General features: G+C 44.7%; 1 protein-coding gene across 2 annotated transcripts; it reads left to right on the top strand.

The window, feature by feature from the left end:
* Nucleotides 1-80,968: 80,968 nt before the first annotated feature.
* POMGNT2 (protein O-linked mannose N-acetylglucosaminyltransferase 2 (beta 1,4-)) lies at nt 80,969-134,150 on the top strand. 2 transcript variants are annotated; one of them, XM_083188673.1, is made up of 3 exons: nt 80,969-81,200; nt 81,354-81,466; nt 131,175-134,150. In XM_083188673.1, the coding sequence occupies exon 3, from the start codon at nt 131,246-131,248 to the stop codon at nt 132,998-133,000; it is 1,755 nt and encodes a 584-aa protein (XP_083044799.1). In that variant the 5' UTR covers nt 80,969-81,200; nt 81,354-81,466; nt 131,175-131,245; the 3' UTR covers nt 133,001-134,150. The 2 variants fall into 2 exon arrangements, with proteins under 2 accessions (XP_083044799.1, XP_083044800.1); XM_083188674.1 differs by having other exon boundaries at nt 80,983-81,089.
* The last annotated feature ends 10,029 nt before the right edge of the window (nt 134,151-144,179 follow it).

Raw genomic sequence — 144,179 nt, 5'->3', positions numbered from 1 at the left:
GCTGTGTCCAGGCGATTTACTTAGCAAAGCTCTCACACAGCTGATACAGGTTAAAAACCATAAATGCACTGATTGGTTGGTCACTGCTACTTAACCAGCGAGCCCTCAGTCACAGGCCACGCCCTCTGACGAAGTTGTATTACGAAACGCGTTAGGGCGGGGCCTGTGACGTCTGCTCCAACCGCTGCCCGGCTCCCTCCTCCGTAGCTGTTCCCGATACACTGACACCTGTTGACGGTGATCCCCAGTGGTGGTTCGTGGTTTCCAGCCGTGCCCCGGCGTTTGGTGGTAGGAGCTTTGCCTGGCATTCAAAATTTGAATATCTTGTGGTACCCAGCCCACAGCGCTGCATGGTTCGGTATGAGTACAGTGTTGCTTTTCCTGGACTGTGTTTTTATATGTTGTTATTAAATTGCCATTTATGTATATACATGTGTGTGTGTGTGTAATATATATATATATATATATATATATATATCAAAAGAATGACCCCAAGTGCGCCCTTGTGGTGTGAGCAGCTACTCTAAAACCCCCCCTGTTAGTGGGAGGCAGTATTAGAAATAGAGAAAGCAGGAATTAGAGAGCGCTTGAGCCACCAGCTCAGACTTCCACCAATAGCAGTTAAATGTAATACAATACAATTAGTAATCGTAAAACCAGAGTGTATTTTTATTAAAAAAAAATTTCTCAAGTATCACATCTGGAGATGGTATTTCTTTTGGAAACAAATAGTCAACAACCCAACGCGTTTCGTCTTTACAAAGACTTCATCAGGGGTTTAACAATATTCATAATTATAACGCTTGTACCGGCGTGTAATTTCTTCAGTACTCCATAAGTCCTAATATTCCCCTCAAAGGGGTATCGAAGAAAACGCAAGCAATGAAGCGTAATATCATCCAAAAGAGGGAGGGCTGGAATGACTTCCCCTCACAAGTGGGATACTTTATGTATCAAAATATACCTGTGTAGGACTTAAGAGTGCAACGTATCGATCACTTTCTTCAACCAATCAACTAGGGCACGGGTAAATGTTTAACTGATACCTTGGTCCAATTTAAAAACGACTGTCCAATATATGGAGTGGAGAATCACAGTTCAAATTCTGGAGCAAATGGGAACAGAACAAATTTGCTCCACACGAATCAGAATTTGAACTGTGATTCTCCACTCCATACTGTCTCATATTCATTTAACCAGCGGACAGTAGACATGTAAAATCGCTTGGTTGGACTGGATAAACTATATTGGACAGTCGTTTTTAAATTGGACCCAAATTAAAGTGTCCCAAATTGATTTTAATTAGGTTGGAGTCCCAACATTCAAGACTGCACACCTCAGCTTGGCACTATGAGGGTAAGTCCTACTATACATATATGCTGAGTGTTAGTCTGTGGGACCGTGTTTGGGGCTCAGGGCTCTTTGGGCTGCTGTTGCTGGGCTGCTCCATGGCATCATATCGTATACTTTCAATCACCCCTTTAGTTTGTTTAATATATATGTAGCACCCTTCACATTTATTATTACTTCTTACCTTGGTAAGTCCTATCACATATAATTTCCCCTATCCCTTTTACTATCACTTTAATTTTACACTAATGTGATGCCATGGGGTGGTTCTGCTGGGCTGGCCTGGGGGGCCCTGTGCCCTGGACCTGTCCCAGAGTAGTGTTAGGGACTTGTCCTAATGAGGTAACCTGGACGCGGTGGACAAGCCGATACTAATGGCCATTACTATGCTAATAACCTCAAATGCAATATAGCAAGATATTAAAAGGTCTAGCATATATATTTAGTGTGCACCTGCAAACTCCTCCTCCTGCTTGCTGCACTACAAGTCTCAGCAGGTAGCACCTCATATGTCCAGGGTGTGCAGTTTAGGGCCCCTCCCCCTATGAACTATATATATTGTGTATTCATACACACTGGAAGGAACTAGAGACGCCTTCCTCCTAAACTTGCACCCCACCCACCTGTCCCAAATTGATTTTAATTAGGTTGGAGTCCCAACATTCAAGACTGCACACCTCAGCTTGGCACTATGAGGGTAAGTCCTACTATACATATATGCTGAGTGTTAGTCTGTGGGACCGTGTTTGGGGCTCAGGGCTCTTTGGGCTGCTGTTGCTGGGCTGCTCCATGGCATCATATCGTATACTTTCAATCACCCCTTTAGTTTGTTTAATATATATGTAGCACCCTTCACATTTATTATTACTTCTTACCTTGGTAAGTCCTATCACATATAATTTCCCCTATCCCTTTTACTATCACTTTAATTTTACACTAATGTGATGCCATGGGGTGGTTCTGCTGGGCTGGCCTGGGGGGCCCTGTGCCCTGGACCTGTCCCAGAGTAGTGTTAGGGACTTGTCCTAATGAGGTAACCTGGACGCGGTGGACAAGCCGATACTAATGGCCATTACTATGCTAATAACCTCAAATGCAATATAGCAAGATATTAAAAGGTCTAGCATATATATTTAGTGTGCACCTGCAAACTCCTCCTCCTGCTTGCTGCACTACAAGTCTCAGCAGGTAGCACCTCATATGTCCAGGGTGTGCAGTTTAGGGCCCCTCCCCCTATGAACTATATATATTGTGTATTCATACACACTGGAAGGAACTAGAGACGCCTTCCTCCTAAACTTGCACCCCACCCACCTGTCCCAAATTGATTTTAATTAGGTTGGAGTCCCAACATTCAAGACTGCACACCTCAGCTTGGCACTATGAGGGTAAGTCCTACTATACATATATGCTGAGTGTTAGTCTGTGGGACCGTGTTTGGGGCTCAGGGCTCTTTGGGCTGCTGTTGCTGGGCTGCTCCATGGCATCATATCGTATACTTTCAATCACCCCTTTAGTTTGTTTAATATATATGTAGCACCCTTCACATTTATTATTACTTCTTACCTTGGTAAGTCCTATCACATATAATTTCCCCTATCCCTTTTACTATCACTTTAATTTTACACTAATGTGATGCCATGGGGTGGTTCTGCTGGGCTGGCCTGGGGGGCCCTGTGCCCTGGACCTGTCCCAGAGTAGTGTTAGGGACTTGTCCTAATGAGGTAACCTGGACGCGGTGGACAAGCCGATACTAATGGCCATTACTATGCTAATAACCTCAAATGCAATATAGCAAGATATTAAAAGGTCTAGCATATATATTTAGTGTGCACCTGCAAACTCCTCCTCCTGCTTGCTGCACTACAAGTCTCAGCAGGTAGCACCTCATATGTCCAGGGTGTGCAGTTTAGGGCCCCTCCCCCTATCAGCTTCTAGCCAATGTCTGGCTACGGGTTGATCAGATCGCTTCGTCTGTATCGCCTGATTGATGGCAGATCTATGTAGGGCCATTCGTGTCCTGGCGGTCCGAATGGTTTTCCCTACATAGTGTAATTTACACGGACAGTATAAAAGATAAATCACATGTGTAGTCTGACATGTTAACACATGTTTGATGTGAAATGTCTGTTCACCATGGGGGTGTTTGAAATTGTGACACGGGACCAAGTTTTTACAGGTAATGCACTTAATGCATCTATAGCATCCAGGCTGTCGTTTCATGAAACTAGACGTAGGTGCACTGGTCTTGAAGCCTGTGATGTCGGTGTGCATGACCATGTCCTTAATATTTCGTCCCCTGGTGTAACATGACAGAGGCCGTAGTGAATGGAGTCCTGGTAGATCGGGATCAGTTTTTACTATGGGCCACAGTGCTCTGGTCGCTCTTTGGACCACTGGGCTAGAAGTAGTAAATTGCTGCTTCCATGGGAGTACTCCAGAAGCAGATTTGGGCACACTGGACAATAGCAAGGAACGAGGCATAGAGAGTACCTCATGCTGGGTTTGCTTCAGAATCTTTAAGTCATATCCCCGTGAATGGAACCTTTCCACCACGGAATCTGTGGCCTTTACTGCTGTTTCTAAAGTACTGGAAATCCGTGCCACCCTCATTAGTTGAGACTTCGGGAGGCCCCTTTTCAGGGGTTTGGGATGATGGCTTGAAGACAAAAGTAAGGTCTTTGTTATTCAGTGTGTTTACATCACATTGTTGTGCCATCCTGAAGTGGTTTTGTGTTATTAGAGCCCGGTCCGCACTGATCTGACTGGCGGCCGGGGACAGCGTCCTGCACTGTTGCTTAGCAACTTAGTCGGGACTGACGTCAGTGTGAAGCGCCTCTCCCACGGGGGTGTGCGCGACACACACCCGGCCGCTGGAACGATCAAGGATGGGTGAGTACATATGCTGTGTCCATTTCGCCGCCGAGCGAGTATGTGTTCTCGCCGCCGTGCGAGCTGTTGTGACTTTATTATTATGTGCTGTCTTGACAAAAGTGCTTCTAGGCACTGAAACGTTGGCAACTTTATGCACATGATTTATTACAGCTATTACATATAAATATTATATTATCCAAGACCCCTGGAGTGACGCGGATTATTTCCACACTATCCATCTCTCACCGAAGGCACCCGGGGCAGCTGCTATATATTGTTTGGAGTGCCGGTTCATTACAGTACTATTGCTACAGGACGCCGAGGTGTCCGCCCGGAACAAGGCACCCCCTTTTTTGCTTATCATCTTCTACCAAACCACCGGTCCATAATACTGCGGACCTCTCCTACAACATGGAACCACCGGCCGCATCCGGCCACAGGGTTATGCCATCCACCAAAGGTATAACTCACAGTTATAATGATACACAGGCACAGAACATCCTTTTTGATTCTACTGAGGATGAATTAACAGTCGACACATCTTTGGACGACATAGCGCACCAACTGTTCCAGCTCAAAAAAAGAGAGGTAGACTATCAATTACATGGGTCTTCTCTCTCCAAGTATTACCGCCAACAGCTCATTCCGAGGGGATTCCGAGTTCGGAACACCCCCACCATAGGGCGTTACAACCCGGACTTTTGTGTTAAGTGGATTGGAATATTAAACAAATGTAGCAATGATCTGATGCTACTGGTAATTGAAGAGTCTGCTCGTGAGCTGAAAGTAGTACAAGATAAGATTACCGTACTAGAAGCGAATTACTCTGTACCCACTATACGCACGGAAAACCCCGATTGGTCCCTGAATCTGACACAGAAAATCGACACCTACAAAAAAGACTTGCTGAAATTTAAGGCAAGCAAACTGGAAACTGTCACTAGAGACTATGAGGAAAACAAAGTCTATCGTTGGCTAATGGGAGGCGAACCCCGACAACAACAATTTCGTGGAGGTGCCAATAACTACCGCCGACGCAGGGAGAATCACCCCCGAGATGCCCCTTCCTCTAACTCTGATAGTGACTTCAGATTAAGGGAATCGGATGAACCCACACAAAGTTCTGCAGTCCCTTTAGACGGACCACCGGCGGCCCCCAAACGCCAAAGAGGGCGACCACCCGCCGTGGGAGGCAAAACGCGCGGATCGCGCGAACTACGTGCCCTGACCAGGACCTAATTTACAATCTCTCTAGCCACACATTAAGTCCATCAGAAATATCGGTACTTAACAGAGGCTTGTCGTTGATCCCCACCAATAAACATAATGAGCTACACTGGCAAATCGACAAATATCGGTTTGAACGGAATTTACGGTTAAAAGAACATTTTCAGCATCAGGATTCCAACGAAACAGTGACTGGTATTCAGTCCTTCATCCGCTCAAGGTCCAAATCAACCTTTGACCCCCTCTCCTCCAACAAATCCATCCCTACATTCTCCCGCCTGGTAGATGCGGCAGTGGTGAAATATAATCAAGCTCAACCTGTAATTCATCACAACATGTCTCGAATGGAACAACAGGCTTTAAAACAACTGTCTGAATACCGCCATATAATTATAAGACCTGCAGATAAGGGAGGCGCTATAGTCGTCCAGAACCTGCATGACTATAAATTGGAAATCGAGTCCCAACTAGCTGATGTCAAAACCTACATCAAATTACCACGGGATCCAACTCCAGAATATAAATTGGAACTGGACAAACTTCTGCAACAAGCAGTCCTTAATGGACTCATAGAAGATACGCTAGCTTCATCTCTTCAGCAATCACACCCTGTCACCCCCCTCATATATACAGTACCCAAAATTCATAAAAGTACCATCAAGCCACCGGGAAGACCCATCATCAGTGCTAATTCATCATTATTCCAACCAGTATCAAAACTATTGGACATTATTTTACAACCATTCATCCAACTTCAAAATACTTTTATACGTGATACTACTGCCTTCTTGTCCAAGCTCAACTCATTTGATAACATCCCACCTAACACAGTTCTGGTTACTATGGACGTCAATAGTCTGTATACATCCATACCACAAAGGGAGGGTGTAGCAGCAGTGGCGCAGTTCCTACGTGAGAATAACATCACAGACCTGGATCAAGGTTTATTCATTCAACTTTTGACACTCACTCTAGAGCGTAATTATTTTTTGTACGACGGCAATTTCTACCAACAACAGAGCGGGTGTGCCATGGGGAGCCCAGTGGCCCCTAGCCTGGCAAACATCTTTATGTTTAAGGAGGAAAAGGAAAAATTCCTTAATAATTACAACTTCAGTCAATATGTCCATATGTTTGTACGCTTCATAGATGACTTGTTCATCTTATGGAATGGCCCCGTCGATTACCTGGAGGAGTATATCAACCTCATTAACAACAGTGTATCACCTATTAAGTATACTTACAATATACAATATCAAAGTATTAATTTCTTGGATGTGTTGGTTAGCATTGTTGACGGTAAAATTCATACAGAGGTGTATGTAAAACCCACCGACCGCAACACCTTACTTTTGTCTTCAAGCCATCATCCCAAACCCCTGAAAAGGGGCCTCCCGAAGTCTCAACTAATGAGGGTGGCACGGATTTCCAGTACTTTAGAAACAGCAGTAAAGGCCACAGATTCCGTGGTGGAAAGGTTCCATTCACGGGGATATGACTTAAAGATTCTGAAGCAAACCCAGCATGAGGTACTCTCTATGCCTCATTCCTTGCTATTGTCCAGTGTGCCCAAATCTGCTTCTGGAGTACTCCCATGGAAGCAGCAATTTACTACTTCTAGCCCAGTGGTCCAAAGAGCGACCAGAGCACTGTGGCCCATAGTAAAAACTGATCCCGATCTACCAGGACTCCATTCACTACGGCCTCTGTCATGTTACACCAGGGGACGAAACATTAAGGACATGGTCATGCACACCGACATCACAGGCTTCAAGACCAGTGCACCTACGTCTAGTTTCATGAAACGACAGCCTGGATGCTATAGATGTATTAAGTGCATTACCTGTAAAAACTTGGTCCCGTGTCACAATTTCAAACACCCCCATGGTGAACAGACATTTCACATCAAACATGTGTTAACATGTCAGACTACACATGTGATTTATCTTTTATACTGTCCGTGTAAATTACACTATGTAGGGAAAACCATTCGGACCGCCAGGACACGAATGGCCCTACATAGATCTGCCATCAATCAGGCGATACAGACGAAGCGATCTGATCAACCCGTAGCCAGACATTGGCTAGAAGCTGGACATTCCATCCAAGATATGAAGTTTGTATTGATTGATCGGTACTTGTTTCCTATCTGGGCGCCCAGGTTTTCTACGTACGGCACCGTAATGAAATCGGATCGCATCGCATCGTACACATACACGATATTGAACGATGCGATGCGATGCGATCCGATTCGATTTCCCATAGAAAACAATGTTAAATGGCTCAATTTAGCCAAATTCTCATAGGAACAATAGTAAATGGGCCAAAAACACCCCTGAACATTGAAATGTCCCCCCAAAAGTAGTTGACGCCACCCCGCCATCAACGTGAACCCGAAGCGTGGCGAGCGCAGCGAGCCCGCGAGGGGCGGCGGTACGCGTCCTCCGACCTTTTCATGCCCTACTATCCACGTCGGCGTGGAGTGAGAATAGAATAGTGTGGCGAGCGCAGCGAGCCACCGAGCCCGAAGCGTGGCGAGCACAGCGAGCCCCGCGAGGGGACGCGGATACCTTCACAGTTATACGCGTCCCCTCGCGGGCGACGCGGACACCTGGGAAGCCCGCGAAGGGACGCGTTTACCTGTGAAGGTATCCGCGTCCCCTCGCGGGGCTCGCTGCGCTCGCCACGCTTCGGGCTCGGTGGCTCGCTGCGCTCGCCACACTATTCTATTCTCACTCCACGCCGACGTGGATAGTAGGGCATGAAAAGGTCGGAGGACGCGTACCGCCGCCCCTCGCGGGCTCGCTGCGCTCGCCACGCTTCGGGTTCACGTTGATGGCGGGGTGGCGTCAACTACTTTTGGGGGGACATTTCAATGTTCAGGGGTTATACAGAAAACTTTTTTCTCCACTGTAGCGACTGCGCCTAGAGCAGCAATGAAGATTACAAACCACAATGAGGGATAGTTCGGTCCCTCTACACAAATGATACAAAACACAAAAATGTGGTGTGATCCTCGTAGCGCTCACAGTTTTTAACACAGAATAATAAAAAATAGTAATAGGAAAACAGTAGTTACGTGATCATATGTCTCATACGTTCCAGGTATGGAATGTGTACCCTCCGCAATTCAAGAATGATTCGTACATAAAAAGGAAAAGAGGGCACATATAGCGTAATTTGTTTTTTCAAAAGTTCACAAAGGGTCAGCAGTTCCCAAAAGGACACAAATGAGGTTCTCCTCTGTGTGGTGTTGTTATTCTTTTATGGGTTCACCTCCTGTGTCAGTAGTAATGGATAATGCTTACAGTAAGCTTACATTCAAACAGGTGGTATAAAACACATCAAGGTATCTTTTGAACGCTCACTTGTATGCTTACATAATCCTCGTAGTGGATCCTCATGTAACGGTTTCTTTTCCAATAAGATCACATCCAGGCAGAAAAATTTTTTTTTTTTTTTTTTTTTTTTTTTTAAAATATTGAAAATTTATTTTAGAATAAAATGGTAAAAAAAGGAGGGACTTGTTTGATAACAATTACAATTCAAATAGTCTCCTCCAGCATCATAAAACACCTTGTGTTTTATGATGCTGGAGGAGACTATTTGAATTGTAATTGTTATCAAACAAGTCCCTCCTTTTTTTACCATTTTATTCTAAAATAAATTTTCAATATTTTTAAAAAAAAAAAAAAAAAAAAAATTTTCTGCCTGGATGTGATCTTATTGGAAAAGAAACCGTTACATGAGGATCCACTACGAGGATTATGTAAGCATACAAGTGAGCGTTCAAAAGATACCTTGATGTGTTTTATACCACCTGTTTGAATGTAAGCTTACTGTTCTCCTCTGTGTGGTGTTGTTATTCTTTTATGGGTTCACCTCCTGTGTCAGTAGTAATGGATAATGCTTACAGTAAGCTTACATTCAAACAGGTGGTATAAAACACATCAAGGTATCTTTTGAACGCTCACTTGTATGCTTACATAATCCTCGTAGTGGATCCTCATGTAACGGTTTCTTTTCCAATAAGATCACATCCAGGCAGAAAAATTTTTTTTTTTTTTTTTTTTTTTTTTTTAAAATATTGAAAATTTATTTTAGAATAAAATGGTAAAAAAAGGAGGGACTTGTTTGATAACAATTACAATTCAAATAGTCTCCTCCAGCATCATAAAACACCTTGTGTTTTATGATGCTGGAGGAGACTATTTGAATTGTAATTGTTATCAAACAAGTCCCTCCTTTTTTTACCATTTTATTCTAAAATAAATTTTCAATATTTTTAAAAAAAAAAAAAAAAAAAAAATTTTCTGCCTGGATGTGATCTTATTGGAAAAGAAACCGTTACATGAGGATCCACTACGAGGATTATGTAAGCATACAAGTGAGCGTTCAAAAGATACCTTGATGTGTTTTATACCACCTGTTTGAATGTAAGCTTACTGTAAGCATTATCCATTACTACTGACACAGGAGGTGAACCCATAAAAGAATAACAACACCACACAGAGGAGAACCTCATTTGTGTCCTTTTGGGAACTGCTGACCCTTTGTGAACTTTTGAAAAAACAAATTACGCTATATGTGCCCTCTTTTCCTTTTTATGTACGAATCATTCTTGAATTGCGGAGGGTACACATTCCATACCTGGAACGTATGAGACATATGATCACGTAACTACTGTTTTCCTATTACAATGTTCAGGGGTGTTTTTGGCCCATTTACTATTGTTCCTATGAGAATTTGGCTAAATTGAGCCATTTAACATTGTTTCCTATGGGAAATCGAATCGGATCGCATCGCATCGCATCGCATCGTTCAATATCGTGTATGTGTACGATGCGATGCGATCCGATTTCTCTACGGAGAATAGCATGGTGCGCAATTAACTTAGTGGGCGCCCAGATAGGAAACAAGTACCGATTGATCATATACCGGCCTCTATACGGGGAGGAGATAGAGACGGGAACCTTTTCAGACTTGAGTCAAAATGGATTTTTCTGTTGCAAACTGTCAGACCTCAGGGTCTGAACGAACGATTTAGTTGGCACACATTTCTGTAATGTCTTTGTTATTCAGTGTGTTTACATCACATTGTTGTGCCATCCTGAAGTGGTTTTGTGTTATTAGAGCCCGGTCCGCACTGATCTGACTGGCGGCCGGGGACAGCGTCCTGCACTGTTGCTTAGCAACTTAGTCGGGACTGACGTCAGTGTGAAGCGCCTCTCCCACGGGGGTGTGCGCGACACACACCCGGCCGCTGGAACGATCAAGGATGGGTGAGTACATATGCTGTGTCCATTTCGCCGCCGAGCGAGTATGTGTTCTCGCCGCCGTGCGAGCTGTTGTGACTTTATTATTATGTGCTGTCTTGACAAAAGTGCTTCTAGGCACTGAAACGTTGGCAACTTTATGCACATGATTTATTACAGCTATTACATATAAATATTATATTATCCAAGACCCCTGGAGTGACACGGATTATTTCCACACTATATATATATATATATATATATATATATAGTACTTATTTCCTAGCACAGCGCCTCCGATTTTGATTGTATCCATCAAGTCGGAAAAATCGCGTCGATCACATCGCGTGCCAACCAAATCGCATGCGATGCGATCAAAGCGATTTTTACATTGGAATCAATGTAAAATGGTCCCTGAGACCTGATTTTACATTGATCTCAATGTAAAAAGCCCCAAAACCCCCCATTTTAATACCAAACCCCCCCTCATGTTTTAAATGCCCCCCCCATTGTTAACGCCACCCCACTATTGACGCCAACCCGAAGCGTGGCGAGCGCAGCGAGCCCGCGCGGGGCGGCGGTACGCGTCCTCCGACCTTTTCATACCACTACTATTCACGTTGGCATAAAGTTGGTTTTATAAAGTGTGTCGAGCGCAGCGAGCCACGCGAGGGGACGCGGATACCTTCACAGGTATCCGCGTCCCCTCGCGGGCTTCACAGGTATCCGCGTCCTCTCGCTGGGCTCGCTGCGCTCGCCACGCTTCGGGCTCGGTGACTCGCTACGCTCGACACACTTTATAAAATCAACTCTACGCCGATGTGGATAGTAGGGGTATGAAAAGTTCGGAGGACGCGTACTGCCGCCCTTCGCGGGCTCGCTGCGCTCGCCACGCTTCGGGTTGGCGTCAATAGTGGGGTGGCGTTAACAATGGGGGGGCATGAAACATACTTTTTAACCATATTCAATGTGAAATGGGCCATATTGGCCCATTTCACATTGTCACCTACAGTAAAATCAAGTTGATCGCGTTGATTTTCACTTTAAAAATAATTTAACATTGTTCCCTATGGGAAAATCGCGTTGATTGCGTCGGTCGCATTGCAGCCCCTTATTAGGGGCCGCGATGGACGCGATCAACGCGATTTTGTCTTTCACCGGCAAATTAGCTGGTGATTGACATAAAATCGGGTCCATCGCGTTGATTGTGAGCCTTAAGTATACAACAGAAAAGGGGTGAAGAGCTGCGCTAATAAAAATATCAAGTACCATGGAAGAATACACTTACACAAAGGGGGTGTCGACCATTCTGTATGCCTTAAGTGCCTTAAAGTTAAGGCATACAATCAACGAGATGGGCGCCGTGCTAGGAAATAAGTACCATATATATATATATATATATATATATATATGTGTGTGTGTGTGTATATACATGTATGTATACATATATATGTTGTGTGTATATATGTGTATATACATGTGTGTGTATATGTGTATAGTAATGATAAGCACTTGAATACATGTCTGAATTACAGCGCCCACACCCTCTTGTCGTAATAGGCCACGCCCATGATACAAGACCACGCCCACTTTTTAGGAGCATGTGCGCCGAAGGTGGGGGGGGGGGGGGAAAGCTCCAGGAATCCATGATGAGTGAGGTGGCAACCCTACTTCTGACCAAGGCAGCTCTGCAGCAAGACATGACTTCTGACCCAGCGCTTCTGTGCATGTTTGTCTTCCCAAGCGGTCTTTATTTTCAGTTTCTTGGGCAGGCCTCTGTAAAGTGGGCCAGTGGGTCAGAAGGAAAAGTTAGATAGCCGATGCCTGCAGGTTGATTAGAGACAAAGGGGAAGCAGTGGGAGTCACAAGCAGGGGTGAATTTAGGGGTCAGGCAACCCCTAGGCACAACATTCCCCCCCCCCTCCTTTGTAACATGACCTGGTGGTCTAGGGGAAAATGCTCTCCCACTGGCTAATGCACTCATCCATCCATCTATACAGTGCATCCCTAATACTCATCTCAGCTGTCCCCACCCATTCTATACACAGCAGACAATAGGCTGTATCTAAGGAATAGCCAATAGGCACCGAGGACCAGTGAGCCTGAGCCAGTGAGCAGTGGAGCCTCCTGAATGCGCCGCGGGACTGAACTTGAGTTCATGTACATGGATGAGCGAGCAGGCAGCGGGAAGTGATGAGTGATTGGAGGCTGGAGTGGTGGGACAGGAAGCTAGAGAGACACAAGAGACAGGAGGCAGGAAAGACAGGAGTCTGGAGTACCACAAAGTACAGGAGTCTAGAGTAGCAAAAAGTTCAGGAGCAGTGGCGGGCTGGGCCGGGGGACAAGGTGCCATGTGCCCTCCCCCAGGGCCACTTTATCAATTAGTGCCATGGGCCACCTTAAATTCTAAAAAGGGCCCTGGTGGTCCAGTGTATTTAGGGTGGCTGTCCCGGAATATACTGTGTCTGGAAGCTGCAGCTTATGCCCGCAGCCCGGCCGCGCTGGGGAAGGGGAGGAGGAGGGACAGTGTGTGTCATGTGCCCTCCCCTCGGCCCCCCTACTCCAGCAGTGCAGAGCTGACTTCCATTTAGTCAGAGTCCCACACAGTCGCACCCCTACTGTGTGCCCTGGCTGGCGGCGCCAATGACCCAGCACCGCCGCCCAGGACTCTAGGAAGTAGAGCAGCCAGTAACAGTCCTGCACCCCCCACAGTGTGCCCTGGCCAGCAATGCCTGGGCACCAGTGACTGGCCCAGGCCACTGCCCTGTCCCAGGGCTCCAGGAGGTAGAGCAGCAAGTAACAGTCCTGCACCTGCCACTGTGAGCCCTGGTCAGTGGGGACAGGAGACAGTCAGAGTCAAAGGAGACTGTCATTCAGTGCCCTCACTTGAGCCCAGGTGGCCCCAGGAGCATTCAGCTCAGCAAGGAGGAGAGGAGACTGATGCATGATACAAGCCCTGGCATCGAGCTTGCAACTCCTAGTGTTCTAGCATGCAAACACTGACATTAAACAACAAGCACGTATGTAAGTGACACTTATGTGGCATAAAATGTAATTGGCCTTACTTCGTGTGGTATTATATGTAATGTGCACACAGTGGGGCATAATGTGTAATGGGTATTACAGTGTTTGGAATAACGTGTAATTGGCATTATGGTGTTTGATATAATGTGTAATGGGCATCATGGTGTTTGGTATAACATGTAATGGCCATTATGGCATTTGGTATAACATGTAATTGGCATTACGGTGTTTGACATAATGTGTAATGGGCATTACGATGTTTGGTATAATGTGCAATGGGCATTACGGTGTTTGGTATAACGGGTAATGGGCATTATGTGGGTGTTTGACGTGTAATAGGCATTACGGTGTGAATTTTTGGCGTGCATCTTCAGCGCACACTATCCCAATTTTAGTTTGCCTGGCTCCTACACTTTTATCCTGGCTCCATCATTAATCAAATTTGTTGAGCCCTGGCATAATGTGTAATGGGCATCACAGTGTTTGGCTTAACATTTAATGGTCATCATGGTGTGTGGCGTAATGTCAAATGGGCATCACAGTGTGTGGTATAACGAGTAATGAGCATCACAGCATGTGGCATAACGTGTAATGGGCATCACGGTGTGTGGCATAATGTGTAATGTACATCACAGTGTACTGCCAGAATAAAATGTGCGATAATGTGTGCAATAAGCCTCTGAAAATTTCACAGGCCTGCTATTATCTGCAAATCCATTTGCAATCACTTACCATCAAATGATTTTCCCAGTGTGTACAGTCTTTGTGTAGCCCAGAACTTACTCTGCTGCAGCGGATCGGGCCAGATCTGACGTCACAGTCTGTGACTTATGGGCCAGTGCTCTGGACTTACCCCCCCAGGCTAAAAGTTGCCAGCCAGCCCCTGTACAGGAGGCTGGAGTAGATACAGAAAACAGGAAGTGACACAGGGGCACATGTAATGATTTTTTATCAGTAATTAGAATTATTGGGTCAAAAACCTAAAACTTTTTTTTTTTTTTTTTTTTAATTTCATTTTTATTTGCTTTTTCGAAATATCAAGTATATAATACAGCAATACATGGTATCAAGAATAACAGTGCCTCAAAGCGCTAGTACGGTTACATTTCATTTCATTAATTTTACACAAGGCACTTTTTGTGATCCTTTATCTCCCCATTTCCAGTCCCCTCTCCTACCTCTCTTTCCCTAGGCTCAATTGCGGTTGGAGGCTCCATCTATCTGTGTACGGGGGCTACTAGTTTACAGCGATTGGATAAAACGTTCCAGAATGAGGCTGGGACATGACACAAGTACCCTATAGCCGTTAGTTGCACTTTCTCCTAGTCTTATCTGCCATTCTCGGTATATGGTCGGCTCCTGTTGTACACTTTAGATTTGACTGCCTTCTGTCGGGCTCTCAAATTCGTGCTTGGCAGGTGACTTAATTTATCGATAAAAGGTGGCCGCATCGTTGCAGGGACTGGGGGAAGGGTAGCTAGATTTAGGTTAGGGTGGGGGGGAGGCACACTGTATTTCTTAGGTCGTTATTCCCCGGAAGTAGCCCAAGTAGCTATATGGAGGGTTAGCTGTACCCTTATATGTGGGTGTCGTCTTAATTGCACTGGCCTCACTAGTTTCTATCGATTGAATGACTGATTGTAACAATCGGGGGAGACATCACGGTTGAAGAAAGTGGGTAAAGGATCCCCTGTTGATGTTAAGTCTTTGTTCCTGTGGCCTTGTCCCTATATGTCTGTCTAGAGTTGGCTGGTACTGTGCCGCCGGGCAGTTACTGGGATGCGTCGGATTCGCACTTATGTCCTAGGTCCCTTTATATAGGGTTAGCTGCCTGCGCTTTCGTATCTATCAGGTGGGCGCGTCTGCCTCTCCTTCGTAAGAAAAGGGTAACTAAGTGTGTCAATAAGGGGGGACCACACTATTAAGGAGAATGGGTGAAAGACAGAAAGACTAGGACAAGGAGGAACAAAAGTACACTGTGATCTACATATAGGTGCTCTTATGATGTATCTTATGTATTTCCCCGAGATTGTACTATCTCTTTTTTCCTCCTTCCCGATCTAACCACTTTGGGTACCTTTATGTCGCCTTTTTCTTATCTCGGTATTTAGTTTTACTGTATATTTTTGAGTTTTAATTAAGGGTTCTGGAAATCTGGTTATTATTTCCTTAAGCCCTTATATTATGTTTTTCTATTATCTTATATCGGACGAACAGGACGAACAGGGGGGGACGAGGGGAGAAATTCGGGAAAAAGGGGGTGGGGAAGTGGGTGGGGTGCTGTCGGTCTGTTGTATACCTTTTATCTTATTGTTCTCTGTGTGTCGAACTCCCTGCCTTATTATGGGTCTAAACGTCAATAGGTCTCCTCTTTTTTTTTTTTTTTTTTTTTTTTTTCTTTTCTTCTTTCCTCTACTTTTTCTCCCTCTTTTATTCATTCGGGATATTATGATATTCTATCCATGGAGTCCAAATTTCGTTGAATTTTTCTGTTTTTTCGTCTACTATACTTGCTAAAAGTTCCATTTGGTATATATACCAGATGGATTCTTTTATAGCGTTAATAGATGGGGTTGTCTTGGTTTTCCAATTAGCGGCTATTTTTGCCTTGACTGCCCCTACCACGAACCATATAAATTTTTGTAATGCCTTATCTGTCCCAGGTATTTTTAAGGGGAATAATATATACTCCGGGGACATAGGAATATATGCTCCAGTTATCTGGAGAATTAGTTTCCCCACTTTCTTCCAGGTTTCCTGTATACTGGGGCAACCCCAGAAGATGTGGCTGACTGTGCCCCGTTCCCCGCATTCTCGCCAACATCGATCACTGGCGTCTGGATATATATTTTTCAATCTACTAGGGGTCAGGTACCAACGTGTATATATCTTATAGGTATTTTCTCTGTATCTTATTGATTGGGAAACTGATATTAGGTTTTGTTTAATTTTATTCCATACCTCGGGAGTCTGCTGTTTCCCCAATTCCTCTTCCCAGGCTATTTCGTGTGGTAGTTTACTCTGTTTTTTATAATTCTGTAGTAATTTGTAAATGATTGAAATTAAACCTTTAGATGCTGCCCTCTTCTGGCAGAGGCCTTCTATTATATTTTTGCTCTGTTCTTTTCTGGTTCTCCCAAAAAAGCTACGTATTTGTAAATATTGGAAGTAGGCTTTAGGTGTTATATCGTATTTTACTATGAGGTCCTCAAAGGAGGGGAACCCTCCCGTGGTACTTAGTTCATTGATAAATAAAATACCAGTTTTCGCCCAGTTTTTCTTAAAGTTTATTTCTTTGCTGACTGGTAGTTTTGGATTGTCCCACATTGGGGTCAGGGTAGGTGGATAGGGGGTCAATTATATTCTTTATTCAATTTGTCCCATATTGACAATGTAAGCATAATAGTTGGGAAGTTTTTAACTTCTACTGGTCTTTCTTTTTTGGTCTGCCAAAGGAGTGTTGAGATGGAATGCAGCTGGAGTGATTCTGACTCCAGCTGTACCCATCTCCGGGTTTCGGAATCCGAGTGCCACATAATCATTTGGGCACATTGTGCTGCATAGTAATAATTTTTTAGATTAGGAACACCAAGTCCCCCCTCTTTTGTACCACATTGCAGGGTTTTAAGACGCACCCTGGCTTTTTTTCCTGTCCATAAGAATCGGGTGAAGATACTGTGTAAGTTTTTAAATATCACCACCGGGATTCTTATGGGCAGGGCTTGAAATAAATACAGCAATCTCGGCAATATATTCATTTTCAGGGCGTTGGCTCTTCCCGTCCATGATATAAAAAGCTTTGACCATCCCGTAATATCATTCGTGATCTCGTTTATTATTTTTGGGAAATTCGCATTATACAGTTGATTATAATTTTTAGTAATATTTATTCCTAAATATTTTAGCTGTGTTTTCTTCCATTTTAATGGATACGCCAACGATATACTCCCCTTCTCATCCGGTGCGAGATAAAAATCTAATACTTCCGTTTTTTCTGCATTAATTTTGAAATTTGAGATTCTACTAAATTGTTGAATTGTCTCGAATAACCTTCGCGTCGAGGCTACCGGGTCGGATATCGTGAGGAGTATATCGTCGGCGTACATAGCCGTTTTATATGTGTCCTTCCCTATTGTTATTCCTCTGATTTCGCTCTCGTTCCTTATCCTGGCCGCCAAGGGCTCCACCATGAGGGCGAAGATAAGGGGCGAGAGCGGGCATCCTTGTCTGGTCCCATTGTTTATCATTATTGGGGTCGATTTAGTTCCATTGAGGCTAACTACTGCTGATGGTGTTTTGTATAGTGCTTGAATGCCTGTCAGGAATCTTCCCCTAATTCCGTATTTCTGAAGGATCTGGTACATATATGGCCATGAGACCCTATCGAAGGCCTTTTCGGCGTCTAGGCTCATTAATAAGGCCGGGGTCTTAGAGTTCTGAATGGCCTGTATTGTGTCGATAACTCTCCTAATATTTTCAAAGGCCTGTCTTGCTGGAATGAACCCGACCTGGTCCGGGTGGACTATAAAGGGAGCGACCTTTGATAGGCGATTCGCCAAGATCTTTGCGAATAATTTAAGATCCGAGTTTAATAATGATATTGGACGATAGTTGCTGCAAAGGGTGTGGTCTCTGTTTGGTTTTGGGATGACTATTATCTCAGCCGCAGTTGTCGCCTGGTCTAAGGGATTTCCGTCTCCTATGGAATCGAACAAAATTTTTAAATTGGGGGCTAAAATTTTACTAAACGTTTTATAATATATGGCCGAGAAGCCGTCCGGGCCAGGGGCTGATGAGTTTTTTAAAGTTTTAATAGTGAGCTCTATTTCTTCCAGAGAGATTGGAGCCTCCAAAATTGAAATCTGGGATGCTGTCAATTTCGGAAGGTTACATGTTTTAATAAATTCTTCGGTTTTAATTTTGCGTTCTTCCTCTATCATTTCGCTTGGGAGATTGTATAATGCATTGTAGAACTCTCTAAACTGTTGCGACATTGCCCTTGGGTCGTATATTAGGTTGTTGTCAGTGTCCCTAATCGAAAAAATTCGATCTCTCTGTCTTTTTTTTCTAATTCGGTGGGCTAGTAGAGCGTCGGCTTTGTCACCTTTGGAATAAAATTTATATTGAAGCCATTTCATCGTATTTGCAACTTTTTTTGAGTGTAATTGAAATAGTTGGCTTTTTATAGCTAGGAGTTTACTGTATATAGTCCGATTGGGTTTTTTTTGATGGCTAAAAGTTAGCATATTAATCTGTTGTTCTAGTTCTTTTATTAGTTTTTCATCTTTTATTTTTTGGATTTTAGTTAGTTTTATAATATGACCTCTAATTACCGCTTTGTGAGCTTCCCAAATTATGGCTGGTTTAACTTCCTCCGAGTTGTTGTACTCGAAAAATTCTAAAACCTAAAACTTTTTAATTATACCCCCTAAAAAAAAAAAACTGTCAAAGCTTATCCAACAGCGAAGAACAGTATCTAAGATTTTTACGAGATTCAATTGACATGTGGTGGTGCGGGGTGATATTGTACAGATGGTTGTGTATGCAGATCACAAATCACCACACAATAAATGTGGTGAGATCCAAACCACTAAAACCTGTGGTTTGTAGGGAGAGTGAAAACTCAAACCGATGTACAAAACTCCTTTGTTTCACATTTTACAAACCCCTAAACCATGTTATATATTTATTTATTAACAGTTTCGTATACAGTTGTCACGGCCGCGGTTAGGACGCGCCGCTCACCTGTTCATCTCCGGCGGCGGGGCCTGCGGGCCATCCGTCCGGGTGCAGGGCGGGGAGCGCGGCGTCTAGGTCTTCCGGCCGCGACCATCCTTCTGGGGCCTGCGGCACACGCGTCCAGCATGAGAGCTAGCCAAAGTTGTTTGTCTCCAGTCCGGGCGCCGCCATGTTGTCGTAGCCAGCCAATGGTTCAGAACCCCAGTTCAGCTCCTCCAATCAAGATCTGCCCTGAGGGATAAAGCAGAGCCCTCTGGGGCATACAAGCGCCAGTGCTTTGTTGTCAATCCCTGTGGAGGAAGCTTCAGCCTGTGCTCCTGTCCTTGCCCTGTGATATCCCTGATCCCTGTCTTCGTTACCTGCAGTTCAACACCTGATATCTGGATACCTGCATTTGCATTCTGCTCCCAGCCCTTACAGCGTCACACCTGTTCCCTGGACTTTGCAATTGCACTCTGCCTCCAGCCCTTTCAGGTTTGCTACAGCCTCTCAAGCCTCTGCACATGCTGCAGTCCTGCGTGTCTGTTGACACATCTCCACTCCTGCTGTCGACCAGCTGCACCTGTTGCCAGCCCTGCGTGTCTGTTGACACATCTCCACTCCTGCTGTCGACCAGCTGCACCTGTTGCCAGCCCTGCGTGTCTGTTGACACATCTCCACTCCTGCTGTCGACCAGCTGCACCTGCTGCCAGCCCTGCGTGTCTGTTGACACATCTCCACTCCTGCTGTCGACCAGTTGCACCTGCTGCCAGCCCTGCGTGCCTGTTGACACATCTCCACTCCTGCTGTCGACCAGTTGCACCTGCTGCCAGCCCTGCGTGCCTGTTGTCACATCTCCACTCCTGCTGTCGACCCGCTGCTCCTGTCGTCAGTCCTGCGTGTCTGTTGACACATCATCACGTCTGCCTGTGGTCCAAGTTGCACCTACTGCCAGTCTTCCGTGCCTGCGGACGCCTCACCATCCTGCTGTCTGCCTCCGCACCTACTGCCAGTCTTCCGTGCCTGCGGACGCCACACCATCCTGCTGTCTGCCTCCGCACCTACTGCCAGTCTTCCGTGCCTGCTGACGCCTCACCATCCTGCTGTCTGCCTCCGCACCTACTGCCAGTCTTCTGTGCCTGCTGACGCCCCACTATCCTGTTGTCAGCACCTGCATCTACTGCCAGCCCTCCGTGCCCGCTGACGCTTCTCCATCCTGCTGTCTGCATCTGCACCTGCTGTCAGTCATCGGATGTCGCTGACTTCCGGCGTCTACTGCCCATTGCCGTCTGTCCCACAGTCAGTCTTTGTGTTCCCCAGTAAACTAACAGAGACTCTGGGATCTCTCCCATCATTCTGGACTTTCAGTTGTTGCCCAGGTACTTCACTGGGTTTTCCGATCTACAGTTTCATATATGGTCTTGCCTTCTCATGTTGGTGCTACAATAAAGAGTTATATCAAACCTGCTATTCTCCAGTCTCCTTCAAGCCGCAAACACCCAACCTCCAGGCCTCAGACAGATCCACAAGGTACCCCTAGTGTGACAGTAAGCACTGGCCCAATGGATCCGTCCGCCAGCCAGGAGTTCTTCCAAAATGTGGTCGCTCGGCTGCGAGCACTGGAGGAATCCCAGCAGCAAGTTACTCAAGCCCTCCAAGGCATATCTCAAAGGCAAGCCTCAAATCCTCCGTCACAGACTGTCTCCCCGTCTTTACGATTGTCTACCCCTTCTAAGTATAATGGTACCCCTCGTACCTGCCGGGGGTTTATCAATCAATGTGAAGTACATTTTTCCCTGCAACCAATGAACTTTCCTTCTGATCGTGTTAAAGTGGCTTACATTGTCTCTTTATTATCAGATTCTGCATTGGACTGGGTCTCCCCACTTTGGGAAAGAAATGATCCCCTGCTCTCCAAGTACTCCGACTTTATTTCTCAATTCAGAAAAATTTTTGACGAACCGGGACGAGTATCTTCTGCTGCTTCAGAAATCCTGCGGATTCGTCAAGGCTCCCGCTCCGTTTCTCAATATGTTATCCACTTTCAAACCGTGGCATCTGAACTGAAATGGAATGAGGAGGCGCTAATTTCCACTTTCTTGGCAGGGTTATCTGAACGCATGAAGGACGAGTTAGCCACCCGAGATCTTCCTACCTCGCTGGGTGAGGTCATATCGCTCTGCAATAGGTTGGACCTCCGTTTCCGTGAGCGTCAACTAGAGAGATCCCGGCAAGAGCGAGGCAAGTCTATTCCCGTTTCTCCTCGCCCAGGGCCTACTCCTCCTCCAAATTCTTCTGATGAGCCTATGCAGATCAATCATACTCACTCTCACTACTTCACCTCTCACTATTTTATCTCTCATTTTTTTACCTCTCACTTACTTATCCCTGCTATCTTTTAGCAGCCTCTCTCACTAACCTATCCTCACTTTGTTTCACTATATATTTCTTTCAGTCTTGTGTTGCCCTGGGGTCACTCAGCTGCACCATTTTGGGGTGCCCTGTGCCCTAGATTTGTACCCCGCAAAATGTTAGGGACTTGCCCGACTAATGAGGTCACCTGGTCGCGGTGGGCAAGCCGTTAACTAAGCGAAGAACCTCGCTAAAAATGCAAAATTTTATTGCAAAAATGTTTAAATTGGGAGTTTAATTTGTGCACCTGCACCCTTGACTTTGTATGCAGTTCTACTGAAAGGTCTCCGCAGGGTCGCACCTCTCAATTGGTGTGCACCCCAGGACCCCACCCCTGTAGATCAATCATACTCGCCAGAGAAGACGGCGACAGAATTTATGCTTGTACTGTGGGGAATCTGGTCATCTATTAGCCAAATGTACCCGTCGTCCGTTAAACTCCCGGTCCTAGTTGGTTGCGGAGAGGCCAACCTAGGACGAGTAGAAACTTCTCCAATCAAGTCCGACTCTTTGCTGTCCATACAGGTGGTGTTACCCAACGGGTCACTCGCAGTATCTGCTTTACTGGACTCTGGGGCAGCTGCCAATTTTATTTCAGCCCAGTTTGTGTCCTATCATGGCCTGGACTCTCAGAAACTTTCGCAGCCACTCCATTTATCTGCCGTAGATGGGAGTCTTATTCCTCAAGCCTCCATTACTCATCGAACTCTGCCCATCAAGATTCAAGTTGGGGCGTTGCATCAGGAAGAATTGTCTTTTTTCATTATTCCTAAAGCGAACCATCCTGTAGTGTTGGGGTTTCCTTGGCTCCAGCAGCATTCTCCAAAAATCAATTGGAGTACTATGGAGGTCCTGTCCTGGGGTACGAACTGCCGTCATACCTGTTTTCCCGAATTAGTGCGCATCCAGTCCACCTCGCCTACGTCTCCTGATCTTCTTCCTCAAGCCTATCAAGCCTTCTCCGACGTCTTCTGTAAAGGTTCAGCCGACAAATTACCTCCGCATCGGTGCTGGGACTGTCCCATCGACCTTATTCCAGGTAAAATGCCTCCAAAGGGCCGAACCTATCCGCTTTCTTTGCCAGAGACAGAACCCATGTCCCAGTATATTAAAGAGAACTTATTAAAAGGCTTCATCCGGCCTTCCACGTCTCCAGCAGGAGCCGGATTCTTTTTCGTTAAAAAAAAAGATGGAGGTCTGAGGCCCTGTATTCATTATAGGGGACTGAATAACATAACAGTCAAAAATAAGTACCCGTTACCCTTGGTGACTGAGTTGTTTGACCGAATCAAAGGGGCTAAAGTCTTCACTAAATTGGATCTCAGAGGAGCCTATAACCTTATCCGTATCCGAGCAGGCGATGAGTGGAAGACAGCTTTTAATACTAGAGACGGTCACTACGAGTACCTTGTTATGCCGTTTGGACTCAGCAATGCTCCAGCAGTATTCCAAGAATTCATGAACGAATTATTCCGTGATTTACTGTATTATTCCGTGGTTGTTTATCTCGATGACATTCTTATTTTTTCTCAGAATATTCCGGAACACCGTCAGCATGTGAAGGAAGTGTTACAGCGATTGCGATCCAACCAGCTATACTGTAAATTGGAGAAATGCGAATTTGAGAAATCTTCAGTTCCTTTTCTTGGTTACATCATTTCAGGTACCGGGTTAAGCATGGATCCTTCTAAAGTGCAAGCAGTTCTTGATTGGCCACAACCTCATACCCTAAAGGCGGTTCAACGCTTCATTGGCTTTTCCAATTATTATAGGAAATTCATCAAAAATTTTTCTTCCATCATTTGTCCCATCACAGCGTTGACTCACAAAGGAGCCAATCCTGCCAAGTGGTCTCCCGAAGCGGTGGCTGCATTTCAGCAATTAAAAAGTGTATTTACTTCAGCTCCAATTCTTCTACAGCCTGATTGTTCTCGCCCGTTTATTCTGGAGGTAGATGCCTCTTCTGTTGGGGTTGGAGCTGTACTTTCACAGAAGTCTGAGGACGGTCACCTACACCCATGTGGGTTCTTCTCCAGGAAGTTTCTGCCAGCCGAGATGAATTACCCCATTGGTGAACAAGAATTACTAGCCATTAAATTGGCCTTTGAAGAATGGCGGTACTTGTTGGAAGGGGCTAAGTTTCCTATATCCGTCATCACAGACCATAAAAACTTGTTATATTTGCAGAACGCCCAGTGTCTGAACCCCAGACTAGCCCGATGGGCCTTATTCTTCACGAGGTTCGAGTTTGTGTTATCTTTCCGTCCTGGGTCTCAAAATGGCAAAGCGGACGCACTCTCCAGATCTTTCACGTCCTCTACAGAAGATCGTACCATAAGCCCAGTTCTCAGCCCTACAGTGTTTGCCAAGACTGCTGTAGTATCCATTCCTAGAGGAAAGACTTTTGTTGATCCTGGACTCAGATCATCTTTGCTTCAGTGGGCACACTCCTCTCGTTTTTCTGGTCATTGCGGTATAAAGAAAACTTTAGAATTCATTAAAAGAGCGTACTGGTGGCCGTCCATGAGGAAAGATGTCACTGACTTCATAGCATCCTGTACCCAGTGTTCTCGTCACAAATCTTCTCGTCAAGCACCAGCTGGTCTTTTACAACCATTATCCATACCTGAGTCACCCTGGTCACACATATCGATGGACTTTGTCACCGATCTGCCTCTTTCACAAGGGTTCAACACGATCTGGGTCGTCATCGACCGTTTCTCCAAGATGGCCCATTTCGTTCCACTGAAGGGCCTTCCGTCTGCTCCTAAATTGGCCCAAATATTCATAGCTGAAATATTTCGTCTACATGGTCTTCCGAGAGAAATTGTTTCTGACAGAGGGGTACAATTTGTATCAAAGTTTTGGAGAGCGTTGTGTAGTGCTTTACAGGTAAAGCTGAATTTTTCTTCATCTTATCATCCGCAGTCCAATGGTCAAACAGAAAGAGTAAATCAAGATTTGGAGGCCTTTTTACGTCTGTATCTGTCCTCCTCGCAAGACAATTGGAAGGAGCTTCTGCCTTGGGCCGAATTTGCACATAACAACTCTTATCATTCCTCCACCGAAAAGACTCCCTTCTTCATTGTGTATGGCCGTAATCCACGTGTTCCAGAATTCCAAAATCTTCCTGTTTTTGATATACCAGCAGTTAATTCGTCTGTCCAATTTTTCTCAAGCGTTTGGAGGAATGTTCATGCTTCATTAGAGAAAGCCTCCCAACGTTACAAGAAATTCTCTGATCGGCACAGACGGGCAGCTCCGAAACTCAAGGTGGGTGACAGAGTTTGGCTCTCCACCAAAAATATTAGACTCAAAGTTCCGTCTATGAAGTTTGCACCTCGATTCATTGGGCCATATACAGTAATTTCTGTGATCTCTCCATTGGCTTATAAATTACAGTTGCCTCGTTCTTTGAAAATTTCTAATACATTCCACATCTCTTTATTAAGACCATTGATATTAAATCGATTCCAGAATAAAGTACCCAAATCTCCTCAGCCTCAAGCTCATCATGATGTTGCTTTTGAAATTAAAAAAATTGTGGACTCTAAAGTTCGTTCAGGGCAAGTCCAGTATCTGGTAGACTGGAAAGGCTTCGGTCCAGAGGAACGATCCTGGGTGGATGCTGCTCGCGTCGATGCTCCCACTTTGGTCCGTAAGTTTCATCAACAATATCCAAGAAAACCATGGAAGTGTCCAGAGTCCACTTCAAAAGGGGGGGGGTGCTGTCACGGCCGCGGTTAGGACGCGCCGCTCACCTGTTCATCTCCGGCGGCGGGGCCTGCGGGCCATCCGTCCGGGTGCAGGGCGGGGAGCGCGGCGTCTAGGTCTTCCGGCCGCGACCATCCTTCTGGGGCCTGCGGCACACGCGTCCAGCATGAGAGCTAGCCAAAGTTGTTTGTCTCCAGTCCGGGCGCCACCATGTTGTCGTAGCCAGCCAATGGTTCAGAACCCCAGTTCAGCTCCTCCAATCAAGATCTGCCCTGAGGGATAAAGCAGAGCCCTCTGGGGCATACAAGCGCCAGTGCTTTGTTGTCAATCCCTGTGGAGGAAGCTTCAGCCTGTGCTCCTGTCCTTGCCCTGTGATATCCCTGATCCCTGTCTTCGTTACCTGCAGTTCAACACCTGATATCTGGATACCTGCATTTGCATTCTGCTCCCAGCCCTTACAGCGTCACACCTGTTCCCTGGACTTTGCAATTGCACTCTGCCTCCAGCCCTTTCAGGTTTGCTACAGCCTCTCAAGCCTCTGCACATGCTGCAGTCCTGCGTGTCTGTTGACACATCTCCACTCCTGCTGTCGACCAGCTGCACCTGTTGCCAGCCCTGCGTGTCTGTTGACACATCTCCACTCCTGCTGTCGACCAGCTGCACCTGTTGCCAGCCCTGCGTGTCTGTTGACACATCTCCACTCTTGCTGTCGACCAGCTGCACCTGCTGCCAGCCCTGCGTGTCTGTTGACACATCTCCACTCCTGCTGTCGACCAGCTGCACCTGCTGCCAGCCCTGCGTGCCTGTTGTCACATCTCCACTCCTGCTGTCGACCCGCTGCTCCTGTCGTCAGTCCTGCGTGTCTGTTGACACATCATCACGTCTGCCTGTGGTCCAAGTTGCACCTACTGCCAGTCTTCCGTGCCTGCGGACGCCTCACCATCCTGCTGTCTGCCTCCGCACCTACTGCCAGTCTTCCGTGCCTGCTGACGCCTCACCATCCTGCTGTCTGCCTCCGCACCTACTGCCAGTCTTCTGTGCCTGCTGACGCCCCACTATCCTGTTGTCAGCACCTGCATCTACTGCCAGCCCTCCGTGCCCGCTGACGCTTCTCCATCCTGCTGTCTGCATCTGCACCTGCTGTCAGTCATCGGATGTCGCTGACTTCCGGCGTCTACTGCCCATTGCCGTCTGTCCCACAGTCAGTCTTTGTGTTCCCCAGTAAACTAACAGAGACTCTGGGATCTCTCCCATCATTCTGGACTTTCAGTTGTTGCCCAGGTACTTCACTGGGTTTTCCGATCTACAGTTTCATATATGGTCTTGCCTTCTCATGTTGGTGCTACAATAAAGAGTTATATCAAACCTGCTATTCTCCAGTCTCCTTCAAGCCGCAAACACCCAACCTCCAGGCCTCAGACAGATCCACAAGGTACCCCTAGCGTGACAACAGTATAGCGCATACATATTCTGCAGCATTTTACAGAGTATAGTTGAACATTCACATCAGTCCCTGCCCCAGTGGAGCTTACAATCTATATTCCCTATCACATGTACACGCACACACAGACATTCTAGAGTTAATTTTGTTGGAAGCCAATTAGCCTACCAGTATATTTTTGGATTGTGGGAGGAAACTGGAGTACCCGGTGTAAACCCATGCAAACATGGGGAGAATATACAAACTCCGCACAGTTAGGACCATGGTGGGTATTGAACCCATGACCTCAGCACTGGGAGGCAGTAATTCTAACCATTACACCATCCATGATACAGTTCAGGCCTTAGGGGGTTATTCTGATTCACTCAGAAAGGCACAATCACTCTATAATGGACAAAACCATATGCACTGCAGGTGGGGCTGATGTAACATGTGCAGAGAGAGTTAGATTTGTAACTGTGCATCCTTAATGCTCCAAATGCAAAATATAGATTTTAAGCTTGCGAGCAGGGCCCTCCTACCTCTATGTCAGTTTGTTTCTACCCAGTTTGTTTAATCGCTGTTATTTCCAATTGTAAAGCGCAACGGAATATGCTGCGCTGTATAAGAAACTGTAAATAAATAAATAGGATCCGAATGCTCATGGTATTATTAGAGCAGGAAATGTGACTTTTTCAGACCAACCAGAAAGTATCATATAGTATAAAAGTTGTAGGTCAATATGTAATTGTAGCCAAGTAAGAAAGTCTGACACAAAACTACTCTGTAAAGTCGGACACAAATATAGCTTTTTTTATAATTTGTATTCAGCAATGATGTAAATCAATAACAAGTACACAATTACAGTACATTTGCAACATTTAACTATTTCTATAATTAAAAATCCCAAATATACTTTGATCTGTCCAAATAGCTCATATACTGTCATCTTTGCAATTTTCCCCAAGGTAGTGGTGCCCCCTCTTGGGGTAGATGGAAACCTCTACACAGCAACCAGAAAATAGCACATGAGTCCAAGGGCTTTTGTGCAACCCATCAGTAGCTAGATTTATTGTGGAATACATAAAACACAAAAATAAATCCGAGCACATCTGAGCATTAACAACAAAAATAGATTGCCTCTCTCAGATTGGTATGCCAAGATTTCTCTACCACAAACGCATATGTAGAGTACTCAAGGTCAGTAAATAACGTGTCTCATAACAAGCTTGTGGCCTGTTCCCCCAGGTAGTAAAACCCTGAGTAAAGTCCTGACTCACCGTGTGTTAGCCACCGGCACATATACCAATTACCGGCACATATACTAAATATCCTGTCTCAGGCTGAAAACCCAAAATGGTTGAAATGGATGAAGATGGCCACTCTCTCCATCCATACCCCCAAGGACCCATTTTGCAGAAACAGACATTTTACTGGTTTAAATCATATATTGGGCAGCACGGATGGTGTAATTGTTAGTATTACTGCCTCATATCACGGAAGTCATGATATTGTTTGCCACCATAATCCTAATGCTGTGTACACACGGTCCGATTTCCTTTCCGATGTTGATGATATAGTCAACATCGGATCGGAATCTGATGCAGATCGCAAGGATTTTAACTCTTGCGATCCCGATCCGATCCCGATGCGCGTTCACGTATCAGAAGCCAGAAAGTCTTGGCTGCCTTGTCTATATAGTGCAGATCTGCACTATATAGTCAAGATAGGATGCACATCGGATGTGCCTTAAGATCCTATCCACGATCCTATCTGATCGGATCCTGGATAGGATCTTAAGGCACATCTACCGTGTGTACACACCATAACTGTGAAGTTTGTGTATTCACACAGTGGCAAAAAGGCAATATTGACGTATGTTGAGGACAGTATAAACATCCAGCAATACAGAAGATAATAATTATAGATAGGGAGTCGATATGTGGAGGGAGAGGTTCAAATGTTAAACGTGAAATGAGTTACAACATCTTATTGCAGAATAAGCTGCCAGTTTGATTGTATCCAACCACAGCATTTACTGCCAGATGTGGCTGGTGCCACACTTGTACTTGTGCAGTGGTAGGGCAGTGGCTGCAGGATGGTGTTCCACATAAAAGAATAATAATTAATATTTGACTTTTCCACTAGACAGAATTACATATGCAAATCTGACCATCATATAACTTAATATATTAACATGAATGCTCTCTTCTCATAATCCCCTTATCTTACTGCCCATGTGGATTTGATCAGAGATTCTGGTCCAGATGCACTAAGCTTCAAAAGTGATAAAATAGAGAGTGATAAACAGCCAGCCAATCAGCTCCTACATGCCATGTCACAGACAAGTGTTTGAAAAATGTCAGACAGGAGCTGATTGGCTAGCTGTTTAGCACTCTCCATTTCATCACTACTGAAGCTTAGTGTATCTGGCCATATAAGAGTTTAGGAGTTGAGTATGAAATTAAGGAAGCTTTAGGGTGTAGAAATAAATGGGCCCAAATGACAATTGCATCACTGTAAAGAGCACTCCTGTCGCTCTGTGCTGGCCTCGCCTACTTAACATGTGATGTCACGCATAGGGGGCAAGTCATTAGCACCCGGAAACTACAAAAGTCTCCAGGATTTTGCGTGATATATAGATGTAACATTCATGTATATCTGATTTGAGCATTAATCCTCAGTTATGTAATAGCACAAGTAGCCAATCAAACTATACTGCAAATATTAAGCACAGAAATTGAAACATTTTTTTTTTCTTGTCTACAACATTTTTTTAATCCGCATGCAAGGTGAAAGATAAATAATTGCTTATGTAAATAAATGTCTTCCGTTAAGGCTTCACCTAAATTTATGTGCACTTTATAACGTACTGAGAAATTCAGCTGCATCAGCGACTGCTATGCATAAAATTTAATTATTTTAATAGCTCTGCAAGATCTGGTTCTGCCATCATTTTCAGTATGCGGATCCTGTCCTTTCCTTTTTTTTCTGGCAAGAACAATTCAGGCAACTAATTACAATTTTTAGAAGTGATTAATAACTCCATCATATGTAGCGCTCTAAGCCAACTTTGCTATTATAGTAATTAAGAATATCACCTGTTGCTTCCCAAGATAGAAAATCAAGGATTGTGCACCATTATATTCCTGACAATAAGGGCTTAGCAATCATTACAATTCTTTACATTATTGATCACATGTATTATTTATAATTAAACCCTGCAGTAGGCTTCCTTCAACAGCTCCAGCAGCAATCATTATTATTTTTGCATGATTTTCCTACTTGGATTACAGACAAGCAAATTTGAATTTCTAAGAATATAGGTGTTATGAAACCATTGATAGATTTAGGAAATATAAAACCCAAAGAACTTCAAAAACGTGTTAATCCGGATTTCTCTATTCACTATTGCCATCTACTGTACAGCGGTAATAAGTAGAGTGTGGCGCCATATAAGGAGTTCGAAATAAAAAAAAAAAAATTGGAAGACTCCATATCACCTTTTTGTGTTCTTCTTTAGCGTGTTTCCTGTATTCATGGCTTAATTCAGGTTGGCTCTCTAAGCAGTGGTTGTTTGCTGCCTAGCGAGCACCTTACCACCACCCCGCTGAACGAATCCATTTGCTGCCATGCGAGGGAATGTGTTCGCTAACATTATACTTATGTGTTTATTGAAAATGTTTGTAAGTTTTTATTAGGCCACACTATTAAAACATTCTGGGCCAGATGTATCAAGCTTCAAAAAGTGATAAAGTGGAGAGGGTTAAATGACTAGCCAATCAGCTCCTTCCTGTAATATTTCAAACCCAGCTTGGAGCATGGCAGTTAGGAGCTGATTGGCTGGATACCTTTATGTGAAAGGCCAACTCTGAACTTATGTAAGTACAGTACAAATGATTCTGTTATTCAGAAGAGGTGACACAGGTGAAGGCTTTGAGCACACAATATTGGTGACCTTTGACCTGTAAAGATACCTTGATGCGAATGTCCACCGCCCCCACTGTTTGAGTGAGGGTACGCAGCTGTAAAATTGGGATTTAATATCCAGCTGATTTTCTATAGACGTCCCAGTCATTCCTATTTTCCTCTCTAACTCCTTATGAGAAATTCCTCAGTGATCCTTTGTCATTTGGATCCAGGTGTATCTGGAGGGTTTGGATGAAGAACCTTACCTGTGGACAGATAGAATTCCAGCGTCTGTACACATACAGTAATGTTTATGTTTTTCGTTGAACATTCAGGGAGTTTGTGGTGATCCTCACTTCAATTGTGTGGCAGCAGGAAGTAGGACTGCACCTTGTGATTATGTTTTCTTTGTTCTGTTTCTGATTGGCTGGTTTTTTATCAGTCTCCATTTTATCACTCTTTGAAGCTTGATACATCTGGCCCATTATCACTTATTTTACCCCTGTTTGACGCTATGCAACCAATTTGGCACCTTATAATTACACAATAGTAATGATAATAATAATAATTGTAATAATAATAATACAAATTACAAATGAAAAATGCAAGATTTGTCAGAAAATTGTATGTTTACTCTTCTCTGTGAACTGCAGTTCTGTTTGTGATTCGATAGGCATCCCTAGTAACCGTGACCTTGGAGCTCCTCCTTAATACCTTCAATTGTAGTGACAATGCTTTCTCTAACTATGGCACCCATTTATCATTGTATCACATATGCAATATGATCCGGGTGGTTTTAAGGTTGCTAGAGGAGGCCGCCGCCTCCTCTAGCATCCTCAAAAACTGTCTGCATTATGGGGGCAGCCATTTTCTGAGAGTCACTTTTTATATGCTGCAGGAGCCGGGACCCAACAGAAGCGCCGGCGGCAGGAGGTACCGGCCGGCAGCAGGGGCAGACGGCAGCGGGTAACTATAGCCCTGCAGACCCCCCCCCCCCCCGACACCCACTGCTCTCAGCCAATCAGAGGGGAGGGGGTGGGGGGGTTTGTTAACCCTAGGGGTTGAGGGGGTTTGTTAACCCAAAAAGGGGGGGGCGCTGCCCGAATTTGAGGCAGGGGGGGCGGAAATGTAATAGTCACACCACCGGCTGAGAGAGCTCCCTGAGAGGGGCCGCCCAGTCTTTTGGAAAAAAAAAAATTCACATTCTGCTGCCCACCGCTGACTATCACCAAACGCCACCCTCTTGCTGCTAAACCAATTGCTCATGCAATTCGATAAATATTATGTGCAGCACATAATATCTATCAACGTGACATTCGACCAGCGTGCCCATGTGTCGATCCTTCAATCCTTCGATTTATCACAGAGATGCAGCCGAAATCGAAAGATTGTATGCAATATTGCCCTAGAGTATGGGTACCATTAGATTTGTGTTCAGACACACTCTTTTCACAAATAAATCTCTCTGTGCCTTTTAAATCTGTCCCATTTACTGTGAAGCTTGGTTTTGCCATACATGCTAAGCAAATGGACAAAAATGGTTGCTCAGACAAATTAGTTTAATCTATTTGATTTAGCCAATTTGACCAACCATTTTAGACCATTTTATGGCTTCAGCGTGTATCCTGAGTACTACAGGCAAGGGTTTTTCCTCATTCAATAATACAGGTAGATTCCCTGTTATAAGAGAACCTACAAAGGGACCTAAGAACCTGTAATGAAAGTACAGTATCTTCCCATGGATTTCACATTCAAGCATATCAGCTGAGTTCCAGGCACGACTTTAGATGATATAAAAAGTCAGTACAATGTGCCAGTCTATGTTGGAATGTATGTGTAATATATAGCTCTCATGATATTGTATTTGTCTACATATTTCATCTCTGAATGGATGTCAATGGGTACATGATATTCTATTGACTTTTAATTACATTTATTAGAATGTGAAATGATTACAGGTTGAGTATCCCTTATCCAAAATTCTCGGGACCAGATTAATTTTGGATAACGGAATATTCCGTATTTTTGGAATATTTTTAGATTTGAATGAGGTATTGGGGGACATTTACTAAGATGTGAGTTTTATTTCACATGGGATGTTGCTATGCGCAACCAATCAGAATCTACTTATTTATTTAGCACCTTCCTAAAGATAATAGATAGCATCTGATTGGTTGCCCATAGCATGTAAAATAGAACTCCCATCTTAAGGTGCCCATCTACGTTACAATTATTGTATACAATATTGTTTACATTATCGCATCTCATTGCATCTCGGTTTTGCGATGAGATGAGATTTAGTACACAAAGTATGTGCTGCACATACTTTTTGTACTAGATTTCATCTCATTGCAAAACCGAGATTCGATGACATGCGATATTGTATACAATATTGTATACAATAATTGTAACGTGTATGGGCACCTTTAGTAAATTTCCCCCATCTTGTGGTATCTTGCATTTATTTATGTTGTATAAACACATGAAATACACACAAAATTATTATTTGTGCATGGAACAAGGTTTTAAACATGAAACAAAGTCTGTGCACTATCTCAAGCACTGAATTTGAATGCCAAGCAATCATTTTCTTGCACATATTTAATGGCAGTTGCATATCATGTCCCCAGTAGTGCCAGTTACATATCATGTCCCAGTAGTGCCAGTTACATATCATGTCCCCAGTAGTGCCAGTTACATATCATGTCCCCAGTAGTACCAGTTACATATCATGTCCCCAGTGGTGCCAGTTACATATCATGTCCCTGTGGTGCCAGTTACATATCATGTCCCAGTAGTGCCAGTTACATATCATGTCCCCAGTAGTACCAGTTACATATCATGTCCCCAGTGGTGCCAGTTACATATCATGTCCCCAGTGGTGCCAGTTATATATCATGTCCCTGTAGTGCCAGTTACATATCATGTCCCTGTAGTGCCAGTTACATATCATGTCCCCAGTGGTGCCAGTTACATATCATGTCCCCAGCAGTGCCTGTTACATATCATGTCCCAGTAAAGCAGTTACATATCATGTCCCCAGTAGTACCAGTTACATGTCATGTCCCAGTAGTGCCAACCACATATCATGTCCCCAGTGGTGCCAGTTACATATCATGTCCCAGTAGTGCCAGTTACATATCATGTCCCAGTAGTGGCAGTTACATATCATGTTCCAGTAGTGGCAGTTACATATCATGTCCCTGTAGTGCCAGTCACATATCATGTCCCCATTAGTGCCATAGTGATGTACCCAGTAGGTTTTTAGCCCCCCCCCCCCCCCCCCACAGATTTGGCTTAATATCACCCTGTGTGTGGGGCCCATTATACCTAATTGATATCCACTAAATTTGTGCGCAAACAATCGGGTTTTTGTACAAATATGAATCAGTCCCCAGTCAGATTATATATAGCATTAGTACAGTAAGAAGGTTCCAGTTCAGCATGTGGTTGTGCAGGTTTACAGATGGGAGCTCTGAGAAAATCCACCATTTCTTAGCCAGAGATTTTTCATGACTAATGTCTGTGTAACTTTTTTATTCTATTGAGAAATATTCAAACTATGTGACAAAAACAGAGATCTCAAGCTCTGGCCGCACATAACTAGCTTTGACAGCTCCTTATCTGTAAAATAATTGCCATCCACACCAATCTCTACATAGTGAGCCACATATCTTGTTTCAGAAATGTGCCAACTATGAGTAGAGTGGCTTCGCAAATAACTAAGGAATGCGGTGTCACAATGTGTCACTAAACAAATCTTTTGATAACATTATTCACATTGGTATGTTATCATATAATTACACTGTATTCTAACTAGAAGATATATTTTTATTTTATCAGTATTCATTTCTACTATTTGTATTTTGAGGTCAATGACAGAGAGGCCGCTCTGAAAATGAGTTTGTACACAAACTTGTCACACTTGAACCATACCTTCCACCTGCCTTGATTTTTTGCTGGATTTCCCATTTTTTTGGGGACTCTCCCGCTGACCCATCCACTTGCAGCACTGTTTTGAGATGTATGAGCATTTTGGGAGTCCCCTTGTCATTTGCTTTACTGCTTAGCAAATCAGATGTGAATAGCTTCTTTGCGCATGTGCATAGCATCTATTCACTGGAGACAGAGGGATTGGAGGCATAGTCAGCAGCTGACAGAGCACTGGGCATGCCCCCACAGTGACAAAAACATGGGTGTAGCTCAAGATTGCATCATTCTCATGACAGCATGCCTCCTTTCAACAAGACCACTCCATGTTTAGCGGTATGTTTTTATGTACCCTTTTGCTAAATTATGAGTACTGTAGATTTACTTTGCCATATAAAGCTATAGGCCCTAGATTAATAGTAAGGCCCTTATTCTGGTTCCCATTGGCATGTGAATGGATGTTCATGTAAAACATCCATTTGCAAGCCTTGCAAACGAATCCCGCTTGCGAATGGGTGGCGCCGGCTAACCATTCGCAAGGTGGGGTAAGGGTGACTCACAAGGATGCAAATTTGCATCCGAGTGAGTCAACCAGAATAAGGGCCTAAGTTCCTATAGCTTGACATGCTTAGATACACAAATGTTATGGGACAAAGAATAAGTAATTGTAGATATTCGTATGCTGTATGTTGATTGCATTATTATCATCCTCTTTGTCATACAGAAAGTGTCTGATATACAGGAAGTGCTGCTGCAGCCATTGTTCAGTATGATGTGCAGGTAGTAAAGATGCAGTTCTCCAGCATCCTGTGGTTATTTGCACACTGACCACTGTACATGTAGTGGGGGATACATTTTATTAGCACTGAGCAATGGTTTAAATATGTTGGAATGGGATAGTCCTTTAAACACTAGAGGAAAGTAGTTTCTGTCCTGTAGAAACGTATGATGTAACAGTGGCCTAGGCTGCATCTATGGCGGAACCTGGTGTATGATTAATCTGACTGGAAAAGTTAAGTTCTTCCCCCCCCCCCAAAAAAACAGATGTTTAGTATATGTATCGTCATTGTCCATGCAAAAGGGGCCAAGACCACAGGAGGGGATTAAAACATCACTTTACACATGAATCTGGTGTAAATGTGGTCATTTATGCAAAACATTAATTCTGAAACATGCTAGGTAAACGGTAAGAGCTGGGGAAATGATATATTTTTATTCATATAACATTATGCATTAATCCTTTACTTTTATAGTTGTAGTGGAAATATTGTTTCTATATTAACTTGTTGCAAAGGGTTGATGCATTGATTTTATAACTGTTGCAAAAACAGACAAGTTTTCAGTGGCTGTCAGAGTTCACAGAGCTCTTTGATAAATTGTAGATCTTTATTTGCCACAGTTCTTTGTGGCAAATAAAACCTACATGCTTGTATGTAGGTTTGCACTATCTAGAAGCGCCTACTGTATATATATTTATTATTGGCTTAGGCGATAACAAATATAAAAGTATACTTAGGCTCCACTGTATAGTGCAAACCTACATATGGACCTGAACCTGGATGATAACTTTACATCCTAGTGATCCTTGCACGTATATATACGTGAGTCCACTAAACCAAGAGACCATCATAACAACTAATATATAAATAAAACGACATACACAGCCAGACAAAGAATAATTGAAAAGGTATGTTTTAATTAATCCCTTCTCTCTACTAGTGTGCCAGCAAAGAAACAATATTTTCCTTTCCTCCTTCTGTTTACGGTGAAGGGTGTTTTACTGAGATGAGTGAGGGGTTCTGTGATATTAAGGAAAATAGAGAGACATAAAAGGAGGAACTGTGGGGCATAGAGTATGTAATAGGGGCACAGAACATCATATTATGTTCTCAGGGTCATTGAGTGGTACAGTATATTGTGTACTGAGAGGGTACTGAGTGGCTTACTCTGTAATGAGGGTATTGTGTACTGGAGAGATGTGTGTTATATCGCATACTGGGGGAACACTGAGATGCATATTGTGTACTGGGGGACTACAGCAAAGATGTACTTAGCGGTCAATGAGTGTCATATTATGTACTAGGGGCATTATCTTCTATGGGGCACCGGACAAATTTTATTTAGGGAACCAAATAGTTGGCTGACTCACAAACTTTAGGTGCAGGCTTCTTAGCAAAAGTATTGTGTGAGGCCTGTGTGAAGGTTGATAAATCAACAGAGGATAGAACATCCTTCAGGCTCCCATAGACGAGGTGGGTAACATTAGTTTGGCGCTTTTTGCGTTGTCTCATTTTAGCCAGGAATCGTCTACAGTGCCAAATGAGCAAATGTCCCTCAACAGATCTTCCAGTCTCACAATTCCGACAGCAATACAATGGGCCCCACTTCATCAGGCCTTGCGGTCACACAGGAATTTGAAACACATTTCTATCCCATTTATTATCTGTGGCACCGGCAAGCAAAAAAAATATTTGCAGGGATCAAATTCTGATTCTGGCTGTGACCTGCCGTGACTATAATTGGTGAAAGCAAGTATAGTTCATTTCCACTACATTGTGTATGAAGTTCTAGGCAGCAAATGAGCCCAGCAGGTTGTAATCAGAGGTTTGTTTGCCTTGTTTACAGTGGACACTGTGACACAGCATGATTATTGTGATGTGATTTTTTATGCTAATGAACTTTTTAACATTTAGGCAATTTTAAAAGTGATAAAAATGTATGGTATCACCTTATCAGAGCCCTGTAAGGAAGCAAATTTGTTTAAAATAAATGATAGAGAAGTAGATAGAATATTTGAAGATTCTGAGAGCTTCTTCTAACCTTTCCGTGTGTAAATTGTATATCATTAGATCCAGGGCCGGTGCAAGGCACCGGAGCGCCCCAGGCGAGTCGGGGTGGGGGCGCCCCGGTGCCGGGGGTACCTGTCCTGCGGCGCTGTGTATTTAAATCTGGCGGCAGAGGCAGCGGGGGTCCCTACAGTCCATTAGAAATCACAAGCGCTATCCGCCGGGCGATGCGGAAGCGCTTCTAGTGTGAAAACACTGGCAGCACGCTGATTGGCTGAGATCAGCCTGCGCCGTGCTGCCAGAGTTTTCACACTAGAAGCGCTTCCGCATCGCCCGGCGGATAGCGCTCGTGATTTCTAATGGACTGCAGGGACCCCCGCTGCCTCCGCCGCCAGATTTAAATACACAGCGCCGTAGGACAGGTAACCGGGCGGCACAAAATGCCGCCCTCCAGTGGCCGGCGCCCTAGGCAAATGCCTAGATTTATCACAAAAACAAGAAAAAGAAGTATATTATAGGTGCACTGAAAGTCAATAATTGGTATATAAAATTTAACCTTTAATTGTTTCGTCAATAAAATCGGTGAAATATTAAAATATATTTAGAAGAAAATAAAGAGCAGAAATAAGATTTAAAACAAAAATGACCACTGCTCAACTCTGTCCTGTGTTTGCAGGGTTGGATTTTTCCCTGTATGTTCTCTTAGGTGTCCTATATGGATATTTTGTCTCTGGGTATTTCCTCAGGGACAGTAGTTACTTTCTGTAATTGTAACAAAAATAGAAATAGAAAGTTTCTTTTATTTGTGACTCATGTCATTTAGGCTTAATAGCCTTCCATTAGGTTTATATTGCACTTTAATGTGTTAAAACTCTATATATTTGTCGTTTTCTGTGTTATATTACATCAATTTATTATGCATGGGTGGTTTTTCGTAGAGTAGTAAAGCCCCGTGCTTTATAACGTATAGATATCGTATTCACTTATCTGGCCGTGTGTAGGGATACTATCAATCTTCCAATCCCTGCTGTTTTTGGTACAGCTTTTATTCACAGTCCTCAGTTAAGTGATGCTTACACAGTACTTGATTTTCACAGAACTGTGTTGGCTGAGGGACATATAGTTTCAGTTTATTGACCGTTTTATATTTCACGGCTTATTGTCCCTATTCCAACAGTATCTCTGTGTGTACAACAACTTATATCACCACCTATAAGTATTATTTCGTCCAATAATTGGACTGTGTGTAGGGGTATTATCAATCATCCAATCACTGCTATTTTTTCGTACAGCTTGGAGTCACAGTCATTAGTTGGATAATGAGAGCATAATGATTAACTTTGGCATAACTGTATTGGCTGAGGAAATAATAATTATTAACCGCTTTTAATTTAACGGCTTTTATCCCTGCTCCAACAGTCTGTGTGTATCGCTCACTTCAAGCTTGCACTGATATCTTTATATGATTTTTGTGCCATCCAATTGGTTGGACAGTGTGTGTGGATAGTGCGAATCATCCAATCTCTACTGTGTTCTTAAAGATTTAACTTTTTACACATTGTCCCGTTTTTGTTAATAACACTCCCCAATCAGATTTCATTAATGACTGTGCACATGAGCTACGAAATATAGGGTATTATAGCCGCTTGCGATTTGCCGGCTATTACCCCGCTCAGATGCTTACTCTTTGTGTCAGCCGGTATTAGCTTTAGCAGCTCTCTGTCCGTTAGTACGGAACTTTGGCACCTCCAACTGTAAAATTGTGGGCACATTATCCCCTATAAATACCAGCATTAGAGAGATAAGAAAGTCGCATTTGTAAAGAAACTGGTGCGGGTATCATCTCTCCTTCTTTTCAAATGCCTAGATTTGCCTAGTGGTGGTGCCGGCCCTGATTAGATCATAAGTTACATATTTTCAGACACAATAGCTACACATCCAATGCTTTTCATCTATCTCGTGGGACTGACTATAACTATTATACAGTATACTGATCCTCCTAAATCATTATTGGGGGTTTATGGGTCCGTGTAGCAATGTTACCATGGGAGATGTGGGTTTTTTTCTTTTGTTTTATTTGGGGCCAGCCTTCACAACAATTCAATTAAATTTACATAGTGTTATCAAATACCGCTAGAGGGAAGTGTATAATCTAGATTTAGCATTAACTCACCGTATATTTAATTGTACAATAGTTCGTTCACATGTTTTAGGAGCTATCTATATGGCAGACGGCTATTTCCTAAACAGGGGTTAACAGAAACCCTCACATACAATGCAAACATAAAATACAAAAACTATCATCTTCATACCTAACTATCTCATATCTATACAGTTGTGCTCATAAGTGTACACACCCTTGCAGAATTTGTGATTTTCTGGCCATTTGTCAGGTAATATGAATGATAACTCACAAACTTTTCTTTCACTCATGATTGGTGATTGGGTGAAGCCATTTATTGTCAAATAACTGTGTTTACTCTGTGTTGGATATCTTTTTATATCCCTTTCCTGTTTTGTACAGTTCAATTACCTTTTCCCGCAGATCCTTTGACAATTCTTTTGCTTTCCCCATGACTCTGAATCCAGACATGTCGGTGCAGCGCTGGATGAAAGATTCAAGGGTCTTTCAGGAAACCAGAGACTCACTGACCTTTTCTGCACACACACACACTGATTACAAGAAAACAGATCACAGGTGAGGATGGTTACCTTTAGTAGCCATACAAGCCCATTTGTGTCAACTTGTGTGCATGTTATCAGGCCAAAATCTCCAGGGTATTTAAACGTTTGATCAGGGTCATTTGTGTAGTTTCTGTTGTCATTATGATTTTAAAAAGAGGAAACACAGTTGTTTGACAATAAATGGCTTCACCTAACCACTAACCATGAGTGAAAGAAAAGTTTGTGAGTTATCATTCATATTCTCTGACAAATGGCCAGAAAATCACAAATTCTGCTAGGGTATGAAAACTTATAAGCACAACTGTATATAGATATCTAACTACCTCATATTTCACTCTCAACTTCAAAACTATCTACCCCATATCTATATATCTACATTATTTATGAATCAACCTCAGATCTATTCACGTCAAATATTCATCTTATCCATCTATGGCAAAATTGCCTAGCGGACACACACACACACACACACACACACACATTTTTCAGTCACACGACTGTGCTTGCCCATTTTTGTCCACCCTCTCCCCCATCTCCTTCAGTGTCTCTTGGGACTGGGAGAAATGTCATGATGTCTACAGTCCATTCATTCAGTGCCTTTCAGGACAGGGCAATAACAACTGCTCTGTATCTATCTATCTATCTATCTACAGCAGTGATTTTCAACCTTTTTTCCTTGCGGCACACTAAATAAAATTTTAAAATTGCCAAGGCACACCATGAGATCCCCACAGGGCAAAACACATTGGCCCCCACAGGAAAAAAAAACAAACCTATTGGCCCCCATATAGAAAACAATCACACTAGTCCCCACAGTACAGGTAACAAAAATAAAATACATTAACCATTTACATGAAAAGAAGAGACCAGTAAATAACAGTTGAACTGGTGGGGGCTGTAAACTGGTTTGGGCATCTCTAGATCTGGGGGCACACTTGAGAACAGCTCAAGGCACACTAGTGTGCCACGGCACAGTGGTTGAAAATCACTGATCTACAGTATCTCATGTTCTTAACCCCAGGCAGTGGGACCCACCAGGGGTTTCCCCTGTGCTCCTGTGAGCCAATCCATCCCTGATACCATGTCATCATGGGCCCGCAATCTTTGACAACTTGCATTCTCCAGTGTAAATCCCTTATTTGCATGATTTATTGTGCACTAGAAATGTATTTACTATATTCTCCCCGTACTTGCGTGGGTTTCCTCTGGGTACTCCGGGTTCCTCCCACACTCCAAAAATATACAGGTACTGTAGGTTAATTGGCTATCAACAAAATTAACCCTAGAATGAATGTGTGTGCGTGTACATGTGGTAGGGAATATAGATTGTAAGCTCCACTGGGGCAGGGACTGCTGTGAATGTTCAAGTATTCTCTGTAAAGTGCTGTGGAATATGGCCATTATTCTTGAAATTTGTAGCCTTGGGAGTCGCCCAGATGCCGCCCACACTCACCCCCCTGACACGCATGGCTGCGATTGGATGATTTGCAGTCTTGGGTGTGGGGAGAAATCATGCGATGGTTGGTGATCATTGCATTATTTCTCCTGCGCTCGCAGATCTGAGACACCTCTATGTGGTGTCTCTAATCTGCGAATGCCCTGTGCGGGAAGCAGCGGGGCAGCTGACATCCCCTGACATCAGCTGCCCGCCCCCGCACCACTGGGCTATTTGTATGGGCTGTATTTCCTGCCGCTGCCCCCGCCCACACTGCAAGTGGGACAGCAAACATGTAGTTCGCCGTGCCTGCTCTCACACTTCGTCTGCACATGCGCATAAATGCGCCTGCACAGCCGCAAAACATCGGTCCCCTGAGCGAAGGCGCGGGGAACCAATTAGATTAGAATAAGGTCCTATGTGTGCGCTATATAAATAACCTTTAATAAAAATAATAATAATAAAATGTATTTCCTTATTTACTAGTGTTTTTATTACTTTGAATTGTAGTAAACTTAATAGTTAACAATGTAGCACCAAGCTTTCAGGATATAGCAATGCCTCAGATGAAAATAAAAGTTCCATGAAAATAAAAGCAGTCACCTATATAATTAATGTCTTGCAGATACTGAAATCAGAACAAGAAAAAAAACCGACAGAACATAATGAGTTCATCACATAAATCTGAAAGAAATAAGCACAGCTGAAAATGTGAAACAAGACTAAACACTGCCCTCTTCTAGAAATCTAGTGGTATTGCAGTACTAATGTATTTTAGCTTTATACAGTACTGCATGTAATACATTATTGCATACTAGAACACATTTAGAATGGCTATAGGCTTCATAAAGCATATGATAAGGAAGTGTTGCATATAGGAAAACTATACTGAGAACTTGTAGAATTATGGGCAGATTTAAAAAATATGGAGAGACTAACAATGCAGAGAAATAAAAGGCTATCCAATATGGGTCTGTCATTTTTTTTTTTTTACACACAGACAATAAAACGATAGAAGCTGATTAGTTAATACTTTATTTCCCTCCAAGCTTTGATTTATCTCCCCCCTTAACTCATACTTGCCTACCTGACCCTCTCCTACAGGGAGAAAATGCTCTGTTCCTGGACTTCCCTGGTAATGTATGATTGCCATCACCTGTGGTGAAATGCCTTTCTTATTAATTACCTAGCTCCACACAGGTGATGGCAATCATACATTACCAGAAAAAGGATGTTTTCTTTTCAAACCCATTTATTTCGGATCATATTATATACTATTCATGGTATATTGATGATATGATTTTATGGTACTCTTTACTTAGAAGGGCGCCCACGATTTTGATCGTGGTCATCGTTAGTAAAAAATCTTGGGCATCTCGGGGATTGAATGCACTAAAAAATCGGGTGCGATCAACCGACGAGATGCCCGAGATTTCCCATAGGGAACAATGTTAAATGTCTCAATTGACCCAATTTTCCTGTTCAATGCCTCAATTGACCCGATTTTTCCATAGGAAACAATGTTAAATGGGCCACAGAGGCCAAATAGGCACCCTGAAGTGTATAATGGCCACCCGAATTGTTAACGCCACCCCACGATCAACGTCAACCCGATGCGTGGCGAGCGCAGCGAGCCCGCGAGGGGCGGCGGTACGCGTCCTACGACCTTTTCATACCCCCACTATCCACGTCGGCGTGGAGTTGAGAATAGAAAGTGTGGCGAGCGCAGCGAGCCACCGAGCCCGAAGCGTGGCGAGCGCAGCGAGCCCCGCGAGGGTACGCGGACAGCTGTGAAGCCTGCGAGGGGACGCGGATACCTGTGAAGGTATCCGCGTCCCCTCGCGGGGCTCGCTGCGCTCGCCACGCTTCGGGCTCGGTGGCTCGCTGCGCTCGCCACACTTTCTATTCTCAACTCCACGCCGACGTGGATAGTGGGGGTATGAAAAGGTCGTAGGACGCGTACCGCCGCCCCTCGCGGGCTCGCTGCGCTCGCCACGCTTCGGGTTGACGTTGATCGTGGGGTGGCGTTAACAATTCGGGTGGCCATTATTCACTTCAGGGTGTCTATTTGGCCTCTGTGGCCCATTTAACATTGTTTCCTATGGAAAAATTGGGTCAATTGAGGCATTGAAAAGGAAAATCGGGTCAATTGAGACATTTAACATTGTTCCCTATGGGAAATCTCGGGCATCTCGTCGGTTGATCGCACCCGATTTTTTAGTGCATTCAATCCCCGAGATGCCCGAGATGGGCGCCCTTCTAAGTAAAGAGTACCGATTTTATTGTATAATGGTACTCCGCAGAGTTTGGCAGATATCATTGATCGTCATAACAGCACTGATAGCCTGGTTAAACTTACCTGTAATATGTCTGACACACAGATTGACTTCTTGGATGTCAGAATTATAAAACAGGGGCACAATTTAACTAAATCATTATTTGTAAAACCTACCGATAGGAATATGCTGCTATCACCCAAAAGTTTTCATCCATGGTCAGTAACTAGGGGACTCCCATACTCCCAACTGCTCTGTGTATGGAGAATCTGTAGCAATGATACTGACATGGAACTACACATGAACATTATGATTGATAAATTTGTTCGTGAAGCATTTCACAAGTTTATGTCTATTCCCCGTAATGAAAAAAAAAAAAAAAACATTTTGAATACTATTATCTGGCCCTATAGAAACAACACAGCCAGCAATGCTGCAAGATCGGCTATAAAATCATATTGGGCAATAGTCACTACAGATAAAGATCTCCCTAGTCTTTCTGCTAAAAAAAAAATAATGACCTGCTACTCTCGGGGTAGAAATTGACGTGATTTCCTTGTCCACAATGACATATCTACATTTGGTGAAAGTGGTGCTAAAACATTTTTAGGTTCCCCTAAGCTGGGTTGTGTAAAGTGCACTGGATGCAAAACTTCCAGCTAGGGAGGTTATTCTGATCGGAGCGGCCAAACGTGCGTACGTTCGCTATTAACGTACGCTATCCGTACGCGGCCGTTGGGGTTAAGTCCACCCACAAATCAGCCACATACGTACGGCCAGAAACAACGTCGAAGGGGAGTGGCGTACAATTGAGCGTACGCCAACGTACACGGACGGACCAGCCCTTACACTCCGACAACTAGCGTACAACAGAGCGTACGCCACCGTTTACGGACGTCTCTCGTCCGTCTTCCCGCCGACTTCTTGCGGCTATCTGAGCGTACGCCAGCTTGCACGGACGGGTCCCTATTGTTTTCAATAGAAAACTCAGCTTATGTCACCGCTCGTGAGAGTGAGCGTACGTCCGTGCACGCTGGCATACCCTTCACATATATGGACCTGCAAATCTTGCCTTTCAACTACAATTCTGACAATTAATTAATTATTCTAATTGTTATTCAATTATTGTTTTCTATTAACTCAATTGTCTACCTTAATAAAGACAGTTCTGTATTTTGGGTACTATACAAAGATTGTGTGCAAAATAGTGGGCATGGGCTTAAAACATTGCTGAAACATACTTTGTAGGTGTTAGATGTGGTTTATGTTATTGTATCATAAATACAAAACCTATGTTTGTATTAGAGTGAACACGTTGACACATGTCGACTTGTGTAGATTGAGTGTGCTACTGTGTAAAGTCTATGAAAGCACGTAGTGAATGTGTATAACTGTTTAGCAAATACCTACCTTAGCATATATAAGCAGGTCTTAAAAAGATTCTTACCTTAAATTAAACAAACCTTTAAATGTAGAGAAGTATAGAAAGATAAGCTTCCAATGTGTTTGAGTGCTGTGTGTGGCTTGCAGGTAGTGAATTCATGGTTTTGACTTAATAGACTGCAGCATTGCTTATTACATTCAGGTGTATGTGTTTGAGTAGTAATCAGCGTAAATTAGCAAACCCAGGCGCACGCTGGCATACGGTATCTGTAGGGGTGGTCTGAGGTGGCGGTTGGCGGCCGCCTGTTTTGTGTCCGAAATGAACGGTGCTTTAGGCGATCGTGCGGTAGTAGCACCGTTCATTTTTGGTGCACACCCCCGTGTACACCCATATTTACGCCCATTTTCCCTCATTATTTCGGCCGCTCCCCTCAACACGCCCCTATGCCGCCCCCAATGCCCGTACTCTCGCGTACAGGTTTTTTCGCACGTAGAGACCCGTCCGTAAGCGTTGTGGAGTGTTCGCGCCTGCGCATTGGCGATTATACGCATGCGCAGATCATGAAAAACCCCGGAACGTACGCGTACGGCCCGGCCGCACCAACCAGAATAAGGCCCTAGATGTGGACAGGTGAAAGCATCAAACATCCCTATTCTTCAAAAAACTTTTAAAATCAACTACAGGGTGACCTGTAGTAAACATTTGTTGCCTATGTTTTGGTGTGCCCTTGTGGCAAATATTACGTGGGCAAATCAGACTGAGTTTAAAACCAGAATGGCCAAACATAGACAGGCGATCAGATTGGTCGCTGTGAAGGGTGTCTGTGAACAGCCTGTGGCGAGACACTACGCTGCCATGGGACATTCACTGACTGCCTTCAAGCACAAAAATATTGATCATATTCCTCCACTTGTGAAAAGGCGGCAACTTGCTTCAGAGAGAAGCAAAATTATTTTTTTTATTATATATATTGAGTCCCTGTGGGCTCAATGAGAATATGGAATTACATTGTTTTATTTAAGCGTTTTTTGCTATATATTTGCCTTTCTCTCTCTGCCTTTGTTGCTATTACCATATAACCATCACCATGGGGAACACCTTTAAATGGTGAGTGTTTTTTATATTCTTTTGTACTACCCTGATGAAAATGTGACTCCCACATTGAAACGTTGGCTTCAATGTATTGCATGTGTTTGTATCTTCTTTCCTCCTGAGTGCCGCCGTATCTAGTATTCTACACATATCAACTGCTGCAGCAGCCATGCATAACGGAAGGCAACGGGGACAGTTACTAATTAAGCAGTGAGTGGCCAGCCTGCTGCACTTAAAATAGGCAGCTCTGTGGACACTGTGTGCTGCTGGTCCCCTCCTCTTCTTGGCGCTACCGGTCCCATGTCTTCTCACGCCCCCACAGCCCCACCGGTTGGACTGGCTCTTTACACGCTGTGGTTGTATCCCCGGACCCTGTTGCGTTACACAGCTCTCCTCCTTCCTCCTGCCGCCAATGCAGCCCTGGTAGGCTTGAAAATTAAGTAGTGCTTCAGCAAATAAATGGCCTTTGCACTCTCTCTCTCGCTGTGTCCTCACTCTCATTGTTACCCTCCCCACATCCCCGCTGTCACTCTCCATGCATCCCCACTGTCATTCTCCCTGTCCCTGCAGCTCCACTGTCACTCTTCCTTCATCCCCACTGTCACTCTCCCTGTCCCTGAGTTTTGGCTTATTCTGTGTGGCATAACTTGAATTTTGGCTCACTCTGTGTGGCATAAAGTGAATTTTGGCTCATCCCATGAATTTTGGCTGATTCCATGTGGCATAATATGAATTTTGGCTCAATTTGTGTGGCATAATGAGAATTTTGACTCATTCAGGGGTCTAGTATTGTGTTGCATAATGTGTATAAGGGGTATATGGTGCGGTACACTACAGCTAAGGACAACCCTCCTTTTGAGTGGCCACACCCTTTATATTATATCTCATGTGCTAAACATGCTCCGAACATGCTGTGCTCAAACTTCCTCTAGGGGGGCCCCTGCGGAGTTGTTATACCGGGGCCAGGGATGTCTGTTGGCAGCCCTGTGCACAACTAGTTACAGTGGGATGCACGGAAAACTTCTGGGCTGGCCAGTGTCATCAGTGCAGATTTCCCGTCATACCACTGAAGGGATTTTAAAGGACCTCTGAAAGATTAAGTTTAGTTGCAAATAAACACTCCAGGAGTTCTACAATGGGTCTACTGTACATCGTTATTAGGTTTAAGACATATAGTCAATAGAGGGACACAGAACAATATTTTTTACCCTAATAAAAGAAGAGGCAACTCAGTGGAGGTATACAGAGCTTTCAATTAAAGGGTACTTGTGAGTTATCCGGGCGCCCGATGTGGTCATCGCATGCCATTACAATAAGCATACGATGCGACGCGATGCGACGCGATTTGACATCGCGTCGTATCGTATGCTTATTGTATGGTATACAATGGGATGCGATGCGACGCGACGCGATTTGAACACTTCCCGCCCATTTTTAAACCCGCCCTCTGCCACATCTGGCAGAAAATCAGTGTGAGGTAGTTTCCAGAGGAGAGAACAAGTGATTTACAGTGTTGGTGTATTTGTGAGGTGAAATTTCGGACATTTGCCCCAATATTGCCCCATTTGGCCCCTTACACCTGCCCCATTTTGCCCCTTACACCCTATTTCCCAATATGGCTTTGGTGGATGGTATCTTCAGCCTCCCTAAAACTGAAGAAGAAACAGTACAATTCCTGCAGGACAAAGGGCTGCTTCCATCTACAGCCACATGTCCAAATGGCCACCCTATGCGCCTGTCTATAAAAGAGCGCAAATGGCGCTGCTACATAAAAAGTTGCGGGAAAAAGCAGAGTCTGCGGGCCTCGCTATTCTACCCCGGATGCAGGCTGCCGTTCATGACAATACTGCGCTTCATATACTGTTGGTGTGATGAACTCACTTCTATAGAGTTCTGTACTAAGAACTTGAAAATCTGCAATAAAAGTACCATATTTTATAATGCATTGATGCGGGAGGCATGTCAATGCGACCTGATGTCACAGCCTCAACGCCAGATTGGTGGCCCAGGGCAAATAGTGGAGGTGGATGAGACACTCTTTGTGAAAAGACAAGCCAATGTTGGCAGAGTTCTCCCACAGCAGTGGGTGTTCGGAGGAGTGTGCCGGGAAACTGGGGACTGTTTTATGCTAGCAGTTGCCAAGCGAGATGCGCCAACTCTCATCAGTTTAATTGTGGAGCACGTCGCGCCTGGAAGCACAATTGTCAGCGATTGCTGGCGCGCATACAAAACTCCAGAACTGGAGCGGGCTGGTTACAGTCACTTGAGAGTCAACCATCGCTACAATTTCGTAGACCCAGAGACTGGTGCACACACCCAAAACATCGAGAGACTGTGGGGTTGTGCAAAATGGCGCAACAAACGCCAGCGGGGCACAGCCCGCCATCACCTTGACTCCTATATGCAGGAGTTTGTGTGGCGAAAGTGCCTGGCGGGAGACAGTGCTTTTAACCGCATTCTACATGCGCTCACTTTGCTAGATAAATAATTACGGTGATTAATTATTGTGTGGTATGTGTTATTATAATTTATTTCTGAGAGATGTTAATTACACAGTTATTCCCTTAAATTCAGTTGTCCTTAATGTGTCAGAAATGAATGATATTGATGAATGATATTGGATGTTCACAACCACTCCACTATCAACGTGAACCCGAAGCGTGGCGAGCGCAGCGAGCCCGCGAGGGGCGGCGGCACGCGTCCTCTGACCTTTTCATGCCCTACTATCCACTAGGGCGTGGAGTGAGAATAGAATAGTGTGGCGAGCGCAGCGAGCCACCGAGCCCGAAGCGTGGCGAGCGCAGCGAGCCCCGCGAGGGGACACGGATACCTTCACAGGTAAGCGCGTCCCTTCGCGGGCTTCCCAGGTGTCCGCGTTGCCATGGACACCTGGGAAGCCCGCGAAGGGACGCGTTTACCTGTGAAGGTATCCGTGTCCCCTCGCGGGGCTCGCTGCGCTCGCCACGCTTCGGGCTCGGTGGCTCGCTGCGCTCGCCACACTATTCTATTCTCACTCCACGCCCTAGTGGATAGTAGGGCATGAAAAGGTCGGAGGACGCGTACCGCCGCCCCTCGCGGGCTTGCTGCGCTCGCCACGCTTCGGGTTCACGTTGATAGTGGAGTGGCGTTAACAATGGGGATGGGACTGACATTGTGTCACTTTTTGTGTCACTTTCTGGGGGTTTTGCCCTGCTAAAATCGGGTGCTGTCGCATCGCATCGCATGCCATGTGGTTAACATGCGATGCGACGTGATCACATTACATGGTACCCGATGTAAAATCGGGTTCGGGTGGTGATCTCGTCGCGTCGCATCGCATGCCATTTGGTTAACACACGATGCGACGCGATGCGAAATCGGGTTCGGGTGGTGATCTCGTCGCGTCGCATCGCATGCCATTTGGTTAACATACGATGCCACGCGATGCGATGCGTATACGACCAAAAATCGGGCGCCCGGATAACTCACAAGTACCAATTAAAGAATTTGATCACAATTCTTGATCAATTGAAGAATGTGAACAGCGAATAACCTCAACTGGAGAACAAAGTACTCTGGAGAAATGCAAAAATTAGATTTTACTACCTGCAAGTCCTATTAAATAGTCGTTACAAAGGCACTTCCAGGAATAAAAAAAACTTCCTATGGACAAACACTTCCTGTCTGTCAAGTGGATATCAGTGAAACAAATCACATACAGTATACATCTATATCCACCTTTTTCAACAAATACTGTATGTGTGGATGTAAAACAGTGTGACAATTATTTAATGTGGGGACAGTATAGGTGTGCACAGGGGGGGTGCCCAGGCACCCCCTAATGCCCAACACACCCACACCCCCTCACTGTCACCACCACGTTCGGCCTCCAAGCACCCATAGTAGGCCGCACACATATTATAATGGTGGTGGCCTCTACAAAAATGTCCGCTGCCTTGGAGGAGACAGACACTAGAGGGGCCACCGCTGCCAGAATGTGTGTGCAGCCCACTGTGGGTTGGAGGATGGACAAGGTGGTCAGAGGATTGCAGCACGCGGTTAGGAACAGAACTCCCATGGCAACAAGCATGTATCTCCTCCCCATCCTGGCAATGAGCATGTAAGTCCCCTTGGCAACGAGCATGCAAATCCCCTTGGCAATGAGCATGCAACACCTCCCCCTGACAAGTATATAACTTCCTCCCTGGCAACGAGTATGTAAATCCCCCCTCTCTGGCAATGAGCATGTAATTCCTCCTAGCAACAAACATTTAACTCCCCATGGCAATGAGCATGTAACTTCCACACTAGCAATGAGCATTGCGTCAGTGTCTGCTTCAGCTGTCTTTTATTTACCACGTACTTGTCCTAATTTGCATTTGTACTGCAAATCGTTATTTTCTTGTTTTAATTTTATTGCTCATGGATGCATTGTCAGGCGCTGTGGAGCTCTTGTGGCACCATATAAATAAATGATAATAATAATAATGTAGGCAGGCTTCACTTATGTGGCATAATATGTAATAGCCATTACGGTGTGTAGTATAATGTGTAATAGGCATTGTGTTGTGTGGTATGATTGGTAATGGGCATTATGGTGGGTGGCATTATGTGTAATGGCCATTACGGTGTGTGGCATTATGTTCAATGGGCATTACGGTATGTATCATTATGTTTAATGGGTATTACGATTATGTGTAATGGGAATTACAGTGTATGGCGCGCACTGTCCCTATTTCTAGTGTGTTGGGGGAGGAGGGAATAATTCTGAAGCCTATATACTGTACATAAAAAGGGATTTTTGTAAGAACTTACCATTCGAATCCCTTTCTCTGATATGGTCCTGGTGACACAGCTTCACATTGGGATGTAGGAGGGTCCGTAGGAGCCAGGCACCTATCCTAAAGCTTTTGGAGGGTAGGCTCCTCCCTTCTGCATCCCAGACTCCTCAGTTCAATCTTTCAAAGCCACTGGAATACATTAACTCAGTACAAATGCCTGCACATATTATATGCACAATTTTAAAATATCTTTTAACCATATATAACATGAAACATCATGAACCTGGCATACTTACTGAGCGTAAGGGAGGGATCGCTGTGTCACCAGGACCATATCAGAGAAAGGGATTCGAACGGTAAGTTCTTACAAAAATCCCTTTTTCTTTTTCAATGGTCCTGGTGACACAGCTTCACATTGGGACGTTCCAGAGCCGGTCCTTTGGGGGGGTACGCTCAGGTCTGCAGCTCTCATCACTGGTCGCCCGAATGATGCGTCCTCCGACAAGAACTCATGGAACCTATAGAATTTGGCAAAGGTATGAACAGATGACCAAGTGCCAGCCCTGCAAACCTGCTCAGCTGTTGCCCCATGTCGAACCACCCAAGAGGTGGCGACTGACCTGGTTGTATGCGCATTAATCCTGGCCGGCACAGGCCTACCAACTTTAGTATATGCAAAAGCAATTACGGAACGCAACCACCTAGCAATGGTCTGCTTAGAAGCAGGCCAACCAATTTTGTGTACATCATACAAAACTAGCAAAGTATCAGTCTTCCTGACACTCTTTACTCTGTCCACATAAATGCGCAAGGCGCGCACAACATCCAAATTCCTCAATTTGTCCCTTTTTTTTTTTTTTTTAACCCTCTGGGGGTTGAAACACAGGCAGAACTATCTCCTGATTTAGATGAAAAGCAGAGACTACTTTTGGTAAAAATTGGGGTACTGTCCGAAGGACAGCCCTATTATCATGAAATATATGGAAGGGAGACTTGCAGGACAATGCTCCCAACTCCGATACTCTTTTTGCTGACGCCACCGCCAACAAAAACACCAGTTTCCATGTAAGGAATTTAAGGTCAGCCGACCTTAACGGCTCAAAAGGCGCCTTTTGAAGGCACTCCAGAACCAGAGATAAATCCCATGGCGCTACTGGTTGCTTGTAGGGAGGTTTCAATCGAGAAACCCCCTGTAGGAAGGTCTGTACTTCCGGTAACAATGCTATCCTTTTTTGGAAATAAATTGACAAGGCCAAGATCTGCACTTTGAGTGACTGAAGGCTTAACCCAGAGGAAAAGCCATCCTGCAAAAACTCAAGCAATTTAGCCAATCTAAAACGCGATGTGTGTGACTTCTGCCTTTCACACCACCGAATATAGGTCTTCCAGACCCTATAATAATTTGCAGAAGACACTGACTTTCTAGCTTTAATCATGGTGTTAACCACAGCCTCTGAGAACCCTTTGTTCTTCAAGATGGCGGTTTCAACAGCCAAGCCGTCAAATTTAACCGAGCTGAATCCAGATGGTTGAACGGTCCTTGGTTTAGAAGGTCTGACCTCAGAGGTAGATGCCACAAGTCCACAGACAATCTCTGAAGCCTCGAGTACCAGGACCTCCTTGGCCAATCTGGGGCCACTAAAATCACCGGGATTGCCTGGGCCTGTATCTTTTTCAAAACTCTTGCCAGCATTGGAACTGGCGGAAAGACATAAAGTAGATTCCCCTCCCAGGGGATGGTCATAGCATCCACTGCTTCTGCCAGTGGATCCCTTGTCCTGGCATAGAACCTGGGCACCTTATGGTTGAACCTTGATGCCATCAGGTCCACATCCGGAGTTCCCCATTTCAGTGTAATCTGAAGAAATACTTGTGGGTTCAGGCTCCATTCTCCTTCCAGCAGCTCCTCCCTGCTCAGGAAGTCGGCCTCTATATTCTCCACCCCTGGTATGAATATCACTGATAACGCTGGAACATTCTGTTCCGCCCACAAGAAGATCCGGGACACCTCCCACATAGCCAGCTTGCTGTGTGTGCCTCCCTGGTGATTCAGATACGCCACAGCTGTGGTGTTGTCGGTCTGAATCCTTAAAGGGAGCCCCTGTAATCTTTTTTCTGCCAGAGAAATCACCTTCCACACAGCTCTCAGTTCCAGGATATTGATCTGCAAGGCAGACTCCTCCGAGGTCCATAAGCCCTGCAGACGCAGGTCCAAGACTACTGCCCCCCAGCCCCTGAGACTGGTGTCGGTAGTGACTACCAGCCAGCTCCAGGACTGCAGAGACCGACCCCACTGAAGGGAATCCACCTCCATCCACCATTTCAGGGAAGACCGAGTTTCTGGAGACAACACTATGTGTTCTGACTTCATGGTCTGAGTATTCCCCGACCAGGCTGTCAGAATGTTCCACTGGAACACTCGAGAGTGGAACCTGGCGAACTGTAACCTCTCGAAAGACGCCACCATCTTCCCCAGCAGCTTGAGACACCTCCAAACTGATGTGCTCTGAGACCCGAGGTTCTCCTGGACCAAGGCAGCCAGGTCCCTGGCCTTTGCCTCTGGTAGGTATACCCGAACAACTCCCAGGAACTGGAGTCTCTGTGACTGCACCAATTGAGACTTTTGTAAATTTAAAAGCCAACCGTGAGCCTGCAAAAACCCGATGGCTTCTGCCAAGTGACTCTTTAGCTTTTCTGCTGACTCCGCTTTGAACAGCAGGTCGTCCAATTATGGAATCACAGTGATTCCCCTCAGCCGAAGCACCGCCGCCATTACTGACATTATCTTGGTGAATACCCTTGGCGCTGTAGCCAGACCGGAGGGCAACGCCTGGAATTGCAAATGCAGGTCTCCTATCGCAAACCTCAATAGAGCCTGATGTTCTGGGTGTATTGGAACATGAAGGTATGTGTCCTGGACATCCATGGACGCCAAAAGTTCTCCCTGGTCCAGGCTTAGCAGCACTGACCGTAGAGACTCCATTTTGAAATGGTCTACCCACAAATGGATATTCAATGACTTTAAATTGAGAATCGGTCTGAAAGACCCGTCTGGTTTGGGCACCAGAAACAGAGTGGAATAAAAGCCTTTTTTCCACTCCGCTCTGGGGACCGGGATCACCACACCCTTCTCTAAAAGAGAGTGAGCCGCTCCCAAGAGAGCTGTACGGAGCCGAGCCTTCTTTGGTAGTGGTGTGGGAATAAATCTTTTTGGAGGAAGACCTTTGAAGGGAATTCTGTAAGCCTGGGATATAATGTCTAATACCCAGGAATCCTGGTCTAACAATGCCCATGCGTCCCTGAACTGTGACAGACGCCCCCCCCCTTGACCACCGCCGGGCAAATCCCCTGGTAGTCATGCGGCGGGTTTGTCCTCTCCTTTGGTGTTTGGTTTCTTATGAAAGAACCGAATTTAGACTTTGGGGCCTTGCCCCTGGAGGACTGAAACTTTCCCCTAAAGGATTGTCCTCGAAAGGACGCACCTCCTCTAGGGGAGGGCCGAAAGGACGGCATATAAGCAGAAAACCTTGATGTCTGCTTGGCTGCAGGGGCCGGCAGGAAGGTAATTTTACCACCCGTGGCCTGCTTAATAATTTCTTCTTGTTCTGAGCCAAACAACAGTTTTCCTTTAAAAGCCAATGCCTCTAAGGCCTTCTTAGACTCGTTATCCGCCTCCCATGCTTTAAGCCAGAGCACTATCCTGGCATTGACGGACACTGTGGAAACTCTGGCAGCCATTTTGAGAGCTTCCTCCTCAGCCTTAAGCACATACTCTGCACCTGCTTTAAGCTTCTCCGCAAGTAACAACACACAAGGATCAGCATGTAAAATAGTGCACAGGTCATTGGCCCACACAATCATGGCCTTAGAGACCCAGGCTGAAGCAATCAGAGGGCGGAGTGTGTAGCCCACCCCTTCAAAAATTGCCTTGAGGTTACCCTCCAGCTTTTTATCTACGGGGTCCTTAAAGGCTGCTCCCTGCACTGGTAGCACAGTGGCTTTTGACAAGCGTGCCACAGAAGCATCTACCACTGGAACTTTTTCCCAGAAATCAGCATGCGCCTCAGGCATGGGGTACAGGCTTAAAAATCTTTTAGGCATCTGAAGCCTTTTATCAGGGGTTTTCCAGGCCCCTTCCAATCAATCTTGTAAACCCTCGTCTGCGGGAAGGTAACAGTTTCTTTACGCTGACTCTTAAAAACACCCTTTGCAGGAGATTTATCCTCCACAGACAAATTCAATGCCTGTTTAACAGCAGTAATCAAATGCTCCACCCCTGAGGCTGAGGACTCTTCAGAATCATCACCCTGATCTCAGGGTATGTCTGTGTACTCTCCTTCCTCATCAGCAGCTAATAATGGCACTGAATAAGACCTTTTAGGGGTCCCCACAGAATCACCATCAGACTTGTCCAACAAGTAATTAAACCTGCTGATTCCCTTAGCAGTATCCTGCATGACCTTAATAAGTCAGGATCTGTCTGGGTCAGAGGCAAGGAGCCAGAGGACTGCTGAGATAATGGCAATGGTCTAGGGGAAGTTATCAGCACATCACTCTGCCTGTCCAGCAATGCACCAAAGCATTAACAGACCTGCCCAGGGACTTGGCCCACGCAGGCTCCGATAGCACTTCCCTCTGGGGTTCCCTCCCCATGGGTTTCACAGCAGCGCAAGAAATACATAAGCCCCCCCCTGGCCATCTGCTCAGGGACAAATTTCAGTGTACAACCACTGCAAGCGCTCAATGCATTTGAGGCTCTCGCCCCCAAAACCACAGACTGTTGCACAGACATGATGTTCTTAAATTTATTTATTTATTTACAGGTTCTTATATAGCGCAGCAGATTCCGTTGCGCTTTACAATAGTAGACAGTGATAAAACAAACTGGGTAACAACATACAGACTTGGAGGTAGGAGGGCCCTGCTGCAAGCTTACAATCTATAGGGATATTGGTGGAAACACAAGGACAGGCACCAGTAATACCATAGCAGTCCCACCAAGTTACAAGTCCAGAAGGGTAGCTATATAATACATAAGTGCCTCAGAGGGTTATGCATGTAGAACTTAAACATTAAATAACACAGTCTCAGCGCATTAAATGTACAGGCATTATATACAGAACCAATGTACTCAGTCACTTAGCTGTCTGTAGTCTTCAGAATGGGGAAAGCGATGCCCAGGAAATCCAATCACTCTGTCAGGATCTGTAAGCCAACTCAGCTCCGCTGCAAGCGTTCCGAATGGCGCCAAAACAGAGTGAGGGAAGAGACCAAGTCCCTGCTGCTGCGGGGTCCGTGGCTTTTGGCGCCAACCACCCCCAGACAGCCGCTCCCATTGTAGGATCTCCTAGTTCCAGTATCTCCCCCTCAGCTGGGGACCACTCGGAACATGCCTGTAACACACTGCTGTCCTCTCATATAGGAGCTCAGTGTGTAAGCTCCACGTAAAATGGCCGCCGCCATCACGGAGCGCCTGTCCCCCATGATCCCCACCTAGCGTGAAGCCGGTTTCAGAACGCTCCGGAGCCCAGGCAGCTTCTTAAAAGAAGCTGTAAGCGGTGCACAGGGAGGCCAGACAGCGTCTCCCCTGTGCACAGCGAGCTGACAGGACACGCTTCTGTCAGCTCCTGCTGCGATGTCAGTGTGAGGATTCACTAGAGAGAATCCTCAAACTGTGCCCACCTAGCTAGTGTAAAAGTTAATAAAATAATAAAAACCCTAACTAACTCTAATCCTTCGGCTGCTCCGGCAGCCCTTTAGAATAGCACCCACTCCAGTGGGCACCTAACAGGAACTGAGGAGTCTGGGATGCAGAAGGGAGGAGCCTACCCTCCAAAAGCTTTAGGATAGGTGCCTGGCTCCTACAGACCCTCCTACATCCCAATGTGAAGCTGTGTCACCAGGACCATTGAAAGAGAAATAAGTCACCTATTTAGTCTGCATTCATACCCAGTATGTGGTGATATACACGCAGAGTAGGCTGTGATGGACATGCCCCTCCAATGCTGCACCCCCTAAGAAAATGGGCTGCGCAAGCCTATGGGGCAGTGTGATATAAAAGAACAAACAGAAACGGAATCAAATGGGAAATAAAGTATCATAGTCTGGAATTTTGGATTAGGCCTTGAAATACTCTCAGGCCTGGTGACAAAGCAAGTGGCTAGTGGTGTTTTGGTATATAAATAGTTTCACTATTGGGCATTAAGTGCTTACCTGGGCCCTGTAATGGTGCATGTTCCTCTTATACATTATATGCACACAGCTGTAATTTAGCTTGCAGTTGAGTCTGGAGGGTGTCTCTTTTCACTCCTGGATGTCAGCTTAACTTGTTAACATTAGCAGCTCTGTAGCTTAGAAAATCACACTTGCATACAAACATGAATTAAGCCCATAGTGTGTGCTCTCTGTCTTTCCCAATAGCAAGTGTTGTGCGGAACTGGCTTTGGATCTCCTAAGGAGGATTCCTTTGATGCAAGCTCAGCCCATTGGCAGGAAAAGGATTCTGGTGGGAGGCGTACTTCTCAACTTTCTTTCTTTTTGGCAGGACAGGCCCTCTTTTAGGGAACTGCTCCATCATCCTACGAAGGTGCCCTGTTGCTTCCTTAAATCCATCAATCAAAATAACTTATAGCCAGCCTTGCCAATCCACGGGTTAGTAAACCTACCCCCAGCAGTCAATAGGGATTATTGAACCCCATATCAAGACATCACTAACCTGTGTGACATCCAATGAGGCACATTTAGAAAAAGGAGCATGACCTCGCAGAGAGAGAGAGTGGCTTCACAGCCTGATCCCTGTTTTTGTCCCAGAGATGCAGGCTGCCCCCGGAGACTGGTCTGGCTGTAGTATCAGCCCCCACACTGTGACAGTCAATGGGCAGGATCTGGCATTTTTTCATGTTACTCACTCGGATGTGAGACCCATGTGCAGGGCCGACTCTAACATTAGGAAGCAGCAGGGGTGTGCTCCAGAATTTGGAGAAGACCCCTAAGTCTGACTATTACAAGATTAAGGCATCCTTGTTCTTCTAAGACACCACCTTCACACATTCACCTGAGGTTCTGGAAAGTCAGTATTGGAGTGTGTGTGATAAACAGTTTAGATCATCTTCTATTACCCAAAATGAACATGAATGCAGAAATAAAAGACATACTGCACATTTTCTTGAAAATCATAAATGGTCCCTAATATACCATTGTTTCTAATATCTTCCCTTTGTCTAATGTAACAGTAATGATGCCATAATTGTGTGCAATCTCCAAAAAGGTACAAATTTTAAATGGTATAATCCAAATTGGTTGGCAAGGGCAGGCTTCACACACCTGCTTTGTAGCTGTGCCTCTGAATGTGGTAAATGTTCCCAAAAAGCTACAATAAGCAGGGTGCAGGGCCGAAACTAGGTGCTTTGCCCAAAGCGCTTCTGCACTGTGGGCCCACTGCTGACACCCCTAGTCTGCAAAGCGGTGAGATGCTGGGCAGGACAGCTCTCCCTGTTCTGCCTGCTGCTGCTGCTGTGAGGAGAGAGGCTAGCGCCCAAGGAGCAGAGTAGAGGTGCCAGCTGCGAACATGTTGCAGGAGAGCAGGGGATTTCAATTCATATTGAAATCCAAGAGGGGGGGGGGGGGGCGACCGCTGATTGGCCAGGAGAGGCACTGTCACAGCTCTCATCCAATCAGTGGCTTTCCCATAGAAAGCCACTGATTGGGTGAGAGCCATGACAGACGTCTCTCTTAGCCAATCAACAACCATCCATTAATTTTATGTGATTTTTAAGATCTCCTGCAGCGGCAACCTGATGTCCCAATCCTGGGGATGGCCATCGGTGAAGAGAGCATTGATGGTTGCGATCGATATGGTGATTCTGCACCCAGCCATCAATAGTCACAAACTATGTGAAGGATAACATCAATAGTTTTAGCTATCGATGGTCATCCATTTTTTTTGACTGACTGGCCCCTGGGCCAATCAGAATGTGGAGGTGGGGCTTCAGGGTTGTCAGGGGGTGGAGCTATGCTCCCTGTCCCATCATCTTGGGGGGAAAAAACATGGGTTCTGCTGTGCCATCGATGGAGGGAAACCATCTAGTTCTCCTCCATTGATGGCAACAGTATTCGACATTAGCCATAAACTATCAATCAATTTGAATCATCTATGGTCAATGGCCATTTCTACCTGATCCCCGGTAAAAGCGGCAACACTTTTCCTAGTGCCAACTGGCATCATCATCACCCGGTCCTCCGGCCCTCAGATTTCCCTGGTCTATGGCGGGAAAGCAGCACCTTGAATATTGGCAGTAACAGTGACCTCCACTGGGTGGTGAGTACAGTCAGCATCAAACTTACCATTCACCCCCGGTATTGCTATTTCCATAATTAAAATCCTAATCACTTTCAGGAGTATCCTGTTTAGAATGCCATATCTCTTACTGCAGTCAGGGCCGCCGACAGGGGGGTGCTTTGGGTACAGCTGTCCTGGGCCCCGGCCTCTGGAGGGGCCTGGGCAGCTGCCCACAACCCCCCCCCCCCCCCGCGCACCTGCACCCAGCATCCCTCACCAGGGAGCCATTCACGCACAGTACACAGTGCAGCATGCAGAGTGCCGAGTCTAGGACACAGAGGGGCTCGGAGCTCTGCATGCTGCACTGTGCAGTGTGCGCTTGGAGAATGAAGGAGCCGAAGGATGTGTTTGCGACATGATGGTAAGTAATGGGGACAGAGTAGGGGGAGGCAGGGTGCTGGCGGACGGGCACACCCGGGGGGGGGGGGTTCGGAGGTATGGCGATGTGAGAGAGCCTGGTCAAGGAAAGAGGGTTTCATGGAAAAAAGAGGGAATGTGTGTGTGTGTGTAAGAGAGAGAGAAAGATAGAGTGAAAGGGTATCAGAGAATGGGAGGAGCAAGAGAGAAAGTGAGGGGTATGAGCAGAAGTGAGAGAGAGAGGGTGAGAGATGTGGAGACACAGCACCAATAGGGAGACAAAGGATGGGGGGGGGGGGGGGGGGGAGAAGGAAAGAAAGAAAGAAGAAAGCATGTGGAAAGAGGTGGGGAGGAGAAAGATAAGGAGGAGAAAGAGACAAGAGGCATAGTGATGGAGGGTAAGAGAGAGGGTTGAGAGAAAGAAGGGGAAGGGGAAATAAAGAGCAGGGGGGAAGGGGGGAGAGAGAAAGTGGAGAGTTAGTGGGGTCAGGGAAGGGAGTGAGAAAGAGACAGGCAAGACGGGGAGGTTGGGTCGGAGGGAGGGGGGGAGATGATGGGGGTCTGGGTGAGGCAGAAGTGGGGAGACACTGTGTGTAGGGGTGGGGAGCAGGAGTTTTAAAGAATTGAAACAATCATCACTTAATGTCCTCCTAATCCATCCCATCCCCCCAGTACAGGTTGCACTGTGCCTCCCCATCCTTCTGTATAAAACTGGGCTATATAACTTCAGCAGTGGCACTGGGACTCCTCTGTAGCGCCAGAACTCCTCTGCAGCACCAGGTCAACTCTGCAATGCAGGGTCACCTCTGCAGCTCTAGGACTCCCCTGTAGCGCCAGAACTCCTCTGCAGCACCAGTTCACCTCTGCAATGCAGGGTCACCTCTGCAGCTCTAGGACTCCCCTGTAGCGCCAGAACTCCTCTGCAGCACCAGGTCACCTCTGCAATGCAGGGTCACCTCTGCAGCTCTAGGACTCCCCTGTAGCGCCAGGACTCCTCTGCAGCACAGGATCACTTATGCAGCTCCAGGAGCTGTACATTTCTTCCATTTTCACACCGTAGCTGTTTACCAGATAGTGATGTTGAGCCCTGGCCAATCCAGAGCAGAGGCTGGATTAGAGGGACCCGCTCCTCCCCCTTCATTGAGCAAACCTAGCTGCTGGCGGGAAGGGAGAGAATGGGAGAGGAGGTATGGGATGGCGCCACTGCCGAGCCACTACAAAAAAAAAAATGTAGCAAAATGCATATGGGCTAGTAAATGGACGTTTTCTGTAAGTGTCAGAAAAAAAGCAGACACATATTAGGGAGGGTTAGCGACGTCAGTGCTGGCATCGATCAGCCTGTCTCAGCTGCAGACTAGTAAAAATGGTCAGACTTAACCCTTTGAGTTCCAAGTGAATTTTTCAAAATAGGGGTGAAAATTCTCAAGCAAACATTTTTATTCATCATAATGACCTGTAATGTTTACCTTATATATGAAATATAATCTATTTTACACCACCTTTTCTATTTGAATTTATATACCACATGTGAGCAAAGCTGGCATTTTTAGCAGATTTTGCACATCTCTCACAGATATTGACACTCAAAGGGTTAAGGCCCCAATACACTATGGGCCTGATTCTGGTTCAATCACAAAAGCAAATGATCTCTCTAATGGACAAAACCATGTGTACAGCAGGGGGAGCTAGATTTGGGTGGGGTTTGTACTTCAAACTGATATCTATATTACAGTGTAAAAATAAAGCAGCCAGTATTTACTCTGCACAGAAACAAAATAACACACACATATATATATATATATATATATATATATATATATATATAAAAACTAACTCTCTCTGCACATTTTACATCCGCCCCACCTGCAGTGCACATGGTCTTGTATATTAGAGAGAGAATTCGCTTTTGCGAGTGAACCAGTATCAGGCCTTATATGCAGCCTCGTAATTTCAAAACATGAAGCAACAAAGCTGTTTCTTGCACTAACATGTCTAGTTACGGCACTGGCATGGTGTATTTTTATGCATACAATGGAAAAATGCTACGATTTTTAGTAAGCACTATGGTGTTATTGCTCTCTTACAAATACATGCTTCTGCAAGCTGGCAGGCAGAGATAAATTAATATTTCAGAACTGCATTAGCATTTTAATTGATCTAGCAGAGATGTAGCTTTTCTAAGCTGTCAGAGATTACTGCACATGAAGAAAAAAATACTAGGTTACAATGTCAATGGCATGGCTTCTTCAATTCTGCGCATACCTTCTTCCTATTAAACGAAACAACAGTTCTTGGCTGATAACAATGAAACTGCAAATACCCATGATACACTTTTATTTCTTAAAAAGTAAAGCACAGTTCTGAAGGCATTTTACTATGTGTGTTGGAAGAAAAAACGAGCACACAGGTTCTTACTGTGATAGGGAAGTAACATAAGATGAAGAATAAAAAAAATAATAATCATAATTTTAAAAGTCATGAATATTGCATTAATGTAAAGGCCCTAAGTAGAAAATAGTGGTTCTGGTTGTTACGTCCACAGTCAAAAGGTCGCCCACCATTGGTGGACAGACAAAAGGTCGACAAGGTCAAAAGGTTGACATTCACAAAAGGTCAACTGGCAATGGTCATCACATGAAAAGGTTGACATGAGTTGACCTTTTGCGTGTGTTGACCATTTTCCTGTGTCAACCTTTTCACAGTCAAGCAATATTGGAATACCTATTAACTTTCGACCTAATTACTAAAGAACTACCCACAGCCATATATGTATGACTCCTTTTTCTTTTGTGATCTTTGGTTTAATTTGTTCATGTCAGTGTTTAACATAGTTCGAAGTGAAGAGTGTTATAGTAATAAGCGTGTTTCATGGAGATGCCTACAGCCAATCAGGGCTGAGCGATTGGTTGATTGGAGTTCCAGAGACAGACATCATTGGGAAACCTGTCACTGACTTCACTGACATTCCCATGACTGACACCACTAGGATTTATGTCTTTGCTGGGTGAGGAACTGCTCCTGCGGTTCCTCAATGCCGTTGCTTGAGACAATGCATTTTTGTTTTACCCGAGGATTGCCTAATGGAGAAGAGGACCGTCTAATGGGGGAGCATGGAAATGGTGAGTATGTATGTGTGTGAGTGTGCGAGTGCATGTATGTCTATAAAGTTGTACATTTCCGGGAGTTTGTGTGTCTTTATTTTAACATTGGTTTCACAGCAGAACTGTCTCAGAAGGCCCATTAATGACCCACATGCTGGGACTCTGGCAGCGAGATGCAGCTGTGGATTGTCTAGCTGCGTCTCTGAGCTTGACAATCCGCGGCCATTCTCGGCAGTACGGTCCTGACTGCTTCTAAAAAGTCATTCACGTTCTGCCGAGATTCCTGTTCAATGCTGTCGGGAAATTCAGCATTGAATAGGGCCCCGCCGCTATTTCCCCCATCAGGAATAGCAGCGGGAGATTGAATACCCCCCTTAATCTGCTCCTGAATTGAGCATCTTAAATTCACCAATAGGGACTTACTGCAAACACATCATTCCACATCCGTTTGGGACCTATTTTTAGCTTTCCACTTACTTACATTCTTCAATAACCCCTTTGCTGGCACCTCAGAAAATTTTCCAGTGCCCAGTCTGGCAAACCTGGAAAATCCTCTGGAGTACCACTGCCTGCACTCCCTCTTACCGGGCAGCACCGCTGAGCTGAGCGCTGAGCTCAGCTTCAGCCGCTGCCCATCCCCACCTCCTTACCCCTCAGCTGTGTGTGGCGTGACCTTGCTAACGTCACTCCACACACAGCTGGGTTGCCGGGAGCAGGGCTGGGCAGCGGATGTTCTAGAGTGCGGTGCTGCCCAGCCCCTGGAAACACAGTGGGGGGTTTTTTAGGGAGCGATCCAGTAAGTATTACAGAGTATTACAGAGTAATACAGTAAGTATTACTGCAATTGTTGCATGTTACAAAATAAATTATAGATTGTATTCATCTATGTGCATTTTTCTCAGCTTCAATCCCCCATCCAATCTTGAGACTTTTACACTCGCCTCGCACACTTTCCTAACTCACACAACTTCTTGGACCCAATTCAGTTAGACTTTCATTCCCGACACTCCACAGTGCCCTACATTCTAGGCAGTTTTGAGCTGAAAGCAGCTCAAACAGCGTGAGGCTCCTGGTGGCAGATTTACTAAACTATTTAAGCAAAACTGGAACTGCTGCTGATTCAGGCCCTTTGTATCACCATGTGGCATTTAAGCTCCACAGCATCTACACCTAACTAACAGGGTGCAGACTAGCATCTCCTTAATGCTTGGGCGCTCTGGGCACGCATACTGAGGTGTGTAGTGCAGACAGGAGCATCCGGATAGTTATACAACAGCCCTTTCCATGGCATCACATCTTCAGGGTTGGGCCCGCACAGGGTGGCACTTAGCCCTGCTCTGGTGCTGTACACATCCCAGCATGCTTTTCACCAGTTTAAGTATATCAGAATAGCAAGCAAAACTATAGTAGAACATGCTGATATGTGTAGTGCCACAGCAGCTGGAGGGATGCACGTTAAATGTTGCTTATTTGGGAAGGGAAGAGACAAAAAAAGATACAATTGAATAGGATTGCTGTACAATTAGGCAATGTAAAAAGTGATCCATATAAGGTAGTAAACCCAGAATAACATGCAGGATAAGTTCATTCTAAACAGTGTATCCCTTTGATAATAAATTTATTTTCTGAATTATTAAATCTTAGATTTCCAAGCAAAATGTAACATATACAGCCTGTTTGATCCTAATAACCAGCGTTCATGCCCCAATACAAAGTTGTATGTGTTGCGCATCCAGGAGTAATGACATAGATTTGGCTGCTGTGTTTGATACTGTAATTAACAATGTCAAGGAAAAGTACACAACTATTAATCTGACTCAAGATTTTGACACATTTCTTTGGAGATAAATTTGTTAGAAGCCTCCAAGGAGAATGAGATTGCAGAATTGACTGGTAGCATTAGATGTCAAACCTTCTGTCTGACTTTGGGCTGGGTGTACTGTGATGAGAACGTCTATCCTCTGTAATAACAGCAAGGGACAGTTTCTGAGCCTCACACAATGTGGCTGCAGTTGTATGCAGCCCAGGTAATACTACATTATTATGCTACTGCAAGAATCCGCAGGGCAAAGAGCCTGTGTGTGTGTGCATCTTTCCTATTCAAATACATGCCCTCTGTGCAGTCCAAACATACTCTCACTTATTTTCTCTTTCTTATCTTTTCCATCCTCCTGACCTCAGGCCAACATTGGTGGCCGACCATATCATACAGCCCACCAAGAACCTTTGCAATCTGTTGGACCATTATGCAATAGATAACACCTATCCTTTTGTATCAATGTCTATTCCCAATAGACTATAAGCTTTGTCAATATGTATAGTTTGGAGCAGAGAAGGTAAGGGTGGTGGTGGGGGCTTCATGATAAAAAAAATGTTCAATTATGTCAAGGGTTTTAACAAGGTCCAGAAGGGAAACATTCTTTAAATGTAGAGAACTATTAGAACATGCACTGAAACTGGAGGGAGGGAGGTTCAGGAGAATTCTGAGGAAAAATAACTTCATAGAAAGAGTAGTGGACAAGTTAAATAGCCTCCCATCAGAGGTGGTAGAGGCTAATACCCCTTTTACACCGCCGAAAAATCCGGGTCAGCGGCGGGTCAGACCCGGATCCTCGGCGGTGTAAATGGGGGGGGTATCCGTGTCCATTTACACGGGTCCTCTACCCAGGTCCTGACCTGGGTAGAACCCGGATGGGACCCGTGTAAATGGCGGTGTAAATGGTCCCGCTGCGGGTGCAGGCACCCGCAGCGGGTCCACAGCGTGCAGCGCTGGGGAAGCTGTCCCCAGGTGCTGCGGGAGGAGGGGGGTCCCTGCGGCTACTGAGGGGAGAGGGGGTACCTGTCAGCGGCCAGCCTGACACGGCGCTGCCACTGCTGTATCTCCCCCCGGTGGCCGGTCCTTGCGGCGGATGGACAGTCAGTGTTGGCGGTCCCTCTGGCGCAGGGGAAATAGTACTGCGCCAGAGGGACCGCCGACACTGACTGTCCATCCGCCGCAAGGACCGGCCGCCGGGGGGAGATACAGCAGCGGCAGCGCCGGCAATCATTGTGTCAGGCTGACAGGTACCCCCTCTCCCCTCAGCAGCCGCAGGGACCCCCCTCCTCCTCACAGCACCCGGGGACAGCTTCCCCCCTCTACCCCCACAGCACCCGGGGACAGCTTCCCCCCTCTACCCCCTCCAAGCTATATAGATAGATCTATATAGATCTATATAGATCTATCTATATAGATATACATAAAGATATATCTATATAGATATATATATATAGAGAAAAAAACGTGTCACTCCAGGGACTTCAATCAACGTGTAGTTTATTGGCGCATATCAACGGCGTTTCGGGACACTTCCCGTCATCAGGATAATTGCCTCAAACAAACAATAAGTGCATTATATACATACCGGCAAAGTAGACTCCCCCCTCCTTCTGGCGGTTCTCCGTCCCGTTTGCCGCTCCAGCTTCCGGATCAGGACCCGGAAGTGACGCGTTCCCGGTTGGTGGAACGCACACCAGAGGTGGGCGAGACCTGTGCATGAATAGAAGAAAACTTTATTGACCATAAAAATGACAGTGTCACTAGCAATCCATACTGCTAATGTACATCACTTGTGTGTATTATAATGAAATATTTTACCATTCTTGTGACAAGACTTAATGTGAAGCCTCTATGTGATGAGTGCAGCACAATATTAGAAAGTAATAGTTAATGTGTCGACTAAAAAATGTGTCGATCTTGTGTCTATCAGTTGTGTCTGTATCTGACACATGATGATGAAAAAGGCAATATAAATCATGCCTCTGTGTCTAGTGTTACGTTATACATCGTGATATGAATATAACTATTACATATATCAATTATTCACCTGTGATCTAATAAAAATAAAGAATATAAAAGGTATATACAGAAGGTATATAAAAAAACGATATGACGTATAGTCAGGGAGAGTAAAAAAATAATCAAGAACCATTAATATATAATCAGGTATTAACCTGTACATATATATATGGTATATGAATGGTGCATGTGATGAATATGTGATGTGTAAAGAAAATGGATACTATCTGTCTATGTGCAGCATATATGAACAATAATTGATAAAAACAGTGAAAACAATAGTGCAAAAAACATGAAAGAGCAGACAGCACAATATATATCAAACATGAGACAGCAGAGGTCTAGATAAGAACTCAAAGAAAGCAATTGTAGTTGATGGCTTCATTTAAACCTGCTGGATTGACAGTATTTAACCTGTAAATCCATTCACACTCACGTCTGAGGAGCATCTTATCTCTGTCGCCCCCCCTAATGGGGGGTGGCACATGATCGATCATTCGATAACGTAAGTGTGACATGTTGTGGCCTGCTTGCACAAAATGGAGTGCCACAGCTTGTTCGCTAGTGCCCGACACAAGGGCCGCTTTGATTGCTGCCCTGTGTTGGGCCATTCTTTCTTTGAATTGTCTTGCTGTCTTGCCCACGTAATATAATTCACATGGACAAGACAGCAAGTAAACCACATAACGTGAGCTACATGTGAGGGGATATTTAATTTTTAATGGAGTACCCGTGTGTGGGTGCAGAAATTGAGCCCCTATGATCAGGTAGCCACACGTAGCACACCCCAGACATCGATAACATCCGGGTTTCCTGGTGAGGAAGTGGTCAGTATTGGTTTTCGGTTTGTTGCTGATATCCATTTTGACCACCAAATCACGGATGTTGGGTCCTCTTTTGTAGCTGGGTATCAACTTTGACCGATACAGGCTTTTTAACTCAGTGTCAGTGTTGGCTATGGGCCATAAGGTTTTCACTTTAGAAACAATTTCAGGGGTTTGAGTAGAAAACTGAGTGACCCATGTCATTGTGTTAAGAGTTTCTGATGGTTTAACCTTGTCCTTTAATAACTCTTCCCGGCTCTTAGCACCGGCTTTGGACTTGGCCTTCCTGAGTTCATCAAGGGGGTACCCCCTTTGTTGAAATTTCAGGGTCATCTCCTCCAGTTGGGCATTGCGGGTGGTAACATCGCTGTTGATTCTGCATACCCGTAGAAATTGCGAGTATGGAAGCCCGGCCTTGGTGTGAATGGGGTGGAAACTACTATGATGGAGCATGTTGTTCCTATCGGTGGGTTTGGAAAAAAGTTGCGTTTTGATGTGCCCCTGTTCAATACTGATCCGCACGTCCAAAAAATTAACCATATGGGAATCAACTACATAGGTAAGTTTCACCGGACTGGTAGATGCGTTGTGTTCCTCCAGTAACTGAGTGAGTATGTCCTGTGGTCCTGTCCAAAACAGCAATATATCATCGATATATCTAAGATATAATTGGATATATCGATGTATCTCTGTCTGTGAAAAAAACAATTCCTTTTCCACCTTATACATATACGCATTGGCGTACACAGGTGCTGCTGCAGATCCCATGGCACACCCTTTGCTTTGATTGAAGAATTTTTTATCATGCATAAAGTAGTTGTGTGTAAGTGTGAATTCCAGAATTTCTATAAAGAAATTAATATCTGGACCAATGTATTCGGAATTATCCGTAATCAGTGACCGCACTGCATTTAATCCTGCCTGATGGGGAATGCAGGTATATAGGTTACTGACATCTATACACACTAACAACAAATCATCGGGGACCTGGGAAATGGCATCCAGCTTTTGTAATAGACTGGTAGTATCCTTAAGGTAGGTGTCAGTCTTTTGGATACAAGCCTGCAAATGAAAATCAATTAGTATCGCCAAAGGCTCACATAGAGACCCCCTGGCTGAGATGATGGGTCGCCCCGGAGGTCTCTGTGTGTCCTTGTGGATCTTGGGCAATGTATAAAACAGCGGTATATGCGGGGTGGTCTTTAATAGGCGTTCTTTACATTCCTTAGAAATAATACCTTTCTCTACCGCATTGCTCAAGATTTTGATCAGTTCCTCCAGGTATTGCGAGGTAGGGTCCCTCGCAAGGGGTTGGTAAGTGCTGGTGTCCAATAATTGGCGGTCACATTCAGCTCTGTAATCTGAGATGTCCTGGATTACTATGGACCCGCCTTTATCGGCACCTCTTATAACGATGTCATCTCGTTCCCCAAGTTTGCGAAGAGCCAATCTTTCTGCGCTGGTGATGTAAGGGTAGCCTTTGGAACTGGTCTTAGTGCAGGACATGTCCATCATCCTTGAAAACGATTTGATGGAGGGACTAAAGGATTGTGGGTCAAAGGTGCTTGTGGTTTTAGCAATGGCTGTGTAACGATGTGGTCGTCAGACCAGGGTGCCTTCCGAGAGCAATCTACAAAAACTGCTCGTACATAGTATCCCCGGCGGCGGCACTCCCACAAATAAATAAACACACCAAGGCTGTGTGATTAAGCTTAATCACACAGCCTTGGTGTGTTTATTTATTTGTGGGAGTGCCGCCGCCGGGGATACTATATATATATCTATATATATATATATAGATATATATCTAGACGGGAGAAGGACGCAGCACTCCAGACGAAATCTTCAAACAGCAAATAATTTTATTGTGCTCAGCAACGTTTCAATACAAGTATGTATTATCTTCAGGCTGAAGATAATACATACTTGTATTGAAACGTTGCTGAGCACAATAAAATTATTTGCTCTTTGAAGTTTTCGTCTGGAGTGCTGCGTCCTTCTCCCGTCTATATGTTACCCTGACGAAGGCACCCGACAAGCAACCCTATTTGGTGGTGTGCCCGGCACCAAACAGTAGATATATATCTATAGATATATATATATATCTATAGATATATATCTATAGATATATATAGATATATATCTATACATATCTATAGATATATATATATATATATAGTATCCCCGGCGGCGGCACTCCCACAAATAAATAAACACACCAAGGCTGTGTGATTAAGCTTAATCACACAGCCTTGGTGTGTTTATTTATTTGTGGGAGTGCCGCCGCCGGGGATACTATGTACGAGCAGTTTTTGTAGATTGCTCTCGGAAGGCACCCTGGTCTGACGACCACATCATTACACAGCCATTGCTACAAGCATTTACTGCAGAGTGCCACCTCGAGGAACTTATATATATATATATATATATATCAACAAGGAAAGGCAGGGCTGACCCAGGTTCTGTGTAAATGGTGCAGACCCAGGTCCGACCCAGGTCGAAGTGCTGTGTAAATGCAGTATAAAGCAGGGTCAGACCCTGGAAACCCCAGCGTTCAAAGACCAGGGTCGGACCAGGGTTTTTGGTGTAAAAGGGGTATAAGAAAGTAGAGCAATTTAAACATGCATGGGATAGACATAGGGATGTCCTTACAAAGAAATAAGGTTAAATAAGGTTTGAGGTAAATATATGGTTAAAAAAGGGGCAGACTAGGGCCCTCATTCTGATCGGTGCGGCCGGATCCGATTATGCGGCCAGGACTGTGCGTGCGAAACCCCGCCTTCCATACGGATCGCCAACTCCATCCGTACGCGGTAAGAAGCTGGCCGAACGGACCGCACGTGTATTTTTCACGGAATACGCCTCCTCCATCTCAGGGAACCTCCCCCATCATTCGATGGTCGCAGACCATCGAATGCAGGACCGAGTGCTCCACCAGCTCCCGCAACCTCAGACCACACGGGCATTTCTCCGTGCAAAAGCAGGGATCTGGGCGGGCAGCTGACATCCGGCGATGTCATATGTCCGCCCCCTACACGTGCGTCACGGCCGCATTACCATACGTACGCCCAGCATTTACATGGGAACGCCCATGAAACGCGGGGCGTATGCATATGGTAATGAGCCCAAATAGCCCTTCACGCCCCTCTCCACCCCCTGTTCGGAGTGTTCACATTTCATGCGGGATTTGGCCGTACGCCCAGCTCGCACATGCGCAGAGACGCCTCTGCACATGCGCAGACACAAAACATCGGCGGCACGAACGCACGCGGATATTACCGCACCGATCAGAATAAGGGCCTAGATGAGCCAAATAGTACTTATCTGCTGTCAAATGCTATGTTTCTGTGTAAGCTTACGAACAGGGCTTTCCTACCTCTATTATTCTTATTACCCAGTTGTGTATTATCGCTGCTATATAAGAAAATGTTAATAAATATATAAAAGGAAATTTGTAACACCCGTTGTTTTCCCAAAAGCAATTGCAGCCATTTTCTCCAATATTCTTTCGGAAGTCTGTCAGTCAAGCTTCTTCTAGAGTAAAGGTTCTCAAACTCAGTCCTCATGACCCCACACAGTCTCCTCACACAATAGAAAGTGAGGAAAACTTGCTGGCTCCTCTGCAGTGACAGGAGCAGTGCTGCAGTGTAATATTTTCCCACAGGACTCAGCTAGTGGCACTTAGAACAAGCCAGCAGCACGCAAGGATATGTGTGTGTGTGTGTGTGTGTTAGGGGGGTTGTTACTATTGGTTGCATCTGATTTCTCCTTCTTATCTGCACTCACAATCTGTCTCTGGTTCACAGATGTTTGTGAATCAGAGGCAGCTCACTGCCAAGATCATTGGTACAGTCAGGCCCCCATATAGGGTAATTACATGTGATGTACAAAAAAAGCAAGGTATATTCCCTGTTGCACCCAAAATATATATTTTTTATTTTATATGATCCACTCACAAAGTTACAATGACCAGGAAAGATGTGGCTATCACAAGAAACTAAATAATTGTGAACCTTAAGTACACAGGATTAGAGACAAACCAGATGGTTCTTTCCTGTAATTGAATTCTAGGCATCACTGTAGAAATTCTGATTGAAACAATAATTAAAAAGTGATGGGAATAATTAACTTTTTGACCATCTGTTGGAAAATGATGTAACAAATAATATTGTGCTCACTAATGCATGATAAGTAATGGCGGTCAGAAACAGTTAATTGTTGGAAATTTATTTATTTTAACCCCTTCCCGACATTTGACGTATATATACGTCATGGCCGGGAAGTACTTCCCGACACATGACGTATATATACGTCATGGCTTCTAACTGTCACTGCGTCTAGAGACGCAGTGACAGAGGGACGATGTCTGCTGTCCCTGACAGCAGACATGTCCCTGCATGCCCAGGGGGGGCTGCGATGCCGCCCCCCCGTCGGCGATCGCTGTGATTGGCTGTTCAGTGTGAACAGCCAATTACAGCGTTTTCTGTGTCACCGGCGAATAACGTTCGCCGGTGACACGGGATCGGAGGTGATTGGTGCTGTAAAGTACAGCACCAATCACCGCGGGGTGTAAGGGTGACACTGGTGTCACCCCACCTCACCCCGCCCGCCCCCAAAGGCCGTGATTGGTCCGTCGGACCGACGGACCAATCACAGCCATGGAGGGGGGTTTAAACTAACGGGGACTACACTGCAGACGCCATTCCGGTCTGGAATAACGTGCAGTGCGGTCACCGTGCCCAGCTGTCGCCATTTACTGACCAGAACCTTGCTCAATACTTACCTGATCACTGCTTGGGATCTTGCTTCATCTTGTGACATCCTGTGCTGTGTTGTGCTGTGTTGTGCTGCTGCAGTGTCATCGAGTTAGAGAGAGAGAGAGATAGAGAGAGAGAGATAGAGAGGCCTAGTGACAGAGAGTGCTATATTTTGTGCTGCTGCAGTGTAATAGAGTTATAGATAGAGAGATAGAGAGAGATAGAGAGAGAGAGATAGAGAGAGATAGAGAGATAGTGACAGATCGTGCTATATATTTTTTTATATAACTGACTGCTGCCCCCCCTTTTGTGCTGATCAGTATAAATTAACTGATCAGCAACTTTTTGGGGGCGCAGGGTATTTTTTATATATATATATATACCTGCTGCAGTGTCATAGAGTGATAGATAGTGAGAGATAGAGAGATAGAGAGAGATAGTGACAGAGAGTGATAGAGACTGCTATATTTTGTCTGCTGCCCCCCTTTTGTGCACCCCCAGCAACTTTTTGGGGGTGCAGGGGTTATTTTTCATATATATAACTGTCAGTTCTGCTGCTGCAGTGTCATAGAGTGATAGATAGTGAGATAGAGAGAGATAGAGAGAGATAGAGAGAGATAGAGAGAGAGAGTGACAGAGAGTGCTAAATTTTGTGTCTGCTGCCCCCGCCTTTTGTGCTGATCACTATATCTGAGGTGATCAGCAACTTTTTAGGGGTGCAGAGGTTTTTTTTTTTTTATATATACCTGCCAGTTGCACTGTCAGTTGCACCAAAGGTTGTGCACCTGCTGCCCCTCACTGGTAATCAGTGTCGCATCACTGATCACCTTTTTTTTTTTTTGTGTGTGCTGTGGGGTCTTTTTTTAATTTTTTTTTTACACACACTGTGATTTTGGGGGTGTCCTGTGGCCGCTGTGCGCTGATCAGTGACGTACATCACTGATCATCTTTTTCGGCACAGGGTTGATCTATTTTTTTTTTTTTTTTGATCAAATTCCTGTTGCCTTTGAGCGCTGTTCAGTGACGGACGTTACTGACCAACATCTGTGCTCAATTTTTGGCGCAGGACCTTTTTTTTTTTTTTTTTAACCCCTTCAATTTTTTTTTTTTTTTAACCCCTTCATTTTTTGTTGTTGTATAAAGTATTTTTTTTTTTCTGCACTACATACACACTACACACTACATACCCCCCTGGTTGAAATAAAGTTTGTACCCCCCCCTACACTATACACGTGTTGAAACATTTCACTACCAGTAACACAAAAATAAAAATGGCATCCCAAATGTCATCCCAAATGTCATCCCAGTCATCCAGAAGAATGTATTCAGTGGAGGAGGCATATGCCATGCTTGCTTCTGACTCTGACACAGCCAGTGATGCAAGCGGGGAATTTGAAGGATTCGCCTTAAGCTCCTCTTCCTCCTCTGGTGATGAGGGACCCCCTCAAAGACGCCCCCGTAGAGCAGCTGAGACCCCCCCCCCCAATAATTGATCTCGTATGGACCCCACCACCAGACAATTTTGAGCCCCAGGTTCCTGAGTTTTTGGCCATGCCAGGAATCCAATTTGATTCCACAGGTCTCAGAGAAATTGACTTTTTCAAATTATTTTTCTCTGATGATTTTATAAATTTAATGGTGGACCAAACTAATTTATATGCCCAGCAGTTTATTGCTCAAAACCCCACGTCATCATTTGCTAGGTGGACCCCTGTAGATGCAGTAGAGATGATGACGTTTTGGGGTCTGGTGTTTCATATGGGCATAGTAAAAAAGCCAGAAATTAGGCAATATTGGAGTACAGATGTTCTGTACAGCACCCCATTTTACCGTATGGCCATGCCCCGGGCTCGATTTGAGACAATCCTTAAATTTTTGCATTACAACGATAATGCACAGTGCCCACCCAGAGATGATCCCACCTTTGACCGGCTATTCAAAGTCAGGCCGGTCATTGATCATTTCAGTGCCAAATTTTAAGACATGTACATCCCAGATAAATTCATTTGCATAGACGAGTCCCTTATACATTTTAAAGGAAGGGTTAAATTCCGCCAGTACCTTCCCAGTAAGAGGGCAAGGTATGGCATAAAAATGTATAAGCTGTGTGAAAGCACCTCAGGGTACACTCACAGGTTTAGGGTATATGAAGGGAAGGATTCAAGAATTGAACCGCCAGAATGCCCCCCCTCCCTCGTAGGTGTTAGTGGAAAAATTGTCTGGGATTTAGTGCACCCCTTCCTGGATAAAGGTTATCACCTCTATGTGGATAACTTTTACACTAGCATCCCCCTGTTTAAGGCCCTTGGTTCAAGAGGTACAGCAGCTTGCGGTACTGTGCGCAAGAACCAAAGAGGCCTCCCAAAAACGCACATTGCCCAAGTAATGAGAAGGGGTGAAAGCAGGGGAATATGCACCGAAAATATGTTGTTGGTCAAATATAAGGACAAGAGGGATGTCCTTATACTGACAACAATTCACGGAGACAGTACCACCTCCGTCCCTGTACGAGGTACCAGTACCCACACCTCAAAACCTAATTGTATCCTGGATTACAATAGGTACATGGGCGGAGTGGATCTTTCAGATCAGGTACTGAAGCCATACAGTGCCCTGCGGAAAACAAAAATCTGGTACAAGAAGCTGGCCGTGTATATCATCCAGATGGCACTGTATAACGCTTACGTGCTATTCCGTTCTACCGGCCAGAGGGGGACATTTATGCACTTTCAAGAGGAAGTCATAAAGGGCCTAGTATTTGGGAACCAGCAGGCAGAGGGCCCCAGTACTTCTAGTACTGGCCCCCGTATTGTACCAGGGCAGCATTTTCCGAACGAAATCCCCTCCACTGCAAGAAAGGGCAGGACACAAAAAAGGTGCAAAGTTTGCTATAAAAAGGGAATAAGAAAGGAAACTATTTTCCACTGTGAAACTTGCCCCGACAAACCCGGCCTATGTATAAAGGAGTGTTTTAAAATATACCACACATCTATGGATTATTAGGTTCATCATTTCACCGTGCTTCGGGGGTCTTGCTAATGCCACATAGCACCCACCAACATTCCACCAGAATCTGAGCTGCAAAATCCAAAAATCACTCCTTACCTTCTGAGTCCTGCCATGCACCCAACTGGTATTTTTTGGTCACATATGAGGCATTGCCATACTCGGGAGAAATTGGGGCACAGATTTTGGGGTGCTTTTTCTCCTTCATACCTTCTGAAAATGAAAAATTTTGAGCCAGAACTGCATTTTTGTGTAAAAAAATTTAATTTTTCATTTTCACTGCCCACTTGTATCAAAATTGGTGAAACCCCTGGGGGTTTGAAATGTACACTATACCCCTAGATGAATTCCCTGAGGGGTGTAGTTTGCAAAATGGGGTCACTTGTGGGGGGGTTCCACTGTATTGGTGCTTTGGGGGTCTTGCTAATGCGACATAGCACCCACCATCATTCCACCAGAATTTGTGCTGCAAAATCCAAATATCACTCCTTCCCTTCTGAGTCCTGCCACTTTTTGGTCACACATGAGGCATTGCCGTACTAGGGAGAAATTGGGGCACATTTTGGGGTGCTTTGTCTCCTTCATTCCTTCTGAAAATGAAAAATTTTGAGCCAGAACTGCATTTTTGTGTAAAAAAATGTAATTTTTCATTTTCACTGCCCACTTGTATCAAAATTGGTGAAACCCCTGGGGGTTTGAAATGTACACTATACCCCTAGATCAATTCCCTGAGGGGTGTAGTTTGCAAAATGGGGTGACTTGTGGGGGGGTTCCACTGTATTGGTGCAACATAGCACCCACCAACATTCCACCAAAATCTGTGCTGCAAAATCCAAAAATCACTCCTTCCCTTCTGAGTCCTGCCATGCACCCAACTGGTATTTTTCGGTCACATGTGAGGCATTGCCGTACTCGGGAGAAATTGGGGCACATATTTTGGGGTGCTTTTTCTCCTTCATACCTTCTGAAAATGAAAAATTTTGAGCCAGAACTGCATTTTTGTGTAAAAAAATGTAATTTTTCATTTTCACTGCCCAGTTGTATCAAAATTGGTGAAACCCCTGGGGGTTTGAAATGTACACTATACCCCTAGATGAATTCCCTGAGGGGTGTAGTTTGCAAAATGGGGTCACTTGTGGGGGGGTTCCACTGTATTGGTGCTTGGGGGGTCTTGCTAATGCGACATAGCACCCACCAAAATTCCACCAGAATCTGAGCTGCAAAATCCAAAAATCACTCCTTCCCTTCTGAGTCCTGCCATGCACCCAACTGGTATTTTATGGTCACATGTGAGGCATTGCCGTACTCGGGAGAAATTGGGGCACATATTTTGGGGTGCTTTTTCTCCTTCATACCTTCTGAAAATGAAAAATTTTGAGCCAGAACTGCATTTTTGTGTAAAAAAATGTAATTTTTCATTTTCACTGCCCAGTTGTATCAAAATTGGTGAAACCCCTGGGGGTTTGAAATGTACACTATACCCCTAGATGAATTCCCTGAGGGGTGTAGTTTGCAAAATGGGGTCACTTGTGGGGGGGTTCCACTGTATTGGTGCTTGGGGGGTCTTGCTAATGCGACATAGCACCCACCAAAATTCCACCAGAATCTGAGCTGCAAAATCCAAAAATCACTCCTTCCCTTCTGAGTCCTGCCATGCACCCAACTGGTATTTTTTGGTCACATGTGAGGCATTGCCGTACTCGGGAGAAATTGGGGCACATATTTTGGGGTGCTTTTTCTCCTTCATACCTTCTGAAAATGAAAAATTTTGAGCCAGAACTGCATTTTTGTGTAAAAAAATGTAATTTTTCATTTTCACTGCCCACTTGTATCAAAATTGGTGAAACCCCTGGGGGTTTGAAATGTACACTATACCCCTAGATGAATTCCCTGAGGGGTGTACTTTGCAAAATGGGGTGACTTGTGGGGGGGTTCCACTGTATTGGTGCAACATAGCACCCACCATTCATTCCACCAAAATCTGTGCTGCAAAATCCAAAAATCACTCCTTCCCTTCTGAGTCCTGCCATGCACCCAACTAGTATTTTTTGGTCACATGTGAGGCATTGCCGTACTCGGGAGAAATTGGGGCACATATTTTGGGGTGCTTTTTCTCCTTCATACCTTCTGAAAATGAAAAATTTTGAGCCAGAACTGCATTTTTGTGTAAAAAAATGTAATTTTTCATTTTTACTGCCCAGTTGTATCAAAATTGGTGAAACCCCTGGGGGTTTGAAATGTACACTATACCCCTAGATGAATTCCCTGAGGGGTGTAGTTTGCAAAATGGGGTCACTTGTGGGGGGGTTCCACTGTATTGGTGCTTGGGGGGTCTTGCTAATGCGACATAGCACCCACCAAAATTCCACCAGAATCTGAGCTGCAAAATCCAAAAATCACTCCTTCCCTTCTGAGTCCTGCCATGCACCCAACTGGTATTTTATGGTCACATGTGAGGCATTGCCGTACTCGGGAGAAATTGGGGCACATATTTTGGGGTGCTTTTTCTCCTTCATACCTTCTGAAAATGAAAAATTTTGAGCCAGAACTGCATTTTTGTGTAAAAAAATGTAATTTTTCATTTTCACTGCCCAGTTGTATCAAAATTGGTGAAACCCCTGGGGGTTTGAAATGTACACTATACCCCTAGATGAATTCCCTGAGGGGTGTAGTTTGCAAAATGGGGTCACTTGTGGGGGGGTTCCACTGTATTGGTGCTTGGGGGGTCTTGCTAATGCGACATAGCACCCACCAAAATTCCACCAGAATCTGAGCTGCAAAATCCAAAAATCACTCCTTCCCTTCTGAGTCCTGCCATGCACCCAACTGGTATTTTTTGGTCACATGTGAGGCATTGCCGTACTCGGGAGAAATTGGGGCACAGATTTTGGGGTGCTTTTTCTCCTTCATACCTTCTGAAAATGAAAAATTTTGAGCCAGAACTGCATTTTTGTGTAAAAAAATGTAATTTTTCATTTTCACTGCCCACTTGTATCAAAATTGGTGAAACCCCTGGGGGTTTGAAATGTACACTATACCCCTAGATGAATTCCCTGAGGGGTGTAGTTTGCAAAATGGGGTCACTTGTGGGGGGGTTCCACTGTATTGGTGCTTGGGGGGTCTTGCTAATGCGACATAGCACCCACCAAAATTCCACCAGAATCTGAGCTGCAAAATCCAAAAATCACTCCTTCCCTTCTGAGTCCTGCCATGCACCCAACTGGTATTTTTTGGTCACATGTGAGGCATTGCCGTACTCGGGAGAAATTGGGGCACAGATTTTGGGGTGCTTTTTCTCCTTCATACCTTCTGAAAATGAAAAATTTTGAGCCAGAACTGCATTTTTGTGTAAAAAAATTTAATTTTTCATTTTCACTGCCCACTTGTATCAAAATTGGTGAAACCCCTGGGGGTTTGAAATGTACACTATACCCCTAGATGAATTCCCTGAGGGGTGTACTTTGCAAAATGGGGTGACTTGTGGGGGGGTTCCACTGTATTGGTGCAACATAGCACCCACCATTCATTCCACCAAAATCTGTGCTGCAAAATCCAAAAATCACTCCTTCCCTTCTGAGTCCTGCCATGCACCCAACTGGTATTTTTTGGTCACATGTGAGGCATTGCCGTACTCGGGAGAAATTGGGGCACAGATTTTGGGGTGCTTTTTCTCCTTCATACCTTCTGAAAATGAAAAATTTTGAGCCAGAACTGCATTTTTGTGTAAAAAAATGTAATTTTTCATTTTTACTGCCCAGTTGTATCAAAATTGGTGAAACCCCTGGGGGTTTGAAATGTACACTATACCCCTAGATGAATTCCCTGAGGGGTGTAGTTTGCAAAATGGGGTCACTTGTGGGGGGGTTCCACTGTATTGGTGCTTGGGGGGTCTTGCTAATGCGACATAGCACCCACCAAAATTCCACCAGAATCTGAGCTGCAAAATCCAAAAATCACTCCTTCCCTTCTGAGTCCTGCCATGCACCCAACTGGTATTTTTTGGTCACATGTGAGGCATTGCCGTACTCGGGAGAAATTGGGGCACATATTTTGGGGTGCTTTTTCTCCTTCATACCTTCTGAAAATGAAAAATTTTGAGCCAGAACTGCATTTTTGTGTAAAAAAATGTAATTTTTCATTTTCACTGCCCACTTGTATCAAAATTGGTGAAACCCCTGGGGGTTTGAAATGTACACTATACCCCTAGATGAATTCCCTGAGGGGTGTACTTTGCAAAATGGGGTCACTTGTGGGGGGGTTCCTAACTTTTAGCATCTTATGCCTAGAAACCTACATGGTGCCTAAAAAATAATCTCATAAAAAGGAGGCTCCAAAATCAAGTAGGTGCTCCTTCTATTATGAAGCCTGTGGTTTGGTCAACGTGCACACTAGGGCCACATATAGGATATTTATGAAAACAAAAGAATTGGGGGAATCAATTTTTAGTCACATTTCTCTAGTAAAATGTACTGTGTTCCTTAGAAAAATGTATTCAAATTGCAAATCTGCAAAAAAAATGAAATTTTAAAATTTCACCTACACTTTGTTTTAATTCCTGTGAAACACCTAAAGGGTTAACAAACTTCCAAAATGCTGTTTTGAATACTGTGAGGGGTGCAGTTTTTGAAATGGTATCATTTATGGGGGTGTCTCACATACAAGTCCCTCAAAGTCACATCAGAACTGAACTGGTCCCTAAAAAAATCAGTGTTTGAAATTTTCTTGAAAATTTGAGAATTTGCTATTCATATTGTAAGCCTCCTAGTGTCCAAAAAAATTAAAAGGAAGTTGAAATAATGATGTCAACATAAAGTAGACATATGGTCTATGTTAGTTATTAACTATTTTGAGTGGTATGATTATTTGTCTCACAAGCAGAAAATTTAACATTTTGCAAATTGCTAAATTTTCCATTTTTTTACGACATTTTGGTATTTTTCACAAAAAAACACAGACTGTATCGACCCAAATTTACCACTAATTTGAAGTACAATGTGTCACGAAAAAACAATCTAAAAATCACTGGGATAAGTAAAAGCAAAAAAAAGTTATCCCCACTTAAGTGAGACATGTCAGATTTGAAAAAAAGGGCTCTGTCAGGAACGCAAAAACTGGCTCTGTCAGGAAGGGGTTAATAATGTTTGGTGCAGCAATTGGCTGTTCTATTTATAATGAACGTGTATATTCTTTTGTAATACAAGGGTATATTTACTAAGCAATGGATTTGACGACGCTTTGATTTTTGATGATCTCCCCTGCCTGATTTAAAAGGGCAATAGTATTTAATATTTGCCTGTACTATCATTGCCATTTTAAATATGGCAGGAAAAATCTTCAAAAATTCTAAGTTTTGACAATCAATTGCTTATTAAATATAACCTATAGTTTGGTTTGCAGGTTATACCTTCTCAAAATATGAACAATTATGTATTATAGCTTTAAACAGTATTTAAACAGTATACATGTAAGCACAGCCCCCTTCTTCAGCTGCGCTATACTCTACAGCTCTACATACAGTATGGTGTCTCCTGGTCCTTTCCGGCCCTGTGGGGATTTTGAGAAGCACTGCAGCAAATCATCCTGCATGCAACGCTGACCTCTGGGAAGATAACAAATTGAGGTGAGCCAGCTAGAGCAATAGAACATTAGCGACAGACAGAGCATGCTCAGAACTGAAAAGGGGGAGAGCAGCAAATGACAGCTCAGTCTTCAGATGGTGCACAGAAAACAGGTATTATCACATGAATGAAACAGGCTTGCTGACATTTGTTTATTATTCACCAGGCATCCATGAGATCCCTCTACATCCATTTTTACTTTGCAGACGGGAAGACGAGGGAACTCCAAATAACAATGTCTTTTGTTTTCCCAAATCTATTCTTAGCAATGTGAGCTATCTGCTGTATGCTTCGACTGAAGTGGTGATCTCCAGTTCTCAGCAGCCTCAGAATCACAAGCCTGCAGCTGAACCGGAATCATAGACAGCATGTTCGTATGGTGAGTGTTAATGATGGCTTTTAATCATTGTAATATGACTCATAATTTCATTTAACCAAATCATAGAAAACCTTATTGGTATATATATTTTAATGATGCCTCATCGTGTACTGCATCTTCCTTTATGTTTCTTTAGAAAGCATAATAATGATTTACCAAACAGATAAGCTGATCATTTATCTTATCATCTGTGATTTATCATTTGCTTGTTCTGTTATACTTAATATTATTATTAATAATAATTACTGCAACTCCTTTATTAGGGAGTGGATATGTTTAAAGTGAGCACTGAATGCATACTGTATGAAGCCCCTCTATCGCATAGTGTTAGATGTAACACACTGTACTGTGGCAGGCCTCCAAGATAGGGAAAAAGCTTATCAATATCCTTATCAAGGACTGCTAATAGGGAATCATATTATGCAGCACTCTGAACACTGCACAGACAAACATGTGTTTGATAATAATTGTGTCTGTGCACCTGTAGAAGGGTTGTATTTATGTGAAAGGTTTGCGAAATCGTTTCAGAATTGCAGCCTTGGGGAAAAGTCAATTAGCACCAAAGGGAGTGAGTTGTCATTGCAACAGTTTGAAAACGCTAGGAATAGCACCTTGTGTTGCCTGTCTCCACCAGATTCACAGTTTCTTTGTACGCAGCCCCATGTAACTGTGAGCAAAAGTCTGCCAGTCCAGAGTTAGGGCATATGGGGACATATAGCCAACTTAAACCCCTTTCACACCAGAAGCAAATTACCGGGTTAAAGATTTTCAACCCGGAAATTTGCTGAAAACCCTGTTTTTTTTGGTGTGAAAGGGTCAACACGGGTCTTAAATCCCGGCACTCCGACTCTGCTCTTGACCAGGAGTGCCGGGAATTAAGACCTGTGTTGACCCTTTCACACCACAGAAAAACCTGGGTTTTTCAGCAAATTCCCGAGTTGAAAAGCTTTAACCCGGTAATTTGCGGGTGGTGTGAATTGGGGTCAGGCTACACATGGCAAAATGACCCGGCACTGAAAAAAGCCAGGTAATTGCCGGGTGGCTGGTGTGAAAGGGGTATTACTCAGACTCCTGTGGCTAATCTAATTGGAATGACCGTGATGTAGAAAATACTGAATGCTAAGATCTTTAAATGGAACTCAATTTTAATTAAGAAAATATGTTGATACATTTATAGGCAATTATGAACAAAACACTAAATTAGTTGTAGTGTTTTACAACATGTGTATGCACACTCATACACATTTTCCACTGCCCAAATAACTTGGTTTATTTCTGGGTCTACTCAGGTTGGATCACAGTGGAAACGGTTCCCAAATAAATTAACTGGGTCAATTAAACTGGCAATCGTACCCAGCTCTTAAGCTGGGTTAAATCCGAGTTGAACCAGGGATAAATGTCCGTGGAAATGGACGCTACCCAGGTTAAGTGACTCGGGTAATGCTTCTACACAGTGATTGGAGTTTTTGAGGCGTTAGCAGATGATGCGATCTGTTATTGCCCTGCAGAGAAAGCACATGAAGCATATTGAGAACAAAGTTTTGGCACAAGTTCGAGATGTTGTATTCCAGATGACAGATTTTGCTGCTAGCTGGACACAAGGGTGGCAGCATAAGAATGCCACTTTACATTGGCACATGAATTACACTGCCGTCATTCATTTCCCTCACTAAGTACCCCCTCTCCTCTTCCCCCATTAAGCAGAGACAGGGCCAGTGGTAGGGTTTTTGGAACCCACTGCAAACTATAATGCCTTCTGTTAGAATTACTGTGCAGCGCCAAGGTGGAGGTTGAACTAGTTCTACCTCCTCAACTCAGTTCAACCCCGCCCCTCCCCCCACTTCAACCCCTGCATAGTATTTGTTAATGTCTTAATGCTTTCCAGCTAGTTGCTACAAGAAAATAATGGCTTCACATTGCTGTGATGAATTATTCAGTAAACCCTAGTTCCTGTTACTTGATATAGCTTGTGGTCTTTCTTCTTCTTTGAGATTTCTTTTAATGAAATGAGCTGATCTTTCAATGTTTTTTACTTTTTTCATTATGTTTCTTTTGGGCAAATAGCAAATACTGAACTTTTTTTTTTAAATTCAATGATTTTTATTGACATTTTTGAGATATAACAAGCATATTCCCCCCCCCCCCCCCCCCCATACGTGGACAATAAATGTAACAAGCACAAACATCAGATCCCGCATAGTTGGTAAATCGACATCCATAGGGTATACATACAGTAAAATACAGTCGATATGATAATAGCAACGAGAGACCATACGGAGACATGAAAAAAAGTTTTGCATTACAGGATATGTGAACTGCCAACGCCCAAAGGCGCCATCTGGACTGGTGGCAGCAGGGGCGATATAACCCATAGAGATATATGATAAAATGTCTCACTAAAATGCGACATATTCTAAAAACATGGTAAAGACAATCTAAAAAAGATTGTTGCACGATCCGATGTCCAAGTGAACAGGGAATATAAGGAATAAAAAAAAAAACTTAATTACCACTAACTAGAGTACTTCCTACACTTCCCAAAGCAACCCCCCCCCCCCAAAAGGACCCAAAACAATGGGCCTTATTCTGATCGGTGCAGCCGGATCCGAATATGCGGCCAGGACCGTGCGTGCGAAACCCCGCCTTCCATACGGATCGCCACTTCCGTCCGTACGCGGTAAGAAGCTGGCCGAACGGACCGCACATGTATTTTTCATGGAATACGCCTCCTCTATCTCAGGGAACCTCCCCCATCATTCGATGGTCGCACCAGCTCCCGCAACCTCAGACCACACAGACATTTTTCCGTGCAAAAGCAGGGATCTGGGCGGGCAGCTGACATCCGGCGATGTCATATGTCCGCCCCCTACGATGTCATATGTCTGCCCATGAAACGCGGGGCGTATGTATATGGTAATGAGCCCAAATAGCCCTTCACGCCCCTCTCCACCCCCTGTTCGGAGTGTTCACATTTCATGCTGGATTTTGCCGTACGCCCCGCTCGCACATGCGCAGAGACGCCTCTGCACATGCGCAGACACAAAACATCGGTGGCACAAACGCACGCGGATATTACCGCACCAACCAGAATAAGGGCCAATATGTGTGTGCGTATATATTTATTATTATTATTATTTATATACATTTGGTCTATCTATAATACTTTAACTGACTCGGTGTATACTGGGTCACCTAAGTGTCCATCTCCGTGCTTTGCTCTGCCCCTCTGGAAACCCACTTCTGAAAATCCTGCGTTTGCCCCTGACGGGGGCAGTTACGTAGTCAGCGTAGTGTCCCTGTCAGAATCAGCGTAGTGTTCCCACGGCCAGCGTAGTTAGCATAGTCAGCGTCCCTGTCAGTATCAGCGTCATGTTCCCGCAGCCAGTGTAGTCAGTACGTTCGTGGCTAGCCGGAGCTTACGTAGTTAGCGTCGTCAGTCAGCGTTACGGTTATAAATTCTTTATGTCAGTAAAATCCATTTGACTGTTAACACGTGTCATCACTATTAATTCAGATGGATAACATGACAGGTGTGAATGTGTTCCTGAAACACCCCCACTATCCCCGCCAGCCCAAAGTGTGGCGAGCATAGAGACCTCTGTGGTACGCGTTCTCCCGACCTGTTCATACCTCCACTATCCACGTCGGCGTGGAGTTGATTTATAAAGTGTGGCGAGCGCAGCGAGCCACCGTGCCAGAAGTGTGGCAAGCGCAGCGAGCCCCATGAGGATACGCTTAAAATTAACCTGAAGCGTGGCGAGCGCAGCGAGCCCCGTGAGGGGTCGCGCATTACTTGACTTGTATTCCGCGCCCCCTCGCAGGGCTCGAAGCTTTTACCACGCTTTGCGATCGACACACTAAAAATCAACTCCACGCCGACGTGGATACTGGTGGTATTAACAGGTCGGAAAGATGCGTACCGCGTCCCCTCGCGGGGCTCGCTGCGCTCACCACGTTTTGGGCTGGCGTGGATAGCGGGGGTTTGAAATGGAGGCATTTGCCAGTATGTAACATGGAGCACTGGCAAATGCGCCCTTTATTGTGCATGAGACGCACTTTCGCCCGCGCCACCCTTTGTACATGAGACGCACGTGTTACTGAACCCCTAACCCTGACTGTCTCCCTGAAGCAGACATGGGCAGGATTGCCATACCCTGCCGCAAGAATTACTGCTACGCACAAGCATATGAGACGCCCGCATGATCGCCTCTCTGCCGGCGTCCACCAATGTAGAGGATCTGGCGGTTACCGTTGCTGTGTGAGAGGCGCTCACTAGGCTTGCCGGGGACAGAGCTGCAGCTCGCGGGGACAGTATGATGACTATGCTGCCTGAAGGGGACACTAGGCAGGGCTGCTGTGGGGACACTACACTGACTACGCTAGGCAGCCATTGGGCTACACTGACAACGTAGCTTAGCCTATGCTGAAACGTAGGGTACATAGGGGGAGGGGCCCTAAACTGCACACCCTGGACATATGAGGTGCTACCTGCTGAGACTTGTAGTGCAGCAAGCAGGAGGAGGAGTTTGCAGGTGCACACTAAATATATATGCTAGACCTTTTAATATCTTGCTATATTGCATTTGAGGTTATTAGCATAGTAATGGCCATTAGTATCGGCTTGTCCACCGCGTCCAGGTTACCTCAATAGGACAAGTCCCTAACACTACTCTGGGACAGGTCCAGGGCACAGGGCCCCCCAGGCCAGCCCAGCAGAACCACCCCATGGCATCACATTAGTGTGAAATTAAAGTGATAGTAAAAGGGATAGGGGAAATTATATGTGATAGGACTTACCTACAGTAGGTAAGAAGTAATAATAAATGTGAAGGGTGCTACATATATATTAAACAAACTAAAGGGGTGAAGGAAAGTATACGATATGATGCCATGGAGCAGCCCAGCAACAGCAGCCCAAAGAGCCCTGCGCCCCAAACACAGTCCCACAGACTAACACTCAGCATATATGTATAGTAGGACTTACCCTCATAGTGCCAAGCTGAGGTGTGCAGTCTTGAATGTTGGGACTCCAACCTAATTAAAATCAATTTGGGACAGGTGGGTGGGGTGCAAGTTAAGGAGGAAGGCGTCTCTAGTTCCTTCCAGTGTGTATGAATACACAATATATAGTACATAGGGGGAGGGGCCCTAAACTGCACACCCTGGACATATGAGGTGCTACCTGCTGAGACTTGTAGTGCAGCAAGCAGGAGGAGGAGTTTGCAGGTGCACACTAAATATATATGCTAGACCTTTTAATATCTTGCTATATTGCATTTGAGGTTATTAGCATAGTAATGGCCATTAGTATCGGCTTGTCCACCGCGTCCAGGTTACCTCAATAGGACAAGTCCCTAACACTACTCTGGGACAGGTCCAGGGCACAGGGCCCCCCAGGCCAGCCCAGCAGAACCACCCCATGGCATCACATTAGTGTGAAATTAAAGTGATAGTAAAAGGGATAGGGGAAATTATATGTGATAGGACTTACCTACAGTAGGTAAGAAGTAATAATAAATGTGAAGGGTGCTACATATATATTAAACAAACTAAAGGGGTGAAGGAAAGTATACGATATGATGCCATGGAGCAGCCCAGCAACAGCAGCCCAAAGAGCCCTGCGCCCCAAACACAGTCCCACAGACTAACACTCAGCATATATGTATAGTAGGACTTACCCTCATAGTGCCAAGCTGAGGTGTGCAGTCTTGAATGTTGGGACTCCAACCTAATTAAAATCAATTTGGGACAGGTGGGTGGGGTGCAAGTTAAGGAGGAAGGCGTCTCTAGTTCCTTCCAGTGTGTATGAATACACAATATATAGTACATAGGGGGAGGGGCCCTAAACTGCACACCCTGGACATATGAGGTGCTACCTGCTGAGACTTGTAGTGCAGCAAGCAGGAGGAGGAGTTTGCAGGTGCACACTAAATATATATGCTAGACCTTTTAATATCTTGCTATATTGCATTTGAGGTTATTAGCATAGTAATGGCCATTAGTATCGGCTTGTCCACCGCGTCCAGGTTACCTCAATAGGACAAGTCCCTAACACTACTCTGGGACAGGTCCAGGGCACAGGGCCCCCCAGGCCAGCCCAGCAGAACCACCCCATGGCATCACATTAGTGTGAAATTAAAGTGATAGTAAAAGGGATAGGGGAAATTATATGTGATAGGACTTACCTACAGTAGGTAAGAAGTAATAATAAATGTGAAGGGTGCTACATATATATTAAACAAACTAAAGGGGTGAAGGAAAGTATACGATATGATGCCATGGAGCAGCCCAGCAACAGCAGCCCAAAGAGCCCTGCGCCCCAAACACAGTCCCACAGACTAACACTCAGCATATATGTATAGTAGGACTTACCCTCATAGTGCCAAGCTGAGGTGTGCAGTCTTGAATGTTGGGACTCCAACCTAATTAAAATCAATTTGGGACAGGTGGGTGGGGTGCAAGTTAAGGAGGAAGGCGTCTCTAGTTCCTTCCAGTGTGTATGAATACACAATATATAGTACATAGGGGGAGGGGCCCTAAACTGCACACCCTGGACATATGAGGTGCTACCTGCTGAGACTTGTAGTGCAGCAAGCAGGAGGAGGAGTTTGCAGGTGCACACTAAATATATATGCTAGACCTTTTAATATCTTGCTATATTGCATTTGAGGTTATTAGCATAGTAATGGCCATTAGTATCGGCTTGTCCACCGCGTCCAGGTTACCTCAATAGGACAAGTCCCTAACACTACTCTGGGACAGGTCCAGGGCACAGGGCCCCCCAGGCCAGCCCAGCAGAACCACCCCATGGCATCACATTAGTGTGAAATTAAAGTGATAGTAAAAGGGATAGGGGAAATTATATGTGATAGGACTTACCTACAGTAGGTAAGAAGTAATAATAAATGTGAAGGGTGCTACATATATATTAAACAAACTAAAGGGGTGAAGGAAAGTATACGATATGATGCCATGGAGCAGCCCAGCAACAGCAGCCCAAAGAGCCCTGCGCCCCAAACACAGTCCCACAGACTAACACTCAGCATATATGTATAGTAGGACTTACCCTCATAGTGCCAAGCTGAGGTGTGCAGTCTTGAATGTTGGGACTCCAACCTAATTAACCCCTTCCTGACAGAGCCAGTTTTTGCGTTCCTGACAGAGCCCTTTTTTTCAAATCTGACATGTCTCACTTAAGTGGGTATAACTTTTTTTTGCTTTTACTTATCCCAGTGATTTTGAGATTGTTTTCTCGTGACACATTGTACTTCAAATTAGTGGTAAATTTGGGTCGATACAGTCTGTGTTTTTTTGTGAAAAATACCAAAATATCGTGAAAAAATGGAAAATTTAGCGATTTGCAAAATGTTAAATTTTCTGCTTGTGAGACAAATAATCTTACCACTCAAAATAGTGAATAACTAACATAGGCCATATGTCTACTTTATGTTGACATCATTATTTCAACTTCCTTTTAATTTTTTGGGACACTAGGAGGCTTACAATATGAATAGCAAATTCTTAAATTTTCAAGAAAATTTCAAACACTGATTTTTTTAGGGACCAGTTCAGTTCTGATGTAACTTTGAGGGACTTGTATGTGAGACACCCCCATAAATGATGCCATTTCAAAAACTGCACCCCTCACAGTATTCAAAACAGCATTTTGGAAGTTTGTTAACCCTTTAGGTGTTTCACAGGAATTAAAACAAAGTGCAGGTGAAATTTCAAAATTTCTTTTTTTTTGCAGATTTGCAATTTTAATACATTTTTATAAGGAACACAGTACATTTTACTAGAGAAATGTGACTAAAAATTGATTCCCCCAATTCTTTTGTTTTCATAAATATCCTATATGTGGCCCTAGTGTGCACGGTGACCAAACCACAGGCTTCATAATAGAAGGAGCACCTACTTGATTTTGGAGCCTCCTTTTTATGAGATTATTTTTTAGGCACCATGTAGGTTTCAAGGCACCATAAGATGCTAAAAGTTAGGAACCCCCCCACAAGTGACCCCATTTTGCAAACTACACCCCTCAGGGAATTCATCTAGGGGTATAGTGTACATTTCAAACCCCCAGGGGTTTCACCAATTGTGGTACAACTGGGCAGTGAAAATGAAAAAATTTTTTTTTTACACAAAAATGCAGTTCTGGCTCCAAATTTGTCATTTTCAGAAGGTATGAAGGAGACAAAGCACCCCAAAATCTGTGCCCCAATTTCTCCCGAGTACGGCAATGCCTCACATGTGACCAAAAAATACCAGTTGGGTGCATGGCAGGACTCAGAAGGGAAGGAGTGATTTTTGGATTTTGCAGCTCAGATTCTGGTGGAATTTTGGTGGGTGCTATGTCGCATTAGCAAGACCCCCCAAGCACCAATACAGTGGAACCCCCCCACAAGTCACCCCATTTTGAAAACTACACCCCTCAGGGAATTCATCTAGGGGTATAGTGTACATTTCAAACCCCCAGGGGTTTCACCAATTTTGATACAAGTGGGCAGTGAAAATGAAAAATTACATTTTTTTACACAAAAATGCAGTTCTGGCTCAAAATTTTTCATTTTCAGAAGGTATGAAGGAGAAAAAGCACCCCAAAATCTGTGCCCCAATTTCTCCCGAGTACGGCAATGCCTCACATGTGACCAAAAAATACCAGTTGGGTGCATGGCAGGACTCAGAAGGGAAGGAGTGATTTTTGGATTTTGCAGCACAGATTCTGGTGGAATGAATGGTGGGTGCTATGTTGCACCAATACAGTGGAACCCCCCCACAAGTCACCCCATTTTGCAAAGTACACCCCTCAGGGAATTCATCTAGGGGTATAGTGTACATTTCAAACCCCCAGGGGTTTCACCAATTTTGATACAAGTGGGCAGTGAAAATGAAAAATTACATTTTTTTACACAAAAATGCAGTTCTGGCTCAAAATTTTTCATTTTCAGAAGGTATGAAGGAGAAAAAGCACCCCAAAATATGTGCCCCAATTTCTCCCGAGTACGGCAATGCCTCACATGTGACCAAAAAATACCAGTTGGGTGCATGGCAGGACTCAAAAGGGAAGGAGTGATTTTTGGATTTTGCAGCTCAGATTCTGGTGGAATTTTGGTGGGTGCTATGTCGCATTAGCAAGACCCCCCAAGCACCAATACAGTGGAACCCCCCCACAAGTCACCCCATTTTGAAAACTACACCCCTCAGGGAATTCATCTAGGGGTATAGTGTACATTTCAAACCCCCAGGGGTTTCACCAATTTTGATACAAGTGGGCAGTGAACATGAAAAATTACATTTTTTACACAAAAATGCAGTTCTGGCTCAAAATTTTTCATTTTCAGAAGGTATGAAGGAGAAAAAGCACCCCAAAATCTGTGCCCCAATTTCTCCCGAGTACGGCAATGCCTCACATGTGACCAAAAAATACCAGTTGGGTGCATGGCAGGACTCAAAAGGGAAGGAGTGATTTTTGGATTTTGCAGCTCAGATTCTGGTGGAATTTTGGTGGGTGCTATGTCGCATTAGCAAGACCCCCCAAGCACCAATACAGTGGAACCCCCCCACAAGTCACCCCATTTTGAAAACTACACCCCTCAGGGAATTCATCTAGGGGTATAGTGTACATTTCAAACCCCCAGGGGTTTCACCAATTTTGATACAAGTGGGCAGTGAAAATGAAAAATTACATTTTTTTACACAAAAATGCAGTTCTGGCTCAAAATTTTTCATTTTCAGAAGGTATGAAGGAGAAAAAGCACCCCAAAATATGTGCCCCAATTTCTCCCGAGTACGGCAATGCCTCACATGTGACCAAAAAATACCAGTTGGGTGCATGGCAGGACTCAGAACGGAAGGAGTGATTTTTGGATTTTGCGGCTCAGATTCTGGTGGAATTTTGGTGGGTGCTATGTCGCATTAGCAAGACCCCCCAAGCACCAATACAGTGGAACCCCCCCACAAGTCACCCCATTTTGAAAACTACACCCCTCAGGGAATTCATCTAGGGGTATAGTGTACATTTCAAACCCCCAGGGGTTTCACCAATTTTGATACAAGTGGGCAGTGAACATGAAAAATTACATTTTTTACACAAAAATGCAGTTCTGGCTCAAAATTTTTCATTTTCAGAAGGTATGAAGGAGAAAAAGCACCCCAAAATATGTGCCCCAATTTCTCCCGAGTACGGCAATGCCTCACATGTGACCAAAAAATACCAGTTGGGTGCATGGCAGGACTCAAAAGGGAAGGAGTGATTTTTGGATTTTGCAGCTCAGATTCTGGTGGAATTTTGGTGGGTGCTATGTCGCATTAGCAAGACCCCCCAAGCACCAATACAGTGGAACCCCCCCACAAGTGACCCCATTTTGCAAACTACACCCCTCAGGGAATTCATCTAGGGGTATAGTGTACATTTCAAACCCCCAGGGGTTTCACCAATTTTGATACAAGTGGGCAGTGAAAATGAAAAATTACATTTTTTTACACAAAAATGCAGTTCTGGCTCAAAATTTTTCATTTTCAGAAGGTATGAAGGAGAAAAAGCACCCCAAAATCTGTGCCCCAATTTCTCCCGAGTACGGCAATGCCTCACATGTGACCAAAAAATACCAGTTGGGTGCATGGCAGGACTCAGAAGGGAAGGAGTGATTTTTGGATTTTGCAGCACATATTCTGGTGGAATGAATGGTGGGTGCTATGTTGCACCAATACAGTGGAACCCCCCCACAAGTCACCCCATTTTGCAAACTACACCCCTCAGGGAATTAATCTAGGGGTATAGTGTACATTTAAAACCCCCAGGGGTTTCACCAATTTTGATACAAGTGGGCAGTGAACATGAAAAATTACATTTTTTTACACAAAAATGCAGTTCTGGCTCAAAATTTTTCATTTTCAGAAGGAATGAAGGAGACAAAGCACCCCAAAATCTGTGCCCCAATTTCTCCCGAGTACGGCAATGCCTCATGTGTGACCAAAAAGTGGCAGGACTCAGAAGGGAAGGAGTGATATTTGGATTTTGCAGCACAAATTCTGGTGGAATGATGGTGGGTGCTATGTCGCATTAGCAAGACCCCCAAAGCACCAATACAGTGGAACCCCCCCACAAGTGACCCCATTTTGCAAACTACACCCCTCAGGGAATTCATCTAGGGGTATAGTGTACATTTCAAACCCCCAGGGGTTTCACCAATTTTGATACAAGTGGGCAGTGAACATGAAAAATTACATTTTTTTACACAAAAATGCAGTTCTGGCTCAAAATTTTTCATTTTCACAAGGAATGAAGGAGACAAAGCACCCCAAAATATGTGCCCCAATTTCTCCCGAGTACGGCAATGCCTCACATGTGACCAAAAAATACCAGTTGGGTGCATGGCAGGACTCAGAAGGGAAGGAGTGATTTTTGGATTTTGCGGCTCAGATTCTGGTGGAATGAATGGTGGGTGCTATGTGGCATTAGCAAGACCCCCGAAGCACGGTGAAATTATGAACCTAATATTCCATAGATGTGTGGTATATTTTAAAACACTCCTTTATACATAGGCCGGGTTTGTCGGGGCAAGTGTCACACTGGAAAATAGTTTGCTTTCTTATTCCCTTTTTATAGCAAACTTTGCACCTTTTTTGTGTCCTGCCCTTTTTTCCAGTGGAGGGGATTTCATCAGGAAAATGCTGCCCTGGTACAATACGGGGGCCAGTACTAGAAGTACTGGGGCCCTCTGCCTGCTGGTTCCCAAATATTAGGCCCTTTATGACTTCCTCTTGAAAGTGCATAAATGTCCCCCTCTGGCCGGTAGAACGGAATAGCACGTAAGCGTTATACAGTGCCATCTGGATGATATACACGGCCACCTTCTTGTACCAGATTTTTGTTTTCCGCAGGGCACTGTACGGCTTCAGTACCTGATCTGAAAGATCCACTCCGCCCATGTACCTATTGTAATCCAGGATACAATTAGGTTTGGAGGTGTGGGTACTGGTACCTCGTACAGGGACGGAGGTGGTACTGTCTCCGTGAATTGTTGTCAGTATAAGGACATCCCTCTTGTCCTTATATTTGACCAACAACATATTTTCGGTGCATATTCCCCTGCTTTCACCCCTTCTCATTACTTGGGCAATGTGCGTTTTTGGGAGGCCTCTTTGGTTCTTGCGCACAGTACCGCAAGCTGCTGTACCTCTTGAACCAAGGGCCTTAAACAGGGGGATGCTGGTGTAAAAGTTATCCACATAGAGGTGATAACCTTTATCCAGGAAGGGGTGCACTAAATCCCAGACAATTTTCCCACTAACACCTATGAGGGAGGGGGGGCATTCTGGCGGTTCAATTCTTGAATCCTTCCCTTCATAAACCCTAAACCTGTGGGTGTACCCTGAGGTGCTTTCACACAGTTTGTACATTTTTATGCCATACCTTGCCCTCTTACTGGGAAGGTACTGGCGGAATTTAACCCTTCCTTTAAAATGTATAAGGGACTCGTCGATACAAATAAATTTTTCAGGGATGTACACCTCTTCAAATTTGGCACTGAAATGATCAATGACCGGCCTGACTTTGAATAGCCGGTCAAAGGTGGGATCATCTCTGGGTGGGCACTGTGCATTATCGGTGTAATGTATAAATTTAAGAATTGTCTCAAATCGAGTCCGGGGCATGGCCATACGGTAAAATGGAGTACTGTACAGAACATCTGTACTCCAATATTGCCTAATTTCTGGCTTTTTTACTATGCCCATATGAAACACCAGACCCCAAAACGTCATCATCTCTACTGCATCTACAGGGGTCCACCTAGCAAATGATGACGTGGGGTTTTGAGCAATAAACTGCTGGGCATATAAATTAGTTTGGTCCACCATTAAATTTATAAAATCATCAGAGAAAAATAATTTGAAAAAGTCAATTTCTCTGAGACCTGTGGAATCAAATTGGATTCCTGGCATGGCCAAAAACTCAGGAACCTGGGGCTCAAAATTGTCTGGTGGTGGGGTCCATACGAGATCAATTATTGGGGGGGGGGGTCTCAGCTGCTCTACGGGGGCGTCTTTGAGGGGGTCCCTCATCACCAGAGGAGGAAGAGGAGCTTAAGGCGAATCCTTCAAATTCCCCGCTTGCATCACTGGCTGTGTCAGAGTCAGAAGCAAGCAGGGCATATGCCTCCTCCGCTGAATACATTCTCCTGGATGACTGGGAGGACATTTGGGAGGACATTTGGGAGGACATTTGGGATGCCATTTTTATTTTTGTGTTACTGGTAGTGAAATGTTTCAACACGTGTATAGTGTAGGGGGGGGTACAAACTTTATTTCAATCCGGGGGGTATGTAGTGTGTAGTGTGTATGTGGTGCAGAAAAAAAAAAAATACTTTATACCAATAAAAAAAAAAAAAATGAAGGGGTTAAAAATAAAAAATTTAAGGGGTTAAAAAAAAAAAAAGGTCCTGCGCCAAAAATTGAGCACAGATGTTGGTCAGTAACGTCTGTCACTGAACAGCGCTCAAAGGCAACAGGAATTTGATCAAAAAAAAAAAAATATAGATCAACCCTGTACCGAAAAAGATGATCAGTGATGTACGTCACTGATCAGCGCACAGCGGCCACAGGACACCCACAAAATCACAGTGTGTGTAAAAAAAAAATTAAAAAAAGACCCCACAGCACACACACAAAAAAAAAAAAGGTGATCAGTGATGCGACACTGATTACCAGTGAGGTGCAGCAGGTGCACAACCTTTGGTGCAACTGACAGGTATATATAAAAAAAAAAAAACCTCTGTACCCCCAAAAAAGTTGCTGATCACCTCAGATATAGTGATCAGCACAAAAGGCGGGGGCAGCAGACAAAAAATTTAGCACTCTCTATCACTCTCTGTCACTATCTCTCTCTATCTCTCTATCTCTCACTATCTATCACTCTATGACACTGCAGCAGCAGCACTGACAGGTATATCTATATATAAAAAAAAACCTGCGCCCCCAAAAAGTTGCTGATCAGTTAATTTATACTGATCAGCACAAAAGGAGGGGGCAGCAGTCAGTTATATCAAAAATATATAGCACAATCTGTCACTATCTCTCTCTATATCTCTCTCTCTATCTCTCTATAACTATCACACTGCAGCAGCACAAAATATAGCACTCTGTCACTAGGCCTCTCTATCTATCTCTCTCTCTCTATCTCTCTCTATCTATAACTATATCACACTGCAGCAGCACAAAATATAGCACTCTCTGACACTATCTCTCTCTATCTCTCTCTATCTCTCTATAACTATCACACTGCAGCAGCACAAAATATAGCACTCTGTCACTAGGCCTCTCTATCTATCTCTCTCTCTCTATCTCTCTCTATCTCTCTATCTATCTCTCTATCTAGCTAGTACACTGCAGCAGCACAATTTCACAGGAAGGCACAAGTAGCAACAGGATCCAGGAAGCAGTGATGAAGCAGCGATCAGCACTCTCTGACACTATCTCTCTCTCTATCTCTCTCTATCTCTCTCTATCTCTCTCTATCTCTCTATCTCTCTATCTCTCTATCTATCTCTCTATCTCTCTATCTATCTAGCTAGTACACTGCAGCAGCACAATTTCACAGGAAGGCACAAGTAGTAACAGGATCCAGGAAGCAGTGATGAAGCAGCGATCAGGTAAGTATGGAGCAAGCTATGGAGCAAGGTTCTGGTCAGTATGGCGGCAGGGAGGTACGGTGACCGCACTGCACGCTATTCCAGACCGGAATGGCGTCTGCAGTGCAGTCACCGTTAGTTTAAATCCCCCTCCTTGGCTGTGATTGGTCCGTCGGTCCGACGAACCAATCACGGCCTTTGGGGGCGGGCGGGGTGCGGTGGGGTGACACCAGTGTCACCCTCACACCCCGCGGTGATTGGTGCTGTACTTTACAGCACCAATCACCTCTGATCCCGTGTCACCGGCGAACGTTATTCGCCGGTGACACAGGAAAACGCTGTAATTGGCTGTTCACACTGAACAGCCAATCACAGCGATCGCCGACGGGGGGGCGGCATCGCAGCCCCCCCTGGGCATGCACGGACATGTCTGCTGTCAGGGACAGCAGACATGTTGAAACTGTCACCGCGTCTATAGACGCGGTGACAGTTAAATGCCATGACGTACATTTACGCCATGTGTCGGGAAGTACTTCCCGACCATGACGTAAATGTACGTCAAATGTCGGGAAGGGGTTAAAATCAATTTGGGACAGGTGGGTGGGGTGCAAGTTAAGGAGGAAGGCGTCTCTAGTTCCTTCCAGTGTGTATGAATACACAATATATAGTACATAGGGGGAGGGGCCCTAAACTGCACACCCTGGACATATGAGGTGCTACCTGCTGAGACTTGTAGTGCAGCAAGCAGGAGGAGGAGTTTGCAGGTGCACACTAAATATATATGCTAGACCTTTTAATATCTTGCTATATTGCATTTGAGGTTATTAGCATAGTAATGGCCATTAGTATCGGCTTGTCCACCGCGTCCAGGTTACCTCAATAGGACAAGTCCCTAACACTACTCTGGGACAGGTCCAGGGCACAGGGCCCCCCAGGCCAGCCCAGCAGAACCACCCCATGGCATCACATTAGTGTGAAATTAAAGTGATAGTAAAAGGGATAGGGGAAATTATATGTGATAGGACTTACCTACAGTAGGTAAGAAGTAATAATAAATGTGAAGGGTGCTACATATATATTAAACAAACTAAAGGGGTGAAGGAAAGTATACGATATGATGCCATGGAGCAGCCCAGCAACAGCAGCCCAAAGAGCCCTGCGCCCCAAACACAGTCCCACAGACTAACACTCAGCATATATGTATAGTAGGACTTACCCTCATAGTGCCAAGCTGAGGTGTGCAGTCTTGAATGTTGGGACTCCAACCTAATTAAAATCAATTTGGGACAGGTGGGTGGGGTGCAAGTTAAGGAGGAAGGCGTCTCTAGTTCCTTCCAGTGTGTATGAATACACAATATATAGTACATAGGGGGAGGGGCCCTAAACTGCACACCCTGGACATATGAGGTGCTACCTGCTGAGACTTGTAGTGCAGCAAGCAGGAGGAGGAGTTTGCAGGTGCACACTAAATATATATGCTAGACCTTTTAATATCTTGCTATATTGCATTTGAGGTTATTAGCATAGTAATGGCCATTAGTATCGGCTTGTCCACCGCGTCCAGGTTACCTCAATAGGACAAGTCCCTAACACTACTCTGGGACAGGTCCAGGGCACAGGGCCCCCCAGGCCAGCCCAGCAGAACCACCCCATGGCATCACATTAGTGTGAAATTAAAGTGATAGTAAAAGGGATAGGGGAAATTATATGTGATAGGACTTACCTACAGTAGGTAAGAAGTAATAATAAATGTGAAGGGTGCTACATATATATTAAACAAACTAAAGGGGTGAAGGAAAGTATACGATATGATGCCATGGAGCAGCCCAGCAACAGCAGCCCAAAGAGCCCTGCGCCCCAAACACAGTCCCACAGACTAACACTCAGCATATATGTATAGTAGGACTTACCCTCATAGTGCCAAGCTGAGGTGTGCAGTCTTGAATGTTGGGACTCCAACCTAATTAAAATCAATTTGGGACAGGTGGGTGGGGTGCAAGTTAAGGAGGAAGGCGTCTCTAGTTCCTTCCAGTGTGTATGAATACACAATATATAGTACATAGGGGGAGGGGCCCTAAACTGCACACCCTGGACATATGAGGTGCTACCTGCTGAGACTTGTAGTGCAGCAAGCAGGAGGAGGAGTTTGCAGGTGCACACTAAATATATATGCTAGACCTTTTAATATCTTGCTATATTGCATTTGAGGTTATTAGCATAGTAATGGCCATTAGTATCGGCTTGTCCACCGCGTCCAGGTTACCTCAATAGGACAAGTCCCTAACACTACTCTGGGACAGGTCCAGGGCACAGGGCCCCCCAGGCCAGCCCAGCAGAACCACCCCATGGCATCACATTAGTGTGAAATTAAAGTGATAGTAAAAGGGATAGGGGAAATTATATGTGATAGGACTTACCTACAGTAGGTAAGAAGTAATAATAAATGTGAAGGGTGCTACATATATATTAAACAAACTAAAGGGGTGAAGGAAAGTATACGATATGATGCCATGGAGCAGCCCAGCAACAGCAGCCCAAAGAGCCCTGCGCCCCAAACACAGTCCCACAGACTAACACTCAGCATATATGTATAGTAGGACTTACCCTCATAGTGCCAAGCTGAGGTGTGCAGTCTTGAATGTTGGGACTCCAACCTAATTAAAATCAATTTGGGACAGGTGGGTGGGGTGCAAGTTAAGGAGGAAGGCGTCTCTAGTTCCTTCCAGTGTGTATGAATACACAATATATAGTACATAGGGGGAGGGGCCCTAAACTGCACACCCTGGACATATGAGGTGCTACCTGCTGAGACTTGTAGTGCAGCAAGCAGGAGGAGGAGTTTGCAGGTGCACACTAAATATATATGCTAGACCTTTTAATATCTTGCTATATTGCATTTGAGGTTATTAGCATAGTAATGGCCATTAGTATCGGCTTGTCCACCGCGTCCAGGTTACCTCAATAGGACAAGTCCCTAACACTACTCTGGGACAGGTCCAGGGCACAGGGCCCCCCAGGCCAGCCCAGCAGAACCACCCCATGGCATCACATTAGTGTGAAATTAAAGTGATAGTAAAAGGGATAGGGGAAATTATATGTGATAGGACTTACCTACAGTAGGTAAGAAGTAATAATAAATGTGAAGGGTGCTACATATATATTAAACAAACTAAAGGGGTGAAGGAAAGTATACGATATGATGCCATGGAGCAGCCCAGCAACAGCAGCCCAAAGAGCCCTGCGCCCCAAACACAGTCCCACAGACTAACACTCAGCATATATGTATAGTAGGACTTACCCTCATAGTGCCAAGCTGAGGTGTGCAGTCTTGAATGTTGGGACTCCAACCTAATTAAAATCAATTTGGGACAGGTGGGTGGGGTGCAAGTTAAGGAGGAAGGCGTCTCTAGTTCCTTCCAGTGTGTATGAATACACAATATATAGTACATAGGGGGAGGGGCCCTAAACTGCACACCCTGGACATATGAGGTGCTACCTGCTGAGACTTGTAGTGCAGCAAGCAGGAGGAGGAGTTTGCAGGTGCACACTAAATATATATGCTAGACCTTTTAATATCTTGCTATATTGCATTTGAGGTTATTAGCATAGTAATGGCCATTAGTATCGGCTTGTCCACCGCGTCCAGGTTACCTCAATAGGACAAGTCCCTAACACTACTCTGGGACAGGTCCAGGGCACAGGGCCCCCCAGGCCAGCCCAGCAGAACCACCCCATGGCATCACATTAGTGTGAAATTAAAGTGATAGTAAAAGGGATAGGGGAAATTATATGTGATAGGACTTACCTACAGTAGGTAAGAAGTAATAATAAATGTGAAGGGTGCTACATATATATTAAACAAACTAAAGGGGTGAAGAAAAGTATACGATATGATGCCATGGAGCAGCCCAGCAACAGCAGCCCAAAGAGCCCTGCGCCCCAAACACAGTCCCACAGACTAACACTCAGCATATATGTATAGTAGGACTTACCCTCATAGTGCCAAGCTGAGGTGTGCAGTCTTGAATGTTGGGACTCCAACCTAATTAAAATCAATTTGGGACAGGTGGGTGGGGTGCAAGTTAAGGAGGAAGGCGTCTCTAGTTCCTTCCAGTGTGTATGAATACACAATATATAGTACATAGGGGGAGGGGCCCTAAACTGCACACCCTGGACATATGAGGTGCTACCTGCTGAGACTTGTAGTGCAGCAAGCAGGAGGAGGAGTTTGCAGGTGCACACTAAATATATATGCTAGACCTTTTAATATCTTGCTATATTGCATTTGAGGTTATTAGCATAGTAATGGCCATTAGTATCGGCTTGTCCACCGCGTCCAGGTTACCTCAATAGGACAAGTCCCTAACACTACTCTGGGACAGGTCCAGGGCACAGGGCCCCCCAGGCCAGCCCAGCAGAACCACCCCATGGCATCACATTAGTGTGAAATTAAAGTGATAGTAAAAGGGATAGGGGAAATTATATGTGATAGGACTTACCTACAGTAGGTAAGAAGTAATAATAAATGTGAAGGGTGCTACATATATATTAAACAAACTAAAGGGGTGAAGGAAAGTATACGATATGATGCCATGGAGCAGCCCAGCAACAGCAGCCCAAAGAGCCCTGCGCCCCAAACACAGTCCCACAGACTAACACTCAGCATATATGTATAGTAGGACTTACCCTCATAGTGCCAAGCTGAGGTGTGCAGTCTTGAATGTTGGGACTCCAACCTAATTAAAATCAATTTGGGACAGGTGGGTGGGGTGCAAGTTAAGGAGGAAGGCGTCTCTAGTTCCTTCCAGTGTGTATGAATACACAATATATAGTACATAGGGGGAGGGGCCCTAAACTGCACACCCTGGACATATGAGGTGCTACCTGCTGAGACTTGTAGTGCAGCAAGCAGGAGGAGGAGTTTGCAGGTGCACACTAAATATATATGCTAGACCTTTTAATATCTTGCTATATTGCATTTGAGGTTATTAGCATAGTAATGGCCATTAGTATCGGCTTGTCCACCGCGTCCAGGTTACCTCAATAGGACAAGTCCCTAACACTACTCTGGGACAGGTCCAGGGCACAGGGCCCCCCAGGCCAGCCCAGCAGAACCACCCCATGGCATCACATTAGTGTGAAATTAAAGTGATAGTAAAAGGGATAGGGGAAATTATATGTGATAGGACTTACCTACAGTAGGTAAGAAGTAATAATAAATGTGAAGGGTGCTACATATATATTAAACAAACTAAAGGGGTGAAGGAAAGTATACGATATGATGCCATGGAGCAGCCCAGCAACAGCAGCCCAAAGAGCCCTGCGCCCCAAACACAGTCCCACAGACTAACACTCAGCATATATGTATAGTAGGACTTACCCTCATAGTGCCAAGCTGAGGTGTGCAGTCTTGAATGTTGGGACTCCAACCTAATTAAAATCAATTTGGGACAGGTGGGTGGGGTGCAAGTTAAGGAGGAAGGCGTCTCTAGTTCCTTCCAGTGTGTATGAATACACAATATATAGTACATAGGGGGAGGGGCCCTAAACTGCACACCCTGGACATATGAGGTGCTACCTGCTGAGACTTGTAGTGCAGCAAGCAGGAGGAGGAGTTTGCAGGTGCACACTAAATATATATGCTAGACCTTTTAATATCTTGCTATATTGCATTTGAGGTTATTAGCATAGTAATGGCCATTAGTATCGGCTTGTCCACCGCGTCCAGGTTACCTCAATAGGACAAGTCCCTAACACTACTCTGGGACAGGTCCAGGGCACAGGGCCCCCCAGGCCAGCCCAGCAGAACCACCCCATGGCATCACATTAGTGTGAAATTAAAGTGATAGTAAAAGGGATAGGGGAAATTATATGTGATAGGACTTACCTACAGTAGGTAAGAAGTAATAATAAATGTGAAGGGTGCTACATATATATTAAACAAACTAAAGGGGTGAAGGAAAGTATACGATATGATGCCATGGAGCAGCCCAGCAACAGCAGCCCAAAGAGCCCTGCGCCCCAAACACAGTCCCACAGACTAACACTCAGCATATATGTATAGTAGGACTTACCCTCATAGTGCCAAGCTGAGGTGTGCAGTCTTGAATGTTGGGACTCCAACCTAATTAAAATCAATTTGGGACAGGTGGGTGGGGTGCAAGTTAAGGAGGAAGGCGTCTCTAGTTCCTTCCAGTGTGTATGAATACACAATATATAGTACATAGGGGGAGGGGCCCTAAACTGCACACCCTGGACATATGAGGTGCTACCTGCTGAGACTTGTAGTGCAGCAAGCAGGAGGAGGAGTTTGCAGGTGCACACTAAATATATATGCTAGACCTTTTAATATCTTGCTATATTGCATTTGAGGTTATTAGCATAGTAATGGCCATTAGTATCGGCTTGTCCACCGCGTCCAGGTTACCTCAATAGGACAAGTCCCTAACACTACTCTGGGACAGGTCCAGGGCACAGGGCCCCCCAGGCCAGCCCAGCAGAACCACCCCATGGCATCACATTAGTGTGAAATTAAAGTGATAGTAAAAGGGATAGGGGAAATTATATGTGATAGGACTTACCTACAGTAGGTAAGAAGTAATAATAAATGTGAAGGGTGCTACATATATATTAAACAAACTAAAGGGGTGAAGGAAAGTATACGATATGATGCCATGGAGCAGCCCAGCAACAGCAGCCCAAAGAGCCCTGCGCCCCAAACACAGTCCCACAGACTAACACTCAGCATATATGTATAGTAGGACTTACCCTCATAGTGCCAAGCTGAGGTGTGCAGTCTTGAATGTTGGGACTCCAACCTAATTAAAATCAATTTGGGACAGGTGGGTGGGGTGCAAGTTAAGGAGGAAGGCGTCTCTAGTTCCTTCCAGTGTGTATGAATACACAATATATAGTACATAGGGGGAGGGGCCCTAAACTGCACACCCTGGACATATGAGGTGCTACCTGCTGAGACTTGTAGTGCAGCAAGCAGGAGGAGGAGTTTGCAGGTGCACACTAAATATATATGCTAGACCTTTTAATATCTTGCTATATTGCATTTGAGGTTATTAGCATAGTAATGGCCATTAGTATCGGCTTGTCCACCGCGTCCAGGTTACCTCAATAGGACAAGTCCCTAACACTACTCTGGGACAGGTCCAGGGCACAGGGCCCCCCAGGCCAGCCCAGCAGAACCACCCCATGGCATCACATTAGTGTGAAATTAAAGTGATAGTAAAAGGGATAGGGGAAATTATATGTGATAGGACTTACCTACAGTAGGTAAGAAGTAATAATAAATGTGAAGGGTGCTACATATATATTAAACAAACTAAAGGGGTGAAGGAAAGTATACGATATGATGCCATGGAGCAGCCCAGCAACAGCAGCCCAAAGAGCCCTGCGCCCCAAACACAGTCCCACAGACTAACACTCAGCATATATGTATAGTAGGACTTACCCTCATAGTGCCAAGCTGAGGTGTGCAGTCTTGAATGTTGGGACTCCAACCTAATTAAAATCAATTTGGGACAGGTGGGTGGGGTGCAAGTTAAGGAGGAAGGCGTCTCTAGTTCCTTCCAGTGTGTATGAATACACAATATATAGTACATAGGGGGAGGGGCCCTAAACTGCACACCCTGGACATATGAGGTGCTACCTGCTGAGACTTGTAGTGCAGCAAGCAGGAGGAGGAGTTTGCAGGTGCACACTAAATATATATGCTAGACCTTTTAATATCTTGCTATATTGCATTTGAGGTTATTAGCATAGTAGTGGCCATTAGTATCGGCTTGTCCACCGCGTCCAGGTTACCTCAATAGGACAAGTCCCTAACACTACTCTGGGACAGGTCCAGGGCACAGGGCCCCCCAGGCCAGCCCAGCAGAACCACCCCATGGCATCACATTAGTGTGAAATTAAAGTGATAGTAAAAGGGATAGGGGAAATTATATGTGATAGGACTTACCTACAGTAGGTAAGAAGTAATAATAAATGTGAAGGGTGCTACATATATATTAAACAAACTAAAGGGGTGAAGGAAAGTATACGATATGATGCCATGGAGCAGCCCAGCAACAGCAGCCCAAAGAGCCCTGCGCCCCAAACACAGTCCCACAGACTAACACTCAGCATATATGTATAGTAGGACTTACCCTCATAGTGCCAAGCTGAGGTGTGCAGTCTTGAATGTTGGGACTCCAACCTAATTAAAATCAATTTGGGACAGGTGGGTGGGGTGCAAGTTAAGGAGGAAGGCGTCTCTAGTTCCTTCCAGTGTGTATGAATACACAATATATAGTACATAGGGGGAGGGGCCCTAAACTGCACACCCTGGACATATGAGGTGCTACCTGCTGAGACTTGTAGTGCAGCAAGCAGGAGGAGGAGTTTGCAGGTGCACACTAAATATATATGCTAGACCTTTTAATATCTTGCTATATTGCATTTGAGGTTATTAGCATAGTAATGGCCATTAGTATCGGCTTGTCCACCGCGTCCAGGTTACCTCAATAGGACAAGTCCCTAACACTACTCTGGGACAGGTCCAGGGCACAGGGCCCCCCAGGCCAGCCCAGCAGAACCACCCCATGGCATCACATTAGTGTGAAATTAAAGTGATAGTAAAAGGGATAGGGGAAATTATATGTGATAGGACTTACCTACAGTAGGTAAGAAGTAATAATAAATGTGAAGGGTGCTACATATATATTAAACAAACTAAAGGGGTGAAGGAAAGTATACGATATGATGCCATGGAGCAGCCCAGCAACAGCAGCCCAAAGAGCCCTGCGCCCCAAACACAGTCCCACAGACTAACACTCAGCATATATGTATAGTAGGACTTACCCTCATAGTGCCAAGCTGAGGTGTGCAGTCTTGAATGTTGGGACTCCAACCTAATTAAAATCAATTTGGGACAGGTGGGTGGGGTGCAAGTTAAGGAGGAAGGCGTCTCTAGTTCCTTCCAGTGTGTATGAATACACAATATATAGTACATAGGGGGAGGGGCCCTAAACTGCACACCCTGGACATATGAGGTGCTACCTGCTGAGACTTGTAGTGCAGCAAGCAGGAGGAGGAGTTTGCAGGTGCACACTAAATATATATGCTAGACCTTTTAATATCTTGCTATATTGCATTTGAGGTTATTAGCATAGTAATGGCCATTAGTATCGGCTTGTCCACCGCGTCCAGGTTACCTCAATAGGACAAGTCCCTAACACTACTCTGGGACAGGTCCAGGGCACAGGGCCCCCCAGGCCAGCCCAGCAGAACCACCCCATGGCATCACATTAGTGTGAAATTAAAGTGATAGTAAAAGGGATAGGGGAAATTATATGTGATAGGACTTACCTACAGTAGGTAAGAAGTAATAATAAATGTGAAGGGTGCTACATATATATTAAACAAACTAAAGGGGTGAAGGAAAGTATACGATATGATGCCATGGAGCAGCCCAGCAACAGCAGCCCAAAGAGCCCTGCGCCCCAAACACAGTCCCACAGACTAACACTCAGCATATATGTATAGTAGGACTTACCCTCATAGTGCCAAGCTGAGGTGTGCAGTCTTGAATGTTGGGACTCCAACCTAATTAAAATCAATTTGGGACAGGTGGGTGGGGTGCAAGTTAAGGAGGAAGGCGTCTCTAGTTCCTTCCAGTGTGTATGAATACACAATATATAGTACATAGGGGGAGGGGCCCTAAACTGCACACCCTGGACATATGAGGTGCTACCTGCTGAGACTTGTAGTGCAGCAAGCAGGAGGAGGAGTTTGCAGGTGCACACTAAATATATATGCTAGACCTTTTAATATCTTGCTATATTGCATTTGAGGTTATTAGCATAGTAATGGCCATTAGTATCGGCTTGTCCACCGCGTCCAGGTTACCTCAATAGGACAAGTCCCTAACACTACTCTGGGACAGGTCCAGGGCACAGGGCCCCCCAGGCCAGCCCAGCAGAACCACCCCATGGCATCACATTAGTGTGAAATTAAAGTGATAGTAAAAGGGATAGGGGAAATTATATGTGATAGGACTTACCTACAGTAGGTAAGAAGTAATAATAAATGTGAAGGGTGCTACATATATATTAAACAAACTAAAGGGGTGAAGGAAAGTATACGATATGATGCCATGGAGCAGCCCAGCAACAGCAGCCCAAAGAGCCCTGCGCCCCAAACACAGTCCCACAGACTAACACTCAGCATATATGTATAGTAGGACTTACCCTCATAGTGCCAAGCTGAGGTGTGCAGTCTTGAATGTTGGGACTCCAACCTAATTAAAATCAATTTGGGACAGGTGGGTGGGGTGCAAGTTAAGGAGGAAGGCGTCTCTAGTTCCTTCCAGTGTGTATGAATACACAATATATAGTACATAGGGGGAGGGGCCCTAAACTGCACACCCTGGACATATGAGGTGCTACCTGCTGAGACTTGTAGTGCAGCAAGCAGGAGGAGGAGTTTGCAGGTGCACACTAAATATATATGCTAGACCTTTTAATATCTTGCTATATTGCATTTGAGGTTATTAGCATAGTAATGGCCATTAGTATCGGCTTGTCCACCGCGTCCAGGTTACCTCAATAGGACAAGTCCCTAACACTACTCTGGGACAGGTCCAGGGCACAGGGCCCCCCAGGCCAGCCCAGCAGAACCACCCCATGGCATCACATTAGTGTGAAATTAAAGTGATAGTAAAAGGGATAGGGGAAATTATATTTGATAGGACTTACCTACAGTAGGTAAGAAGTAATAATAAATGTGAAGGGTGCTACATATATATTAAACAAACTAAAGGGGTGAAGGAAAGTATACGATATGATGCCATGGAGCAGCCCAGCAACAGCAGCCCAAAGAGCCCTGCGCCCCAAACACAGTCCCACAGACTAACACTCAGCATATATGTATAGTAGGACTTACCCTCATAGTGCCAAGCTGAGGTGTGCAGTCTTGAATGTTGGGACTCCAACCTAATTAAAATCAATTTGGGACAGGTGGGTGGGGTGCAAGTTAAGGAGGAAGGCGTCGCTAGTTCCTTCCAGTGTGTATGAATACACAATATATAGTACATAGGGGGAGGGGCCCTAAACTGCACACCCTGGACATATGAGGTGCTACCTGCTGAGACTTGTAGTGCAGCAAGCAGGAGGAGGAGTTTGCAGGTGCACACTAAATATATATGCTAGACCTTTTAATATCTTGCTATATTGCATTTGAGGTTATTAGCATAGTAATGGCCATTAGTATCGGCTTGTCCACCGCGTCCAGGTTACCTCAATAGGACAAGTCCCTAACACTACTCTGGGACAGGTCCAGGGCACAGGGCCCCCCAGGCCAGCCCAGCAGAACCACCCCATGGCATCACATTAGTGTGAAATTAAAGTGATAGTAAAAGGGATAGGGGAAATTATATGTGATAGGACTTACCTACAGTAGGTAAGAAGTAATAATAAATGTGAAGGGTGCTACATATATATTAAACAAACTAAAGGGGTGAAGGAAAGTATACGATATGATGCCATGGAGCAGCCCAGCAACAGCAGCCCAAAGAGCCCTGCGCCCCAAACACAGTCCCACAGACTAACACTCAGCATATATGTATAGTAGGACTTACCCTCATAGTGCCAAGCTGAGGTGTGCAGTCTTGAATGTTGGGACTCCAACCTAATTAAAATCAATTTGGGACAGGTGGGTGGGGTGCAAGTTAAGGAGGAAGGCGTCTCTAGTTCCTTCCAGTGTGTATGAATACACAATATATAGTACATAGGGGGAGGGGCCCTAAACTGCACACCCTGGACATATGAGGTGCTACCTGCTGAGACTTGTAGTGCAGCAAGCAGGAGGAGGAGTTTGCAGGTGCACACTAAATATATATGCTAGACCTTTTAATATCTTGCTATATTGCATTTGAGGTTATTAGCATAGTAATGGCCATTAGTATCGGCTTGTCCACCGCGTCCAGGTTACCTCAATAGGACAAGTCCCTAACACTACTCTGGGACAGGTCCAGGGCACAGGGCCCCCCAGGCCAGCCCAGCAGAACCACCCCATGGCATCACATTAGTGTGAAATTAAAGTGATAGTAAAAGGGATAGGGGAAATTATATGTGATAGGACTTACCTACAGTAGGTAAGAAGTAATAATAAATGTGAAGGGTGCTACATATATATTAAACAAACTAAAGGGGTGAAGGAAAGTATACGATATGATGCCATGGAGCAGCCCAGCAACAGCAGCCCAAAGAGCCCTGCGCCCCAAACACAGTCCCACAGACTAACACTCAGCATATATGTATAGTAGGACTTACCCTCATAGTGCCAAGCTGAGGTGTGCAGTCTTGAATGTTGGGACTCCAACCTAATTAAAATCAATTTGGGACAGGTGGGTGGGGTGCAAGTTAAGGAGGAAGGCGTCTCTAGTTCCTTCCAGTGTGTATGAATACACAATATATAGTACATAGGGGGAGGGGCCCTAAACTGCACACCCTGGACATATGAGGTGCTACCTGCTGAGACTTGTAGTGCAGCAAGCAGGAGGAGGAGTTTGCAGGTGCACACTAAATATATATGCTAGACCTTTTAATATCTTGCTATATTGCATTTGAGGTTATTAGCATAGTAATGGCCATTAGTATCGGCTTGTCCACCGCGTCCAGGTTACCTCAATAGGACAAGTCCCTAACACTACTCTGGGACAGGTCCAGGGCACAGGGCCCCCCAGGCCAGCCCAGCAGAACCACCCCATGGCATCACATTAGTGTGAAATTAAAGTGATAGTAAAAGGGATAGCGGAAATTATATGTGATAGGACTTACCTACAGTAGGTAAGAAGTAATAATAAATGTGAAGGGTGCTACATATATATTAAACAAACTAAAGGGGTGAAGGAAAGTATACGATATGATGCCATGGAGCAGCCCAGCAACAGCAGCCCAAAGAGCCCTGCGCCCCAAACACAGTCCCACAGACTAACACTCAGCATATATGTATAGTAGGACTTACCCTCATAGTGCCAAGCTGAGGTGTGCAGTCTTGAATGTTGGGACTCCAACCTAATTAAAATCAATTTGGGACAGGTGGGTGGGGTGCAAGTTAAGGAGGAAGGCGTCTCTAGTTCCTTCCAGTGTGTATGAATACACAATATATAGTACATAGGGGGAGGGGCCCTAAACTGCACACCCTGGACATATGAGGTGCTACCTGCTGAGACTTGTAGTGCAGCAAGCAGGAGGAGGAGTTTGCAGGTGCACACTAAATATATATGCTAGACCTTTTAATATCTTGCTATATTGCATTTGAGGTTATTAGCATAGTAATGGCCATTAGTATCGGCTTGTCCACCGCGTCCAGGTTACCTCAATAGGACAAGTCCCTAACACTACTCTGGGACAGGTCCAGGGCACAGGGCCCCCCAGGCCAGCCCAGCAGAACCACCCCATGGCATCACATTAGTGTGAAATTAAAGTGATAGTAAAAGGGATAGGGGAAATTATATGTGATAGGACTTACCTACAGTAGGTAAGAAGTAATAATAAATGTGAAGGGTGCTACATATATATTAAACAAACTAAAGGGGTGAAGGAAAGTATACGATATGATGCCATGGAGCAGCCCAGCAACAGCAGCCCAAAGAGCCCTGCGCCCCAAACACAGTCCCACAGACTAACACTCAGCATATATGTATAGTAGGACTTACCCTCATAGTGCCAAGCTGAGGTGTGCAGTCTTGAATGTTGGGACTCCAACCTAATTAAAATCAATTTGGGACAGGTGGGTGGGGTGCAAGTTAAGGAGGAAGGCGTCTCTAGTTCCTTCCAGTGTGTATGAATACACAATATATAGTACATAGGGGGAGGGGCCCTAAACTGCACACCCTGGACATATGAGGTGCTACCTGCTGAGACTTGTAGTGCAGCAAGCAGGAGGAGGAGTTTGCAGGTGCACACTAAATATATATGCTAGACCTTTTAATATCTTGCTATATTGCATTTGAGGTTATTAGCATAGTAATGGCCATTAGTATCGGCTTGTCCACCGCGTCCAGGTTACCTCAATAGGACAAGTCCCTAACACTACTCTGGGACAGGTCCAGGGCACAGGGCCCCCCAGGCCAGCCCAGCAGAACCACCCCATGGCATCACATTAGTGTGAAATTAAAGTGATAGTAAAAGGGATAGGGGAAATTATATGTGATAGGACTTACCTACAGTAGGTAAGAAGTAATAATAAATGTGAAGGGTGCTACATATATATTAAACAAACTAAAGGGGTGAAGGAAAGTATACGATATGATGCCATGGAGCAGCCCAGCAATAGCAGCCCAAAGAGCCCTGCGCCCCAAACACAGTCCCACAGACTAACACTCAGCATATATGTATAGTAGGACTTACCCTCATAGTGCCAAGCTGAGGTGTGCAGTCTTGAATGTTGGGACTCCAACCTAATTAAAATCAATTTGGGACAGGTGGGTGGGGTGCAAGTTAAGGAGGAAGGCGTCTCTAGTTCCTTCCAGTGTGTATGAATACACAATATATAGTACATAGGGGGAGGGGCCCTAAACTGCACACCCTGGACATATGAGGTGCTACCTGCTGAGACTTGTAGTGCAGCAAGCAGGAGGAGGAGTTTGCAGGTGCACACTAAATATATATGCTAGACCTTTTAATATCTTGCTATATTGCATTTGAGGTTATTAGCATAGTAATGGCCATTAGTATCGGCTTGTCCACCGCGTCCAGGTTACCTCAATAGGACAAGTCCCTAACACTACTCTGGGACAGGTCCAGGGCACAGGGCCCCCCAGGCCAGCCCAGCAGAACCACCCCATGGCATCACATTAGTGTGAAATTAAAGTGATAGTAAAAGGGATAGGGGAAATTATATGTGATAGGACTTACCTACAGTAGGTAAGAAGTAATAATAAATGTGAAGGGTGCTACATATATATTAAACAAACTAAAGGGGTGAAGGAAAGTATACGATATGATGCCATGGAGCAGCCCAGCAACAGCAGCCCAAAGAGCCCTGCGCCCCAAACACAGTCCCACAGACTAACACTCAGCATATATGTATAGTAGGACTTACCCTCATAGTGCCAAGCTGAGGTGTGCAGTCTTGAATGTTGGGACTCCAACCTAATTAAAATCAATTTGGGACAGGTGGGTGGGGTGCAAGTTAAGGAGGAAGGCGTCTCTAGTTCCTTCCAGTGTGTATGAATACACAATATATAGTACATAGGGGGAGGGGCCCTAAACTGCACACCCTGGACATATGAGGTGCTACCTGCTGAGACTTGTAGTGCAGCAAGCAGGAGGAGGAGTTTGCAGGTGCACACTAAATATATATGCTAGACCTTTTAATATCTTGCTATATTGCATTTGAGGTTATTAGCATAGTAATGGCCATTAGTATCGGCTTGTCCACCGCGTCCAGGTTACCTCAATAGGACAAGTCCCTAACACTACTCTGGGACAGGTCCAGGGCACAGGGCCCCCCAGGCCAGCCCAGCAGAACCACCCCATGGCATCACATTAGTGTGAAATTAAAGTGATAGTAAAAGGGATAGGGGAAATTATATGTGATAGGACTTACCTACAGTAGGTAAGAAGTAATAATAAATGTGAAGGGTGCTACATATATATTAAACAAACTAAAGGGGTGAAGGAAAGTATACGATATGATGCCATGGAGCAGCCCAGCAACAGCAGCCCAAAGAGCCCTGCGCCCCAAACACAGTCCCACAGACTAACACTCAGCATATATGTATAGTAGGACTTACCCTCATAGTGCCAAGCTGAGGTGTGCAGTCTTGAATGTTGGGACTCCAACCTAATTAAAATCAATTTGGGACAGGTGGGTGGGGTGCAAGTTAAGGAGGAAGGCGTCTCTAGTTCCTTCCAGTGTGTATGAATACACAATATATAGTACATAGGGGGAGGGGCCCTAAACTGCACACCCTGGACATATGAGGTGCTACCTGCTGAGACTTGTAGTGCAGCAAGCAGGAGGAGGAGTTTGCAGGTGCACACTAAATATATATGCTAGACCTTTTAATATCTTGCTATATTGCATTTGAGGTTATTAGCATAGTAATGGCCATTAGTATCGGCTTGTCCACCGCGTCCAGGTTACCTCAATAGGACAAGTCCCTAACACTACTCTGGGACAGGTCCAGGGCACAGGGCCCCCCAGGCCAGCCCAGCAGAACCACCCCATGGCATCACATTAGTGTGAAATTAAAGTGATAGTAAAAGGGATAGGGGAAATTATATGTGATAGGACTTACCTACAGTAGGTAAGAAGTAATAATAAATGTGAAGGGTGCTACATATATATTAAACAAACTAAAGGGGTGAAGGAAAGTATACGATATGATGCCATGGAGCAGCCCAGCAACAGCAGCCCAAAGAGCCCTGCGCCCCAAACACAGTCCCACAGACTAACACTCAGCATATATGTATAGTAGGACTTACCCTCATAGTGCCAAGCTGAGGTGTGCAGTCTTGAATGTTGGGACTCCAACCTAATTAAAATCAATTTGGGACAGGTGGGTGGGGTGCAAGTTAAGGAGGAAGACGTCTCTAGTTCCTTCCAGTGTGTATGAATACACAATATATAGTACATAGGGGGAGGGGCCCTAAACTGCACACCCTGGACATATGAGGTGCTACCTGCTGAGACTTGTAGTGCAGCAAGCAGGAGGAGGAGTTTGCAGGTGCACACTAAATATATATGCTAGACCTTTTAATATCTTGCTATATTGCATTTGAGGTTATTAGCATAGTAATGGCCATTAGTATCGGCTTGTCCACCGCGTCCAGGTTACCTCAATAGGACAAGTCCCTAACACTACTCTGGGACAGGTCCAGGGCACAGGGCCCCCCAGGCCAGCCCAGCAGAACCACCCCATGGCATCACATTAGTGTGAAATTAAAGTGATAGTAAAAGGGATAGGGGAAATTATATGTGATAGGACTTACCTACAGTAGGTAAGAAGTAATAATAAATGTGAAGGGTGCTACATATATATTAAACAAAATAAAGGGGTGAAGGAAAGTATACGATATGATGCCATGGAGCAGCCCAGCAACAGCAGCCCAAAGAGCCCTGCGCCCCAAACACAGTCCCACAGACTAACACTCAGCATATATGTATAGTAGGACTTACCCTCATAGTGCCAAGCTGAGGTGTGCAGTCTTGAATGTTGGGACTCCAACCTAATTAAAATCAATTTGGGACAGGTGGGTGGGGTGCAAGTTAAGGAGGAAGGCGTCTCTAGTTCCTTCCAGTGTGTATGAATACACAATATATAGTACATAGGGGGAGGGGCCCTAAACTGCACACCCTGGACATATGAGGTGCTACCTGCTGAGACTTGTAGTGCAGCAAGCAGGAGGAGGAGTTTGCAGGTGCACACTAAATATATATGCTAGACCTTTTAATATCTTGCTATATTGCATTTGAGGTTATTAGCATAGTAATGGCCATTAGTATCGGCTTGTCCACCGCGTCCAGGTTACCTCAATAGGACAAGTCCCTAACACTACTCTGGGACAGGTCCAGGGCACAGGGCCCCCCAGGCCAGCCCAGCAGAACCACCCCATGGCATCACATTAGTGTGAAATTAAAGTGATAGTAAAAGGGATAGGGGAAATTATATGTGATAGGACTTACCTACAGTAGGTAAGAAGTAATAATAAATGTGAAGGGTGCTACATATATATTAAACAAACTAAAGGGGTGAAGGAAAGTATACGATATGATGCCATGGAGCAGCCCAGCAACAGCAGCCCAAAGAGCCCTGCGCCCCAAACACAGTCCCACAGACTAACACTCAGCATATATGTATAGTAGGACTTACCCTCATAGTGCCAAGCTGAGGTGTGCAGTCTTGAATGTTGGGACTCCAACCTAATTAAAATCAATTTGGGACAGGTGGGTGGGGTGCAAGTTAAGGAGGAAGGCGTCTCTAGTTCCTTCCAGTGTGTATGAATACACAATATATAGTACATAGGGGGAGGGGCCCTAAACTGCACACCCTGGACATATGAGGTGCTACCTGCTGAGACTTGTAGTGCAGCAAGCAGGAGGAGGAGTTTGCAGGTGCACACTAAATATATATGCTAGACCTTTTAATATCTTGCTATATTGCATTTGAGGTTATTAGCATAGTAATGGCCATTAGTATCGGCTTGTCCACCGCGTCCAGGTTACCTCAATAGGACAAGTCCCTAACACTACTCTGGGACAGGTCCAGGGCACAGGGCCCCCCAGGCCAGCCCAGCAGAACCACCCCATGGCATCACATTAGTGTGAAATTAAAGTGATAGTAAAAGGGATAGGGGAAATTATATGTGATAGGACTTACCTACAGTAGGTAAGAAGTAATAATAAATGTGAAGGGTGCTACATATATATTAAACAAACTAAAGGGGTGAAGGAAAGTATACGATATGATGCCATGGAGCAGCCCAGCAACAGCAGCCCAAAGAGCCCTGCGCCCCAAACACAGTCCCACAGACTAACACTCAGCATATATGTATAGTAGGACTTACCCTCATAGTGCCAAGCTGAGGTGTGCAGTCTTGAATGTTGGGACTCCAACCTAATTAAAATCAATTTGGGACAGGTGGGTGGGGTGCAAGTTAAGGAGGAAGGCGTCTCTAGTTCCTTCCAGTGTGTATGAATACACAATATATAGTACATAGGGGGAGGGGCCCTAAACTGCACACCCTGGACATATGAGGTGCTACCTGCTGAGACTTGTAGTGCAGCAAGCAGGAGGAGGAGTTTGCAGGTGCACACTAAATATATATGCTAGACCTTTTAATATCTTGCTATATTGCATTTGAGGTTATTAGCATAGTAATGGCCATTAGTATCGGCTTGTCCACCGCGTCCAGGTTACCTCAATAGGACAAGTCCCTAACACTACTCTGGGACAGGTCCAGGGCACAGGGCCCCCCAGGCCAGCCCAGCAGAACCACCCCATGGCATCACATTAGTGTGAAATTAAAGTGATAGTAAAAGGGATAGGGGAAATTATATGTGATAGGACTTACCTACAGTAGGTAAGAAGTAATAATAAATGTGAAGGGTGCTACATATATATTAAACAAACTAAAGGGGTGAAGGAAAGTATACGATATGATGCCATGGAGCAGCCCAGCAACAGCAGCCCAAAGAGCCCTGCGCCCCAAACACAGTCCCACAGACTAACACTCAGCATATATGTATAGTAGGACTTACCCTCATAGTGCCAAGCTGAGGTGTGCAGTCTTGAATGTTGGGACTCCAACCTAATTAAAATCAATTTGGGACAGGTGGGTGGGGTGCAAGTTAAGGAGGAAGACGTCTCTAGTTCCTTCCAGTGTGTATGAATACACAATATATAGTACATAGGGGGAGGGGCCCTAAACTGCACACCCTGGACATATGAGGTGCTACCTGCTGAGACTTGTAGTGCAGCAAGCAGGAGGAGGAGTTTGCAGGTGCACACTAAATATATATGCTAGACCTTTTAATATCTTGCTATATTGCATTTGAGGTTATTAGCATAGTAATGGCCATTAGTATCGGCTTGTCCACCGCGTCCAGGTTACCTCAATAGGACAAGTCCCTAACACTACTCTGGGACAGGTCCAGGGCACAGGGCCCCCCAGGCCAGCCCAGCAGAACCACCCCATGGCATCACATTAGTGTGAAATTAAAGTGATAGTAAAAGGGATAGGGGAAATTATATGTGATAGGACTTACCTACAGTAGGTAAGAAGTAATAATAAATGTGAAGGGTGCTACATATATATTAAACAAACTAAAGGGGTGAAGGAAAGTATACGATATGATGCCATGGAGCAGCCCAGCAACAGCAGCCCAAAGAGCCCTGCGCCCCAAACACAGTCCCACAGACTAACACTCAGCATATATGTATAGTAGGACTTACCCTCATAGTGCCAAGCTGAGGTGTGCAGTCTTGAATGTTGGGACTCCAACCTAATTAAAATCAATTTGGGACAGGTGGGTGGGGTGCAAGTTAAGGAGGAAGGCGTCTCTAGTTCCTTCCAGTGTGTATGAATACACAATATATAGTACATAGGGGGAGGGGCCCTAAACTGCACACCCTGGACATATGAGGTGCTACCTGCTGAGACTTGTAGTGCAGCAAGCAGGAGGAGGAGTTTGCAGGTGCACACTAAATATATATGCTAGACCTTTTAATATCTTGCTATATTGCATTTGAGGTTATTAGCATAGTAATGGCCATTAGTATTGGCTTGTCCACCGCGTCCAGGTTACCTCAATAGGACAAGTCCCTAACACTACTCTGGGACAGGTCCAGGGCACAGGGCCCCCCAGGCCAGCCCAGCAGAACCACCCCATGGCATCACATTAGTGTGAAATTAAAGTGATAGTAAAAGGGATAGGGGAAATTATATGTGATAGGACTTACCTACAGTAGGTAAGAAGTAATAATAAATGTGAAGGGTGCTACATATATATTAAACAAACTAAAGGGGTGAAGGAAAGTATACGATATGATGCCATGGAGCAGCCCAGCAACAGCAGCCCAAAGAGCCCTGCGCCCCAAACACAGTCCCACAGACTAACACTCAGCATATATGTATAGTAGGACTTACCCTCATAGTGCCAAGCTGAGGTGTGCAGTCTTGAATGTTGGGACTCCAACCTAATTAAAATCAATTTGGGACAGGTGGGTGGGGTGCAAGTTAAGGAGGAAGGCGTCTCTAGTTCCTTCCAGTGTGTATGAATACACAATATATAGTACATAGGGGGAGGGGCCCTAAACTGCACACCCTGGACATATGAGGTGCTACCTGCTGAGACTTGTAGTGCAGCAAGCAGGAGGAGGAGTTTGCAGGTGCACACTAAATATATATGCTAGACCTTTTAATATTAGTGGTGTAGGGATTGAAGTGTTCACACTTACAGGGTCAAACTTAGACAGGTGCTGTCGACGTACAAAAGAGTCAATAACCCCCATGTCTTGGGCAGGGATAGAGTCCTGGAAATGCTCCCTAAGTCGCATATTTCTCCCTATCTTCTGAAGGCTGCACTGCCACTCGAAGTTATTATGCAATGTGGTAGGGATAAAGGAAAGTCCTTTGCTCAAAACACGTCTCTCTGTATCGGTAATCACTCTAGAAGAGAGGTTAAATATTAGTTCTTCATCGTTTTTGTTACTCTTGTAGAGCCTCTCGTTTTGGCCGCTTCTGCGGGTCCTCTTGTTGCTAAAGGGCCCCTTTTCTTTGAAGTGGCCCCTAAAGGGGGACGAGCAGCTGATGGGTCATCGGATTCTGGCCAGGCAAAATCACTATCGCTATGTGAGGGAGACCTCTGCTGTTCACGTCTCTCCCTCCTAGTACGCCAGGACGGGTTCCTCTGCTGATGGAATTGGCGTTTATTGATGTTCTGTCCAGAGATCCACCGATAAACCACATTGTCCTCATAGTCTTGTTGTACAACATGAAGTTTTGATTTTTTAAACTTCAATAGTTCTTTCTTATAAGACTCACATTGTTTTTGTAGTTTTTCCCATAGTGCGGTGTGCTCAGGCTCATTCAATATCGATACATGCTCAGCCTTTAAGATTTCCATTTTCTCACGGGTCACTTTAAGTTCTTTACCCGCCTGTTCTATTACCAACAACATTAGGTCTAAACCGCACTTATTAAGTACGGCGACCCAGCGGCGGCAAAAGTCCGGGCAAGTGCGTCCAATTGTTGGCACATTCTGGACGCGAAAACCTCGTGGAATAAGTTTTTCTCGGAAATAATCCGATAGAGATTGTCCATGTAGGAGGAAGTCCACCTCCCTCTTACGTAATTTCAATAATTTATGGTATATATCTTCAGCATTCAGGCATGTATCACCCATGGGTTCAGAAAACAATACACCATCCGCATACTCCGCTGTGAGGCTCAAAGTGAACTGATCTACTTAAACCCACTGTAAAAAAATCCAAGGATGTGTTTCCATTTGTATCTCAATTCGATTCATCGAGTATGGTGGTACCCATAGCCACGAAAGCCCTATGGCCGATTGTGGCATCAGATAAAGATTTACCTGTGTTCAAAAAAGTGCGTCCACTGGCGTGCTATACCAGGGGACGTAACTTAAGGGACATCTTAGTGCATACAGATGTTACTGGTTTTGAGGCGGCAGCATCCTCTCATACATTTAAAAAGAAACCAGGGTGCTATAGATGTCCGAAATGTGTCACGTGTAACTTCATTCGGACTGGGGATAAATTTCAGGATCCTCACTCCTCAAAAAATTATAAAATTAGGCATGTATTATCATGTGACTCTAGATACGTGGTATATCTAATTACTTGCCCATGTAATTTGTGTTACGTCGGGATGACGTCACGCAAATTTAAAGAGCGCATGGCACTTCACAGGTCCTCCATCAAAGGGGCACTGGCAGGTAAAAAAGCTGAACAGCCAGTGGCGATTCATTTTAAAACAATGGGACACCCTCTTGAATCCCTCAAATACCAAATTATTGACCATGTGCCCGAATCTAATAGGGGAGGGGATCGGGTCAAGAAACTCTTAAAATTGGAGGCCAATTGGATCCATAAACTTAACACAGTATCCCCTCATGGTTTAAATGAGAGAATTGTGTGGAGTTCATTTATGTGAATATCTCTAGTTTGGGGTATTAATGGATCAGGTTACATCTCTCTGGTAGTAGTTCTAATCACTAGTGGCAGCTGTAAATTTATTTCAGATTTGCATTGTAATAGATGAAAGCTTGATAGTCCATTTTTAACATTGTGTATTTCTTATGTATGTTTTTTGTAAAATGTATTTTGTGTTTTGATTGTACAGGTAACTTTGTGCACAGTCAATGCACGCTAATCGCCACGGCAGACTCCTGCGGCTTGACAGCTGGGTCTCCATGGGAACGCGTCTGTGCGGGTGTGAGCCGCTGACGTCGTCCCTAGGAGTCCTGTCTGGATTGGCTGCGGTGAGATGAAGCCGGATGACACGGTCTCCCGACATCTCAGCGTGTAGCCGGGTTGTCATGACAGCGGCGTCGGCGTGTGAGAGACGCTGACTCGCTGGATATGCGCCTGATTAGACGGGGATGGTCCGGTGAGAATTGTGGGCGGTAAGTGGTGCTTTCTGGCGCCAAGGTGTCCTATTTAAATGCTGTGTGTTTTTGTATTGGTATCCTCTTGAAAACGGGGTGTTAACCCCGAAACGGCCCGTCGAGGTCAATAAAGCTATTCTTCTACTTCAAGCTGCAGTGACGTGTCTGTTCCAGTTTCCTATGGGAAGGTGGGACCTTGCTGTTTATATATATATATATATATATATATATATATATATATATATATATATATATATATATATATATATATATATATATATAGCAGCGTTGATTCTGGCACTCACTGCATATAAAGATAACCGGTACTGGTGCCTTCCGAAGAACAGCCTAATGCTCAGCATGCAGGAGTCCTGTATACAATCGGGATGCGGCGGCACTCAGCCAAACAGAAACATAGGTACAGCCTTTAAGACGCCAACGTTTCAATATTTAATCATATTTTCGTCAGGGCAGCAGCTGCCTGACGAAAATATGATTAAATATTGAAACGTTGGCGTCTTAAAGGCTGTACCTATGTTTCTGTTTGGCTGAGTGCCGCCGCATCCCGATTATATATACACACACACACATACCACATGTGTTTGTCCCTCTGCACCTTACTCTGTAGGAGACCTCACAGTCCCAGTGCTGCCTCTGATTAAAAACCCTCCCATGACTAGACTGCTGCTGCTGTTATCCATGGGCCTGAGCAGCATGTAATGAGCTCCACCAATCAGAGCTCAGCGCAAACGTCTCAGCCTCTGCCCTCTGGTGCAAAGTGTCATGGGACTTAGTCAACTCCCAGTAATGCACTGCACACTTGGCTCCCAATGCTCAGCACCATTAATCATTGTCACATTGGCAGATAGGTGAAGCTGCAGCAGTACCCCACTCCCATGCACAAAACCTTTAGCTAAAAAATTTTTTTTTTTTTTTAAATACATGCCAACCACAGGGGACCCCTAGCTAGAGGGGGGCCCAGGGGCACTGACCCCTTGTGCCCCCATTATAAACCGGCCCTGGGTGCAATAGGAAGTGGCAGAGAGGCCCCACCTCCTATCTCCCCTCATAGCTTTCACTGGCTGCCTGCTTGAAAAGTAATAAAATGGAGAGTGATAACCCACCAGCCAATCAGCCTCTAACTGCCATGTCACAGGCTGTGTTTAAAAAAATTACAGGTAGGAGCTGATTGGTCGGTGGTTTATCACTCTCCATTTTATTACTTTTCAAGCTAAGTACATCTGGCCCAACGTGCTGAAGTTAGGGGAGGCAATGGGGGAATGCCAGTCAAGCGCTGACAGGTGTTTTCCCTACCTTCCCATCTCTACCCTCTTCACCCCATCTGCTCCTTATATCTGTCCCTCCTTTCCCCTATCAATCTGCTTGTATTTATTTAATCTCTGCCCCCCCCCCCCCCCCATCCATTTGATCACTTTTCAGGGCTTAAGGGCCCCACACACAGCGATATTCAACCACTTTCTGAGCGATTTTACATAATCGCTCAGAAAGTGGCTATCGCTGTGTGTGTGTCCCACACAGCAACTCAGATACGCGGCCCCGCGGGACCACGATACATAATGGACCTGCTTGTAATTGTCGCTCAGAAGGCTCACACATCTCTGCATGTGTGGTGGCCTTCTGAGAGATAAGCTGCCCTGAGCTCCTGTGTCACCGCCCCTAAATGACGCCGGAGCCGGCTCCTACTGGCCGCGGTGTTTGAGTGCATGGAGCCCAGCACTGGCAGCACTCCGCCTTTAGCACCCCAGGGGTTGAGTGACTGCTTAGCGGGAGTGATGGCTCCTGTGCTCCTGGTGAGCATTGCACGGTTGTCCCGGGACATGGGGCGGGAGGACGCGCTGCTGCGGGGCATCAGCTGTCATTCAGAAGTGAGAGAGTGGGCAACGAGATCTACCCGCTGTCTTCCCGTCCAAAGAACTGCCCAAGGTGAGCACAGTGCAGCCTGTCACTGACCCACAAATGCCGTGGGGTGAATGTTGATACAGTGGTACACAGGCAGTCCAGTCTGGTACCAGAGTGTTATATGTAGTATGTCTTTGCATTCCCTATTAACCACAATAGATGGCTTAATATATAGAGAATCTCCTGCTATCAAAGGGACACTAGATACATAGTTGCTGAAGTACAGTCTTTTGATACATTATAGTATGTTGTTCCCTTTCCCCCACATGCTTCTCAGTGTGTATTGGTGTACAGGGCATCTCCCACATCTAGGGCATAATGATCAGCACTGCAGACGCATAGAAACTTGAATTGTGTTCCGCAATGTTTCAGGGTCACAGGTAACATACACTTAGCTCGGGCAGGCGGTCACTGAATGTGCAATATGGACAATATTGCACCAATGTTTATATGTCACACTGACCTGTTTTATATGACACTCCCCCAGGCTTTATTCCAACCCATTATTTAAACTGAGAGATTTGAAATCTCCCATTATGAATCTCAGGCACAAATCTCTGCATATGTAGGGCCCTTTAGTACATCTCGCCCTAAGGGGAGAGGGGAACAGAGATCAGAGAGAGAGAGAGAGAGAGAGATAACAAAAGATGAGAGGTACATAAAAGGCAGTAGGATAGAGATGAGAGAGAGTTGTGAGGGTGACAGAACGGGGGTCAAAGACAGAAGCTAAACAGAAGTACAGGGCGTATAAGAGTGGAAGAACATAGAAGGGCATGAGGATATACACAGAGGAGGCATGTGCATAAAGAGACACAGGGGAGTATAAGGTTGCAGAGACACACTAGGAGCACCAGGCTGGAGAGACACAAGGGGCCATGAGACTACAGAGATATAGGGAGGATGAAGTTGTAAAGAAAAAGGATGGCATGAAGCTGGAGAATACAGGGGCTGCATGTGACTGGAGACACAAAGGGGGTTTTGAATACACGAACCCTGTATATTACTGGTTCTCAAACATGGTCCTCAGGACCCCATGTAGTTCACATTTTCCAGGTCACGTGGCAGGTGCACTGTGTATCACCAACTGTCACATTTTAAAAATCCGCTGCTGACCTGGAATATGTGTACTGTGTGAGGGCCATGAGGACCGAATTTGAGAACCTGTGAATTATATCATGTCCTTAAGTCAATCCCTGTAGAGACATCCACTTATGTCTATGCCTGTAGACATGGAGCTCCCATGCCTCTGAGTCATGTACATAACACCTCTCTGGGTACTTGTGAGTTATCCGGGCGCCCGATGTTGAAATTGAATGTCAGTACAATAAGAGTACGATGCGACGCGATGCGACGCGATTTCCCTTGAAATGTCCTTGTATCCAAAATCGCATCGTAATCGCGTTGCATTGGATGCTATTGTATGGTATACAATGGCACGCGATGCGATGCGACGCGATTTTAACACATTTCAATGAAAAAATGCCCAAAACCCCCAAAAAGTGACAAAACTTAAATCCCATCCCCATTGTTAACGTCACTCCACTATTGACGCCAACCCGAAGCGTGGCGAGCGCAGCGAGCCCGCGAGGGGCGGCGGTACGCGTCCTCCGACCTTTTCATGCCCTACTATCCACGTCGGCGTGGAGTTGAGAATATAATAGTGTGGCGAGCGCAGCGAGCCACCGAGCCCGAAGCGCGGCGAGCGCACGCGGATACCTTCACAGGTAAGCGCGGCCCTTCGCGGGCTTCACAGGTATCCGCTGCGCTCGCCACACTATTCTATTCTCAACTCCACGCCGACGTGGATAGTAGGGCATGAAAAGGTCGGAGGACGCGTATCGCTGCGCTCGCCACGCTTCGGGTTGGCGTCAATAGTGGAGTGGCGTTAACAATGGGGATGGGATTTAAGTTTTGTCACTTTTTGGGGGTTTTGGGCATTTTTTCATTTAAATAAATGTAAAATCGGGTCTCAGGGACCATTTTACATTGATTCCAATGTTTAAATCGGGTACACTGCTAAAATCGGGTGCTGATCTCGTCGCGTCGCATCGCATGCCATTTGGTTAACACGCGATGCGACGCAATCCGATGGTACCCGATCTAAAATCGGGCGCCCGGATAACTCACAAGTACCCCTCTCTGTTATCATGGATAAATCTTGAATTTGGGCATTATCAATAGAAATTACTATTACATGGAAAAGATACATTAGTCTTCTACAAAGTGGCGTAACTATGGAGGGTGGAAAGAATGCAACTGCTATGGGGAATGGTGGCAGGCAATCACCTGCATATATTTTGTTTATTTATTTATTGTTTTAAAATATTGTCACTTAGCAGTGGCTGCTCTTGTCTCTTCAGCAGCGCAATTAAAGTGCTTGGGGGGGGGGGGGGGGACACAAAGTGATGACTGTCCCAACCAATCCTTTCAAACACATGCTTTGCCTTCTCCCCCTTCATCCTTTACCCCCTCCTTTAATACCCCCCTCTTGTCCTCTACTCATCCTCTTCTTCCCTCATCCTCTACACCCCTCTCCTCATCCACCCCCTCTTCTCCTCTCCCCCATATCTCCTGTACTCCCTCACCTGTCTTTCTCTCTTCACCCTCGCTTTTGCTCAACCCTCTCTCTCACTCCTCCTATGTCTCTCAGCCTCACCTCTCTCATTATCTCTCTCTGCCTCCAATCTCTCTCTTTCTCCTCTATGTCTCTCCTCCCCATCTTTTTCCCAATACTTTTCTTCTCTCTTTTCTCCTTTTCTGACAGATTCTATCTGGCACTGTCTCTCTCTCCCTGACACACTCTCTCATACACTCCCTGTTTCTCATCCTCTCTCCCTGACAACCTCTCATTAATTACCTCAAGATGAATACTGGTGCAGAAGACTCCCAATGAATTCCTTTTCCCCTTTCACATCTCCTCTTTCTCTCCGAGACACCTTCTCTCACTTCCTCTCTCTCATCCTTTCTCTCCCTGGCACCCTATATTACTCCCTTTCTTTCCTCCTTTCTCTCACTGTCACCCTCTCTTATTCCCTGTCTCTTGTCATTTCTCTCCCTAACCCGGTCTCTCCTCCTTTCTCTCTTGCTCTCCCTCCCCTCTTTTTCTCTCTCCTTCCGACATTCTTTCTATCAATCTTGCTCACAGAAATCTGATGAAGCTATCTTGGCAAAAGCGAGGCGCAATCTGCATCAGGCAGGGCAATTTAGTTGGAGAATGCCAGCCAGTACCAGCATGCACTGACATAACAATGCAGTAATTTCACTTCTCCCTCCCAGCACACTGAATGAAATCAACTGCTCTGTCTCTCATTCACCTCACTCTCTCTTCTGCAGCCCTAAGAGTCGTTGTGGTCAGTGAGTGGGGGGTGGGCATTAGAGATCTGGCCATGGGGCCCACAAAGTACTAGTTACATCCCTGCTTCTACAAGTTAGATAACTGGCTCTACCAGGACTCCTAGATGAAGGAATATGTCTAGAACAATTTTGATATAATGTAAAGTTCAGTTGGTCTTGCACTGAATTGAATCGGTATAAATACAAACATGCGCGTCTATACACACTTATGCAGATTCATGTTCAAGATCTATAACTTTCTACTAAATATAATTAAGTTAAAAATATATTTTCAAAAAATATTTAAATATTTTTTTGAAAACAAAATTGCCCCTAAAGGTCAATAGAGCTCCTCCCAGTGTCAGTATAGTCAGTTTATTATTACCCCCATTAAGTTTCTTCCTCTTTTCATCTTTTTCTTTAACCCCCACTTTCTTTTTTTTCACATTAAATTTTTATTAAGAATTTTTTTTTTAGAACATAGCATAGAAAATATATAAACATACATAGACTCTGTAATGAAGGGAAGGGAGGTACAGAAAGAAAAGGAATAAAGAAGGAGGGGGAGGTATGGGGGGTGGGGGAATACATCAAGTATACAATGCAACATCATCAATGATGCAGTACATAGCAATCTTATGGTCATTTACAAGGCAGAAGTACCTGAGCTCAAGCTAGGGTATCTGAGGGAGGATAAATCTAAAGTGTATTACGTGTGTTGGGTTGGCCCGATTTTTCCTTATATAGGGACCACTTAAGCCATTTCATGTACATAGAGGGGCCAATGTGGAACCGTTATACTCAGCTGTTTCACAGATTAACCCCACTTTCTTATTATCCCATATTTTTCTTTCATATCTTCCCCATCGTCTTTCTTTCCTCTTATTTATTATTACACCCTCCTCTGATCAGCTATTAAACGTACATTTTGCTGCCCCATCTTCCTTTCGGGATGTTTTTCCGTTCATTCTGTTTTTAATATTCTATGTACAGTAAATCTATTAATTTGACTTGATTACAGTTACTCTCTACTAATCACTATACGCTAACACTGGTTTAATCAATCTTGGAAGAGGATGCTAGCCTAATAATCCTTGCTATCTTATTTTAGTAGTTCTGAAGCTCTCTGCCAGTCCAAATTGGCTGCTTATTTCAGCCAGAATTTAATTCAAAATGTGAATTCTCATCTTCAAAGCCCTCCACAATACTGCATCTGCTTATCTCTGCTCTCCACACTCTACATACCCTCTCATGTTCCTTTCCCCCATCTTCCTTTCTTCACTCCTCCCATGTGCAAAGGGCATTTGGCAATATTATCTCTCCTGTCAAAAACAGAACAAAGAATCTTACATATAGATCAATGATCTCTGTGGATCCATGTCCGTGCAGTTGTTTGGTTGGCTTTGCAAAGCAGATAAAATAATAGGGTTAGAAAAGTGTTTGCAGAATACTGATCCATATGGTCAAGTCCTCTGTAACTGGGGAGATAAATTCTCAGCTATTTTTAGGGTACACATTACAATCCATGCACACAATGGTAAACAGAACATGACACCAGAATAGGAAGAGCAATAAAAGACCCACACACTGCTAGGGCGTAACTCATGTCCTGAAACTTTCAAAGCACACCCCCAGAACCCCCCCATTGATGGCTTGCCAGCTAGAATTGTTTAAGTGCTGACAGAGAACCCACAGCATTTCCTTTGTTGTACCAGACTTTAGAGTCTTTCAGTCCCATCGGGCGGTGTCTGGCTCTGCCTACTGTAATAGCATAGTCAGAAGTGTGGGCAGCTTGCATGGACTATGCAGCTTGATTGGGTCTAGGCCCGGTAGGGAGGGTGGGTACCAGGGACATTGGTGCAGCCTCCTCTCGGCAGGTGGATGGTTAGTAGCAGGGGCCTCAGTCTGTGGGATTGGGTGCAGAGGGGGAAAGTGGGTCCTGGAGGTTGTGCAAACTCCAAAAAAACCACACCCTCTGCCACATACATGGTCTAGAAGGCTGCAGAGTCGTCGTCTGGTTCAATTCCAGCACAGACAGGTGATGTTCAAGCATTGCAGTATTATTCCCCTAACCCTTCCCCTAGTGCCTAACCCTAACTTCTCTAATCCCCCCCGCACCCATAGGGTTAGTGGCTAGCTAGGGATAGGCACTAGGGGGAAATACTTTTTACCACAATGCTGGAAGATCACTGATCTATTCTGGAATTTACCAGGAAAATGGTGTTAGGCACCTAATCGTCTGCATTCTGAGAATGGTGAAATTTCACATGACGACATTTCAGATGTTGACGAGGTGCCATTTGATGAACTACATCAACATAATGAATAATGACATGGTTACTGTCAACCATGTGACCGGCTCCTGCTACAACATCCATCCATTTATAGCAATAACCTTTATTAGATCTTACATGGCTAATCAGTTCTTTTATCAAGAATAAAATGGAATGACCTGATTTCTCTGTTAGTATACTCGTCTTTTCTTTCACGCATCTACACATCTTTTACTCTATTTTACATTTCTGTATCCACCTTTTCGTACCTTCTTGGGGTGTCCAGGCCCCCTCTAATGACCGACACACACACACAACCCCCCCCCCCTCCCCCAGGCTGCATCCCTAGTTGTATGTTAATTGAGTCCTCACTACTTATATTTAAGCTGTAATGTGTATTGAACTGTGGCACTCTTTATTTGTACTCTATTTTTGTTATTTATTCAATGTAATGCCAAGTTTTGTCTCCCTGTACTGTTCCTTTGTATGGTGATGCGAAACACTTGTGGTGCTTTATAAATAAAATTATAATATAATCCCACAGGCCACCCGCATAGTTTTAAGGTGAAGGCGCCTCCAAAAATGGCTGCCGTCTTGGAGGAGACAGACATTAGAGGTACTGCCGTACCTCTAGTGTCTGTCAGAGGAGCCCAGCGCTAACTGGAAGTGTGGATTCTGGTAGCGCTGGCGCGCTGTTTGAAAGGAACCCCCTTGGCAACAAGCATGCTCCCCCTCTCCACCATGGTATACTCCCCCCAGCAAAGAACATATAACTCCCCCTGTCAACAAGCATGTAACAACCCCCCCCCCCGGCAATGATCATGTAACACTGCATAGCAACAAGCATGAAATTTCCCCTAGCAATGAGCATGTAACATCCTCCATGGCAATGAGCATGTAAATCCCCCCTGGGCAACGAGAATGAGACCCCTGGGAAAAAGTATGTAACCCCTGGCAACGAGCATGTATCCCCTGACATTGAGCAATATAACTGGCAACGAGCATATAGGTGTTCACTACGTGTGATCCAGAATCGGCCTCTAAGTGCATAGGACACTGCATTTTAGCAAATTTGACGTGGCTTTTTGTTCCAATTCAGGGAAATCTAATGCTCAGATTACATTGAAAGCGGATATGAATAAAAGAGGTAGGGCGTGATTCAGAGCTGGACAGAGTTGCAGCAGCTGCTGTGTCTACTAATGCGTCTCTTTGCTACTGCTGCAAAAGAAAGTTTTGTTAGTGAGGCATCATATTAAGCCGCAGCATTAGAGATTGCATTAGCCCTATGGAGGCAAAGCATCTCTTTCTATGGTGGTGGTGCATATGCGGGTGAATATGCGGTTGCCCTGGCACCACCACCATAGAAAGAGATACTTTGCCTCTATAGGGCTAATGCAATCTCTAATGCTGGGGCTTAATATGATGCCTCACTAACAAGCTTAAGCCCCAGCATTAGAGATTGCATTAGTCCTATGGAGGCAAAGCATATCTTTCTATGGAGGTGGTGCATATGCGGGTGAATACGCAGTGGCCCTGGCACCACCACCATAGAAAGAGATGCTTTGCCTCTATAGGGCTAATGCAATCTCTAATGCTGTTGCTTAATATGATGCCTCACTAACAAGATTAAGCCCCAGCATTACAGATTGCATTAGTCCTATGGAGGCAAAGTATCTCTTTCTATGGTGGTGGTACCATAGAAAGAGATGCTTTGCCTCCATAGGGCTAATGCCATCTCTAATGCTGGGGCTTAATTTCACCCCCACTTCCCCCAGCTGTACCCTTCAACATGTCTGAGTTAAAAGTCGGTAGAGATGAATAAATAAGTGGGGCACAAGTAAAGGGGGTGCTGCTATAGAAATCCAGAGTACATAGCCCGTTTGCTGGCACAGACCGCAAAGATGCCACATTGTACTGGATAAAAAGGTACGGTTGGAGGGTATGTAATGCCCATTAAAACAGCATGGATCTGCATGCAATTTCGATCTGCGCCTTTGTGTAGTAACCATTGAAAAATATAGACATAAACATTGGCTGCTTGTGATCGCACCTACTGTGTTGGAAACACCAGCCAATGCTTATCTATTCCTAAATTTTCACAATACCCATACTCATACCTCCCAACATGACCCTCTCCAGGAGGGACACAATGCTCTGCTGCTGGACTTTCTTCTTAATGTATGATTGCCATCACCTGTTTTTGAACAGGTTCACTAATAAGAAAGGTGTTTCTCCACAGGTGATGGCAATACAAATTAAGAGGGAAGTGCAGGAGCAGAGCTTTTTGTCCCCTGGAGAGGTGTGCATATTTGCTCCTTTGCCACAGTAACAGCACTACCCACTGCTGCTACCAGTACAAGCAAATGTGCCCGTCTGCGCAAGCGCCGCCTGCCCAGTGCCCCTACCTCCGTGGCCCACAAGTGAAGTTACCAATGTGCCCGTGAACAAACAGGCGCCCGGTGCATGCGCCGTTCTAGTAAAGAACCCCGCATCCCTGACACTCACGTGATCCCTGACTATCGCGTCACACTCAGTAAAAGGCAAGTGTGACGCCATTTTTCTTGACGCATGCGCGATGCCATGTATCCGGTGAGTGACGATGTCGTGGAGCAGCCAGTGCTTTATGCATGCGGGAATCAATCGCTGTACAGAGTGTGCGCTGTTACGTGTATACAGTGCTGGGTGTTAGCTGAATTTACCCGACACAGGCACCAAATAAAAAAAAAGTTACAGTTCCCTCTGTGTGTCACTGTGGGGCTGTGCATGTATAGCGTGTCGCCCAGCTGCGGCAGCCCGTCCTCTATGGCTGTTGTATGAATGTTATCTCCCTAATAGATTATTTGTATTTCTATGACATTCCTGCTTTATTACTTCCAGAATTATATCACTTGCCCTGTGGCAGTGTCCTGTCTCCTCTCCTGCTCATATCATGGACCAGTTTTAGTATTCGTTAATTTAAGCCGGCCGAGGTCTGAATATTCCCATACAGGGCTAGTAGTACAGGCGCCCCCTTCTCAGCTGAACACTACACCAGCTGCAGTATAGTCATTAGGCATCCTGCCAGGACGGAGGTGATATCGTTACAATCTGACTATCACTATGCCCTTCGTGAAGAGAACCCGGATGTGATGTCAGATGAGGGCAGAAGCTTTTTGATGCCCTTTTCATTGTTTTTACTTTTCTTTCAATCTAGGTTTGTTTTAGTTTTTTACTTAAGCCGTATTGTACCCTTGTGGGCTCTCTTCACTACACTAGCCAAACTTTGGGCCAGGTGACTTGCTGTACCCTACTTCACACGCCACAGATTACTATTATCAATAGAAGATTACATGGGTTTAGTACATGACGGGAAAGTCCATTTGGCAAAGGAATCTAGTTGCTACTGTGATTTATCACAACCATGGCGACATTTCTCATACTAACCAGCTACTGGTCATTTTATAGCATGTGCTTGATAAAAGCTAACTAAAAGCAATTTCTATGGTCAAAGAGTGATACATCTGCCCCATAGTATTTGTACTTTTGAGCCATATTGTAATGGGCCATTTCAGGAGTTCATTCCTTTTTTAGAAAGTTTGATACATCTCCTACACAGTCATGTAACTGGTGCACAAGAGGTGGGCTCATACCTGTTTCTCATGTGATTAGGAGGGTGAATTGTTCCTGGGAAAGAATAAGCTGGTACTTCCTCATCTTTGCGGCCACCGATTACGCTACTGAAGTTAAGTAGCCTAATCGTCCCCTCGCGGGCTCCTACGCCGCTTTGGGCTTGGTCGCTCGCTCCGCTTCGCTCACCACAACTTTACTAAAGGTAATAGATGGGGGGCGTGGACACGGGGTGGTGAGCAATTGCTTTCAGAATAGCAGCCTAATGTAACTGGTTTAGCAGTGGACTGCAAATATGGGGAATAAGCTGGTACTGATAGAGAAACAGTGATCTGTAACATAATCAGGTCACTGGGAATGAAATTAGACAAATGAAGAGCGTGAACACATGATGCTCAGTTTGACGTCAATCATGCTGTTCATGTCTAACCTTGATAAAAGTATATCGGTGCAGGCAGGATTAGGGCAGCCCGATCCAGGGTGTTATCCTTGCTTTGATAGTCATTGGATCTCAAATATAATAATGCTGTGTGCAACTAGGAAGAAAAGTAAGTGCTAAAATACATACGTAGCGTCTAACAGCACAGCACTTTAATTGATACAATCTATTGAAAAGGTTTTGCTACATCAATTAGCCGGATGTCATTAGCACTTCCAAGCATGGTGCCATAGAAATGTATGACCGTTTTTTACATCTCATTGTACTATGCAAATGTAATTGTTTAGAGACTTTCCACATAACTGTAAAACGTGCATAATGATATATTTATGCTTCCCTTTTGCCCTTTACTTAATTGTGTTTCTTATGTTTTCTAGATCCCTTCTACTATGTTAAGTTGGTCTAATGATGACAGTCCTTCTCGCTAGGCCCCTTTTTGGATACCTTTATGTCACACAGCTGCAGAATGAACATATCTGCAATATTGAATGCTTTGCTTGTATCCATTCTGGCAGCAGTGCTGTGGAAACATGTTAAGTTATGGGAACAGTACTCTATTATTGAGGAGGAGCTGGACCTTACTCGTCAGTCCCAGGAACTGTCACAGGTACACATTGACTATCAAGCTGCTTTATACGCGCTTGTGGAAGATGGCACTAAAATGGTTTGTACGGGCAGGATGCATACAGATCGCGTGTGTCGCTTTGAGTCTCTGTGTTACTCTTCGGAAGCTGAAGAGTTTGTCTTCTTTCATAGCAACTCATCAATCATGCTGCCAAGCCTGGGCTCTAGGCGCTTCCAACCTGCACTGCTAGACTTGTCTTCAGTAGACGACCACAATACACAATATTTCAATTTTGTAGAGCTTCCAGCTGCTGCGCTGAAATTTATGCCCAAGCCAGTCTTTGTTCCAGATGTTGCACTGATAATGAATAGGTTTAATCCAGACAACCTAATGCACGTGCTTCATGATGACCTTCTACCTATATTCTACACCATGCAGCAATTTCCAGACCTAGACCTGGATTCTCGTCTCTTCTTTATGGAAGGCTGGGGTGAAGGCTCCCACTTTGACTTGTACAAGCTCATGAGCAATAAGCAGCCTCTCATGAGGGAGCAATTAAAGACTCTGGGTAGACTTCTCTGCTTTACCAAGGCTTATGTTGGGCTAACAAAAATCACAACATGGTATCAGTACGGTTTTGTCCAACCACAGGGTCCAAAGGCAAATATACTGGTTTCCGGCAATGAAATAAGACACTTTTCTAAATTTGTTCTGGGAAAGCTAAATATTAGTTCTGAGCAAAGTACCACAGAAGATTACATAGTGCTGTTCAGTCGGACAATGAACAGACTTATTGTAAATGAGGCTGAATTACTCCTGGCTCTTGCTCAGGAATTCCAAATGAAAACAATCACTGTCTCTCTGGACGATCACTCTTTTGCTGATATTGTGCGCTTGATCAGCAATGCTTCCATGATTGTCAGTATGCATGGTGCGCAGTTAGTTATGTCTCTTTTTCTGCCAAAGGGTGCAGTTGTGGTAGAACTTTTTCCATATGCCATAAATCCGGACCATTACACACCATACAAAACTCTAGCAAATCTTCCAGGCATGGAACTCCAGTATGTTGCTTGGCAGAACACGAAGGAAGTGAACACAATTACATACCCAGAGAGGCCATGGGAACAAGGTGGGATTGCGCACCTGGATGTAGTTGAGCAGGAGCGTATAATGAAAAGTAAAGAAGTGCCACGTCACCTGTGCTGTAGAAATCCAGAGTGGCTTTTCCGCGTATACCAGGACACAAGGGTAGATGTCTCATCCCTTATCCAAGGTATAAGAAGTGTGGTTAAAAATAAGCCTGGTTCTAGGAAGCAGAAGTGGGCAAATGGGTTGTATCCTGGGAAGGTAAGGGAATCCAAATGCCAAGCTTCTGCCCCGGGTGCAAGTTTAACCAAGCTGTCTGTGACGTGGCAAATACCCTGGAATCTTAAGTATTTGAAAGTCAGAGATGTGAAATATGAAGTATGGATACAAGAGCAAGGTGAAAACACTTATATGCCTTATATATTATCTTACCAGAACCACACGTTTTCTGAAAACATTAAACCGTCAACAACATATCTGGTGTGGATCCGTTGCATCTTTAATAAAACACTTCTTGGACCCTTTGCAGAAGTATTGGTGTGTAAAACATGACATAATAAACAAGATCATGGTTTATGTATTTCCATCCCCTACTAGGACAATTCTGGATCCACCACGAGGTGTTGTACCACCGGCAGGGTTATTGGCACCATTGGAAATATCAGGTATTGCACCACTGGCCGAAATATTGGTACCATTTGCAGATCAGGTTTTCTATCTTGAAAAATCTACACATTTTAACAGTATATAATTAAAACTGCAGTCCAGTTCCTGATTACATATGTTGTAGATTAGTTTACCATAATAACTGAAATGTTCTCAAAATAAGAAAATATGATGAATGTATATTATGCATACATTGATCAGTAATTGTATTATATTATATTGTTTTGGGTTTATTATATTGTTTTGATATAGACAACATGTACAGAGTATACAGAATTTGCTATCATGTGGCTTATGTGAACCATGTATGTTAAGTTATTTTAGACAATCTTAATAATTAGAACTGGTCACAGTGTATAGGTGAACATGGTCAAAATGTCAACAGTGCTTAAGGTCGACAGGTTCAAAAGTCAACTTTATAATAGTAGATGCATTTTTATGCGTTTTATGCTTTTTTTTTAATGGTTTTTAGCATGGTCTTGATTTATTGTCCACGTGACATTCGATCGAAAATGGCAACCTGTGGCAAGCTCAGCAGTAGCTGATCGAACCAATTTGCCTGAAACGTGGCTAGCAAAGCAAACCCACAAGGGTACACATTTCCACTAATTCCCATACAGTTAAAGCTACAAAATGACCCCCCCCCACCCACAAAAAATAAAAAACAGAAAGAAAAAAACAGTCCGTGTATCAACCATTTCCATGGTGACCTGTTGTACCTGTCAACTCTTTTCAAGTGTTTACGTTTTTTTCATGTAGAACTTTTGATCCTGTCAACCTAATGCATGTGGACCACATGTGGTAGACCTAATGACTGTCTGACTATATATTTACTGTAGATCTTCTATACCACACCCCATATGAACAATGTTTTATTTGAATACTGAATACTTTATTTTGTGCTGTTTTTTTCAACGATTTGTATTTGTCATTGCAAATGTAAGTGCTTAGGTTCTTCAGTTACCATATTGTATAAATGTGAAAATTCAGAGTGGACTTGTATTCATTTCAGTCATTAATATAATTAATAGTACAATTTGGTGTGTTATTTGTATTTTAAACAAGCAATACAATGTTTGATATACAATACTAGGCCACTGCATGTGTAACAAGCTGAAAGAAAGATGTGTGCTTTTGATAGCGACACAATGGTATTAGCCCATTGAGTGCCAAGTGAATTTGTCAAAATTGGTGGGAAAATTGCCAAACAAACATTTTTTTTATTCGTCATAATGAAACCTGTAATGGTTACCTTATATAGCAAATATATATAGACTGATGTGAATGTTCAAATATTCTCTGTAAAGCGCTGCAGAATATGTGTGCGCTATGTAAGAAACTGTTAATAATAAATATAATCTTTTTTTATTTGATTTATATAACAAATGTCTCACAGAGATGTTGTCACTCAAATGGTTAAGCCTGATAAAGCGGTGGAAAGGTGCACCACCAATCAGCAATGTTTAAAAAACGACAGACATTTGTCTGTGAGCGATACTAAACCCAGTTTTCTTCAGCTTGCATCATTCTGTTATATTCAGACAGTATTATACCTTTAATTTTTTTTATCCTAGCAGATATTTCTCTAATTAGTGAGGTAAACCCTTATTTTCATTGTTCTCATGTTTGCCAATTGTAAGCACTTCCAGCACTCACCAACCCTTTGCTATAAGCCAGATGTCAGAATGCTTCCTCGGGGACTCATTCTTCAGATGTTTTCTTTCATGTGAACCAACCTCAAAGAGCATTAACAGCTAAAACAGGATTTATGCAGCCATATTGATTTCAAACTTATTGGCCAGAGAATTAATAAATAAAAGGCTCTTGCTACAGCGCACAAACATAATAATGAAATGTAGAAAGAATATACCTGCGAAGATACAGTATTTCGAACATGGTAGTCCAGGTTTTCTATATCTGCCAAACTGTAATTTAACTATACATAGCTCATCTCTGCTTAACTTTACAGAAAACAGATTTTAGTAACCTTTTGAGTGCCAATATCTTGGTGAGAGATGTGCAAAATATGTGCTAAAATGCCAGCGTCGCTCACATTTGTTATATAAATTCAAATAAAAAAATGTGTAAAAAAAATATATTTGCTATATATGGTAACCATTGCAGGTCATTATGATGAATAAGATATTTGCTTGCCAATTTTCACACCAATTTTAACTAATTCACTTGGCACTCAAAGGGTTAAACAGTAATTGGCAAAAAAGTACAGCACCTACTTCATAGTCATTGCCTCATCACTAATATTACCTAAATATGAAATTTAGTCATACTTACCCACTTTTCTGCCCACTCAGGGATGGGGCAGTCGGGTCGTGCATATGGATAGTGGCAGACATGAAGTTGTAGAGAAAACAGGCATTGTTATAGCAGTGATGGGAATAACATGACTCAGCACGAATTGCATCATAAGGCCCCTTGAATGACCCACTTGTGCTCTGTAAGTAAGTGACCAAAGTCAGATGTGGGGCTGCAAGCAGCTAGCAGGGGATGCAGGAAACTTGTGCATCTTTCCATGGGGCAGGGAGTTCTACCGGATCTTTAGGAGCCTCCCAGGAAGGTACACAATATGAATTACTTTTGCAGGTTGGTGTGTTCTTTGATACACCGTAACATATCACGTTGGTTGTGGATCTTCTACTACTTTCATTCATTTAAACATTTAAATGTTTCTCCTAAAATGCTGTTAAGTGGGTTCAAATGTGTAACCAGAACATTGTGGGCCTCATAGCATTATATTGATGGAGGCACTGTCCCAATGATTTTTGAGAAACACCTCCACAGCAGTTATTAATTGTATGACCCATAATAGGGCCCTAGTTTATTGTACTGAACAACATAATTCCCGATTTACATGATGTCATATTGAAGAGCAGCCAGAACACATTATGCCACATAGTATCCTCAATTTACATTATGATATACATGTCTCCAGTTCATATCATGCCACATTACAGTGCCCCCCTGTTCTATCGTGCCTCAACTTCATATTGTGCCACATTAAAATGCTCCAATTCTTATTATGTAAATTATTACTGAAAATGTAATAATATGGATGAGACACAATTGCTTAGGGGCAAATTGCTATGCAGCTGTATAACCTGAGCCTAGGCCCCTAAGCCTCTGGCCCCTATAGAAATTTTACCCCTTGCACCCACTATAGGTTGTTTGTGGGTTGTTTCATATTAAACAGGACATGTTTTGTGGAACCTGGTGGGGGTAGTAATATTATATTAAACTTTTCTTGAGTTCAGGTTCCTGATGAGCATTACAACTGCACCTTTTTTGAGGGGTTTATTTACTAAGATGGGATCTCTATTGAAGGTGGCATGTTGCTATGGGCAACCAATCAAAATCTACTTATTCATTTAGAACCTTCCTGAAGATAATCGATAGAATTCGATTGATTGCCCATAGCAACAACTGTATTGCGTCTGTGAAAAATGTGTTCTTCGCAAAAGTGTTGACGTGCTGTAGAACTGATCATAGAACACCACGCACAGACCATGTCTGACACTGAGATGAGGAAGAGGCAATGATGCTATTCGCAAGGTAACCATATAAAATGCATCTCTTGGATCTATCTGTAGATCAATGTTTACGTTGCTTGCAAATGCTCCTCCCATATAATTTATTTTTTGCTCTGATGCTCTGCAATGCCCAAACGGTGCAAAATCTTCTTTTTCTCTTAGACTGGCTCATCTACATGGTAAGACCTTTATTTTGATAACTCCACCATGTTCTTACGTTCCTTCAAACTAGGTCTCACATTAAAAACCATATATAATTAATATATAAATTAGTTATTTTTATAGCGCAGGCATTCTGTAGTGCTTTTCAACAAAATAATTAGGCATTCACAACAGTCCAGGCTCCAATGGAGCTTACCTTCTATGGTAAGATCTTTAAACTTTTTTTTTATACTAAATTGTTAATTTATACTATTTTTAATTTGCCATTTGATGCTAGAGACACTCGGGTAAATTTACTAATACACATACTCATACCGATTTAATGTAAAATACGGCTGGTAAATTATATCATCTGATGAAGCCGCTGACACCTTACAGGAGGAACGCGTCATATGCTACTCTCACCATCCCTTTCTGGAGCTCCAGAATACGATCCCTAACCTGGCTGCAAAAAAGCAAGTACTGCAATATTACAACCCAGCACTACACTAACAGTAGCTGGTCAGTCAGCAGCCACATAAAACTGGGATCTGTCCTCTTCTTGTTTTAAACTGTGTCTGGCCAGACAGCGGACATTAAAGAAAAAATATTTTTTTCCTCTCATCTTAGGAGAGTGTATATTCACAAGCTAAAGGCTGTTTTTACAAAAGAACCAGTTATTAATATTATATCTGTTTTTAATACTGTTTAGTATCACTGGCCAGTGAAATATATTTGTTTAATAAATTCCTAAACTTTTTATTTTTACATTGTTTCTAGCGGGTGTATCCATATACTTTCTTTACTAAATTATTTAGCTGATTTAATTTGATCGATAGAATTCGGTCGTATATGGCCATGTGGGTACTTGTGTACTAGCACGGCGCCCACGATAATTAGTCGCCCAATTTTTGATCGCATCGCATGCCATACACCCGATGGCATGCAATGCGATTTTGCCCCATATACAATGTCACCCATTAGGGTGCTTACAATGTTAAATGCACCCCCACGCCACTCCCCACTATAAACGTGAACCCGAAGCGTGGCGAGCAGCGGCGGTATGCGTCCCACGACCTTTTCATACCCCCACTATCCACGTCGGCGTGGAGTTGATTTTATATAGTGTGGCGTGCGCAGCAAGCCACCGAGCACGAAGCGTGGCGAGCACAGCAATCCCCGCGAGGGGACGCATATACCTGTGAAGTTATGCGCGTCCCCTCGCGGGGCGCGCTGCGCTCACCATGCTTCGGGCTCGCCACACTTTATAAAATCAACTCCACGCCGAAGTGGATAGTGGGGGTATGAAAAGGTCGTAGGACTCGTACCGCCGCCCCCTCGCTGCGCTCGCCACGCTTCGGGTTCACGTTTATAGTGGGGGGTGGCATGGGGGTGCATTTTACATTGTAAGCACCCATTAGGGTGCATTTAATATTGTAAGCACCCATTAGGGTGCTTATACAATTTTTTATCGCATCCCATCGCATTGTATGGCATTGTATGTCATATACAATGTCATACAATTTTAAAATTGTATGACATTGTACAACATCGCGCGATATCGCATACCATACCATCGCATGCCTTATGGTATGCGATGCGATGGGCGCCGTGATAATACACAAGTACCGCCATGTGTTCTATGGTGGTGTGCTCATTTACTAACATTGGTATTGCTAAATTCATCCGGTAATTCAGCAGAAAATACTACTGGAAAATACTCATACTTTTCCAGGCGTATTTGGCTGAAGCCTGCACGTATCAGTCAAATCTGTGTAGGCTTCTTTGTGTAAAAAAATAGAAAAATTATTATATAAAAATAAAATAACAACGTGGGGTCTCTGCAAATAAGCATAACCACTCCTGGACTCATGGAGCCGATCCTGGTTGCAAAAATCTCCAGGGTACTCCCGGCCTGGGCTGTGGACACTGGGCTGATTGCTAATAAAGGGTTAAATAAGTGTTAAAATTAGATATTGGGTTCTAGAATAGAATTACAGGGCCCAACAAGCCCATTAATACCCTCCATGCATTAATGGGCTTGTGCAGGGGTTCACAAATTGTGTGCCATGGCTCGGATCACTTGCAGGGGAGCACTTGCAGGACCGGCTCAAAGTTTCATAAAATCATGGGGCAGAACAAATAGGGGTCCCCTGGATTTTACAAAACCAGTACCAGGCTCAAGGGCCGGTCCTGGTTCCCAAAATACAGGGGACAAAATGAGTAGGGGTCCCCCGTATTTCAACAACCAGCACCGGGCCCAACCAGCCAGCAGGGTAATGCCACAGCCGGGGGGAGACTTTTTATACAAGTCCCCCCCCCCCCGCCAAAGCATTCATCCCCCTGACCGGTCAGCATGGGCAGGGATCCTGGGAAAGTGGGGGACCCCCCCAAAGAAGTGGTCCCCCCCTCCAGAACTTACCTGCCATGCTGAAGCCCGGGGCTGTCCTTGATGCCCCTGGGCTGTGGTCATCAAGCTGATTCTGTGTAAAAAAAATAGCTGCAAAAACTATTCTCTATAACTATATACTATGAGTCCCAGCAAGCCTCCCCCGCATGCTGGGACTTGGAGAACCACAAGTCCCAGCATGCGGGGCATTAAAGGGCCCGCTGGCACTTGTAGTTCCACAGTAAAAGAAATAGTTAAATAAACACACTGACACCCATTAAAAATAAAACTTTAATACATCCAAAGGCCACACATACTAATACTTACCTATCTTGAGCCTGTAGGTAGGTTCCTGGGTCCGGGGGTCCAGGGCTGAAGAGTCCGGGGTCCAGGATCCGAATAAATCCATAGGGGGACCTGTGGAAGAAACTCCTACTCACCAAGGTCCTCAGACGAAGATCTGTCCTCTTGATCCGACATAGTCCAGGAAAAAAAAAACGCACCCTATTAAATTTTGCCCAAGATATCTCTCTATAGAAGAACATTGTTGGACTTAGTGGAATGTGAATCATCTAGATAGAATCTCATCCCAGAAGGAAGTATCATATCCATTATGTTTATTTTTATTGTGATTTTTTTTTCTATACCTTCCTAGTGTTGTTTATATCTACATATACAAAAGGAACGCCAAATGGGATTAATAAAATTCTCTACACAAACATATCAACAAACGTAAATGAGTTTAGTCTCTCTTGCTGAAAATATTTAATAATGCTGAGGCATAATAGGTTTAGTGGCTGGAAGAACAAAGCTGGTGTTATGCACATTGGGGGTGATTCAGGTGCAGTGCCATTCTGAAATAGTGGGGGAAATTTACCAATATGAAAAACCTAGTTTTTCGTATTGGTAGTTTCCCTACGACTGCATACGACTGTTTAAGTCGTATGCAAAGTCGTGTTCCGGAGGATCAGTTACAAAGCAGTCATATACGACTGCTTTGTAACCCTCCGATGGTGTAATGATTCGTATTAGCGGCCGTATATACGGCCGCTAATACGAATTATTTCTAGCAGTCTGCACGGATCAGTCAGATACGTGCAGGCTGCAAGGTGTAAAAAAAAATAGAAAAAATAAATAAATAAAAAAAAAACCGGCGTGGGGTCCCCCCCACAGCCGAAACCAGCACCAGGCTGAAGGATCCGGGGCCGGTAATTAAAAATCAGGGAACCCGACAAATAGGGGTTCCCCGATTTTTAACAACCAGCCCCAGGCTCCAGGTCCGGGGCTGGTTCCCAAAATACGGGGGACAAAATGAGTAGGGGTCCCCCGTATTTTAAGAACCAGCCCCAGGCACAACCAGCCGGCAGGGTAATGTCACAGCCGGGGGACACTTATAATATAAGGTCCCGCGGCCAAAACATTCTCCCTACCGACCAGTCAGCCTGGCCAGGGGCCCTGGGGGAGTGGGGACCCCCCCAATGAAGGGGTCCCCCCCCTCCAGGACTTACCTGACCAGGCTGAAGCCTGGTGCTGTCCTCGATGCCCCTGGGCGGTGGGCATCGAGCTGATAAATGTAGTAAAAAAAAGATGAACCTATTGTTTTTTACTGTGGCACTACAAGTGCCAGCAAGCCTCCCCAGCAAGCTGGGACTTGGAGAACCACAAGTCCCAGCCTGCTGGGCATTAAAGGGCCCGCTGGCACTTGCAGTTCTACAGTTAAAAAAATAGTGCACAAAACACACTGACACACTTTTAAAATAAAACTTTATTACACACAAAGCCCACACATACTAATACTTACCTATCTTCTTCCCATAGGTCGCCCTGGTCCTGTGTCGGCGTCTTCCTCCATGTCGACGTCGCTGTCGGCGATGGTGTCCCCGTCCGGATCCGACGAAATCCATTTGGGAAGCTGTGGAAGGAAACCATACTCACCTGTCCCAGCGCGACGTAGTCCAGGTAAGGGTCTTTGCAAAAAAATAAACCGAACACCCCGAAACCAAACCGGACTGACGGAGACGCACGGTGTTTACATCGTGCGGCTCCGCCTCCCGAATGCCGCTATTGGCCGCCTTGCGGCCTAGCGGCCAATCAGGAGCCGCTAGGCCGCAAGGCGGCCAATAGCGGCATTCGGGAGGCGGAGCCGCACGATGTAAACAAACACACGTGCGTCTCCGTCAGTCCGGTTTGGTTTCGGGTGTCGGTTTATTTTTTTGCAAAGACCCTTACCTGGACTACGTCGCGCTGGGACAGGTGAGTATGGTTTCCTTCCACAGCTTCCCAGATGGATTTCGTCGGATCCGGACGGGGACACCATCGCCGACAGCGACGTCGACATGGAGGAAGACGCCGACACAGGACCAGGGCGAGCTATGGGAAGAAGATAGGTAAGTATTAGTATGTGTGGGCTTTGTGTGTAATAAAGTTTTAGTGTGTCAGTGTGTTTTGTGCACTATTTTTTTAACTGTAGAACTGCAAGTGCCAGCGGGCCCTTTAATGCCCAGCAGGCTGGGACTTGTGGTTCTCCAAGTCCCAGCTTGCTGGGGAGGCTTGCTGGCACTTGTAGTGCCACAGTAAAAAACAATAGGTTCATCTTTTTTTTACTACATTTATCAGCTCGATGCCCACCGCCCAGGGGCATCGAGGACAGCACCAGGCTTCAGCCTGGTCAGGTAAGTCCTGGAGAGGGGGGACCCCTTCATTGGGGGGGTCCCCACTCCCCCAGGGCCCCTGGCCAGGCTGACTGGTCGGTAGGGAGAATGTTTTGGCCGCGGGACCTTATATTATAAGTGTCCCCCGGCTGTGACATTACCCTGCCGGCTGGTTGTGCCTGGGGCTGGTTCTTAAAATACGGGGGACCCCTACTCATTTTGTCCCCCGTATTTTGGGAACCAGCCCCGGACCTGGAGCCTGGGGCTGGTTGTTAAAAATCGGGGAACCCCTATTTGTCGGGTTCCCTGATTTTTAATTACCGGCCCCGGCTCCTTCAGCCTGGTGCTGGTTATGGCTGTGGGGGGGACCCCACGCCGGTTTTTTTTTTAATTTATTTATTTTTCTATTTTTTTACACTGTAGCCTGCACGGATCTGACTGATCCGTGCAGGCTAAAACGCAAATAGAACAGGAAAATGGTGTTCTATTTTCCTGTCGTATTTGCGTGGGTGTTTCACACCACTAAGCAGCCGTATTGTCAGTACGGCTGCTTAGTAAATCAGAAACCACCATTCTTTTGAATGGTGATTTCTGTCGTATCCTATCGATGGTGTAGGGCATTCGTATTTGTAACTACAAATACGAATGTTCCATCTTTAGGACTACGAATTGTTGTATTTTTGGGATTGTAAATCCCGAAAATACAAATTCGTAAAAAAAAGGTGTATTTCTCCCTACGAATACACCTTTTTTCTACGAATCCATTTTGGTAAATGTCCCCCAGTATGTAATGTTTATTACATTGTGCATGTGTCAGACCCATGTTGCACATGAGCAGTGCAGGCCCTGTATCATCATAGGTAGTATGACTGCAGACGTAGGTCGAATTTACTAAGATTAATTGGGTATGAATGCACATACATGTTGATTGTGTCGACATTTAATCCACAAAAATGTAATATATTCATGTCGTCCTTTTAAAAGTCGACCTTCTGATTGTTGACCTTTCAACCCTGTTGACCTTTGGACCCTGTCAACCCATTGTATGTTGACCTACTGACTGTCTATCTAAATACTGTAGATTTATCAATCCACAACCCATACACCATGGTGCACATCGGGAAGTATAACCGGTATGCGGGTGTTTGTGATTGCTAGCGATGTTAGGTTTGATGTGCTACACATCAATCCTGACAATATCGCTAGCAGCCTGTAGTATATTACTGAAGGATGGAACATGATCATTCTACCCTTCATTAAAGTCACTACTGTGTGTACACACAATCTGGGCTAACAGATTTGTTCCGATGACAGGAACAAATGCCCGTCAAGAAGTAGAGCAAATTGTTGGCACAATTTACCAACTGATATCAAATTCTTACTTTATATTCCATATTTTGATCTTGTAAAAATGTGTAGAAATGACATCATATTTACTCACTAATACCGCTTTCAGACATAAGACCCAGCAAATACCCGGCATTTACAGTGCCGGGAGCAGCTTGACCACCTTTGGCACTCAACAGCAAAAATTTAAACCCTGTAATTTGCTGAATAAGTGTATTTCTCCTCTGTGAAAGGGTCAACCCAGGTTTTAAATAGACCCAGGTAAATTCCAGGGATTTACAACCTGTGTTGACCCTTTTCACACAGAATAAGGACCCATGGTGAACAGCAAATTGCCAGGTAGAACTGCTTCACCAGGTAATTTGTTTTTTTAGTTTTTTGTGTGAAAAGGGGTATAAGTTTTGTTATGGACATTACAGTTGTTTTTATTTGTAAAATAAATAGTCATTTTTCCATGGTACAGTATCTTATCTTTAGTAAAAACATAAATGAAAGTGGACATAGGTGATGGTCATCTATAAATGCCAGCTTACAGTATACTTAAATCCTGACTACAAAGCCTTTTTCAACTGCATACAAATTACTAAAAAAAGACAACAACAAAAACAACTGCAAAGATTTATTTCCACAGCACATAAAGTTGATTGGAATCCTTTTAATTTTCTAACAAGACACAAAGAAAACACAAACGCACACATTTCATAGACAGGTATAAAAAATAGTCTTGTTAGCACTAGATTCTTACATTACCAAAGGCCTTTTTCAGCATCGATCAATGATCAAAGAATTTGCAGAAAGTCGCCGCCTAGTCTGATAGAAAAAACACCTTGTGCAAAATAGCGAATTAATTCCGAATAGATCAGTAACCTCTATACATTCGCAATTCCTGAAAACATCAGAGACTTTGCCATCTCTTTGAGTAGGTCTGAGGGGATGCAGTTACGATCCCGGCGGTCGGGATCCCGGCGTTCAGAATCCCGACGCCGGAATCC

Source organism: Crinia signifera, chromosome 5 (genome assembly GCF_055691185.1).
Source record: "Crinia signifera chromosome 5, ASM5569118v1, whole genome shotgun sequence".
In the NCBI taxonomy this organism is placed as follows: domain Eukaryota; kingdom Metazoa; phylum Chordata; class Amphibia; order Anura; family Myobatrachidae; genus Crinia; species Crinia signifera.
Note: the sequence above shows the minus strand (reverse complement) of the source record. Positions and strands in the feature narration are given on the sequence as shown.

Bases quoted from the DNA above. Each gene is read 5' to 3' on its own strand.
- POMGNT2 (XM_083188673.1), top strand. From the start codon at position 131,246: ATGTCACACAGCTGCAGAATGAACATATCTGCAATATTGAATGCTTTG.